Raw genomic sequence first — 117503 nt, 5'->3', positions numbered from 1 at the left:
AGCATGCAACTTACTTCCTCCATTTTATAAAAATTACAACACTTTTAGTTTTGCCACTATTCATACACTAACTTTGACCATATATTTTGTACTAATTTATTAAAATAAAATGTTATCAAGTAAAATGTCGTTAGATTGATTTCATTATATACTTTCATAATATTAAATTTTAAGATTTATAAAAAATATAATTAGAGATAATTGTGATCAAAGTTGTACCTTGGCAAAGGTGTTAGTTAAGGTGTTGTAATTTTTTTGAAACAGATGAAATATATTGTACTACTCCGTATAAGTTTAGATTCTTAGTTTTTACCACTAGACCAATGCCTCATTAGTATATCTTACTGCACGGTGTATGTACTAATGTACTATAGTCAAACTTTCTTGCGACGCAAGAATACGTATAAACACATACGTACACATATTGAAGACTAAATCAACAAAAAATCAAACATAACTTTCCCCTTGTGTAGGTCCAGGTCGTTATTACGGTCACGAAGTACTTTATTAGGCTGGCTTGGGCAAAAAGGAAAGAAAAAAACATGGCATATATTAGTGCACGATCATGAAAATCGAAGAGGGGAGATGACGAGGGCGATGACGTAATTCTACCCAAAATGTTAAAATAGTAATATTTGTTCTCCAAGAAATTATTCCCATAGGCAAAGGCCATGTCGTATAACTTTTTGGACAGAACAACATTACAAACAATATAATAAAATAAATAATGGCCACTTGTATAAAATTAAATTTGACATTGCACAAACATCAAAAGTGAACATAATACGAAGTATAGACTGTACTGTACATGGTCTCAAACGTGGTTATCAATGATGATATGAAACTTGATATTGCGCATCATTCATGGTTAATTATGGACTATATACACTTTTGTATTAGGCGGTCTTACAGGAAAGATCGTATTGTTGGCAACCAAGATGTCAACTAAGCGCTGATATCAGCTGAATTTTTTTAAATAAATAAATATAAATACGCATTTTTCATTATTTTTCATTTCATTTCATTTTCAATCCTAATTTCTGCTCTCTCCCTCTCTCTCCTCCCTTAACCTCTCCGCCCCTCCCTCTCCCCAAAATCTTCGCTGTTGTCGGTCATCCTCGCCGCTTCTCTCCTTAAATCTCCGCCGTCGTTCGTACGTCTTGTCGCAAGAAATGATCGAGGTTATCTTCGATCTCTCTCTCCATTCTTCTTCATCTACCTCCAGTTTTACTTGACGGTTTTAGGTTTTTTATTTTTCAGCTTTTTATGGTTCAATTGTGTTTTGATATCTTGAATCTTAATTTTTTCTTCAATCGAGGTTTTCCGGCGGTAATTTGAAGGAGATCGAGTATGACGGCGGCGCATGTAAGTGAAGGGCGAGCAGGTCGAAGGTGCGAGAAACGTGTGAGGAAGTCCTCGGCCTTGTCGCCGCCGCCGCTCTATTCGAGTAACAAATCGAAGGCGGTTATTCAGTCTATGTTGGAGGCCAGATCTATTTGTCGGATTATGTGTTGAAATGAGGTAATGAATCGGCGGTGGTCATACCTCGCCGGTCGATAAAAAATCTTTGAATTTTGTATTTCTCGTGTAATACCCCGAAATTTTAAATTCGATTTATTAAAATTAAAAATATTTATTAACTTAATTTCGTTTTAATTAAATTACGAATAATCGAATTTCGTTATTTTAATCGTTTTTACGATTTATTTTAAACGACGAATTTATAAACTGGAATTATTTATTTTTTTCGTTAACGCTAATTATTTATTTTTAAGGAATTATTTTAAGCAATTTCCGAAAATTAATTACAATTTCTGAATTTTTGCCAAATATTGTGAAATTAATAAAAAAATAAAAATAAAAAAGAAAATTCATTTTTTTGCTTGCTCTCCACGCTCAAACCAGGAAGTCAACTTCCTTCCTTCTTTCCCATAATTCAGTCCAAGTGCGGATACTTGGACCCCAAGCACAGTTCCTAGCTTGTTCATCACATTTCTCATGTACAAAATCAGAATTTTTGGATGGAATTTCAACAACAAACCAAAAACAATTTCAATCTCAATCTTAATCACAATCCTTGTTTTTCTGTGATTCAATCCAACCAACCACCAACAACAACCATCTCAACCACCGTGCACCACCATCCTCACCACCACTCCACCACCCCGCATCTCCCGACCACCCAGAACCACCGAACACCACCACCCCACCACAACTCCCTCCCCTGCTCTCTCCTCCTCTCGCGTCCCCTGCCTCCTTCTTTCTTTCTCCTCTTTCGCCCCCCGCCACCACCACAACCACCACACCACCAGCACCACTCTACTCCTCCGACCACCATCAACAACCACATCCACCAAACCACCGCCCAGAACCACCCCGTCGTCCCCACTCTCCCTCGCACCTTCCCCTCCCCTGTTTCCCCTGTTTCGCAAATCACCACCCCCCATCCCCTTAACTGCTCCGCAGCCGCTAAACCACCTCCACCATCGCCGTCGAAATCCCCGGCGAAGCCTAGCCCAGCCCAGCCTCCACACTCTCTTCTTCTCTTCCTCCCTTCTTGCTCCCCTGTTCGTGCCTCCATTCGAAAGAAAAAAAAGAAGGAAATCAGTTTCATTTGAAACCTGATTTAATCCTCCCTCAAACCTAAATTCAGATTGAGCCGTTTTATAATTTGGGCTTTTTGGGTGAGTTAAGCCTGGTTTATAATTTTCAGAATCTAATTTATCAATTCTTAGGATTTAATAATTTTTGTAAAATGTATAGTTACTAATAAAATTGTTTATTATTTTTCAGGTTTTATTATCGATTTTATGAGAATAGGATTCTAGTGTTATTTATCCAAAATGAAATTTAAACAATACTTTCATAAAAAATTGATTTAAAAACTTATATGTATTTTGATTAAAAATCCGAGTAACAATAATAATATTTCGTTAAATTTTGAAATTTATATTTTTATTAAAACTCGTTATTTATAAAATTCATTACTTATAAAATTTATGATTTTATAAAATATTGATTTTTAATTATATTATCGATTTAACTAAAATAAGTTACTAAATGGATTTATCAAGGACAAAATTTAAATAAGATTTTCGTGTAAATTAATTAAGGAAAATATATATATTTCGATTGAAATTTCAATTAATTATGTTCTTCACTAAAATTGGCGTTTAATTATATTTTCATTAAAACTATGAAATTATATATATATTTTTTTTAACATTATTGGTTAATTATAAAGTTTCGAAATTATTAAGTTAAATTATTTATCAATTGGGTACTAATTCAATGATTTAATATTTTTAATGAAATTGGACTCGGAGCTCAGGACGAACGAACCAACCAACAAAAATCCTTAGCAAAGTCGTGGAAGTGAGGTAACGGCTATTGCTAGTACCCGCAATCCCCTTATAAATATAATTTATGAAATTATGACGTAATGATTGAATTTATGAATTAAATGTTTTGATGTGTTTTATGGATTGTGGGATGAGATATGATTCGTTTGAATTGTTTATTATAATATGATTTGATTGAGTTTTCTCATAAAATTATGTTTATGCAATGCTTTGAAAGAAATGATATGTGTCCCAGGATCAAAATGATGTTTTATGAGCTAAATGAGTTATGTTATTTCGAATTGAAATACAAGCCAAGGCTTGGTAAAATTACATACAACATGATAAATGAAAGTGAAAGACCTGGTTTGTCTGGCGGTATATAAACTACCATCTTCCTATCTATCGGTCATGCATGTACCACGGACACCTGTCCACCCATGGATTACGAGCCCAGGCTCCCATGGTTTATGAGCCCAGTCTCAAGGCCCAGGCCCATGATACGATGATGATCCCAGGCTCAGGGCCCAGGCCCATGTTACGATGATGAGCCCAGGCTCAGGGCCCAGGCCCAGTGGAGAATTCCTTCACGGTTCATACTTGCCGACAACTAGCATGTTAAATTGCAAAGTTTATGAATGAATTGAATATGATGCTTTATTAAATGTTTTACTTATTCTATTCTCCCTGTGTTATTAAATAAAATGAATTGAAATGAATTTACGCTGCTAGAATAGTTCGTTACTGAGTCTTCGGCTCACCGTTTTGTTTTCCGTTTTAGGTACTGCGGGGGATGATGGACACGAGTAGTGGCGAGGAGTTTCACTTTAATATTATCCACCTAGTTTATGTTTACGGTTCTAATAGTTTAAAATTTTTAATTAAAGACTTTTAGTAAGTTACGTACTTTCATTTTGGTAATATAAAGGATTATTATATTTATTTTGGAGTATTTAAAGGCTTATGATTGATGGTTGCCTTGTAATTTCCGAAAAGGAAGTTACGGCAGGTAATGTCCCGACCAATTAGGTTAATTCCGCTGCTAATTATTCTTTAATTATTGAATTAGAGGTCGGGGCGTTACAGTTTGGTATCAAGAGCAAAGGTTCTGGACCATAAGTGCTAAACCTTACGGGTTTTCGCACGAATAGAATTCATTAGGCTTTAAGTAAAGAATTTTAAGGAATGAGTTAAAGAGAATGTTCTAAAATCCTGCTAAGTTAAAATGAATATTAGTGTGAGTGTAGGAACGGGATCAAAGGGTTTATTTTATATTATTATTTCGCTTCAATCTGATAAGATATGTTATGCAGAATGTCGACCATTGATGCTATCAACGATGTTACCAACGGAGCTCGCAACGAGCATCATGTTCACGATGATAACGACATTACTCACGAGGAGTATGTCCATGTTAATGGCCACGAGGAAAGGATGGAACGATTGGAAAATGTGAGTGCAATGTTGGCCGAATTAGTCCATGATTCTCGGAAAAAGAAAGATGTTAGTGGGAACGAGAGCGCAACGATGTTCAAGAACTTTTCGTCACTCAACCCACCATCCTGTGATGGGAAGCCCGATCCAGTTGAGTTCGAGGATTGGATAAGTCGCATTGATCAGTTGTTTGAAACCCTGCAATGCCCTGAGAAATGGAGAGTTGATTTCGCAGTGTTTTACTTGACGGGTCAAGCAGGATTATGGTGGAAAGTTAACAAGGAACGAAAGAATGGGCCTGGATTTGGTTGGAACGAATTACAGAAGTTAATGAGAGACAAGTTTTATCCACCATCCTTGAGGAAACAAAAAGAAGATGAATTTCTACACTTGCAACAAGGAACAATGAGCGTGTTGGAATACGCAAATAAGTTCATGGAGTTGTCAAGGTTTGCACCAGACCTGGTGTCGACAGAGCAGTCCAGGATGAACCGTTTCGAGCGAGGTCTGCACCTTAAGTACCAGGATAGGTTGTCCACTCATAGGTTTACTTCCACTACGACAAAATAGGTTTATAGCAACGGCAATAAACCGTTACCATAGACCAATTAACCGTTGTAATAGGCCTATAGCAACGGTTTAAAAACCGTTACCAATAGGGGCGTTGCTATAAGTATATGGCAACAGTTTTCCGGATTTAGGCAACAGTTATGATAAACCGTTGCCATAAATAACTATGGCAACGCTTTTTATAGGCAACACTTTTAACCTATGGCAACAGTTATTCAACAACTTAAGCCAACATTTACACATTTAAGGCAAAAGTTTTCGCCAACTTAAGGCAACACTTATTAGTTTGTTGTTGGTAGAAATATAAAACTATGACAACGCTTTCTTATACTTATGGTAACAACATCCAATTGTATTTTATAGCAACGCTTTCTATTGAGTGTATAGCAACGCTTTTGGTTTTGATAATGGTAACACTTACAAATGAATTTATTACAACGCTTTCATTTGAGTTTAAGGAAACGCTTTCAATTGGTCTAAAACTACGTTCTCAAATGGATTTAGTTATCCATATACATATAATAAATATGAGATGCGTATAATAAGATTTTCATAATAAATAAGTTCAAAAACTGTATACATTTCAAATAACTTAATTACATAAGCATAATATCTATTACAATTGTCAGAATAGTAAAAAAATATATATACATGTTACAAAACTACATCCATTAAAATAAATAAAAATCATGCAATCACGGTCCTATAACTCTATTTCTTAAAACCTATCTACTATTATGTGCCAAAAACCTTGTAAATCTTCACATATTTAAAGTAGCTTGTAATTCTTGCATACATACACCATCCTGCACAACAAACAAATCAAGTTTAACATTTTCATAAGAAATTTATTATCCAAATCTTAAGAAAAAAGAAGCTGAAAACGAATGACTAAAGCTAAACCTTAAGATTAATGGGTAAATGACAATTTTTTCCAATACCCAATTATTCATGTAAATTTATCAAGACTCCCATTGTAGATGCAAAAGGTCAGAAATAGTAACAGCTTCATAGCCTAGGAAACCTGATGACTCACTTGAGAAGAGAGTGTTCAAAAAGGATCAAATAATTAAGAATAAAGACTGTTATCTATGTGAAATATGGAGGTTCATGGAGCTATTATCGCCCTAGTTCAGCTAGCTGGATTATAAAGTACTTGTGCAAAGTAAAAACATGTATTCAAGTATTCAATACCTCGAAACGCAAAACTGTGATGCATGGCTAGGTATTCATTACCACAAAAGAAGTCTCCTACAGACTTAAATGGATCAAAAGAAGATTCGAGGGAAGTATTATTCAAAGGAAGGTTGCACTAGCTACAATAGCAGCTCTAGTCTACAAAATTTGGCAATGCAAAGTTATTGGTTGAGTAAAGTGAATATTGTAGAGAAAATAGTAAAGGATGTTTTAGTATACTATATGTGTAGTAGGTTGTAAAGCTAGTTTATATCCCACTATTAACTCAAACCTCTTTAATTCCAATCTCCATCATTAATAAACCTGGTTAACTATGTGATTTTTATTTACAGATATTCTGATAGGTTTCAAGCAGATCAGTAGAAGGATAACTCAAATGCAGAAGGAAACTAGAAGATGAACACATGCATGAATGCAATATGTATACGCTGTATTAATCAAGTAATTCATTTTCTACATATATTCTAATCATAAAAACTAAAACTAAACTAAGCCATGCAATATAGTCCCTAGATTTAAACAAAAGAAATTATAAACATACACAGAAATGCAGTCCCCCAAATTATGGCACAGAAGGATCCAATTACAGGAAAACTAGAAACAAAATAAGTAGCAGATCATAAGATATGCAATTTGCTTCATCAAAATAAGGATTCGTACATAAAGTAAAAAAAGGTCAACATAAAAACTATCATTGGAGCACTGTACAAGGCAACGAATCAAAGGGAAGGGGAGGCACTCTCCAGAAAATTGGGAAGGCAAAGGCTTGAGCATTGCCTAGAGAAGACAACAAAAGACTATTGTGTGGTCTAGTCACCAAATTTGATTATAGAAGCAAATGCCTCTTCCTAGCACGAGAAAAGTTTGGTGCTAGGACAATAACCTATTAGTTGAGTCCTTCCTCACTTACAACAACAACAACAAAGAAAAATCATCAAGTTTCGCACTTTCACTCCCTCTATAACTAAACCGTAAAATTATTAATTGTACTCATGGAAAAATCTCGAAAACGACTCAACAAATTTAAGAAACAACACTCTCAAAAAGCTATAGTGGCAGAACCTCAACAAAACATTTACGGTTCTCAACACACATACAATCCATGGATAAAGTATTATCAGAAACTTAACAACAAGCAGCAATGCAAACTGTCAGCAGATTATTAGACACAAACAGATGTAGTATAGGTCAGAACACAACAGTACATTAGAACTGACCGCACAAATAAGCAGACCTAAGCAGGCAGACCTGATGAATACTACAGAGCCGAAGAACTCAGAATAAACAACAAATCAGAAAGCAGCAGTTGACACCCAGAACATTTCAGGTTATAAGTAGGTAAAACATTACTTAAAAAAGCAACTCAAAATATAGAGCTAAGCACAAAAGTAGAACTAAGCAGATCAAGAACATCGAAAGGTTCAAAGGAATCTTTGGCAATCTTCAAAAACGAAAATAAAAAGGTTAAAATGCACTCCGTTATCCAAAAGTTACCAAATTAAATTATAAAATCAGCATATTAAAGAAGTAGAATAGGGAATCAATTTAACTAACCTACATCAACTTCAGCATAGATACGAAACTAATTATGAGCTATAAATAACAATATTTCAGTTACAACTAATTTAAGTTCAGTCAAATATTAATTTCATATTTCTATTTCTAACTACTATTTCAAAACAATACATTTCCAAACACATACCCCCCTTTAGTGATCAATTTTCCCCTTCCATTAAGAAGAAATCACAAATCAATGATTTGAAGTACCTTTGATTCCAAGAGAAATCTGAACAAAACCAACATAAGTCAAAGCGTGCTCGATCTGCACCAGCTTATCGGAAGGGCTATTTCATAACAACATTTCAAAATCAAAAAATCAATTTCAAAATAAAAAAGTACAAAAACCCTGTTCATAATCATTGTTGTTGAAGTAGAGAGTATGATCTAGAGCATACAAAAACAGGAACATACTCATAAAATAGAATAAGGAAATCGACACTCAGTTCCTTATTTTTTTGGTTTGACTTGGAAGTAATTAATTAGTATCCTTAATTATAAAATATGTTGATTACTATAAAAGAACTTATAATTTAGTGGTCAGATAGGCTTAACATGTCATTTGAGGATAGCCAAGTGAGATTTATCAACACAAATGTGAAGAATGTGAAGACGTTTGCTTGTGGCATTAATAATGAGGTTTGTGACCCTGAAAAAGGTAAACAATGAATTTGAAGCATAATGCATTAGCATTTAGTATGACATAATTTTAGATTACGAACTCGTAAGAAACAAACTTGCCTCGTTTGCAGGTCAAATGTTTTTTCTGCTGATTTTTTTTCTTTCTCCCCACTCAAGGGAATATTAGTTCACCTTCAACAATGTTTTGTTTGTGAGTAGCATAATCTAAGAAGTACCATGAAGTAGTGCATTGTCGCTTTCGCTGCTTAGTTCTTACCCACGTACACTAAAGTTTAGAAAAGGCTCCCTATGCTGGTCCCTAATTGTTTACCTCAAACAAGTTTCTATTTCAATTCGTTGTTCCTTCTCAGGACAAACTGGAATTAATTTTTATACTAAACTGAAAATAGTTCGGCAATAGTGGAACGAGTTTCTAAAGGATGATTTAGTAGGTGCATCGTGCACAAACACCAACAAAAACCACCTAGGCCAAGCAATAAACTGCAAACTTAAACAACAACAAAAACTACGGCTAGCCTACCACAGCAACCAATTACTACACAAAATTAATAGGAGCCATGATTTCAAGCGCCGACAACCATAATAGGAGCCATGGTTTTTGGACCCGGCAGCCGCAATGGGTTCAGTGATATCGTACAGAATTAAAATCATCCAATAACCTACCAATCGATCACAAAATGGATTGATATTGCGGAATCAACAAAGAAAATATGTAACAGATGCATACAGGCACGAATAAATTTCAAAAAAAAATTCTAATTAACATAACTCCCTAGGAAACCCTAATTTAGACATCAGAACCATACACAAAAAAATCAATTGTAAGCAGTTAATTAAACAGCGTAATTGTGAAATTTAAGACCAAAATCGAAAAGATTCACCAACGAACCTTGTTTTTTTCACCAATTCAGAACGCGATTCACCAGTTATCTCCAATTGGAAGACCAATTGCCAATTTAGAAAAGCCAATTCCAATTCGTCTTGCTTCAAGAAACGATATGAAGAGGATCGAGAAGAACGAAGAAGACATAGAAGAAGAACGAAGATGATGAAAACGTATAAGGGTTTTGGGATGAAACAGAATACCGAAGAGCTAGAAATGAGGGAAACCAAAAGAGTAGCTCTGTGAAAATTTTAAGTACTTGTTCCGTAGATATTACCTTTTTTTAAAAAAAAAAACTTATTTTAGATATTAAAAAAAAACCGTTGCAATATATCATCAAAATATTGAAAAATAAAACTGTTGCAATAAAATAATCATAATATACAATTGTTGCTATAGTTTTTCTATAGCAATGTTTTTCTAAAGTTAAAGTCTACTCAAATTAATAATTATTTAACTGTTGCAATAGCTATGATATAGCAACACTGGTAAAACTATTGCATAAAAGGGTGTTGCTATAACCCTTTTTTCTTGTAGTGATCATACCAGGATATGGTTGATATTGCAGCTAATGTAGAGAGAGTGGTACTGCTTCGAGAAGCGAAGAATGTTGGGTATAAAAGGAGGAATGAAAACCAGAGTCAAGGAGGAGCAAAGAAGCCTAACCAAGGCTATCAGGGAAACCAAAGGAGGAACGATGTTGGAAACAAAGGACAAGGTTATCGTGGAAATCAGAATAATAGGACACAAGAATGTGCCAAGTGTGGGAGAAGAGGCCACATCGAGAGTGAATGCCGTGTAGGATCGAACACTTGTTTTCGATGTGGGAGCCATGATCATTACATCAGAGATTGTCCGAAGCAGGTAACTCCAACCACGAGAGGACCAGTTGTAACTAACAACGATCGTGGTCGGAACAACAACAACACAGGAGGTTCAAACCGCAACCCACCCCGACCACCGCCAGCTGGAAGAGTTTTTGTGATGAGACAGGATGAGGCAGATGAGAATGATAATGTTATCACCGGTACCTTCTCTATCCATTCTTTAGCAACCCATGTTCTTTTTGATTCTGGAGCTTCACATTCCTTTATTTCTCCATTGTTTGCAAAATATTTAAATTTGAAACCATGTTGTGACTTTCATGCTATGAGTGTTTCCCTTCCTAGTGGAGAAATTGTGAAATGTAGAACCATGTATAAGGATTGCCCTATTGTAATAGAGAAAGTTGAGTTTCGAGCAGACTTAATAGCTTTTGACCTATCTGAATTTGATGTAATCTTGGGAATGAATTGGTTGACTAAGTATGAAGCTAACCTTAATTGTTCGGGGCAAAGTGTGACCCTTAAAACGCTAGATGGAGATAGAGTTTCATTCCATAAGTTAGTAAGAAAACCAACGATTCAAATTGTCCATGCTTTGAGAGCACGTAAAATGATTGAGAGTGGTTTATCTGGTTATCTGTGTAGTGTTATTGACTTAAATACCTCTGGACCTTCCATTACCGACATACCTGTTGTTTGTGAGTACCCCCATATTTTTCTAGAAGAAATACCTAGTATGCCCCCACCAAGAGAATTAGATTTCAGCATTGAATTAATTCCAGGATCCACCCCTATTTCTAAGGCACCATATAGAATGGCACCAGCTGAGTTACAAGAATTAAAGAAACAATTAGATGAGTTACTTGAAAAAGGATATATTCGACCTAGTGTTTCACCTTGGGGAGCCCCTGTCTTGTTTGTGAAGAAAAAGGACGGAACTATGAGGTTATGCATAGATTATCGAGAGTTAAACAAGATTACTATTAAGAATAAGTATCCCTTACCCCGTATTGATGATTTGTTTGACCAACTTCGAGGTGCAAAAGTGTTTTCTAAGATTTATTTGAGGTCAGGTTACCATCAACTTCGAATTAAACCTGAGGATATTCCAAAGACAACCTTTAGAACTAGATATGGTCACTATGAGTTTGTTGTGATGCCTTTTGGGTTAACCAATGCGCTAGCTGTATTTATGGATTTAATGAACCGCATTTTCAAACCATACTTTGATAAGTTTGTAGTTGTTTTCATTGATGATATTTTGGTATATTCTAAGAGTAATGAGGAACACGAGGAGCATCTGAGAAAAGTGTTAGATATGTTGATTGAAAACCAGTTATATGCTAAGTTGTCGAAATGTGAATTCTGGCTTAAGGAAATATCATTTTTAGGTCATATTATCTCTGAGAAAGGTGTATCTGTTGATCCTGAGAAAATAAAAGCAATTGTGGAATGGTCTAGACCAACTAATGTACCCGAAGTACGGAGTTTTATGGGTTTAGCTGGATACTATCGAAGATTCGTTCAAGATTTTTCTAAGGTTGCCTTACCCATAACCCGATTAGTTAGAAAGAATACCAAATTTGTGTGGAATGATGATTGTGAGTGTGCATTTCAAGAACTTAAGAAACGTCTCACCACTGCCCCTATTCTTACCCTTCCATCTGGAACTGACGGATTTGTAATCTATAGTGATGCTTCCAAGAATGGGTTAGGATGTGTCTTGATGCAAAACGGAAAAGTTATAGCTTATGCTTCACGCCAACTCAAAGTCCATGAACAAAATTACCCTACCCATGACCTCGAACTTGCAGCTGTTGTTTTCGCCCTTAAGATTTGGAGACATTATTTGTATGGAGCTTCGTGCCAAATGTTCACCGACCATAAGAGTCTTAAATACATTTTCACCCAAAAAGAGCTCAACATGAGGCAACGTAGGTGGTTAGAACTTCTTAAAGATTATGACCTTGATATTCAATACCATCCCGGAAAGGCTAACGCTGTTGCAGATGCATTAAGTCGAAAGTTTCACTTAAATTCTATCCTAACTTTTTCCCGAGTCAACCGAGATGATCTACAAAAGATGGAAATTGAGTTTATCAAAGGAGATGCTTGCTTGAATGTGTTGGTAATGAAGCCAACTTTGATTGATGAGATTAAGGAAGTGCAATGTAAGGACTCACAATTAGGAAGAATAAGGAGTGAAGTGGAAAACGGGAAGTCACCTGGTTTTATCATTCAAGAGGATGGCACGTTAAGGTTTCAGGGAAGATTATGTGTGCCTAATGATGAGAAGTTGAAAAAGAGAATTTTAGAAGAAGCTCATAGTTCACCATACTCGATTCACCTTGGAGGAAATAAGATGTATAAGGATTTAAGGCAAGTGTATTGGTGGAGCAACATGAAGCAAGAAGTGGCAGAGTATGTGGCTAAATATTTGACATGTCAGAGAATCAAGATCGAGCATCAAAGACCAGCAAGTTTGTTGCAACCTCTGGATGTGCCAGAATGGAAATGGGATTCAGTTTCAATGGATTTTATCATAGGTTTACCAAGATCAACCAAGGGAATGAATGCTATTTGGGTCATTGTGATCGATTAACAAAGTCAGCGCATTTCTTAGCAATGAAGAGCAATTCGAGTTTAGATCAACTTGCTGAACTATATGTGAACACTATTGTGCGATTGCATGGAGTGCCTAGTTCGATTGTTTCTGATCGTGATACGAGGTATCAATCAACCTATTGGAAAGAATTGCAGAAAGCTCTTGGGACGAAACTTAACTTTAGTACTGCATTTCATCCAACGACTGATGGACAAACAGAACGCACTAACCAAATTGTTGAGGATATGTTGAGAGCATGTGTTTTGGATTTTCAAGGAACGTGGGAAAAGTTTCTACCTATGGTTGAATTTTCGTACAACAACAGTTATCAGGCCACTATTGGTATGGCACCTTACGAAGCACTTTATGGAAGGAAATGTCGAACACCATTATGTTGGAGTGATATCGATGAAGCACGTGTTACGCCCACGAAAAGAATGTAAGCAGAAGATGAACCACTTATAGGACCAGAATTGATTCAAGAAACTACTGACAAGATTCGTTTAATCCAATCAAGAATGATGGCAGGGCAAAGTAGGCAAAAGAGTTATGCAAACCAACGAAGAAGACCACTAGAGTTTGAGGTTGGAGATCACGTGTTCTTGAAAATTTCGCCAACGAAAGGAATAATGAGATTTGGTCAAACGGGAAAGTTGAGCCCAAGATACATCGGTCCATATGAGATACTAGAAAGAGTAGGTGCAGTAGCATATCGACTAGCTTTACCAACCGACTTGGAAAAGGTGCATAATGTGTTCCACGTGTCGATGTTAAGAAAATATGTTCCTGATCCTAGCCATGTGATTACGCACGAACCCTTGTTATTGCGAAACGATTTGACTTACGAGGAGAAACCAATTGAAATTCTAGAACGAAGAGAGAAACGACTTAGAAGCAAAGTAATTCCAATGGTTAAAGTCTTGTGGGCTAACCACTTGACATCTGAAGCTACATGGGAAGTCGAAGCGCAAATGAGATCGAAATATCCCCAGTTATTCGTTTAGAAACGATAAGATGTATGAATTCTAATATGTTATTTGAATGACTGTGTTATAATATTATTATTCCTCCATATTTTTATAGCAAATAAAACGATTAAGTATGAATTGTATGATTTCTATGAATGGCTAGTTCGACTGAGCTCCAGTTTCGAGGACGAAACTTTTTCTAAGGGGGTAAGGATGTAATACCCCGAAATTTAAAATTCGATTTATTAAAATTAAAAATATTTATTAACTTAATTTCGTTTTAATTAAATTACGAATAATCGAATTTCGTTATTTTAATCGTTTTTACGATTTATTTTAAAAGACGAATTTATAAACTGGAATTATTTATTTTTTTCGTTAACGCTAATTATTTATTTTTAAGGAATTATTTTAAGCAATTTCCGAAAATTAATTACAATTTCTGAATTTTTGCCAAATATTGTGAAATTAATAAAAAAAAAAAATTTTAAAAAAAAAATTCATTTTTTTGCTTGCTCTCCACGCTCAAACCAGGAAGTCAACTTCCTTCCTTCTTTCCCATAATTCAGTCCAAGTGCGGATACTTGGACCCCAAGCACAATTCCTAGCTTGTTCATCACATTTCTCATGTACAAAATCAGGATTTTTGGATGGAATTTCAACAACAAACCAAAAACAATTTCAATCTCAATCTTAATCACAATCCTTGTTTTTCTGTGATTCAATCCAACCAACCACCAACAACAACCATCTCAACCACCGTGCACCACCATCCTCACCACCACTCCACCACCCCGCATCTCCCGACAACCCAGAACCACCGAACACCACCACCCCACCACAACTCCCTCCCCTGCTCTCTCCTCCTCTCGCGTCCCCTGCCTCCTTCTTTCTTTCTCCTCTTTCGCCCCCCGCCACCACCACAACCACCACACCACCAGCACCACTCTACTCCTCCGACCACCATCAACAACCACATCCACCAAACCACCGCCCAGAACCACCCCGTCGTCCCCCCCCTCTCCCTCGCACCTTCCCCTCCCCTGTTTCCCCTGTTTCGCAAATCACCACCCCCCATCCCCTTAACTGCTCCGCCGCCGCTAAACCTGAAGGAAATAATGCCCTTGGTCCAAGTATGCATTCTATGTTAAGTTTAATAAATGCGGTTCAGTATTAATTAACAAGTTAATAATTCAGTGAGATCAAGTGAGCTGAATGCCTAGCTAGAGGCCGCTTCAGTTCAAGTGGAATTAATGATATTAATCCACAACTTACTCTTGACTGAACCCGTAGGGTCACACAAATAGTACGTAAACGGATCAAGTATTTAATGGCATTAAATACTCCATCTATGGATATTCGGAATCGACGGATCTTGGTTTCAGTGGGAGCTGAGATCGTCAAGGCAAGAAATGAATACTCCGGAAACGATGATATTGCCGGAAACGGAAATATGGATCGTATCGGAAATATAAATATTATCCAAGTCGTAGATGTTGCCGGAAACGGAACATGGTACGTATCGGAAAATATTATCGGAAATGAATTCCGGAATCGGGAATTTAATCGGAAGCGTATCGTACGAATTAGCATCGGACGAGGCCCGCTAGACGAAGGCCCAACACGAAGCCAGGCCGTCGCCCAGCGAGCCAACGCGCACCATCGCACGCCAAGCCTCGACCAGGCCCAGCGCAAGGCCAGGCCCAGCCAAGGCCTTGGGCGCGCGCGCAAGAGCACAGCAATGGGCCGTGCGCTGTGCGCCTAGCGTGGGCCGCAAGGCTTGCGCGGGTGTACGGTGCTCGTGCAATGCTTGTGCGGGAGTCCTGAAGCAATCAGGATTCGAAGTGTGATTAAATCCTAAAACTATTAGATAATGATTATTTAATTAGAGTCCTAGTAGGGTTATAATTAAATAAATTAGTATCCTAATAGGATTCCAAAACCCTTTCCATAACTCTATAAATAGGTGCCTAGGGTCACATATTTTATAGATTATTCAAGTATTCAAAGTGAGTTTTTGAGAGAAAATTCAGACACATTTCTTGACCATAAGTGCCGAAAATCTTTAGTACCTTAAGGGCGATTCTAGTTGGTCAATCTTAAGGCGGATCCGGACGTGCTGTGGACTATCTACGGAGGGACGACACTTGGAGTCCTAAAGACTTGTTCTTGTTCGGTTCGGGCGCAGCTAGGGAAGGCACGCAACAAAGAGTATGCAATTAAAACTATGCTATATGATTATGTGTAAATAATATGTATTCCTGGCTAAATGGTTTTTCCGCATGATTTATGAATTGTCATATGTATCATAACCTAACAGTGGTATCACGAGCCTCTTATTATTTTCATAATCTAAATTGCATGAACATGGTTAAATATTACAAATTTGCAAGAATTAAAAGGGGTGATTAATTTTCGTAATTGTTAATTAATTGCAAATTGCGTTTATTTAATTATACGTACGCAGTTTTTCGGCAGTTTCTTCGTTACTCATCCAAATCGAGTGATTTTTGTGTCAATTCCGCATGTAAAAGGCATTCTAAAATTTTGACAAAAAATGTATTTTTCTGCCGAACCCAGAATTCTCAAATTCGAAGCCTAACTATGACTTTTCGAAGGTTTTAGTTTTTCGAATGCAAAATTCGTAAATTTAAGATGTTAAATTAAATATTTGCGATTCTTGTTGATAAATCTTGAATTTTTGATTGACCTACTGTATATGTTTAACAAGTTTGAATGCCTAGCCTTGTTAATTATGCAATCTAATTTGTAATTATGATTAATTTGTTGAAAATTAGAATAATTTAGAATTAATTTGATTTTCATAATTAATTATAATTTAATTAGAAACCTATGATTAAAAACCACCATAAAAATTGTAAATTTATGATAAATTTTAAATTTTTATGACCTAGGCTTGAATCCATGATAATCGGAAATCAATTGAATAATAAATTTTCGATTTTTCGCCCTAAAATTATGAAATTAATATTATTTATTAATTTGTCATTAATTTTAAATATAAATTTTAAATTTTATGCGATTCGTTCATATAACTTGCACGCACAAAGCAATGGACGCTTCGTGTTACCCTTAAGGGGTGTTGTATAGTGCGGGCATGCGACGACGAGCAAGGGAGCTCGTCGCCCGTGCGGTACGAATGCAATGAGCAAGGGCATGGTGCACGAGCACAAGGCAGCAGCCCTGCCTTGTGTCGTGGGCCACGAGCTGTGGATGAATGGGCATGGGCGAAGGCAAGGCATGGCAGTCGCGTGTGGGCAGCAAGCGAGCTGCGCCACAACGCGCACTGCCTCGCGCAAAGCGCGCGCAGCCTCGCGCGCTGCGCCCAACGTTGATCGCGCGCAATTGCTCGCGCACAGCGAGCAATGGCTCGCGTGCATCAAGCGTTGGAGCGCGCGCAGCAAGCGCTGGCGAGCTCGCACAGCGAGCGATGGCTCGCATGCATCGAGCGCTGGCGCGCGCGCAACGAGCACCACTTGTGCGATGGCTTGCGATGGGAAGATGCAGCAGCTATGCGACGAGCGCATGGGCTGCGCGCACATGGCCAGCGATGGCTGTGTGCGTGTGGCCCATGGGCGTGCGATGCGTAGGGTGTTTGCATTGCGATTAGATCGTTTTGAATGTTTAATTTGAAATTTCCAGTTCACGTAATTTTAATTAATTTTAAAATTAATAATTTAAATTATTTTCTTGGATTTTAATTTTGAATATTGTAATTATAATAAATTTTATTTATTCTAATTATTTTACTAAAATTAAAATCATGAATTAATTTAAAATTCGACTGAAATCAAATTAAAAATTTTGGATTCAATTATAAATTTATATGAGCTTTAAATTTTAATTAAATTTGTATGTTTCCGGTTAGACTAGAAATACATTTTTATGTTTAAAATTAGTAAAGCATATGAATTTATTGGTTTAAGTGGGAGCGCTTTTAGTCATAAACTCTTGATTAGGTCTACAAATCCTTAAGGTTAAAACAACTTGATTAGAATTAATAAGGACTGAATAATTGGTAGATTATTGGTGCCCTTGATTAATTGCTGCAAATGTTTACGTGATGCATAATGTGTTTTACTAACCAGCTATGTGGGCCATTCATGATAATGAATGGGTGAATGGTATATATTGTATATGTACTGTTTTGCAGGTTATGAAGTGACTAGTATGGCCCAAATAGGATAGAAAATATGGTCTGCGTGCCATTAATTTGAATGTAATTGGTCTAAAGTACCAAAGTCGTTTTTCAATTCAAATATGGTCTGCGTACCATCAAATAGTTGTAATTAGTTTTAATTATAGCTTATCCTATTTGAAGAAAATGGTGCCTCCCACGGAGATTTTCAAGACGGACTTTGAAGTCAAAGCTTCAAGATGAAGTCGGGCCATACTAGATCACATTTATCTTATGCATGCTTTAAGTTATTTATTGCTTTAAATATGTCTTAATTATGCATGAGATTGTGGCTTGATTATGTTGCATGATTAAGGATTTTAGTTCACTTAAAATCTAACCAACATAGTAAGAGCCTTAAGTTCCAAACTTAAAAATTGAGTTAAAAGGTGCCATGCCAAAATATACACTTGCTTGGATATCCTTTACATCAATCTAGTAATAGTTTTCGCTCAGCGAGGTGTTACTTATTGGTCCTAAAGGGGCAAGGTACACAAATAATTGTGAGTACATGTTAGTTTTGGTGAAACTCAACGATATAAGTAAGGAGTCCTTTTATGTCGTGGCAAAATCGATAGGTTTACCTAATAAGTTCTTAGACGTACCTATCAACCAAGAATAGTTTCTAGACTATTAGCAAAAGGCTTTTGCTTACCTAAGATGTTTTAGGATTAAGTCGACAAACTGTGCTTAGTTCTTCAATGATTTTAGGATCTTGGAATCATTTTATTCACACCTGCCGGAACAATAAATTCGAATAAAATGCTAATAACTTGTTGAAATTGCATGATTGCTTTGATTTTCAAGTTATTATTCATGATAAATGTTTAGACTTTGCATGCTTCAATGTATGTTTTAATTATTGTTTATAATTAAATATCTTGCACTGCAATAAATCCTTTTAGAAAGGTAACAGTAAATTTCCTCGATTGGTAGTGAATCCAAGAACGATTCACGGAAATGAGAGAAAGTGAGCAATTTAAAATGTACGTTTCTTATAGCGACTTTTATGGTTGTTTTCGAGTATCAAAATCGAATGGCAAACCGATTGGTGCTTGTGAATTCAAAATACAATGTAGTTTTGAGATCATAAAGCATTGAGCCTAAACACTCAGCTTTACCAATGGTTAACAACCTAAAATATTTTTTCCATTTAATTCTCGAATGAGTCTAGACCCTAGACATTCGAATAGATCGATGCTTAGAGAACTTTAGAAGCTTCTGGTAAGATCATCTAGTTGAAACAGAATATTCAACATAAATTAAATAGAAAGAACCTTGTTGGAGTGACATTGGACATGTCTAACAAAATATAAAAGTCAACACTAGAGAATTCAATTCTTAAGGCTATAAGAAAGGGTACAAGAAATAGGAAAACAAAGGAACAAATGAAAGGAATTACGATTCCGTTTCTACCTATAAGTTTATGTTTAAAGAGAAGTGACCTAGCAATCAAACTTCCTTGGTATCATATACCGCTTGAGGTTCTTACTTCGGTAATAACTCAAACAATGGAAGCTAGGATACACTAATGACCTACAAGTGGGAAATGAAGCATGGCAATGCTACATTAGTTGTAGGGTCATCTAGTTTGTTTTAAGTCCTTTCAAAGGCTGGAACTTAATGGCTATTTTGTTCCATAATCAGCATACCTAAATTTCTGCTTCAAACACAGAAAGACTCGCATTCAAGAAAAACAAAAACAAATGTTTGTTTGTTTATTTGAGTGAAATGGTCAATTACGGGTTGAGTCAATATGCTTGATTAAAACAAACAACTCTTTAACAAAAAAAAACTTTACTAGGTTCAAATCCATCTCTTGATTTGAGTTCCACTAACCTTTAGCATTGTTGCTTAGACCATATCAACAAGTTAACATTCAAAAGCTCTATTTTGATGGACTTTTGAAAGTTGATTGATTTCTAGATCAATTTAAGACAACTAGTCTTACTTGTTGAAAGTAACAAAAGATATGAACTATTGTTAGAACGCCTAGACAATAGAGTTCAAAGCAAAAGAAAGATTTTGTGACTTTATTATTTCACATGGATTTGAGTGAATATAGGTTTATTTACTCAAATGTGATATAAGTTGAATCTATTTGACTAGTTCAAAGATTCAGAAGTATAAAATCCACTTGGCAAGAAATCATAAAGATCTAGGTTAGATCATGTTGATGATTACTTGAGACCAAATATGATCATCAATGATTGTGTGTTGTAATTTCACAATCTAGGTCCATAAGATATGGCATATCTTAGTTGGAATAATCGAAGTCAATTAGTACTTGATTCGATCAATGATGGATCATAAAGACTTTTCCTATAATTTCTAAAACAAAATGCTCAACTACCACCAAACTAAACCAAATTCGTCAAAGCTATTGAAAAGTAATTTCAGGATATCTTTTCAATTATATATATCTAAAGAGTTGCTAAACTCAGTGGGAGCTTAGTGTTTGTTATTCAACAAACTAAGGCCCAAGTCTAGATATATGTTTCATTGTGATGAGACACAAGGGTATTGTTTCTACCACGAATTTTTGAGAACATAATGTTTGTTTGCTCGAAATAATGTCCTTTTGGAGATTCGTTTCCAAAATGACAAGTGGGAGAAAATAAACCTCGAAAGTCTTCGAGGCGAACAACAAACATAAACGGACATTCCGGAGGCTTTTCGAAGTGCTTCAGAAAAACCGAACTTATTCTTCAAGGACTTTAGAAGTGGCTTTAAAGAATAGACATCTCTTAGAAGACTTTACAAGTGCTTCAAAGAGAATAGAATATTCAAAGGACTCTCAAAGTGCCTGTTGATATTCTATTGTTTGATGTTCTATACCCAAGTAGGCATAGAGTTCAAGTCACTGGAACTATGAGATTCTTCTATTAGATAGTAAAGAAACATAGAGTTCTGGTCAATGAAACTATGAGATTCTTCTATTAGATAGTGAAGAAACCTACAACTTGCAGTCAAACTATTATCACGTAGATTAATGAGTTTGTGACTTGTAAGAAAGCTATGACGAAACCTATATTCCCTAAAATGGTTAGAGGCCATATATAGACTCAAATATTTTAAATGGTTAGAGGCCATAAAACATACTCAATGTTTTGATGACAGAATTGAAATTTTGTTGATTTGCAAGAATAGTTTCACACCTATTGGTTGCAAGTTTGTTTTAAGGATAAAAACCATCAAACATGGAATTGTGTTCACACACAAAGCTAGATTAGTTGCTAAAGGTTACAAGCAAATTCATGGCATGGATTGTGTTGAAACCTCATGCATAATCGTAATGCTCAAGTCTATAACTCAAGCAATGATTGCATATTGGTACATATGACAATTGGATGACAAAACGTATTCCTCAATCAAATGTTGGAAGAAAACTATGTACATGGCATGTCATAGGATTTGTGGATCCAAATAAATGCTTGAAAAGGAATGCTTTAAGCAAGCAATTGGGAATTGGAACTGTATTTTAAGTGAAGCTAATAAGCATTTTAGTTTCATAAAATATACATGATTCTTATAGATGTATAAGAAGTTTAGTGGGAGTACATAAAAACTTATTTGGTCCTATGTGTATCACACACATATCTCTCTATTGTGAAATAACATTCAAATGCTAATGACTTAGATTTGAAATTATTCATCAATGATGGACCATGGCGAAACTTAGTGCATACTGGGTATTAAGATCTGGTTACAAAGATCTTATAATATTGTTTTAGATTAAGTAATGGAATTTACTAAATCAAACACGAAAGACTCCATTGGAGATATTCGACCCATATGAATAAATCTAAGTAAAGGATGTTTGAACTATGTATAAGCATTTACTAAGTTAAACATCAAAGAGTCTAAATGAGATTCTTAAAACCTATATTATATGTCAAAGAATTTAGCTGGATTCAGTATCTGCTGAAATTGAATGAGCTAAAGTTACATGAATAGAATTCAATTGGGAATCATTCTGCAAAAGAATTTATCATGTATGATATAATATGAGGATCGCCAAAAACGTATCGTATGACTTTAGGCATGACGAACATATACCAATCTCTATTGATCTAAGTGAAGATCAACTAGATTGAGATCAAGAACACTTATGGTACTTGAAAAGGTACATAGGAATAGTTCTTGATTCAAGGAAATAAAGATATGCTAAATATTGATGCTACACGCATAAACACTGGCAAAGGATCAAGCAAGACCCTTTGGAGTTAACCATTGATAAGGACGAGCTATAGAGCATCGTGTTTTGAAATGGCAACATGGATTGGAGACCATGAGTTGTTGCGTGGGAAATTAAATATTAATTTCTATGTTCTAAGATACAACTGGAAAGTCTTCCACATATCTGTGAACTGCTTGGATAAGTAAATCCAAACAAAGCATCACTAGCAACCTAAACAGTTGAAGCAAAAGTACTTATTGCCTAAGAAGCAATAAAACAGGGTTGTTTGTTTATGTTAAAGAGTTCTTCACTAAACTTGGGTAGATCATATGTCTTCTGACTTGATGGTTCTTCATTGCAAGATGCGTAGAACTACTCTTGTAGCTAGAAGGAATAGATCACAAAATAAACACACTCAAAAGATCTTATCATCATATCTCGAAGAACATTCGATGAAAGGATATTAAGATTGGCAAAGCATGATAACTAAACCTATGCAACAAGTGAGAAACAACACTCACATTGTGGCACTGGAAATCAAGCATAGCTTTGAATTCCATGAAATGTTTTAAAGATGGGTTCGAGGCCCATGGTTGTAAAACATTGGGGTTGAACATTTATCATATATGAAATGAATTTTCATATTCCATTTAATCTTGGTTTAGTATTAAATGATGAGTCCCTTCAATTTGACAAAATATTCAAGATAGACTGTCAGGACCAGTCCTGTGACTAAGAAATGTCTATCAAGTGAACTTGAATGTCAAAGGTTGAAAATGGTCCCTGGTCGGAGTTTTCTATAAAATTGGACGCATAGAAAACGTTAGACGATTAGAATGCAAGATGACTAGTAGTTCTGTTTCTTGAACTATGTGGACATGGCAATGTCATAATCATTTGCATAGATACTTACTTTGGGAAGACTAGTATCGGACAAGACCTATGAAACTTTACTGTAAGAGATGAAAATCTGTCATAAGTAAATTTCATTAAAATTATTAGACACTAAATCCTCAATACCTGAGTGATTTGAGATTACTTGTTTGAGAACTGGTTGCTTTGACGTTGACCAACCGTCGCACCGTAAAAGGAGGCTATAAAGGCAACGCTCAGGTAATCACCTATCAAACGAAGTCTAATCTCAAGATCGCAAGATTGGGATTGTCCTCCCATAAATCGGGATGAGATGCTTAAAAGTTGTACAAGGCCACTCGGAGAGCTAGAAACTGTGAAATGCATGGCCGTGCTCGGATGAATCATAGGCTATGATTATCTGTTTATTTGATCAGTTGAACTCTGAAACCGAGAAACACCTCTGGACATAATAAGGATGACAACTCTTACCTTATGTTCAAGAGCAAGCATCGAGCGACAAAGAAATTAGGAAATGCACACTTGTCCCTAAGGACAAGTGGGAGACTGAAGGAAATAATGCCCTTGGTCCAAGTATGCATTCTATGTTAAGTCTAATAAATGCGGTTCAGTATTAATTAACAAGTTAATAATTCAGTGAGATCAAGTGAGCTGAATGCCTAGCTAGAGGCCGCTTCAGTTCAAGTGGAATTAATGATATTAATCCACAGCTTACTCTTGACTGAACCCGTAGGGTCACACAAATAGTACGTAAACGGATCAAGTATTTAATGGCATTAAATACTCCATCTATGGATATTCGGAATCGACGGATCTTGGTTTCAGTGGGAGCTGAGATCGTCACAGGCAAGAAATGAATACTCCGGAAACGATGATATTGCCGGAAACAGAAATATGGATCGTATCGGAAATATAAATATTATCCAAGTCGTAGATGTTGCCGGAAACGGAAACATGGTACGTATCGGAAAATATTATCGGAAATGAATTCCGGAATCGGGAATTTAATCGGAAGCGTATCGTACGAATTAGCATCGGACGAGGCCCGCTAGACGAAGGCCCAGCACGAAGCCAGGCCGTCGCCCAGCGAGCCAACGCGCACCATCGCACGCCAAGCCTCGACCAGGCCCAGCGCAAGGCCAGGCCCAGCCAAGGCCTTGGGCGCGCGCGCAAGAGCACAGCAATGGGCCGTGCGCTGTGCGCCTAGCGTGGGCCGCAAGGCTTGCGCGGGTGTACGGTGCTCGTGCAATGCTTGTGCGGGAGTCCTGAAGCAATCAGGATTCGAAGTGTGATTAAATCCTAAAACTATTAGATAATGATTATTTAATTAGAGTCCTAGTAGGGTTATAATTAAATAAATTAGTATCCTAATAGGATTCCAAAACCCTTTCCATAACTCTATAAATAGGTGCCTAGGGTCACATATTTTATAGATTATTCAAGTATTCAAAGTGAGTTTTTGTGAGAAAATTCAGACACATTTCTTGACCATAAGTGCCGAAAATCTTTAGTACCTTAAGGGCGATTCTAGTTGGTCAATCTTAAGGCGGATCCGGATGTGCTGTGGACTATCTACGGAGGGACGACACTTGGAGTCCTAAAGACTTGTTCTTGTTCGGTTCGGGCGCAGCTAGGGAAGGCACGCAACAAAGAGTATGCATCTAAAACTATGCTATATGATTATGTGTAAATAATATGTATTCCTGGCTAAATGGTTTTTCCGCATGATTTATGAATTGTCATATGTATCATAACCTAACAAAACCACCTCCACCATCGCCGTCGAAATCCCCGGCGAAGCCCAGCCCAGCCCAGCCTCCACACTCTCTTCTTCTCTTCCTCCCTTCTTGCTCCCCTGTTCGTGCCTCCATTCGAAAGAAAAAAAAAGAAGGAAATCAGTTTCATTTGAAACCTGATTTAATCCTCCCTCAAACCTAAATTCAGATTGGGCCATTTTATAATTTGGGCTTTTCGGGTGAGTTAAGCCTGGTTTATAATTTTCAGAATCTGATTTATCAATTCTTAGGATTTAATAATTTTTGTAAAATGTATAGTTACTAATAAAATTGTTTATTATTTTTCAGGTTTTATTATCGATTTTATGAGAATAGGATTCTAGTGTTATTTATCCAAAATGAAATTTAAACAATACTTTCATAAAAAAATTGATTTAAAAACTTATATGTATTTTGATTAAAAATCCGAGTAACAATAATAATATTTCGTTAAATTTCGAAATTTATATTTTTATTAAAACTCGTTATTTATAAAATTCATTACTTATAAAATTTATGATTTTATAAAATATTGATTTTTAATTATATTATCGATTTAACTAAAATAAGTTACTAAATGGATTTATCAAGGACAAAATTTAAATAAGATTTTCATGTAAATTAATTAAGTAAAATATATATATTTCGATTGAAATTTCAATTAATTATGTTCTTCACTAAAATTGGCGTTTAATTATATTTTCATTAAAACTATGAAATTATATATATATTTTTTAACATTATTGGTTAATTATAAAGTTTCGAAATTATTAAGTTAAATTATTTATCATTTGGGTACTAATTCAATTATTTAATATTTTTGTAAAGAAATTGGACTCGGAGCTCAGGACGAACGAACCAACGAAAGTCCTTAGCAAAGTCGTGGAAGTGAGGTAACGGCTATTGCTAGTACCCGCAATCCCCTTATAAATATGATTTATGAAATTATGACGTAATGATTGAATTTATGAATTAAATGTTTTGATGTGTTTTCTGGATTGTGGGATGAGATATGATTCGTTTGAATTGTTTATTATAATATGATTTGATTGAGTTTTCTCATAAAATTATGTTTATGCAATGCTTTGAAAGAAATGATATGTTTATTGATCCCAGGATCAAAATGATGTTTTATGAGCTAAATGAGTTATGTTATTTCGAATTGAAATACAAGCCAAGGCTTGGTAAAATTACATACAACATGATAAATGAAAGTGAAAGACCTGGTTTGTCTGGCGGTATATAAACTACCATCTTCCACCCATGGATTACGAGCCCAGGCTCCCATGGTTTATGAGCCCAGTCTCAAGGCCCAGGCCCATGATATGATGATGAGCCTAGGCTCAGGGCCCAGGCCCAGTGGAGAATTCCTTCACGGTTCGTACTTGCCGACAACTAGCATGTTAAATTGCAAAGTTTATGAATGAATTGAATATGATGCTTTATTAAATGTTTTACTTATTCTATTCTCCTTGTGTTATTAAATAAAATGAATTGAAATGAATTTACGCTGCTAGAATAGTTCGTTACTGAGTCTTCGGCTCACCGTTTTGTTTTCCGTTTTAGGTACTGCGGGGGATGATGGACACGAGTAGTGGCGAGGAGTTTCACTTTAATATTATCCACCTAGTTTATGTTTACGGTTCTAATAGTTTAAAAATTTTAATTAAAGACTTTTAGTAAGTTATGTACTTTCATTTTGGTAATATAAAGGATTATTATATTTATTTTGGAGTATTTAAAGGCTTATGATTGATGGTTGCCTTGTAATTTCCGAAAAGGATGTTACGACAGGTAATGTCCCGACCAATTAGGTTAATTCCGCTGCTAATTATTCTTTAATTATTGAATTAGAGGTCGGGGCGTTACATCTCGTGTTGTTCTCCTCTTTTAATTTAGGTGTTTTCGATTTTTGATTATCTGACAGGAGGAGGAGGCTTTGCCTCGTCACAACGGCCGCCGATGCATTATACATGGTGCTACTGGTGGTTACTCGAATAGAGCGAAGGGAAGATGCGAGGCGAACAAAGGAAGCTTCTTAGTCTCGCTAGGGTTTCGTAGCTGGAGGGAAGGGCTATTTGTTGTGGCCGTTGATGATGTCGCTGGTGTTTTAATTTCATTTTAGTTTTAGTTAAGAATTGTAATGTTTTAGGGGGTGTTTGGTTTGGCCTTTCAGAATGGATTGGAATGGGGTTAGAATCTATTCCTTCCCTATTATTGTTTGGTTGAGACACTTTGGTATGGAACCTCATACCAAAGGGGTTTTAACTCTATCTCAACCCCGTGGAATCCTATACCCACCTTACCCCCTAGGATTCATAATCCATTCCACCAAGATACAAACCCTAATCATAAAAAAACATATAACCACCATCACCGGTCTGACCTTTCTCCTTCTCCGGCGACGTGAGGGACGACAATTATTTTAGAACGACGAAATGTATTCTCTTTCATTTGTTGGCTATATGGATTTGGGTTGCTGTAATTGAATTGTTATCGGTGGAGTAAACTGAGATTGAATCTCGCTGGTATTTCCCATTTTCTTAGGCTTGAATTTCATCTGCGATCTGATATCCAATTTTGCCTTTTCTTTTTTGCGATCTGACATCCATGAAGTTCCAAAGCAAGATTTTGTTAATTTTGATTTATAAACGGTAGTCTGACAATCCAACTTTTTTTGCTTTTCTATTTTTTTTTTCTTTTTAAATTTTGAGATTTTTAATTTTAATTATGGATTTTTAACCTATACACTTATATAGATTTTATTAATTTTGATGTATACTGTAAAAATTAGCAATTTGTTATGCTTGGATAGTTGGATGGTTAGTATTCCACTCCAAAAGTAAACCAAACATCATAAATTGGATATAGAATTCATTCCAAGAGTAAACCAAACAACTTCAAACTGGTATTGGAATTTGAACCCATACCCCCATGGTATGAGATTCCATACCATTCCATTCCAACTTAATGAACCAAACGACCCCTTAGTTATGAATAATTTGGATTTAGTTAAAAAATAAAATGTTTTACTTATACGTAGTATTGGTTTGCATTTAAGTAATTTTTAGTTTAGTTATATTTTTCTTATATTTAGTTAAGAATAATTATGTTTTAGTTTTAGTTATAATTGTGAAATAATGGCCTTCTTAGTGGAGTTGTTGGCCTGATTTTCTAGGTTTTAGTTATGAATTTTTAAGTTTTAGTTATGATTTTCTTGGTTTTAGTTAAGGTTTTTTGAGTTTTAGTTACGTATTTTTTTGTTTCAATTCAGGGCTTTAGTTACGATTTTCCGAGTTTTAGTTATGATTTCACGAGTTTAAGTTACGATTTTCTTGGTTTTAGTTAAGATTTTTTGAGTTTTAGTTATGTATTTTTGAGTTTCAGATAACGAATTTTAGAGTTTTAGTTAAGATACAAAATTGGAAATTATTTTTTTTCGGGAAAATAAAAAATTTAAGCCTGAAATTCAATTAGTTAAGCTTGAAATCCAATTAGTTAAGCATTGAAAATAATTAGTTAAGCATTGAAAATAATTAGTTAAGCAATTGAATCAATTAGTTAGAAATGAAACTAATAAGTTAAGCTTCAAAACCAATTAGTTAAGCAATGCAATAAATTAGTTAAGTAATGTAACATATTAGTTAAACCATGCAATCAATTAGTGAAGTACTAAAACCAATTAGTGAATCACTGGAAGCAATTAGTTATGCACTGCATTTAATTAAGTTAACCACGAAACTAATTAGTTAAGTTTGAGATTCAATTAGTTAAGCAACAAAATCAATTAGTTAAGCAATGAACCAATTAGTTAAGCAATGAAATCAATTAGTTAAGCAATGAAATCAATTAGTTAAGCAATGAAATCAATTAGTTAAGCATTGCAACTAATTAGTTAAAATTTTATGAGCTAATTAAAATTTTATGAGTTTTAGTTAATAATAAGTTTGTTTAAAATTAATAACTATTCGACTCATAAGTTTAACTATTTGTTTTTATACCTTAACTATTTTGTTATTCAATTAGTTATGATTTTATTACTTTTAATTATGTTTTACACTAGTTTAGTTAGTACCCAAAAAAATTGAAAATTTTAATTTTGAAAAAAAATTCGAAAAATAAATAAATTAAGCCTGATATCCAATTAGTTAAGCCTGAAATCCAATTAGTTAAGCTTAAAGTCCAATTAGTTAAGCCTGAAAAAAAAATCAAAAAAAAATTTGAAAAAAAAATTACATGCTGACGTCAGTATGACGTCAGCACATGCGCCAACATGGCTCCCAGCAAGACTGCCAACAAGGCGGTCTTTCCTGTGAGGCGGTCTTTCCTGTGAGGCGGTCTCACACAAAAGTTTCTCTATGGACTAAAGGCCATGGCGTATAACTTGTAGAAGAAGAACAACAAACAAGTACATACAAAAGCCCTGACAAGCCTTATTCAAGTTCAAATCAAACTAGTTCGTGAACCAAATTAAATAAGTTCGTGAGCCATGTCAAATTTAGAGTGCAGATCGAATCAAATGAGCAAATATCTATTATATAAGGGAAGAATTGAGGGTAATTTCGTAATCACACTTTTGGTGTCCCCTATGGAAAAGACAATAATACCCTCAATTAATTCACAATTTAATTAATTAATGCCCCTACTAATTACAAAGTTTAAATTACTACTCCATTAATTATAAAAGGCAATATAAAAGGCAAAAGGGAGTGTTTAAGACTTTAAGTTGATAATCAATCTCTGTTAAATTATATTAAAAAAAAATGGTGGGAATATTAGTTAATTACGGAATTATTATCGTTTCGTTTTTTAAGTTTTCAATTTATGCATCATTTGCGTTAGTTTTCAAACTATGTTCATGCATAATTGTCTCTGTAAATTTGGTGGATCTCAATCTATCGTTTCAGTTTTTAAGTTTTCAACTTACGCCTTTTGTTGCTATAGATCTTTTATAACATTTCCTTAACTATTCTATTAGTTATTTTTTTACGAAGTCTTGAAATAGGTATTAAGAAATTGGTTAAAATGTTTTCAAAAGAAAAAAAAGAGGTAATCATTTTACGATAATAAGTATTAATTTCTCAATATCGGCCTACATGCATTCTAAAAATTCACGCACGCATCGCGTGCATAAAAGACTAGTATAAGAGAATGTAACCCAAATTGATATTTTGATATTTACCCATATCCAAGATAAAACACTAGTCTAAAATAAAATTCAATCCAAATCCAAACACTAATCAAATATTAGAGCGCCACGTAGGAATTAAATCTAATGGTTTCGGCCAATGAAAAATAAGATTTTGAAATTATTTTTGAATTTAAAAAGTCGAATTCCATCCAAAATCAAACACTTTAATAATTCAAAAATAAATCTAAAAATGAAATTCAATCCAAAATCAAACGCTAATCTAATCTAATATATAAGATATATCAGTTGGTATATTTAGAAGTTTTATTTCAGCTAAACAATTTAATAAAATTTGTGCATCACATGGGCTAAAATCTAGTGAAGTTAATATAACTAACCCATAAACCCTTAATTAATCACTAAATTAACCTATTAAATGACATTATTAGTATGAGTGGATTTTGATAAAGTTCATACGATTAAGTTAATTTCCTTTAAAATCAGGTGAATCAAACAGAACCTAAATCGGGAAAATGCTATGTAGTTACAAATTCATTAGTGTCAGGTTTTCATAGTTGCTACTCCGTAATAACGTTCTCAAGATTAATTATACAAGCTGCCTGCATGACTTTTCTATGGATTGGAGCGTAAAAGCATTGGTTAATTGCATGGGAAATGGTATGTCCACATAAAGTACTTGGGGACAACTGGAACATTACTTGTATGCCTAGCTAGTTGGAATCAAGCTACTATTTGTAAATTGCATTGGAATGTTATGCTAAAAAGGGATAGAATCATAGAATATGGATAAGCGGGACAACTAATTGTCTGTTGGTTTAGTGGTGATTAGGGCTAAATTGATAGGGAGGAACTGTGTTCGATCACCCGTAACAATAATTGGGAGGGGACTGAAACTTATCCACCCACAGCTCGCCCTGAATCCGGATTAGTCCTAAGGGTGAATTGGGTGCTAACACCAAAAAAAAAAAAACTATGTAAAGAACAACACATCATGCAGATGCAAATTGGGCTTAAAATCAGGTTTCATGGATGGCTGAGGTTATGCATATATTCGTAGTTTGGCTCCGTTCTATTGGACTTATTTTGACTGAACTTATACTATATGAACTTATCTGAACTTATTTTATTTGAAAAAAACTCATTTTGTCCGAAATAAAATTATTTGTGTGTGCAAATGTCTAAAAAAAACTTATTTTTCCGAACTTTATTATCTGAACTTATTTTGTCTGAAATAAGTCGAACAGAACAAAGCCTTACCTCAGGGGTTAGTCATGGTGAATCAGGATCACATTTCTATAAGAAAAATGCATAACATTATTAGAGGGGTAAGTGTAATGGTTCATGAGAGAAAATAACTATACGGAGTAATGATCATGTTCCTTTTAAATGTGTTCGTACAGGCTAGTTTGCAATTCAATATAGAGTTGCAAGCAGCAAGCTACTTGTGATAGATTGAATTAGTTTAACATTACTCATGATCATGTATTTCTCCCTGCAAGGTGGATAATGAAAGAATGTGTCACCTTTTTTTGATTGTCAATACTCATTAGAGATTTAAGAGAATGTTATGAAATGACTTGACTACAACATAATTGATGAGTGTTGGCAACATGTATTGCATAGGGCCATTACTCGGGTCAACAAAAAATTATGTGTTGCACCACATTTACCAAATGACAATCTTTGTTACAATTTATCATATATAGAGAGAAAGGAATGCCTATATCAGTATATGGAGAGAAAGGAATTCGAGGAGGTTTCAAAACCGTGAAGTTGGTGCATTTTTGCCTCCTTAGGCAAATTAAAATACTTCCTCCGTTTCGAAAATATCGCACCATAGTTACCTTTTACTCCCCTAACTATTACTTTGATTCTTAATATCTCAAATTGTGTGCAACTAAAAATTACAAAAAAATTATAATATTTAGAAAATATATATCGATACGAATCTAACATGACCCCACATAACTAAAATTTCCTTGCGCACGAATCACAAAAATGGTCAAAGTCGTAGTGTGAATAGTGTAAAAAAAACAAATGGTGTGCTATTTTCGGAACGGATGAAGTATTTCGTACGTAATTTCGTTAGATTTACGTTTTGTGAGTCCAAAATTCCATGCAATGTGACTTGCAATAGTTTGGGGTTGTTTGAGTTAGGAGTCTTCCTTGAAGGGTTGTTTTCTCAAACTTTTGTTCTCCATTTTGTATGCATAGGGTGCAACTCAAGTTATTTGGTTAATAAATAATATATTTACCGCGGGGTAAAACGAAGAGAGATACAAAATAAATTTAAAATGACATCATTTCATTTTGCATTTCCAAATTCTCAACAATGGGCTTATTTTATGTTTTACATTTCTAAATTCTCAACAATGGGCTTATTTTATGAAATGCTTGGATTTGGGCCAAATGCAAATCCAAGCTTTTGGATTAGCCAATTCATCCAAGATTTCCCAATCATGCGATTAAGAAACTTATTTTCCATAAATTTGGATTTCATGTAAACTTAAAACTTTATACACTTCTCCTTTCTAACTTGATTGTCACATTTTGACTTTATCACTACTCATATACTCTACTTTGATCGACTATTCTGATTTGTGCAAAGTTAAGATATAATCATGTGTGACTTTGTTAGATTTTTGTCTTGGAAAATATTTTCAATTTATAAACTTTTATAATTTTCTATTTTACAAAAATCAAATCATGGTGACAGTCAAAGTGTCATATCCAGGATTGTTACATAGGGTATGCAAAACTACAGGGCTGCAAACGAGAAATAATAAATTATATTATAACAATTAACAAATGATGAAAAATGAAAAAGAAAAAGAAATAAGAATTACGGGGATTAGAATCGAAACCATGAACATCTAGTCTAGCAAATGCCTAAGTGATTTTATTGATATCAAGGGGTATGCCTAAGTGATTTTATTGATATCAAGGGGTATGCAAGTGAATATCCATAGTTTGCACTAGATTTGCCCCTTATTAATTTCCGAATTGTGCATTGACAACGTCAGTAAAGAAACATAACAAGCTAATCACAAAGGAAGTATAAACGAAAAATTCCCAGTTTATCTCATTGATATAAAGTGGTATTTTCGTAATAAAATTTCAAAATATACAGTAGAAATCAAAATTATGGAGAGAATTATCCAAACATATTGTTCGACTGCATATATTTTTCTCAAAATAAAATTCATTTGCAAAATATAGGCTCACAGTGGAATATGATCATATTTGTTAGATATACAGTTACAATTTTGGATAGTTTATACGGAGTAGTTTTATACACTATTGAGATTTTGCGAGTTAAATAAATAATAAGGTTGGACTAAAATAATTTATTTACTTAATTTCAGTAGATAACACTCATACTGGCAGGAGTGCAGGACTACTTCATTTTGTTGAACAGAAAAGAGAGAACTTCAATAACTCTCTCCCCCAACAAAACCCTTGAACAAACCAGGGGGAGAGTATAATCCAAACACCAATGGAAGAAAAACGCCAAGAACCCGGATCTCCGTCACCGGCGGCGACAATTTCCGGCGGATCCTCTATAAATCCCAGCGATTCTCCGGCTACGGAGCCACCAGCTCCGCGACGCCGAAATCAAAAGCGTAAATCCACAAACACTACCTCATCATCGGCGCCTCCGAAACGCCACGCTCGTGAGAAAGCGAACGCCGCCGCAGCTGCCGCTTCCGGTGGATTTTTCTCTCTCCTCCCTCCGATCCACAACGGCCCGTTAACTAGAGCTCGTCAGTTGTCCGACAACAATGCGGCTATCTTTTCTGCGCAAAACGCTATAAAGAATGAGACTTCTATGGCTGCGGTGAATGATTCGGCGGCCTCTGAGGGAGGAGAAGAGGCGAAATTGGCGAAAGAGGAGTGTGAGAAGCTTCAGGCTGTAATTGATGCTGAGTTTGATGAGATTCGAAATCGTGATTCGGGTGTTCATGTTGTTCCTGTTGCTGCTGGTTAGTCGAATTTCATTTCTGTTTACTATAATTTTGATAGTTCTTGTGTTATTCTTCAGAATTTAGGGTTTTGGAGTAAGAATGATGTGAAACGTAGTGAAATTGAACGAGAAATGTGAATTTTTGGGATTGTTGCTGCTGATTAGTGGAGTAGCTTTACATATTTTCACTCTTATTTTGTTACCTTTATTTCTTTATTTGTGTTCTGCTAAATTTAGGATTTCTGGATGAATAGAACAGTGTGAATTCAGAAATGTCGCCAAATTATGAGAATGTGAAAGTTCATTGGTAACAAATGTTGTGAAATGTGGCAGAATTGAACCAGAAATGTGAATTTAGAGGTTACGTTTGTGTTAGTGATGGAGATTCTGGTATTCATGTTGTTCTTGTCATTGCTGGTTGGTTGCTTTATGAATTTTTACTTAAAAGTATTTCTACTTTCTAGTCATCTGTGCTGTTCAGCTTAGATTATTTGAAATTTTGGATTGGTAATTCTGTGTAAAGTTGCTGAACTGAACGAGCAATGTGAAATTTAGGGATTATGTTTGTGATAGTGGGCCTTTGGCCCTTGTAAGTATGCTTTCTGTGCCGATGTGGATCCTTTAGCTGGTTGAATTATGAGTTCTAAGGGCGCAATCTCGTCTCTTTGGTTGCCTTCTAGGCTGCTACAAAATTTTAAGTTATTTTGAATTGGTCAAATAGAGTAGCTAGAACGTTATTAGTAGGGCGCATGAGACTGCAGAGATCATGTATTTAATTTGAATGTCATACCATTTGAAGATGTGAAGAATGCCCTTAATTTCGAGAGGATTTGGCAATCACTGAAAGGCTTTCTGCATCACTGCCTTCTCTCTCTCTTACTTCCCAATGCATATCAACTATGAACAAATTCTAATGTGGGTCGGGACATCGAACTCATATAAGTTATAATCAAGCTGATTGCTGATTTGCAGTTGATAAAGTCTTTGGGTGGCTTTCCTATACTTGTTGCATTAGGATTTTTTTTTTATGATTTTATCTATTTAGCATTCTGCTAATGAACAAAAAGGTACTATCCTGGTAATAGACTTATTCTTGGATATCTACAAGTAGTTCTTTTTATAGGCATATTTGCAAGTTTTAAATTGCTACTGCATGCAACTTTTGATGACAGGAACTCTGGCAGGGAATTTGAGACGTGGGAGAAGCATCTTTGTATCTTGGTTGAAATTGTTTGTTCCTAATTTACTCTGGTTTTTGTCGTTATTTTTTCACATGATTGCACTAGCAAATGTTGGAATAAAATAGAAAGTGCTCCAAATGTATATATTAGGAATTCCATTTATTGATACAATAATTGTTTGTTCCTTTCAAGGTTGGTTTTCCTGGGAAAATATTCATTCAATTGAGAAACAAACACTGTGTTCCTTCTTCAATGGGAAGGTGGAAAATCGGACTCCAGATGTCTACAAGGAGATACGGACTTGGATCATGAAGAGGTTTCATGCCAATCCAACCACAAACATTGAATTGAAAGATCTGACGGAGCTGTCTATTGGGGATTTAGATGCAAGGCAAGAAATTATGGAGTTTCTAGATCATTGGGGTTTGATTAACTATCATCCTTTTCCTCAGAATGAGCCTAATATTGATGCCGATCCAAATACAGATGCTGACAAGGCAGAGCAAACAGATTCGTTAATTGAAAAGTTGTATCAATTTGAAAGTAAGCAATCCTCTGCACAATTAGTTCCAAGAGCCAATGTGTCAGCAGCGGCTGTGCCTTCGGGCCTATTTCCCGAGTCGATTACAGAAGAGTTGGTAAAACAAGAGGGACCTGCAGTTGAGTATCATTGCAACTCTTGTTCTGCTGATTGTTCTCGCAAGCGATACCATTGCCAGAAGCAGGTGGAGTTTCTCTGATTTGGCTGTTATTTCTAAGATCTTTGTTTGATTTTTATTTTTATTTTTACTAAATAGACTCTTAATTGATTTGAGAATCTGAATCCTTTGTGGTTGAGTTAGACTTTGTAGTGTTTCTACAATTGATATGCATGTTTGGACTTCTTTTTCCTTCATCAAGAACTATAGATACCCAAATGGATTTCATTGTCGGGGAGGCCTAGATAGATGGGTGTTTTCTCGTTTTCTGGAGTTTGGACTAGTAGAGAGGCTGCTTTTTTGCATGTGTCTTTTTGCTGTATAAATATGCTTGTATTATATTGCGTTTTGTTGGTCATTTATGATCAATATGCGAATGAATTTTTAGTAGAATGCTGTCATTACGAACAATTTATTCGATTCTTGGTAGAGAATTGGTGCTACAAAATTCTATGTTTGTTTTTTTTGTCCACATTCGTGCTTAAAGTTCGGCATTCTGGTGGACAATTACTTAATGATGATCTGTAATTTCCATTACTAGCTACCTGTAAATTCCTAGTTGGGAAAAGTATATTCCCGAGAGAATGAGAGATTACTGTACATCTTATCTCATGAAGAATTCATTCAACACTTTTTAGTTAGGAGTATCCCAGACACTGAAAGGGAATATGTTATTATGTTTCTGCATTTATTAAAACTGAGTGTAAGTGAGTAATTGACCCCCCCTCCCCGTAGAGATTTGAATGCCTTCCAAGAGTAACCTAAAAGAAAATCTATAAAAAAAATTCAATTACTCCCTAATCAGCCTAGCAATCTGCACCGCACTCTCATTGCTTGCATATCACGTTCAATAACACCGCTGCTCCCACCTGCCCAAAACCCTTTGAGCAGTGCCACCCCCACCTACTCTGCTATACCCACCACTACCCCGGTTTGGCCTTCTCTAGCACCACTGCACCGTGTATCACCACCAACGCCACTACTACTAGCAATTCTTAACCCTTTGAGCAGTGCCACAACCGTCTTCACTGTTAGACCACCGCTTTCTTATGCCCAACGGTAACCCAGTTTAGCCATTCTTTTGCTGGTTGTTGCCAGTGGTAGTTCGAAGCCCATCCCATAATTTAACAAAATTCGTACTGTTCAATTAGGAAGAGAGAGAAAAGGAAGGAAGGAGGGTGATCAAAGACTTTGAGTGACCACCAATAGTGTATGTGGCGGGCCATAGTGGTTGTGGCTGTTGTGGAAAACGGTTAATGGTTTTGAGAGGGAAAAGAAAAATAGATTTTGGAGACATTCATGATGGGGGTAAACTGCACGGTTTAGAGTTTTGGTTTCTTTCCTGTCCTGTGTCTTTTGGTATTCCATTCTCTTACCCGTATTTGAATGAAATGTCCCGACGGTCCTTTGCCTTGAGTCTCTTTGAATTGAAGTATACTCAAGGTGTCAGGGTGCATCTTCCATTTCAGTAATTCCTCGAGAAACCTTTGGCCTGGTGCTCACATCTTGACTGTCTGTATGCTTTCTTGAGATTGCATATTCTCTCAAACAAAGGTCTAGTTTTTTGTAGTTTTCAAGGCCAACTTTTGTATCTTTTGATTGTTATTACTTGCAATTATATGTCAATATTAAATATTACTTCGTATAAAACAATATTTGAAGTATACACAGTGAAAAAAACCTAACAAGAGTTTTCTTTTTAAATTATAAAATAATGGAATATTCTATTAAGAAGTGGTGCTCAAAGTTGACCTTGACTGCAGAATTTCAATCATTAGTTTATTTGGTATGGAGCTTGGATAGTGTAATTTTAAATGTTATTCTGCTCTAAAGTTAGTAGCATCTAGAGTCTGTGGGATACTTTTTTCCTTTTTAGAGTTTCCTTTTTCTTGGGGTTGGGGATTTGGACCTGACTTATGCATTGGTCCCTGTTCTTGTGCTATGTGTAAGGCATTTATGTATATTCTTCAAGGATTTATTCAGTGGGTGATTCAATAATTCCTAGTCGAAGAATGTGATGTGGATTCTCGAACTGATTTACATTCTTGAAGGGATGGCTAGCGGTTCCTTTTTCTTGAAAGGGGTGGATGAGTGGTGGTGGTGGTGGTGGTCATTCAGGCCATAGGGTCACAAATTGGAAATGTCCTGGAAATACAAGTACTTGTTTTTTATTGTCTTGTGGTTTCGTTTTTTTTCCTGAGTGTAATCAAGTGCCTTTTTTCTCTTATTATTCTGGATGCAAAATGGTTGACAATGTTTTTGCCCGCAGGCAGATTTTGATTTGTGTAGTGAGTGCTATAACAATGGGAAATTTGGCTCTGGCATGTGCCCCTCTGACTTTATCCTCATGGAGCCTGCCGAGGCTTCTGGCGGAACTGGTGGGAAGTGGACTGATCAGGAGACTCTTCTCCTGTTAGAAGCATTGGAACTTTTTAAGGAGAACTGGAATGAAATAGCTGAGCATGTTGCCACGAAAACTAAAGCTCAGTGCATATTGCATTTCCTTCAAATGCCTATTGAGGACACTTTTCTTGATGATGATGATAAAAAAGATGGTGCTCTGGAGAACGGAGAACCAAACTCAACCAGTAATGAACAACCTGTCCCCAAAGGTGACTCAGAACCCTTAGAAGGTGACAATGGTAAAGATAATGTTGGAGCAACAGAGACTGGAAGTGGTAAAGATCATTCTGAACCATCAGCAAGCAAAACTAGTAAAGACAATGAAGAGCCATCAGAGACTAAAACTGATAATGATGCTGCTCAACTTGTGTCTGCTCAAACAGAAACTTCAAATTCAGAGGATGATCTCAATGGAAAGGTGGTCCAGGGTAGAGGTGATGACATAATAATCAAGGCATTAAAGGAGGCATTTCATGTAGCTGGTTGCCCACTTACTCCAGAAGACGAACTTTCTTTTGCTGAAGCGGGGAATTCGGTGATGGCATTGGTAAGATGGTTAATGTGTGTCAATTAATAGATTTCTTCAGAAAGTTTATTTGAAGCGAGTAGATCAGCAGAGTGAAACAGCCTTTGGATTTTACTTGTGATCCCTGGGTTTTGACATTCAAACATAACATAACTCTGTATGGGTGGCCTTTGGAGACCGTGAGTTGCTTTCTGCATTAACTGGACCAAGGATGGATGATTAGAATATGTGTCAAATAATAGGGGCATAAGAACTAGGATTATTTTTAATGTTTGTTTTGACAACATATTTTGAGAAATTAGCTCCTGCCCACAAGAGTCCCTGGTCTTCATTTTTTCTTGTTATTAACTCTTGCTTGCCTTGATATATCTATTTCTCAGGCTGCATTCCTAACTCAATTAGTGGAACCTGGTCTTGCTACTGCATCTTCCTGTATCTCACTAAAGACTATCTCCCAAAGTTCTCCAGGGTCGCAACTAGCTGCAAGGCACTGCTTTATTCTGGAGGATCCACCAGATGTTGATAAAGAACACACTGTTTCTAAAAGGTATATTGTGTTTGTGTGTTACTTGAATCTAAAAACACTATTCTGTTATTGTGTTTTCATTTGTCAGTTGGACATTATCTCTTTTGCAGAATGGCTACTGAAAACATTGATCCGAATACTTCAGAGATAGCTAAAGAAGAGTCAAAAAATGACAAAGAGATCATCCAAATTGAGGAGAAGTCCACCCCATTATTAGATGAACATGAAAAGAAGGAATCTAACGCAAGTGATGATCCACGGTTGCCTCCTGGAGAGAAAGATACATGTGCAGACAATTCCCAAATAATGGAGAAGCCTGATGAAGATATGCCCCAAGTCACTGAAAAGCCTGATGAAGATATGCCCCAAGTCGCTGAGAAGCCTGATGAAGATATGCCCCAAGTCGTTGAAAAACCTGACGAAAAGTCTCAACTAGTAGACAAGTCCGGTGAAAAGTCCCAACCTGTGGATAAGCCTGATGAAAAGTCCAAACTTGTGGAAAATCCTGATAAAAAGTCCCAACTTGTGGAAAAGCTTGTTGAGAAGTCCCAACTCATGGAAAAGCTTGTTGAGAAGTCCCAACTCATGGAAAAGCCTGATGAAGATCTGTCCCAAGTCACGGAAAAACCTGATGCAGCGAAGCCCCGTGTCACTGAAAAACCTGATGAAGAGAAGCCCCAAGTCACGGAAAAAACTGATGCAGAGAAGCCCCAAGTCACGGAAAAAACTGATGAAGAGAAGCCCCAAGTCACAGAAAAACCTGATGACGAGAAGCCTCAAGTCACAGAAAAACCTACTGAAGAGAAGTCCCAAGCCCCTGAGAACCCTGACGAAGAGAAGGTGATGGTAGAAGAAAAGCACGATGAAGTAACTAATGTTGAGCAAGCTGGAATGAAGTCTGTGAACAAACCACAGAATTGCAGCCTGCAGAATGAGCAATCTATCACTGCTCCAAAGGACCAAGTTACTTCTATGTCTGAAGTTATGCCTCCTCCTGTATCAGAAAATGATTCAGAGATCTTTAAGACTACAGAAGAAAATGTTCAATGTACGGATGTCCCTAAGGATTCAGATATTGAGCTCAGTTCTGTTGTTTCTGACAAGGTAGAGCAACAAGAGATAGCAGGGGCAGTTCCGATGGTTCGAGTTGCGTCAGAGGCAGGTATGCTTGCTTGGTTTCTCAGTTTCTCTTATCGATTCTTGCATATAACTCGGTATTCTAGCATTTGAGGAGGGTCACAAAAATGGCATCATTCTCTCGATGATCCATGAGAATGTGGTGAAACTTTGTTGACCATTGTTTGGTAAATGGAGTACTAGCACGGAAAGCTTAATTTCCTTGTTATTGTACTTATTCATCTGTCGTCCTCTTTGGTGTTAGTATTGGTTGCCTGACCTATGTAATTACAACAAGCTGTGTACTTCTCTGTAGGAGAAGATAAAACGGTAATTGATAAAATCACGGACCCCAAATCTACGAAAACAGCACGGACGAAGGATGAAGATAATGTAGCGAAGCTGAAGCGTGCTGCTCTGGCTACACTCTCTGCTGCTGCTGCGAAGGCTAAACTTCTTGCCGACCAGGAAGAAGAAGAAATCAAGCAGCTAGCCACTATTCTGATTGAAAAGCAGGTACGACCCCCCCAAACCCTCCCCCCCGCCCTGTCCCGCCCCGCCCCCACCCCGCCCCGTAAAAAAAAAAGAACGAGAGAAAATGGGTTATTGGGCTATCCTATAACACAAAGGTTGATCATTAGTGATTCCCTGTGGTTGCAGCTTCGGAAGTTGGAGATCAAGTTGAGTTATTTCACTGAAATGGATAACGCAATCATGAGGGTTAGGGAACAGTTGGAACGATCAAGACAGAAACTTTTTAATGAACGAGCTCAAATAATTGCTAGCCGACTTGGAATACCATCTTCATCATCTAGGATGTTGCCGTCATCATACCCAATGAACCGGATGCCTCCAGGCCTTTTAAATTCAATGTTGAGGCCGCCGATGAGCTTGGGTGCTCAAAGGCCTCCTCCCATGTCGAGGCCCGTTGTGATGTCGGCGCCTTTAGCTACAAACATGTCTGCCGCCCCACCCGAGGTGGTAGGAGCAAATTCAACACAGCCTTCTTCTGCCATGGAAAAACCTTCTGCAGTTGGGACAAACTGACTGAATCATCATGATTTTTCCAGGACTTGATGTGAGTGAAGTGAATTCATCTTCATCCATGTGATGAACAGTGTCAAGTAGCTTAGTTCATCCTAACAGTCTAGAGTTGTTTAGATTTGTATAATATTATTAAGCACATATTTTTCTGTCTCCATGGGTCACCCTCCTAATCATTGTTGTAGCAGTAGTAGTAGTTGATGGAGTGGAGGATTCTTTCTGAAGCTTAAGAATAGCCCCCCTAGGCCCTAGGTGTGGAGATGACACGGGATAACATCAAGATGTCCAAGAATTTTCTTTTCTGATTATTATAATGTTAAAACCAATTTTTTGTAAGGCACTATACATTGGTAAGATAGCTTTCATTAATGAGAAGTTCATCTCTAAACATCGGTTCAATTTCACCGCCAGTTGGCATTGCTATAAAGTACTTTTTTTTTTACGCATAGCACACCCGGTTCACTGGAGCTTAGCTCCGACTACATCCGGATCCGACCCGTGTCGCACACCTTGCTTATGGTGGGTGAGTCTCCCAACAAGAGTTTCTGCATACGGCGAGCCTCGAACCCGAGACTTCCCTTAAGCGGCATCAAGCTGCTTGCCACTTGAGCCAACTATATGTTGGTGCTATAAAGTACTTGTATAAAACTAATGCTCCCCGACTTCCCGTTTGTCTGTGCCTTTGAGTCACTTTCTTTGCCTTTCTATGTCGGCTTTAACTCTCGTTTATTAGACGGCGGAGAGACCCATCTCAGAGATGTTTCCATCTCAGAGATGTGTTTCCAAACACATTTTTGAGGGCTAAGCGGTAATTTTACTATTATTTTGAAAACTTTTGGATACCATATTTGAAAAAAGAGTATTATTTTTGAACTTCTCAGTACTATTTTTGAATTTCTGAGTCCATATTTGAATTTATTTTGGTCTGATATGTTTTTGTCAAAACATATCTGAGATTGGAATATAGTTTCTCCTCTCATTTATGCAATACCTTAGTAACCTATTAACCGACAAGCTACTTTTTATGCATTCTTGTATACCATCTAAAGTGAATGTTTCAGTGACATACATTGTACGAGAGTCAGCAAGCAATATCTTGGCCTAACGAAAATGATTGCACATTCCAACCAAAAGGTTCACTTTAAGGGGGTTCCTCTTACCATTTCCCACTCTCAAAGTGTCTAACCTGCTAATCCGGGCCGGGTTGACCTGTATAGGGTTCCGTTACGGTAGGACATATCATCTTACCTTCTAGACAAAAAAAGATTGTACGAGAGCCGTTTTTTTTTATCAGAGTATATGATATCTATCTATACTATTATTAAATCTCTAAGATAAAACATGTTACGTCGCCATGTGTCACCTTCTCTTAATATCTCTAAGATAAAATGTTTTTCTTAGGGTTCGAACATAGGATCATCAAGAAGTATTGTAGAAAGGTTACCATCTTAGTTAACTATTAGTTATGCCTTTTAACTCTACTTAAATATATTTAAGTTGGATAGAATTAGTGTGTATCAGTGTATTTATACTATTCTTTCACACGTGTTATGTTATTTGCTAATTTTCACAACATAGTCATTGCAAGAAAATGTACTTTTCTTACCGTATTTAAAATGGTTTCAAATAATTACTACATCTTTAATTTGTAAAAACACACTACAAAATTTTGGCGACGGGCCCACCCGAGCCATATAGAACATCCGCCACTGACTACGTACGGAGTACAACACACCACATCCAAATACAATAAATGATTTCCTAATAGTTATTAAAAGAAAAGTGAAGCTTGCACACCAACACGTGTAAATAGTGCGTAGAAAAATATTTCATACAGTATTCAATGTTGTAATCCGGGGCATCGTCCGGAGCAAACACTAGTTTCTCCCCATATGCCCGTTACAATTCTCTTTTGCGACGATATTGTACTAGAGCATAAAAAATGTTTCTTCGTTCAAACCATCACAGACATACAAGTTCCCTTTTTATAATTTATTTGTGACATCAAAAGGATAGAGTAGAGAAAATGCGGGGATAGAAAATTTGTCACATTAAAATTTGAACAACTTTGTATGTGTACAAATAAATTATTGATAATTTGATTTTTTTTGGATTAAATTTTGGCCTATTTTGATTATGTAACTTTTGTGTAAGATCGCCTTATCGGAAAGACCACTTTGATTAGTTAACTAATTAGTTCTATTGCTTAACTAATTTGTTTCATTGCTTAACTAACTAGTTAGTTGTAGTACTTAACTAATTAGTTTCATTGCTTAACTAATTGATTTCAGTATTTAACTAATTAGTTCCAGTGATTAATTTACACGACACCAATGTGGTCTTTTGTGTAAGACCGCCTTACATAAAAGTTTGTTATTTTAATTTATCATTTCAATTTTATTTATTTTGGAGAATCTCAAGGTACGAGTGATGAATAGTGTAGCTCATGAGTTGATTAAGTTAGGGCAGTGACAGAGTGACCATATGGGGTGATAACCCTTTTAATGTTGAATTAATGGCCGGATAATTCTTATTTTGGTCAGAATGTTGCAACAAGGTAGCATTTTTAAAATAAGTTTTTTAATTCCAAGGTACTTCGAAGTATTTGGCAAAACTGAAAACATAAGGTATTAGTTTACAAGGTGAGGTAAAAAGAAAGTAATTTTTTGTCGATTTTACTTAAAAGTAATTGTATTTGGATGACTTGCGTAAGTTATGTACTTATGTTTGTCCAATGTCTACTGTAGAGATCTTTTGTTCTTGACCCCACAACACATTTCAAGTTTCAACCATATCATCGTTCAGTCATCCAAATTCTTCTCTCCAGTCTTCACGATTCCTACCTCCCCGGAAAATTTTCCAGAATTTAGCCCTCCGGAATTCTGCTGCAATAGAGAATTTCTAGGGCAGTTTGATGGCCTCAAACGCTGATGATTTGGACCAGCTCTTAGACAGTCAGTGAACTCGGGTTCTCTCTCTTTAAATCTTATTCAATTGAACCCAATTTCCATTTAACTGAATTCAATCTGATTTTTTTCAGGTGCTTTGGATGATTTTCAGACCCTGAATGTCAGTTCATCTCAAAGGTATTTCCCCTAATTTTACCCTTTTCAATTTTACATAAATCAATCGCAATTTTTGGTGTTTTGAGTTGAATTTTGGGGTGGGTTTTCGACAGAAACGAAGAGAAAAAGGAAAAAGAAGAGAAACCATGTTTACCCGCAAATGTTCAAGGGTTAGGGTTAGGGTTGCCTGATTTGAAGTCCAAAAAAAAGGGTAAACAAAAGGTTCCTAATCCTACAGATTCGCATGTCTCTGAGACTCTAGATAAGCTCAGGCAGCAAACAAGGGAGGCAGTTAAGAATATGGAGTCGATTTCCGGGGCTCCGAAAGCAGGGGAGGATTTGGGTAAGGACGCAATGATGGAGGATTGGGTTAAACAGTTTGAGGAGCTTGCTGGTTCTCAGGTATTTTTCTTAAGTTTCTTTTCTTTCTTGTGGGATTTTGCTTGAACAAAGAAATTATGAGGTTTTTATTTTTGTTTGTGTTTATATTGAATTGGGTGTTTCTGCCTTTTGTTTTGGGGTGTTTGGTATGTGGGATTGAAGGGTGTGTAATTATCATAATGTTGTTGCAGTGAATGGCAATGATTTTTGTTGCTGGTTAGTGCTTGATATAAATTTTGGATGCTCAAAACCGACATAGCTGATTTTTCGCTGTTCATATGGTAGATTGTAGCTTGGAGCAAATATTTGCAGATTATCTTGCCTAATTTATCTTAGTTAGGGTGAAGATAATGGGAGCTTAGGTGTGCCCAAGGATTTGAGAGGGATTACATTAAGCCACTCATTGTTTTCTGAGGAAAAGATATGGTATTATGAAATATGATTTCTTAAGACATATATGTGGCTCAAGAGGAAGGAGAAGAAAATTAAGAAAAGTTTTAAAATGTGTGTTTTATGCTTGCATTGTGTAGGGAGATCTTGAGTAATGTAGGGAAACTCCGAATACAGGCCTAGATCGTTTGTACCGACAGACTTTTTGGCACACCCGAAATTTGAGATCCCCATTTCCGATCGGGAATGAGAGTACCTGACCTCTTGCCTATTCAGCAGTATTTTATATACCGCCGCACTCTTTATAGTCGTGACTGTTGTCTAGGATTACTCACTTGAGCTGCTTAGTGTTATGTGTAGGGCGATCTTGAGTAATGTCACGATTACTCACTTGAGCTGCTTAGTGTTATGTGTAGGGAGATCTTGAGTAATATCAAGATTACTCACTTGAGCTGCTTGGTGTTATGTGTAGGGAGATCTTGAGTAATATCAAGATTACTCACTTGAGCTTCTTAGGGTTACTACTTATTGAGTTGGTAATACATAGACCCTAGTTATAATTCTAGCTAATGGAAATGGCTGATGATGTTTCCTTACTGGAGTATATTTCAATCAGAAGGCTAGTGGAGTTTGCAAGTGCTTTATCATGGGAGTTGTATTTCCATGATGCAAGTATGCAACCTTCACGTAGTGTCGGTAGAGGCCCTTTTTTTCTTAGAACTGGAAGCTACCATGAGGTGAAATAGGTTGGTTTCTTGTTTGCAGCTTTGCTTCTAGCTTCTAGAGTTCGAACTTAGCCAGCCTTGCTTGTCGACTTCTATTTACATAGCCAAAAAACTATAGCCTTTCTTTGATTCTAGTATTCTATATTTACATTGCCCACTTAGATTGCCCAAAAAACTATAGCCTTTCTTTGATTCTAGTATTCTATATTTACATTGCCCACTTAGATTGCCCAAAAAACTATAGCCAGCTTGTTACGTTGGATGTATATTGAGGAACCTTTCTGATTATTTACTGAGCTCTGAATATTACTCCCTTCGTGACACAAAAAGCTTCTTATTTCTCTTGGACACAAAGTTTTAAAAGAGTGGAGCTTTGTTGCTTTAAGGGAAGAGAGAGAAAGAAGTTAAAAAGGGAAGGAAAAGAAAGTATTGTTACTCGGACTAAGGGGGAAATGAAAAATTAATTTGTGGGACAAACATTTAGGGATAAGTGGAAGTTTTTTGTTGGACGTAGATAGTATCAGTTTATTTTACCATGCAAATAAATTGCTAGCAAATGTCTATGGAGTATTTCCCACAAGATTACTTATGCTGGTGGTGGATTTGAGAAGCACCTATCTGGAATTGCCGCATTGAGTTAAGAATTGTCCCTCAGTATACGTCACGTGAGCTATAATCTAGTGCCATTTCCATTGCTTCATTGTTTGAGCATGGGCAATGAGCCTCTAAGTTTCAGTTTAGTTAAAGACTTCAAGTATTATATGCCCTTGACTTAGTGCATTAGAAAAACACCTCGTTACTCCTCACAGGGTTACACTAGATTGCTTTTGCTTTTTTCATTGACCCTTCCTGGACTCAATGTTCGCATGGGAAGGCGAGAGAATTACATCCTTAGAAAGGCTTAAGACAGTGAGAATCACCTTTCTCAATTGTGGACAGCTTATGAATCATGTTGATGTTATTGAAAGTGGATTTCAAACTTCTGCGTGGGAACAGCCAAATGGGAAGTCACTAATATCCCAACTTCCTTCTTCCCATCAGAAAAGTAGAGGTTAAAGAATAGAGACCCTCATAACTGTGAACCATAGGATATTTTTCAATTGTGAGTCTGTGGCTGTGGGTTCATGCTATGGAGGTGACCATGACATGTTGCTTATGATTCACTCTTGTTAGACAGGTTTGAGGTCTATATGCACTCCAAATTTTGATATGATTTCTTTTATGGGTGATTTTCTTGTTATCATGTTGACTTTTCTTATTCTCGATTAATGGTATTAGTAACAACCTAGAGTAAATTAGCAGAATATTGACTTTGGCTGCTTCCATCTATGTTCTTTTCTCTATTCTTTCTACATCAGTGTAATATGAATTTATGATACCCTTCTCATATTATATTTGCTTATAGTTTCCCTTCCGTTACAGCTTAAAAAGAAATCTGTAGTATAGCTTTCTCCACATACCTGTTACGAAAAGGAATGGTTAATTAGACATTTAGAATATGTTGTCGTATCCTGCGTAGTCCCATAGTCCCATGATAGCCCCATGATTGTTCCATGCATTTGCTTTTGAAAAGTGCTTTTTATCAAAATGATAATATCTTTTGACTATCATTTTATGTACTCCTTTTTGTGATAATTTGCTTTCCAGGATATGGAGTCCATTGTAGAGACAATGATGCAACAGCTCTTGTCCAAGGATATCCTCTACGAGCCCATGAAAGAAATTGGAGAAAGATATCCAAAATGGTTGGAGGAGCATAAATCTAGTTTGAGTGATGAAGATTATACACGTTACTCTCACCAGTACGAGCTTATACAAGAGCTGAATGGAGTTTATGATAGGGACCCTGGTAACTTCTCCAAAATTGTAGAGCTCATGCAGAAAATGCAAGAATGTGGCCACCCACCAAATGATATTGTGCATGAGATTGCTCCCGACTTTGATTTAGCAACCCTCGGCCAAATGTAAGTGCACTTTATTGCCTCTTTTGTTCCCTGTTTTATGAGTGTTTTAGTGTAGCTGGCTGTTGAACTAGACTTCAATTACTTTACTTGCTAAACAAATGCAAAATTGATGGAGTTTATAGAAGCCTTTTCCTTTGGTGACATACTTGGATTGGGGGTAATATTAGGCGGTAATAGGAGGCAAAAATAAAGAAAACGAAGAAGGTGGTAGATGGGGTGAAGCAAGGGAGAGATGGGTGAACTATCGCCCGCAAAATGAGTGGTAATCCCTCCGTTGCTCTCTTCTCCTTGCACAATAACTACCTCAACCCATATTCCACCATCTCCATTCTCTTTATTTCGGCTCCTAAAACACTCCTCAAACCATACCCCATTCGACAATGCCCTTAACATTACTCTGTTGTCATACATAATACTTGGTTTCATTCAGTTGCTTCCTTTCAATTTTTTGCTAGAAGGTCGTGCCTTTGGATTGAAAGTTAGCATTAGAAGTAGACCTATTATTTGGCAAAAAAATGTTGTAATCTCATTCAACACAAGTTCAAGGTGTAGTATAGACGTATAGTCATTACATTTATATGATAAGCATGTTGTAGCCTTGTAGGGGTTATGCTAGTATGTGTTAGATAATGCCTTGAATCGGTCAAGCCCCTTACTGCATCGCCCCAGCACGGGAATCTCCCTTACTTTACGGTATCTGTTTTGGGCCGATTTTCTGGGCTTTTCCGCATCTGTCTAGAGAGTACTATATAAACTCTTTAGGTCATAACCTAGTCGTATTCTGTAATTTGTACTCCTCAAGATCAATAAAACTTTCCTCCCCTCTGCCTGTGGACGTAGCTAACACATTGTTAGTGAACCACGTTAAATCTCTCGTTCCTTTATTTACGTTATTTAATCTTTCTTTGCATCCGTTATAACAGTATGAATTCCAGAACCCCAATATTCCCATTTTGGGTTATGAGATTGGCCTATCATAGAATGAGATAGAATGAAAATGTCAGAAAGTATACATAAGTATGATTTTGACTAAATAAGACTGACTGTTTCTGCATGTGTGCAGATCACCGGAAATGCTAGAGGCTCAACAAAATTGCAGTATAATGTGAATGTGAGATCGACACATAACAGCTTTTTGCTTTGCGTTTTAGTTACTTTCTTCCAAATGTTTGTTGGCAATGGTATGCCTTAAACTTTGATCTGTAACTAAATTTTCTATTATTTGGCAGAAAATCTCATATCCTAATATTTGAGTAATTAGGAGTACCAAGTTTCTTGTTCGACCATTTTTGGATCTTTTCCATACATCAGTAAATTACATGGTGACCATCTGATAGGGAGTAAACTTCATGCACAGACTCCGACACGGCATGCCGCCACTGCAGGCTGCTGCTGCTATATCTTGTAGGTGCAATCCTAGTGTCTGCCATTGACATTTTATGGAGGTTCATCAAAGGCGTCCGATTCTTGATGTAGTTGACCCTTTTTTTTTATATTATTAAAATCTTATTTTAGTTGTGTAGTATATTTTAAAGGGTGGACTTTTAGGATTTTATCTCAGTATTATAGACGGGTTATCTACTTATCTTCCCTCAATTGATGCAAGGGGCAGAAGGCATTTGGTCATTGCACATCTCTTACTCCCAATAAAGCTTTTTTTGTGTTGTCCTTTCACTAAATAAGAGGGTATTTTAGGGAGGAAATTTTGTTTCAAATCTAATTTTATGGATTGAGGATTTCTTGTTTGCAAAATTTCAAGAGATTTTGGGGAAAAGACTTCAAGTCAAGACTTCAATTAGCCAAAATTTGATTTGTCGGCCAAAAATAGTAGCACACGCAGGTTGATAACTTGATATTTACAAGATAGCAAATGAGTTGAGGTTTTATTGCATTTAAGATGGAAACTAGCTCAAATCAAGCTTAACAATTATCGAATGAATCTTTGTCATAATTTATGATGTTACTAATAGTTCAATTCTAAAAAGATTGACCTTTTTTGAAATTTAAACAAGTTTATGTGTTCAAGTAAATTATCTAAGTCTAGATGTAGCTTATTGGTATTCGAGTAAAATTGTGTCATATAACGGAGTAATCAATTATAAGAGATTAAGATAATATGACCATCTCGAATCAAGAGATATTTCATCCATATTGATGTGTTAGCAGTGAAAGGGCAATAAATGAATAGATTTTAGTGATTACAAGACTAAGCATCAATGCGCAGAAAATACTCTTTTCTCCAACCACAAGTCGATGTTATTCCTGAAACCAATGAATTATTTAATATTTGATTAAGCTATTTAGGAATTGTTTGATCAATTGGCGATAGAGATCCAGCATGAGTCATGCATAATCAAATGTCAGACCTAAAACAAGCCAAGAAAAGAACTTGGATCGATGTTTCATAAAGAATCATTCATATTCTAACCTATATATTTTTTTCATGATGATATACACCATAATATTTTGAATTAATTGTCGACTATGAATTGACTTGTCGTCCTCGTAACGTCCATGCACCACCCCTGAGTCCTCGACCCACCGCCGTGCAGCCGTGCGCCCATACCTCTCTTGGCATGGCCCAGGCTGCGGAAATTTTATTACCGCCCTATAATTACCTTCTTTCTTTCCTGGAAGTAACCGCCCTAGAATTACTTTGAGTCGCCCTAAGTTTCCAAAAATACCCTCGGGTCCTCCACTCAACAAGACAATTCTCTCTCCTACAGCTTCATTTCCCACCTCTGCAAGCCGCATCCCCCATTACCGGAAATGCTCACCCCGCACATTTTCTCTCTCCACCATGGTTGTTTCTCCAATTCAATAGCACCAAATTGAATCATACTATCCTTCCCCCGATTTCACGCCACCACCTCAGACACCGTAACACTGCCACCGCTCTACCTGGCTGCCGATCATCGGAGCAACCCGCTGCTAACCAAATCGACGCCGGAATTAGGTACATCCTTTTTCGTACTCCGTAAATCGTATCCCGACAACGCCGACACCGTCGTTTCCGGTGACGGAATTTGATTTTTTGTTGAAAGGTCAATTTCGGAAACATTTAGCGGTTCACCTTTTGGAATTTGGACAAAAAAATCAACTCACTTTAGCAAAAGAAAAAAGAACCTTCTTCTCTGAATAGCAGTAATAGGACCCTATCTCTCTCTCTCCTCATTTCACGCGGTCTTCGACCTTTCTTAGGTACTTTTTTTCGCTTTTTTGGGGCTGTGGTTGTAAATATATAGTTTTCCTTTGAATTTAGTTTTGTTCGAAATCAGCTGTTCGTCATCTGCAAATCTATGTATGTATTCTTCAACTTTGATTGTTTTGTGTCTTTCTCTAATCAGCGTCAATTTTTTTGTTTGAAGAATTTTTTTGTTTGAAGAATTTTTTTGTTGCTTGGGATTGACGAAATTGAAAATTTACACGACCTTAGCTGCCCTAATTTTCTGTTTTTGGATATAATTAGCTATTAATTGAAGTTTTGACTTGTAATTTGTTGGCGTTAAGCTTAATTCATTTTCGCTATAACCTAAAAAACTGAATTTCTCCAATAGAAGATATGAATTCTGTGTTAATAATACTTGCTTAATACGAAATATGTAGTTGAATTTCATGTATTTTATTAGTTGTATCTAATACATAGCTTCCTTGTTATTGGTAGTGTTTTGTGTTGGATTTTGGAAATGTTAATTAATTTGTTTTAAATTCTCGCATTGTGTAACAGTAGTTCTTTAATTGGATGTTAGGATTGAAGCTTGATAAGCTGGTGAGTTTGTGATCAAAAGTTATGACTTGGTTTAGAGCTGGATCTAATGTGGCCAAGCTTGCTGTTAGGAGGACTGTATCTCAGGGGCGTTCTTATGTGACTAGAACGCGAGTAATTGATTCACAGAGCCGTTTTGTTAATTCGCAGAGTCGTTTTTTCCATAGCACAGTTTTGAAACCGAAAGCAGCTCCTGTTCCACGACCTGTACCCCTTTCGCGGCTTACTGATAGTTTTCTTGATGGGACCAGTAGTGTTTACCTTGAGGAGCTACAAAGAGCTTGGGAAGCTGACCCTGATAGTGTTGATGAATCATGGGACAATTTCTTCAGGAACTTTGTTGGCCAAGCGGCTACTTCACCAGGGATCTCAGGACAGACTATTCAAGAGAGTATGCGTTTGCTACTGCTTGTGAGGGCGTATCAAGTTAATGGTCACTTTAAGGCCAAGTTGGATCCATTGAGTCTGGAGCAAAGGCCGGTTCCTGGTGATTTGGACCTGGATAATTATGGGTTCACCGAAGCTGACTTAGATCGTGAATTCTTCCTCGGAGTATGGAGGATGGCTGGGTTTTTGTCAGAGAATCGTCCTATTCAGACCCTTAGAAATATCCTTAACCGTCTTGAGCAGGCATATTGTGGTAGCATTGGTTTTGAATATATGCATATAGCTGACCGTGAGAAGTGTAACTGGCTGAGAGATAGAATTGAGACCCCGACTCCAATGGAATATAACAAGGAACGGAGACACGTGATGTTGGACAGGCTTATATGGAGTACTCAGTTTGAGAGTTTCTTAGCAACTAAGTGGACTACAGCTAAAAGGTTTGGTCTTGAAGGTTGTGAAACTCTCATTCCTGGTATGAAGGAGATGTTTGATAGATCAGCAGATCTTGGGGTTGAGAATATTGTCATTGGAATGTCTCACAGGGGTAGGTTAAATGTGCTTGGTAATGTTGTGAGAAAACCACTTCGACAGATATTTAGTGAGTTTAGTGGCGGCATCAAACCTATAGATGAGGTTGGACTTTACACAGGAACTGGAGATGTCAAGTACCATCTAGGAACTTCTTATGATAGGCCTACTAGGGGTGGTAAGCGGATCCATCTCTCGTTGGTTGCGAATCCAAGTCACTTAGAAGCTGTGGATCCAGTTGTGGTTGGGAAAACAAGAGCCAAACAATATCACTCTAATGATGTCGACAGGACAAAAAATATGGCTATTTTAATCCATGGTGATGGTAGTTTTGCTGGACAAGGTGTGGTGTATGAGACACTCCATCTTAGTGCTCTTCCAAATTACACTACTGGCGGTACTATCCACATTGTGGTGAACAATCAAGTTGCCTTTACAACTGATCCAACTGCAGGAAGATCTTCACAGTACTGCACTGATGTTGCAAAAGCTCTGGATGCTCCCATTTTTCATGTAAATGGGGATGATTTGGAGGCGGTGGTCCATGTTTGTGAGCTTGCAGCGGAGTGGCGTCAAACCTTCCATTCAGATGTTGTGGTAGACATTGTTTGCTACCGTAGATTTGGTCATAATGAGATTGATGAGCCGTCTTTCACCCAACCAAAGATGTACAAGGTAAGTTAGTTAAAATTTTCTCCCCGTAGGGTTGCATTTATGTTTCTTGGTTGGGGATCATTTTGCTTGCTGAAGATCTCTTAACTTGTCAGCCTCTTGATTTTTAGTGTATATTGACTGATGTACTTGAAGCAGATATAAACAGGCTTAATTAACATCCATGGGATAGGATAAGTGGAAGGAGGGGAGAAAATACTGTTTTCTCACCTGTTGTTTGTATTTTAACAGATAATCAGAAATCACCCTTCTTCTCTTGATATCTACAAGAAGAAAGTTCTTGAATCTAGCGAAATGTCAAAGGAAGAAGTTGATCAGATCCAAAAGAAGGTTATGACAATCCTCAACGAGGAGTTTGATGCCAGCAAGGAATATGTGCCGCAAAGGAGGGACTGGCTTTCTGCCTATTGGCTGGGTTTCAAGTCTCCTGAGCAGCTTTCTAGAATCCGTAACACTGGGTAATTTTCTTTCGTGAACCTTTTTAACAATATTGGCATCCTATTTGTGAATTTTTGGTTTGAATCATCGGCGTATGCCATGGATCTTATTCAGGGTTAAACCAGAGATCTTGAAGAATGTTGGCAAGGCAATCACCACCCTTCCTGAAACTTTCAAGCCACACAAAGCTGTGAAAAGGATTTATGAGCAACGTGCTCAGATGATTGAATCAGGGGAGGGTATCGATTGGGCGGTTGGTGAAGCACTTGCCTTTGCGACTTTGCTAGTTGAAGGCAATCATGTCCGGTTGAGCGGTCAGGATGTTGAGAGGGGTACATTCAGCCACAGGCATTCTGTACTCCATGATCAGGAATCTGGAGAAAAATACTGCCCCTTGGGCCACGTCATGATAAACCAAAATGACGAGATGTTTACTGTTAGTAACAGGTGAGCTCTTTATAAGACTTGTTTTCCGTTTTCGTTATCAGTGACTCGCTTGTTATTGAACTGTGGTGATACCCCAATACTTAATGCTAATATTTTTCTAGCGTGTTCACCTCTGTTGGCAAAATTTCGATAAGAATGGTGAGTTCTTGTTCTAATCCTTCATTTTGTGTTCTTGCAGTTCTCTTTCAGAGTTTGGTGTGCTTGGATTTGAAATGGGTTATTCCATGGAAAACCCAAATTCTTTGGTCATCTGGGAAGCTCAGTTTGGCGACTTTTCTAATGGAGCACAAGTAATTTTTGATCAGTTCTTGAGCAGTGGGGAATCCAAGTGGTTACGTCAAACTGGTCTTGTTGTGCTACTTCCTCATGGATATGATGGTCAGGGACCTGAACATTCGAGTGCACGTTTGGAACGTTTCCTACAGGTATCTTTCTATACTGGAAGGCTTCATTGAGGTTTCTTTTATTTGAATGAGATGTATATGGACCTGATGAGCTTACACATCTTACATACATAAATTTGATGCATTTTTAATGCACGGGACGGCAAAAAGTTTTCTTATTTGTTCAAAAAGAATTTTTTTTGGGAATTAGGGTTGTTATCTTAAGGCGGCTTATATTTAGGGTTGTTATCCAAGTTTGTGACAAATCATAGGTTGAAATTTCGGATGTGGTGTGTGAGAGTAGTAATCAGAGGACATATTTTTTGATTTTTTTTTAAGATTTAAGAGATTATAATCTGATTGTAAGTACAAATGTTTAGGTCGACTTGTTTGCTCTTTGCTGGTTTTTGTTTTTATATTTATTTCAAGCCCATTTGTTTGCATATCTCCAAGATCTGCTTTCCCTCCATTAATTTGAGGTTCAAAATAAAGATTTGTCCAGTTTGAAAGTATTGGGTATAGGTTTGATACCCATGCTGTCCGACAGTACTTACTTAGATACTTGAGATTCTAGGTAACCTAAGTGGTTAATCATGGAGATGTAGAAATGTTTTAAAAAATCTTTGGGAATGACGGCCCGTTTGATAGCCGGTAATAAACAGCGGGAATGGGAATAAATCCTAGTGTTATTTGGCAAGAAATTAACATCATGAAGCCCATGGTAATGAAATTTTGTCTCAAGCTTGGTGTTTTTCTTCATAGATTTGCATTCCCATCTAATACCACTCCCCAAATGGTAATGGATGGTAATGAAAATTTATAAAGAAAAAGGATAATTTTGAGTGAATTAGCATTACCATGGGAATGGATGTTGATTTTCCGTACTAATTTACATACAAATTCATTCCCATTGACACCATTTATGGTCGGATACCAAACGGGCCGTGAGGGTATCCATCTTTGGGAATGAGGGACTGATAGGTGTGGAGTAAAATTTTGTGTAGATAAGTTTTCTAGTTGACTGGAGCACTGGTGGATAGAGAGTGAAAATACAGGCTTTGCTTGAAGTTGAAATCCTTGCTCCTCTTTCCTTCCCTCCTTACCCCTCGTCATGAAGAAGTGTGAACATTGCAGATTTACAAGGGGAGACGCATGTTAAATGCTGTGCAGTTCACTTCTATACCCAATCTCCCATAACCCCTCTTTTGTTTATTGTGTTTATTCACGTGGTTCAGTTGTGCCTGAGTTAAGCCTAATACTATTTTTGGATAGCCAGTGTGGAAGGAAGGGAGGGAAGAAATGGGCTTTTACTTTCTTTCCAAATCTTCACAACATGAAATATTTATTTTATTGAAAGGAAAGTGGATCCCTCCAATTCCCTTCCCTATCCGAATCATATCCAAACAGGGGAGAATAAATCCCTCACTTCCTCTCCTCTTCTTCCCCTTCCCCTTATTGTAAGTGGCTTAAAGTATTTATGGAGTAGTAGTGGACTTATGGGTTATCCAACTGAACGTAACCTAAGTTGCTCGTGTTGATTTATTAAGAAATTTTCAAATGTCTTTATGTGAATCAAGCTTCTTAATTAAATTGAAATTGTTCTCTGTTGCATGTAATGGCACTTGATAGCCTTGAAAGATTATAGTCTGTGATTTGAATTTCTGGTAACTAGTCAGATTTACTCAACTAAGTCTGCTTTGATTTTTTTTTTGATTTTTTTTACAGATGAGTGATGACAACCCCTACGCCATACCTGAGATGGAACCCACACTACGTAAGCAAATCCAAGAATGCAACTGGCAGGTTGTCAATGTAACAACGCCTGCTAATTATTTCCACGTTTTGCGTCGACAGGTGAGTGCAAGTAGCAGCCTTTTTTGTTTGAAACATTGTCAGATCTTTTACATGTACTCACACTTTGTCTGTCTTGATACATTAGATTCACAGGGAATTCCGTAAGCCTCTGATCGTCATGGCACCCAAGAACTTGCTTCGACACAAAGAATGCAAATCAAACCTTTCTGAATTCGACGATGTTAAGGGCCATGCTGGTTTCGATAAACAAGGAACAAGATTCAAGCGTCTCATAAAGGATCAGAATATGCACTCAGATCGCGAGGAGGGCATTAGGCGTTTGGTTTTGTGCTCTGGAAAAGTAAGTGTTACCGTTTGGTTTACTTTATAGCATCGTTTATTTTATCTGCGTCATTAGTGCACTCTTTTACCAAGCACGTATGTCGAGCAACAAAATATACAGCAGCGGAATTTGTTCAAAATATAAGATTTAGAAGCTCCCATCATTTACATGTTATACGTTAATATTTGGCCAAATTTAGAAAATGTTCTGTTGACTTTTGTTACTATGGCATGTGTTCTGTAGTTCGGTTGTGTATGCTTCTTTGGCAAAGTGGTGTTTCTCACTCTGAAAATGTGTAGGTTTACTACGAGCTGGATGAACAGAGGAAAAAGGAAAATGGCAGTGATGTTGCCATCTGTAGAGTAGAGCAGCTTTGCCCTTTCCCATATGACCTTATCCAACGAGAGTTGAAGCGATATCCAAGTAAGTTTTTTAAGTGGTTTTTGTTTAAAATCCATTTTATCGTGTTCGGAGGTTTCTTCATGGAATTCAGAAACATCCATGCTCTCATCAAAGTTTTCATCAAAACTTGTCTGTAAATCTATAATAACCGATCGAATGTTTGACCTTTTATGCCATGGATCTATCTAGTGGGTAGTGCTAGTTGTGTCCCTTCTAATTCATACTGCATTATCTTGATTACCTTATTTTTGCTGTACTGGAAATTTGACATACGATATTTGCTACATCTACAGATGCCGAGGTTGTTTGGTGTCAGGAAGAGCCGATGAACATGGGTGCTTACAGTTACATTGCTCCCCGTTTGTCTACTGCTATGAAATCTGTCAACAGAGGAAATGCTGATGACATTAAATATGTTGGTCGTCCTCCATCCGCTGCAACTGCAACTGGTTTCATATCAGTCCATGGCAAAGAACAAACAGGGCTTGTACAGAAGGCATTGCAGCCAGAGCCAATACAATTCCCGTGAGTGCGTTGCCTGTTTTTTTTAATAAACTGGACCAATTTTGAGTTAAAAGAGAGTACATTGTACGGGGTATAAGAGTTTGGAAGAGTCCAAACGATTTTCTGCAATAAATATTTTTTTCCTTTTTGCTACGATACTGTAATACTGACCGAGAAAATTCTCTTGTCAAATAAGTTATGGTTTGTTACTCGAACTTGTATATGAGTTAGATTTTATTTCGAATAAATCGTTCTTCTTTCCTTTCCTTTCCTTTTTTAAGTTGGGAGGGCCAGTATTAGATGTCCAAAACTGCTGGAGACAGGATCCCAAACCAAATAATTTTATTTCTATGTTAACATATTTGCACATTTGTAGCCAAGATTGATGTATCATGTATTACTGCTGGTTTTGATTTCGACTTTGACAGGTTATAGACAGTGGAATATCACCACTACGTAAAGATGACCTGTTTTGAACTTTTCGGCCAGGTTCACATTGCATCGTACCGGGCTGGGTCGAAAAGTTCAAAACAGGAGCCCACAAGCTTTCGGGCCAGGCCAACCCGTTGTGCCTAAGGCTAATTTACTAAACTTAGCGCTTTGTCGTTCCGTGCCTTGTCGTGCTTTTCCAAAAAATTAAGGCCTATGACTTCGTGCTTGTCCCTAGCCGTGCTTTTTTCGTGCTCGGACCGGGCTTTTTCGTGTCGGGTTAGGCTTTGGCCCGGCCATCTTTACCACTACGTACTGTCGGTTAAATATTGTACGGTAGATTACTAGTTACGGAGTATGTTTGATTACTTCGATAAAAGTCAAAGTGATGCAAGGAAATACACCTCTAAAGAAAATAATACAGAATTTGCTGTTCACATTTAGTGGCACTGGCAGGTTGTTCTCAAGCTGTTTGTAACAAATAAACAATAACATTCCGTATTTAAGGTAAGGGGGATACAGACATACAGGTCTAAGTCGTCTAACAAATACGGAGTAAACAATTTTAATATCCAGCAAATAAACAAGGAAAAATTGATATTGACAGTTCCAACTATGGCCGTTTAACTTTTAAAGGTCCCAACTTTTGATTATTCTAGAGTGGTCTCAACTTTAAGGTGTGTTTTCCAAGAATGGTCCTTTGGTTTATTAAACTATTAATTAAGTTGATTTAAGCATATCATACTGTTCCATTTACTTCATTTAATTAAAAAATATGATTATTGCACGAGAGATATGAGTGTTAATTAAGTTATTTAGCACTTAATTTTAACTAAGGGACCATTTTTGGAAAACACTCTCTATAGTTGGGACCACCCTGACATAATCAAAAGTTGGGACCTTTTAAAGTAAATCGGCCATAGTTGGGACCGATAATATCAATTTTTCCAATAAACAATTGTAATATACAGAACTGTTTCATTCAGTATGAACTAAGAAAATCCAAGCGAACCCATAAGCACTACATTTGAATCCAAAAAATCTTATTCAACAGCTTCTAAATAAAAATAATGAAATCAGGGTAGGGGGGATACAGACATACAGGTCTTTAACACTCGCATCCAGTTGACCTTTGCTGGTTGCCATTGCCAACATCGATCGTATCCGGCAAATATCTTCCAGAAGCAATTGGCAGCACAAACAGAACAATAAATGAAAAGTGTCAGCATAAAAAAAAAAAAAAAAAGTAAACAATAACATTAGGGTAAAATGATAGACATGCTGAACATCATACAATCAACTAAGCACGCCATATAGAATAATAATCTAATCCGTACTAGCTCGATAGGCACGGTAGCCAATGCATATTCCAAACGGCAACTTTTGTGTTAGACCGTCTTACCGAAAAGACCGTTTTAATTGCTTAACTAATTAGTTTCATTGCTTAACTAATTGGTTCCAGGGCTTAACTAATATGATCAAATGCGGTCTTTTGTAGTTTTGTGTAAGACTACTTTACATAAAAGTTTGTATATTGCAAAACATTGCATACAAATGATGACATAACCTCATATATGCAGCAAACTGAGAAACCAAATGGTTATTATTGTGTGCGACATGTGTGAGTATGAAAATGAATATCCCGGACCCAGTTATGGCCGACCTATAGAACAGCCAATATGTACTGTGTAAGTTGTTTATTTCTTGCATTTATTCTGACAAGAGGATCTAAGTTCTCTAATTACCACTTCAGACTACACAAACAAAAACAGAATGTATGAAGCTCAAAATTGTTCAAGACATAACCAAATTCAACCCAATTTTATCTACTAGTCATGCCAATTTCATGCCATAAAAATGCAGATTACTTACATCTCTTCTTCTTCACCACTCTTCAAAGCATTTTTTGCTATGCACTGGAAAGCTTCTTCAACATTTAAGCCCTCCTTTGCTGAGGTCTCGAAGTAAGGAATATTCCCCTTTGATGCACACCAGGCTCGAGCCTTTTTCTCAGGAACCTGAAATCATTCAATTGATAGTTGTTATTCGCTAAACACAGATAGAAAATAAGCACTGTATGTTAGATGATTGATCACGTCATATACCAATGACTAAAAACTGATAGATCTGAACTTACCACTCTACTGTTTCCACCATCAACATCAATTTTGTTTCCGATGACAACAAAGGGGAAGTTGTCTGGATCAGAAGGACTAGCCTGAAACATATAGCAGAAGAAATATAAACTTTGGAACAGTATCTTCCAAGTGTACATGACTAACAGACAGATGACCACTGTACAAGTATGTTCTTTGACTTCTTTCTATCACAAGCAAAACAAATCGGAAAAACAAGTTAATAAAGCAGCTGTAAGAGAGGACACATTCTTTTCCTACATCTTTATATCACGCGTACAAATAACACATAAATGACAAGATCGACACTCGAAGGCTTGAGGAGCCAGAAGGTTTTAAGACTAAGACCTTGTTTCACCGAGTACCTTAATCTTGACTAACAGGCCAATGTCTCATTTAATTGCAACTTGCAAGTGGATTTAATAGTTGAACTTAAATGAGAGAGCCTACTAAATTTAGACGACCATCAACAATTCATCGTGCATTATATTTCGTGTATAAATGTTCTGCATAACCCTGACCCCACCAAAAAAAAAAAAAAAACAGCAGCAGTTTGCTCAAAGAAGCTTCAAAGTGATACATCATAGACAAGTGAACAAGATTCCACAGAGGTAAGCCGCACAAGTGAATCTAAATTGCATCAATGAATAAGAGAATTATTGTTTAGGGAGCAGGGGAGGGCGAGGGGGGCACACCTGTATGAGAAACTCTTCTCTCCAGTTATTTAAATTGTCGAATGACTTCATAGAGTTGACGTCGTATACAAGAACGCAACAATCTGCACCTCGATAGAAAGCAACGCCTAGGCTCTGGAATCTTTCCTGTCCAGCTGTATCCCATATCTGGAAAACAAGAGAGAATGAGAGATCCGCCAAGGTCTTAGTAAACAGAGATACACTCCTCAAGCACAGATTGAAATCAAAATGAGGATACAAACTGTTGAAGACATAAACAAAGATAAATTAGAGGTCACTGATATTGCATCCTCTGATTAAAATCATGCAACAATTGAAATCAAATTTCCCTTAAAAGTAACTATTTGCATGATACTGTGATAATAATCTAGGCACAAGACAAGCAAAAGAAAATGCCTTCATCTGCCCGGGCTTGACTGCTGAAGGGCGATACTGCATTCATCTTGACATTACATTTTCCAGCAACCACATCCACATCGAGAGTTCTTATTATTATCCAAGGAAAAACACTATTGTACCTACAATGTGAAGAATTTAAATAGTCTACCCACATTCTTTGGATGCCGGTTGACTCGGTTCATTTTAACTTAAAACCCCACTTTGCAAGTCAAACCACTCTCTATTATTACCTGTTAATACAAAGGATTATACCTGGCAGCATTTTAGTTCATTTCTACTCACTTTACATGTAACATTACTCTCTATTTCCTCTTAGTACAATTAAATGATTAATTAAATGATTAAATATGTTTAGGCGTTAGGTTCAATTGAAATTAACTTACCTGAACTTATTAATTTTTGCTGAAAAACCTTATTTGTGAGTGTAAATGGTCTGAAAAAACTTATTTTTGCTGAATTGAACTTATCCGAACTTATTTTTGTTGAAATAAGTCAAAACAAGTTACAATAAGTTGAAACAAATAGACCCTTAATCTCTAAATAAGAAGCCAAATTACACCTTATTCTGAGAACATTTCATAGAGACATAGACACTAAAACCTCTGGTAATAAGGTGAATTTTTTTTGCTTATATGACAATGCTTTTTCCTTTTTTCCCCGTAGGTAGAAGGAATACCCAAAACAACTTTTTTGTTTGTCAAAGAATACTCAAAGTTAGTTGGCTCTATTTACAAAAGGTGAAGCTGAGGAAAATATAAAGAAAAACAGGTAAAAGAAAGCATAAAATCACAGCCTAGTCTTCTAAATCATTGATTTGTTTCAACACTTCAATCTAGGCCACTTTCCTCTCACCACTTCCACTCTGAGGGAAATCAATCGCTACAGATCTCAATAATAACCCATTCCTCGGTCATGGAAATCAAAGCCACAGCACTAGAGCAACCATATATTTTACTCTGTCTTGTAAGTTCTCATACTTGGGAAATGAAAATAAATTAAGGGGACTTCATTTATTGTAATATATTCCACCTGTGCATTAATTTGACCACTAGATTTAGTTTTTGAGAATATCTAAAACAGAAAAATTGACGACTAATATGGAACAGCAGGTATACAATTCAAATATTCATCATTTAAAGATGGCAAAGTAATTTATTTTCCGGCATAAGAATGGATAAAGAAACTTGAAATCCCCAAAGCCCCAACAATTGGATACGCTGAACTATAGAAACCGCATACAGAAGAGGCAGACATTCAGTTACTCTTTTAAATGACATTTCTGATACGTAAAGTTCTCTGTACAGAACAATTTACAAGATCACATAACACATAGAAGAAAAAGAGTAATATGAATCCAGAAAGAAAAAATCACTAGAACAATACAAGACGTAGTTCTATTGTAACCATCATAAAAAGTAAGCAAGATGGCAAACTACATCCAATCAATTGAAGCAAAATTTGGAGTACAGACCTGTAAAGTGAAAAGCCGGTCATCAAACTGAACTTCCTTAGTCAAAAAATCAGCACCAATTGTGGCCTTGTATTGATTGCTGAACTTCTTATTCACATATCTAATCACGTAAGTTAAAGGCAAACAACTCTAGCAGACATAATGTAACTAGCATAAATGCGTAAGTAAATATAAAACCTTCCTTTTCATTGCATAGCAGAAAACATTATTTCTTTATTCTATGAGCAGGTCACTTTACAAGGATACTGGTTCATCAAAGACGTCTTCCCCACTCTGCAAATATATAGCAACAAAATGAGAATCCGCATGTAGGGGACAAATTAAGAGGCGGAAATAGGAGATTCTTGATAGAAATGATCTAATCTACTCATACCAACATAATTCAATTTCTTTTTCCAGAAACACGTAGAGCCAATTATGCAGTGCATCAAATAAACTTCGTAAATACTCTCATAATCTTTGATGATTTATTCAAGGAAAATGATTTTGCCACCGAGATCAACAATAATTCTCCTAACTTAAAAAAATCATAAAAACGGTTCAACAGAAAAACCTCACAAAATTGCTGTATAGTAACTAAATCAATTTGCCGCAATTTTCGTCTAAATTAAATGTAATTTCAACTCCGCTGAAGTGTTAATTGGTCAATCCTACTGTTAAATGTTGTTTAAGCTGCAATTTCAACATCTATCACACACAGATTGACATGCTAAAGCTAAAATAATCTGGTGCACATCAAAAGAGCAAAACTCAGCTACTTAACTATCAAAATTCAGTGAGAACACACCAAAATTGCAAATAATTCAAGACAATTACATACAAAAAAAACAATAATTGAAGATCAAATCAAAGTCAATGCTAAAGAAATAACTGCAAGAACTCCCCTCTCTTTAACAAAAAAAATCATCAAATATGTTCAGCACATGCACTTAACTAAATTGCTGTTTTGCAGCTAAATTCGATCAATTCGCCTTCTTTTTGAGTTAATTAATCGTGATTCCAACTTCTCTGAGTAGTAATCCTACTGTCAAATGTTGTTTCAGGCGCAATTTTCCAGCACTTATCTAAACAATTATGCTACAGCTGAAATAATCTGGTGCATGATACAACTACATCAAAAAACCTAAATTACTACTCCGTAATCTACTACCAAAATTCAGCAACAAAACATTGAAGTTGCAAATAATTAGCAACAAATACACATAAAATCAAAGGAAAACAACAATTGAAGATCAAATCAAAGTCAAAGCTACAGAAAGAACAGCAGCAACAAATTAAATTGAGTAACAACACAAAATTAAAGAACTCAAAATTACAGAGATTGCGAGTAAAACGATAGATGATGAAGAACAAGTACAAACCCGCTGTCTCCGAGAATTATGACCTTCAGGAGTGTTCTCCTTCGCGACGGCATCTTGAAGTTTCTGAAAATCGGCGATCTAGAGGAGAGAGAAAGAGAGAAGAAGCGAGAACAGCGATGAAGAGAGAGAGAAGGAGGTGGGTAATCAATGAGTTGTAAAGAGTAGGACCTTCCTGAAAGAAGAAAGGTTGTAGTGAATCAGCGATTGTGATACTCATCGTTTATAAAGTGTTTTCTCGACTTTCTGATGCAATCATGTTCCGTGGTTTACTAGGACTGTGACTGTTTTAGGTACGGAGTAACATATTTCGTTTTGCAGCTTTTGCTAATGTACTTTTTAACATCCATGTAAACCTGTGGGAAAAAATAGGCAAATTTCGCAACTACGACTCAATAAAGTTCTCTATTTGTCGATTATAATCTCAAATTTCTAATTTCGTCATTTACAACCTTAAAAGTTAAAGTTACATATCGATTTTAAATTACAACCCGATGTCATTTTCCATCAAAAATCGTTGGAAAATGATGTCATAATGTTATTAAAAAAAAATTACATAATCTTAAAAAAAAAAATTAACTTTCGATTTTTTATAATTCTTATTTTTCGATTTATTTTGTTTTAATTCTTATTTTTCTATTTAATATTTTTTATAGAAATTATATACTCCGTATATATTTTTTTAAATACCATTATGACAACATCTTTCGGTGATTTTTGCCGGAAAATGACTTTGGGTTGTAATTTAAAATGGATGTATAAGTTTAAGGTTGTAATTGAGAAACTTAGAAGTTTGATGTTGTAATTGGCAAATATGGAACTTTATTAGGTTGTATTTGCCAAATTTTCCGAAAAAGTGAGGAAAAATCGATGGAAATAAATTAATATTTACCCAGTTTATTAATAAGTTAAATTTTTTATTTTATCTGATTAAATCAACTTCTTATATTTTTTTGGTGTTACCAAATGGTTCACCCTTAGTGTTAATCTGGTTTACGGGGGAGTTTTGGGTGGATAGGTTACAGTCATCTCCCAATTGTTGTTGCGGAGGATTGAACACGCGGTTCTCCCTAACAAGTTCAACCACTGAACCAACAGGCAATTGGTAATCAACTTCTTATACTTGATATATAAAAATAAGGAGTAGATGGGTATAAAAGGTTGACTTAATCAGATATGATTAAAAGGTGACTTATTAATACTAAACGAGATAAAGATTGACTCAATCCTTTCAATTTTTTCAAAAAATAATTGTATTTTTCTCTATTATATTGAATGGGCATTGGCATGATATGCATGAACTATTACATGAATTTATTATAATTTGTTGTTTGTATTCCTAAATCACGAACATAATTTTCATAATTTATACTAATATCATATTGAACTAACATTGACATAATAAGCATAATTACCTTTTTTTTAAGGAGGGTGGATAAATTAGCTATGAAGTAACAAAAAGACCTATTAAAAAGGTTATATATATTCTTTAAATACATGTCCTAAATTGATATTAATAAGAATCTCTGTCAAAAATTACACGTCAAGTAGTTTTATTATTATTAGTATTTGATTATGATAAAAGGTTTTATTTTTAGTTTCCGCATAAATGTATACGAAGTATATCATTTTCCTTAAAAAATACTGGTGTAAGCACTTTATATTTCTTTTACAGAAAGCAGATTTTTAAATTGGGAATCAAAATGTAACAAAAAAATATTCTACAATGATTTAAAAAAATACAGCCCAATATATCGCGATTATGCGCGTAATCAATCCTATTAAATAGCAACACCATCATCAATAAATAATACCTCAAATGTAACTAGCAAAAATAGAGAAAGGAAGCCAACCAATGGGTTCCTATAATGTAGGAGGTGGATGGATGGAGTAAGAAACAACGTTGCCCATTTTCTTGTTAGATCTTCTATTACCATCACCTTTCTTTGTACTACCTCTTCTTTTGAGAATCAAATGCCCTTCTCCACATAGGTAACATTCTTCTTCTACCTTATGCTCTAATTCCTTCAATTTTCTTCCCATTTCAATTTATTAAACTAAAATTTAACAATTTTTTCATTTATTATTAACATTTTCAACTTATTGTAAAAGTTTTTGTTTTTATTTTTATTTTTATTTTTTTACAAAACTTTGTTGTGTGGATATAGGGGTCACCGTTTGGAGGAGAGGCAACGTTGGAGAGCCATAATTGAATCTCACTCATTAATTAAGAAGATATAGTAAAAAAGATGGGTTCATCTGATGAGAAAGATAGTGATTCTCCATCTGAATCTCCCCCAAGTTCAAACTCACCATCATCGGACAACAACGGTAACAACAATTCATCCCCTCCTCCGCCGTCGGATTCATCATCTAACAACAACAATAACAACAATTCACCCCCTTCTCCTCCTCCTCCTTCGGATTCTTCGTCGTCATCTGACAATAATAACAACAATTCACCCCCTCCACCGCCGTCGTCAGATTCATCATCTGATAAATCATCATCACCACCACCACCACCTCAATCATCAAGCAACAACAATGGCGATAACAGTAACGGCAACAATGATAAAAATGGTGACAACAACAATAATAATAATAATAACAACAATAACAATAACAATAACAACAATAACAACTCGCCACCACCTCCTTCGTCATCGAAAAACAAGTCCCCAAATTCTCCACCATCACCACCTCCACCACCACCGCCGCCGCCACCTCCAGGTTCATCGAAAGGGTCGCGATCTTCATCATCCTCACATACTCCTCCATCACTAAGTGATGATGGTTCTTCGTCTTCACCATCTCCGACATCTTCTAATAATAATGTTCCTCTTATAGTTGGACTTGTGGTTGGCATTGGGGTGCTATTGTTACTATTGATAATCATAATGGTGGTTTGCACTAGGAAAAGAAAAAACAAGCGTTATGACACCATGCAATATTATGGAGGCCCTACTAAACAAGGTATACATTTTTAATATTGATCATATGTTGTCCTCATTATATCGTTATATGTGTAACACCAAACTTAAACATTCCATGTCAAACCATTGTCCTAATGAGTACTATTATTTTTACTTTTTTTCCTTTAAAAAAAGAATAGTAGCTACAATGGAGTAATCTTCGCAAACATATAGGAGAATAATAATCATTTTAAGTCTTTGTGTACATATCTTAAATGGGTCAAACAGTTTTTCATGTTTTAAACGATGGAGTACATCATAATGAAAATCAGGAAAAACAAAATTAAATCAGAGTCAGCCAGGCTAGTTTTGATTGTCATCACGGATTAAAAAAAATACAAAAATAAATATGACTACTTTCTCGGTTCTGTTTTAGTTGCAACCTTTACTATTCACCTCGATTTTTTTTTTAATACAAGTATAACTAATAATTTACATTGATGCCCCCATTTTTAGATATAATCATGGGAAAAATATGGGTGATGGTACTTTGGTAAAATCAAGTGGGTAAAGTTGTTAAAAATAAAAAGGCAGCAACTAAGAAGAAATGACAAAAAATATAGAAACATTACAACTAAAAGAGAAGGGAGGAAATATAAAATGTGTATTTTTTTTTTGGCCTAATACTACACTATACTAATCTTCATGTATTAGGCCAACAACAACAATACAACGGCCAAGAACAATACAGCAGCCAACATCCCCCATGGCACCAAAGCCCTGGTCAGCACTCAGAAATGAACTACACCGGCCCAACGGGTATGTCCTCGGCCCAATGGGCCCCATCACCAATGCCACCCCCGCCTATGATGAGCACCGATGTAAGTAGCGCAAACTACTCATCAGGCCCGACGGGTCCTGCCTTACCACCACCTCACCCATCGGTGGCCCTTGGGTTTAGTAAGAGCACCTTCACGTACGATGAGCTCGCGGCCGCAACGAATGGTTTCTCTAAAGAAAGATTGTTGGGTCAAGGAGGGTTTGGTTATGTCCACAAAGGGGTGCTACCTAATGGCAAGGACATAGCCGTGAAAAGCCTTAAGTCGGGAAGTGGTCAAGGAGAAAGAGAGTTTCAAGCTGAAGTTGAGATTATTAGTAGGGTGCACCATCGACATCTTGTGTCCCTTGTAGGTTATTGTATTGCTGGAGGTCAAAGGATGCTTGTTTATGAGTTTGTTCCTAACAACACCCTTGAGTTTCATCTTCATGGTACGCTATTTTTTCCTACATTCCTCCCTATGTATTACTCGCTCCGTCCCATATTTATAGTCCTATTTGAACAAAAACACGGGTTTTAAGAAAAAAATGGAATATAGTACATGGAAAAGTAAAATAAAGTACAAAGAATGATTGAGTTGCATGAAAAAAGGAAATAAAGTACATGGAAAAGAGAATATACTTTTCAATGCATTTTTAGCTAATATAGTACATGAGAAAAGTGGGGACTTTAATAGTCAAAATTAGAAACTGGACTATAACTTTGGGACGTCCAATTTAGAAAGCAGGACTATAATTTTGGGACGGAGGGAGTATGTCATATTTCCAAATATTTCATCCAAAAAAGTATGTTACGTAGGGATTAAATCTGACAGAAACCTAAACTTATCTTAACTAAACTTATTGAAGTTGATTAAACCTGATTGACTTGATAAGACCTAATAAAACCCAATAAAGACTTATTGTACTTGATCAGATCCGATTGCAAGAGAGTAAATTTGAAATAGTAAACTTATAGAACCTGGTTGGAACTTATTGATCTGATAGGACATGACCCGACACTTACATATTTTTTTAAAATTGCGTTTTTTAAGGTGAAAGGAACGCACTCTTAAACCTCTTACGAAGAATTTTAAGAAATAACATGATCAAGCTGAAGAATACTATTACAAACTACTTTTGTCGAAGAGGGTCTATGTTTAATTTATTTGTTCCTATATGTGTTTTCTACAGGGAAAGGTCGACCAGTGATGGATTTCAATACGAGAATGAAAATTGCACTTGGATCCGCTAAGGGACTTGCTTACCTTCATGAAGATTGTATGTACCATCACTCACATGTTGCTTACTTTTATGTTTTAGTTTTAGGGTGATGAAAAAGGTCGCAAGTTGCGACAACATTTAGTTGTCGCAATCTTATGTGTCGGAATTCAATTGGTACACATATATAGGCGCCACGTAGGCTATGCATCATCAGATTATTTTTACTATCAATACGATATTTTTACTATGAAAATATGTAAATAAGGTATTCGAGATAAAGAAGGAAACAAATTATAATATTAAGATTTTCTCCTTGTTCTTGAAACATGTATAATAGGTTATATAAGTTAAATATTTTAGTTTCCAATTTAAATCATGACACATAAGCATACCATGTCATCATTGTGACATGTCTTAAAGGTTACATGTTGCGACCTTTATCATTTTCGTTAGTTTTATACTTTATGTTCACAAGTAGTTAACGTTATAAGTGTACATGTAGGTCATCCTAGGATTATACACAGGGACATTAAAACAGCAAACATCTTGATTGACAATAGCTTTGAGGCCAAGGTTTGCACATTCGTTTTCAAGCACATTAATTAATTACATTGCTTTCTAATTGTAACTCGAGCTTGTAACTAATTGAGGGAACTACCATTTTCATCAATTAAGGTGGCTGATTTTGGCTTAGCTAAGCTTTCGTCCGACACGTTCACTCATGTATCGACACGTGTCATGGGAACATTTGGGTAAGAATCCTCACATCAAACATCAACATTTAGTTTAAAGCCTCAAGGCCATCAACTCAAAAAATTGATAATGTTTACGGAGTACCAACTTTGACGAAACTTGATTTGATTTAATAAATTGCACGTCTAACATTCTATTCGGGGAAAAAACGAAATTTAATAATGTGAATTGTTGGGTTTATTTTTCAAAATATCTTTAAACTCAGGTACTTGGCACCAGAATATGCATCAAGTGGAAAATTGAGTGAGAAATCTGACGTGTTCTCATTTGGTGTCATGCTATTGGAACTAGTCACGGGCCGTCGCCCTATCGACCCATCATCCGAAGAAGAGGATAGCTTGGTAGATTGGGTTAGTTACTTTTCCCCTCTGTTTCATAGTGTTCTTCACTTTTCTAGTGTGCGTGGTCTCCACTCTCAGCTTCTCAAGTGCACTATTTTGATCATAAGTAGTTTTAGTTTCGCATTAGAAAATTTTCATTCGCAAGGAATCCAATGAGATCCCACGAGTTAATATCTTTTTTTTTATTATTAATACTATTAATTACGGTCAAAGTTTTTAAACTCTGACCATATGAATAGTAAACATGAGTAAGATTATAGAACAGATGAAGTATATATGTAGAACATAACATAACAAGTATAATGGCATGAAGAACGCATATGGAAATTCAAATTTTTTAATTTTTGATTCTAATGTGTAACACATAAATATATAGGCAAGACCACATATTGCACGGGCAATGGATGAAGGAAATTTCAGTGGATTTGTGGATCCACGTTTAGAGGGCGAATTTGATTCGGAAGAGATGATGCGTTTGATTGCGTGTGCTGGTGCATCCATCAGACATTCTGCTAAAAGGAGGGCTAAAATGAGTCAGGTGAACACTATTAACGCATAACTTTGACCATTGATAACTAATACACTATGTAAATAACTATGGTAAATATTTTTAATCCAAGTTGTTGTAAATATGGTTAAATACGTGATAATAACTGAAAGGAAGAAAAAGAAGAAGCATGAGTAGGTGGCTGCTAGGTGGAAGAAACCCAGGCTCTGATACCATGAAATAATGTTTTACCGTGCCTTTTCCATTCCTTCCTTTCAGTTATTATTACGTATTTAACCATATTTACAACAACTTTGACTAAAAATATTTACCATATTTATTTCCATAGTCTATTAATAACTTTACTATACATAATTAAGTCGACTAATAATAAGATATGAAAATTGTACATGGATAACGTACAGATTGTGAGAGCATTAGAGGGTGACGTATCATTGGATGCCTTGAACGAAGGACCAAAGACTAGAAATGGTGGCGGACTAGTTAGCTCAAGTGGTGGTAGCTCGGACTACGACACCGTTTCATACAACAATGACATGAAGAAGTTTAGAAGAACAGCACTTAACAGCACAGATTATCCAAGTAGTGAGTATGGTGCAACTAACGAGTATGGACATACCTCTAGTTCAAGTGCAGAGATGTCAGGACCGAAAAGGACTAGCCCATTGCCTAGCCATTTTGTCTAAAAGAGACGATACATACACATATACATATCGTGCTAATTGATGACCCTCCGTCAGTGTTAATTACACTGTAATTAACCTAGTTTGAAACAATTGCGTGATTTAGGTGTCTACAAATTTTTATTTTGGTCTTTATTTTCTCAATCACGTTTGTTATTAATTCATCGACAAAGAGATTTATTATTAGTTTGAAGTTTTGTGTTGCGCATTATGTAAACATGCAAGCGATGGTTACAACTGGTGAATGAAACACAGAATGTGGATTTTTTTTTCAAGGATGTGTTTGTGAAATAACGTGTATTCTATCATAGGTAAGCATATATATATTTCACTTTCCCCCCTCCCCCAAATATATATATGGGTGTAACTTATTTATTTATTGGTTCATTGGACTAAATTATTTTTCTTTTTCCGGTTGTTATAGGTAAATCTTTATGTTTGTAGCTAGTTGAAGTATCAAATATTGAATACTTGCATTTATCATTGTATATGGATGTAAGAATAGACAAGTTACTCATATTCATGAGATAATAGTTTACCAGCAATTTTCGATGTACGGTTGTACTTAGTGCAAGCAAGAGGATATGGTCAACAAAAAATAGATTTGTTTGTACCAACCAGTTGTACAGTAAGGTTCCTTAGTTTACCAAATACGTAGTAGGTCACAAAATGTTCATCCCTTAGCTTCAAAGAAATTGATATAGAAACGGTGGTTAATAAACAAAGGTGATGTTTAGTTGCATTTGGGAAGTTATATTTCCCTTGTATTTGCAATTCTCATGTGTTAACTTCCTAGGAATTGAATGTTCTTGTTTGGTTGAAAATAGGAAGTTAAAATACCTATTGGAAGTTCTACTTAACTAGGAGGAACTAGGTAAGCAACTTTCCCCATTTTGAGGGAAGTAGAACTGAGACTTCCTATGTTCTTGTCAACCAAACAACTATTTTGCTCTTCACTTTCTAGGAAATGAGACTTCCCATGTACGTAGTATTAGAATGTCAACCAAACTAGCCCAAACTCAATCAAGAGAAACGATGTCATATCCTTTCATCGCCTGTGATTTTAATAAGTTCTTAAAATATACAAGCAATATGTGAAAGGCATGATGGATAAGAAAGATACTCCTTATAGAGAAACTAATGAAATATGAAAACTATTGATTCCCTCGAAAAGTCTAAGTCCCTCGTTAAAGATCTTTATCTTTCTTAGGTTTAGGGTTATTCAATAAAAAAATTTAAGCATTTAGTTTATTTCTAAGTGGACCTTAAAAATTAAAAGTTTAATTCAGATACAATAAAAACAATAGAAAAATATGAACACTTCATAATTTACGCCACAATAAATATTTTTAAATCATTATTATTGCCAAGAAGAATTTATTAGAGGTTATACAACTCAGCTTTAAAAAAAACATGTGAAATTTAGGAGGGAAAAAAACTTTGCTTTAGTATAATATATATAGATGTTAATTGAAATTCTTAAACTACGAGATTACCCAAAACATATAGAAATACTCCATACTTGTTAAGAAACAAAATGCACTACGTGATGATTAACTCCTTGTTTCTTGTCGATCCAAAGTTTGAATCTTTGACATATTAGTAAAAATTGCATTCAACTTGGCAAACTGATGAGCCTTTTGCACACTCAAACAGTTCCATCTTATAGTTCTGAATGTGCATTTCATCTGATAGTGTAGTTGTAGCAAACGATTTTCCCACTACAACAACATTGATAATTAGCCACTTCAAAGTAGGACTACTTAGAAAGTACTTCACTAGATTCAATGTAGCTTTCTCGACAACAACAGGCAAAGATACCTTCTTTATCTTTATCTCTACACTCCTTAAATGGGTTAGTATACACGTAATTGTAGAATCCGGAGGAAACTCCAACAAAGTCATCTTCGCCTCAGCGAACCAGCTATAAAAGTTCAAGGTAAGAACCTCTAAAACAGGACATAGTTTGAGTAAGACTACCAACTTCTTGAAGTCGTCTTCAGAACCACTCAGAGTGCACATAAGACGAGTCAATTTAACAAACTTAGTCATATGAAAACCCAAATCAGGACTACCAAGAATAAGGGACCTGACATTAGAAATCGCATCAAACAAATTATAGTTTTTCTGGAGCACTATTTCATTTTCACCACTCTTGCCTCTTATATCCACTTCTTGTAACATATCAGGGTTGCTTGTGAAGTGAATCTTTGAGAGATAAATAGAATTAACTTCTAAGTTGTAACACCCCGACTTTCAAACACCATTAATTAGGTTAATTATCTTTAATTAGCAGCGAAAACCCTAATTTAGTCGGAGCGTCACATGCCGTACCTCCCTCGCGGGAAATACAAGGCGACATAACCTTTTTACATTTACTGACTACTGATGAGTAACAGTAATTATTCTTCACTTCGATTAATTCTTTAATATTTACATCGAAATCTAAATGAAATTTAATAAATATTCCTAACATTAATTAAATATAAATATTAAAATCCAACTCAATAATTGAATTTTGACTTAGAGTTTAGTTAATACATCCATTATTACTAGTGAGACATAGTTAACTTTACTAAACATCGATCGTGAATTTGATGGTTGCATCCTCACTCTAAGACATCCCCTGATCTTCTTCGTACCTAAAACAAAAGCAACATCGTGAGCCGAGGCCCAGTAACATACTACCCTAACAGCGTAAACTCATTTCAATTCATTTTATTTACTTTGCAATCAGGGAGAATAGAACATAGTAAAACACTTTCATAAATGCAATAAAACATCATTTGAAACTTTGATAGTTCCCATTATCTTTCATAAAACCTTCATTTTACTTGGTAACTGACAAGTTAGCCTTGCGGGACGTCTCCCACCTTGCGATAGTCCTCAAGGAACACTCTCCCTTGTTGGACATACGCCCGTACCTAATTAGTTTCTTTTTTTTAGCTTGCGGTAACCCTCAAGGAGCACTCTCCCTTGTTGGGTGTCCCGCGGTACGGTGGTACGTGCACGACCTAGAAATAGTAACCCCACTAACTGCCAGAACCGGTTACACTTTTATTTATCATGTTTCGTATCTTATTCGTAACTCATAAACATCAGTCTTATAAAATCATTCATAAACATATTTGAATATCATCATGCATAAAGCAAACTTTATAAATACATTTCATATCCCACAATCCAATAAAAACATATCATTATAAACACATTTCATAATCTCATAAAACACATTTCATAAAGGGATTGTGGGTGTTAGCAATAGATGTTACCTCAATTGTAGTTTATACTTCCTGTTCGATTGATCGTTCGTCCTGAGCTCCAAGTCCGATTTCTTTCAGAATATTAAATTATTCAATTAGTTATTTAAAGCGATAAATAATCTAAAATCGATATTTGATAAATAATAAAATTTATAAATAATAAATTTATAAATAACGAATTTTAATAAAAAATATAATTTCATAAATTGATTTTCAGGAATATATTACTTGAATTTCATAAATTAACGAAAACATTATTTAAATCAAATTTCTGTCAAAATACATATATATATATATATATATATATATATATATATATATATATATATATAAAATCACAATTAAAAATCTATTTTTATTTTAAGTAACCAAATTATAAAACATTAGGATTAGAAAATGGACCAAAATAGCCAAAACTTACATTGGAAAATTGGGCTAAGGGAATTGGGCTTGGATTGGGATATAAATAAAAACAAAGTTCCTAAATGGAACTTGTTTTCTGGAAGGAAAACACGGACAAGGAAGCACGAGGAACAGGGGAGAGGCAGGGCACGAAGGAGGAGCAGGGAAAGAAGAAGGGAGGCAGGGTGGCTGGCTGGGCGGCGCAGCAGGGACGCGCCGGAGAGGCGGTGGTGGTGGTGTGGTTCGCGTCGGCGAAACAGCACGGAAGGGGGAAGGGTGGTCGCGCATGGCAGGGGAGTGACGCGAGGGAGGGGTGGTTTTCCGGTTGGTTTTGGGCGGCGAATCGTCGGGGATTGGGGCGAAGATTGGGTGATGATGGTGGTTGGTTTTGTGGTGGCGGAATCAGCAAGGGAAAGGGAGGTGGAGCGTCGCGGAAGCACGGCAGTGCTGGTGGCTGGGCTTGAAGGCAGGGGAGGTCGCGTGAGGGGGAAAAGAAAGGCGAGGGGTGTGGGGGCGGTTGTCGGCTGAAGGTGAATGGTTGTGGTGATGCTGCACAATGGTGATGATGGTGGCAGAAATATGGGGGTGTTTGCGGTGGCCACGAGAGGTGGCGTTGGTGGTTGATGGTGGTGGGAGATGGTTCGAATCAAAGAAACAGAGGCAAATGAAATGAAATTAAATTTTGATTTTGTTTTTTTTTGGTTGGAATTTAGTTGAAATTGTGTCTGATTTGTAGAGTCAAGTAGAATGAATGAGATGGAAAATTTGCTTGGGCCTCAAGGTTGAATGTAGACTGAATTGAGGGAAAGAGATGAAGGAAAGAATTGCTTCCTTCTTCCTGGTGCACGTGAAGAGCAAAGAAAGAGAACAAGATAAAATTTTGGTTCTTTTAAGGCATTTTGTTTTCTTTTGTTTGTCATTTCACTTTAGTTAGACCAAAAATTCAGAAAATTGACTTCCATTTTTAGGAAATTCATTTGAATAGAAATGTTTAATTAAAATTAAGTTTTTGAAATAATTCTTTATAAAATATCGTTTAACGAGAAATAAATTTAGTTTTCGAATAAAATAAGAACGTTTCGAAATTATCAGAAATCCGAAATTATGAAATAATTAAGATTTAAAAAGTAACTTGAGCTCGTAAATCTGAAATTAAATTATAAAATCTAAAAAATATATATATATAAATCGCGTAACAATATTAAAATTTTAAGCAGAATTAAACTTTGTTAATTAAAATTAAAGTTCGAAATTAGGATTTAAAACGATTTTAGCTAAATAAAAATAATTTAGCATAATTAATCAAGTTTTAAAAATTCGGGGTATTACATTCTTACCCCCTTAGAAAAAAGTTTCGTCCTCGAAACTTGAAAATTTAGACGCATAAAATGATTGTTGAAAATCGAAAACATTCGAGTGAAAGTATGATGTTTTATTTTAAAACCAAGATCTCACAATTTCATTTTAATTCCGACGACATCTAGCCTTCATTCCGCCATCTTCTTTTATGACTCCGCTTCAACTCGAGACCTAGAATCGATGAGTAAAGAATACGAAATGGGCAAAATTATATATTGATCCTTAATCTTCATTAAGGTCAATTACATTTCGCCATCGTCTTTCATATCTCCACTTTACTTCATAAAATAGGATCGAGGAGCAAGGAACATAAAAGGGGCAAACTTGTTAGCTTAGATTAAGCTCCCATTTTACTTTGTGAGATCCCGTTTGAAAATATTTTCCACCATAATAGTAATTTTTAATACAAAATTATAATTCTGAATATATATATATAATGAAAATAAATCAATTATAACAGTCAAATAATTTGTAAAAAAAAAATCATTTATTATAATAATCTCGTACTCTGAGCTCAGGAGAATTTCCATCGAGGACGGCTTCCATGTATAACGATTAGTTATTACCAATACAATCATGTCAGCATAATCCATAGAACATATCATAAACACATAATTCTTTAATTGAAAATTTCATACATAAGCATAACATTCATATAACTAATGATGGTAATACATCTTAGTTAGATACTCGATTAGCGCATATTACTTTCAAAATTTCCATCATTTATTCTAAAATATTCTAGATGTTCGATCACATGATTTCAAAAGGTCATTACGCTTCATTCTTCATTCCACACTAGCGAAGTCGTCATTGTCATTTGCATCATCGTCTTTTTCTTGCATTAAAAACACTCTTCCATTCGAAGTTGGTCCACGTGGGGGATTACGGTTGAAATTTGTAGTGCCACCATTTCCTTTGTTCACATCGTTTCTCCTATCACCTTGCTCTTGATGTATTTGCAGACAATCTCTGATTTGGTGATCTTTGCTACCACATTTGAAACAATCTCGCGTACCAATTCGACATTCTTTCTCAGTATGGTTCCATCTTCCACACTTGGCGCATCCACGATTCTTGTTGAAGTTTTGGTTTCCGTTATTCCCTCCTTGATAGCTGACATTGACATTCTGTTTCTTATTTTTCGGTTGATTTTCTTCAAAGCTCCCTTTTCGTTTTCCATATGTTTCTTCTCGAAGCTTGATAATTCTTTCGACGTTAATTTCTCGATCATACAACTCTTGGAATGTGGAAATTCTAGAACTCGAGAGACGATCACGGATCTCAATGTTTAATCCTCCTTCAAATCGATTCATCCTTTGCCTATCAGTAGTCACCAGGTCAGGGGCAAATCGAGCAAGCTCATTGAATTTTACTGCATATTCCAGAACATTCTTCTTTCCTTGACTCAATTTGATAAATTCCGATTCCATTTGCAGTTGCAGAGAATAGGGATAAAATTGTTCCCGCATAGCTTCCGTCAGTTTTTCCCAACCGAAACCAGGCTCATTTTGGATTCCTTTAACACTTTTCCACCACAGGTTGGCTTGTCCTTTCAAGTAAAAGACGGCGTAGTTGACCTTCCATTTCTCGGGGCATTGAGTTGCATCAAATAACTTCTCCATATCGCTAATCCATTCCTCAAATTCAGTAGGGTCTGGCTTGCCATCATAAGTAGGGGGTTTATGAGAAGCGAACTTCTTGAACATGTTGGAGCATTCTTCTTGCTCTGACCTTGGCTTCTGACGATTTCCTTGCAGAAGTTCCGACATTATCAACCTCATTAAGTCCATTCGATTATCACTCGTTTCTCCAGGGGTGTCACCGAAAATGGGATCCTTGCGCAATTCTTCAATTCTTTCTTGCATTCCTTCCAGCGTTAATGCAGATTTGTGATTACCATTGCCATCGCTAACATCGTTATCGTTTCTAGTGCCGTCAATAGGAATATTTTCGCTTGAAATCATCGCCGATCTGATCGCAAGGATACAATGCTTCAGATAATCTTTTCTTCTTGAAATTAGACTAAGAAATTCTGCAAATCATAATAAAGAAAACATTCCCGTTGCGTTCCCCGTTCCTATCACTCACACTCATTTCATTTTAACTTAGCATGATTTTAACATTTTAACTTAGCCTGATTTTAACATATTCTTTTTTCTTATTCCTTAAATTCCTGCTTAAAACCTAATAAATTTTATTTCGTGCAAAACCCGTAAAGTTTAGCACTTATGGTCGCAGAACCTTGGCTCTGAATACCAAACTGTAACACCCCGACTTCCAAACACCATTAATTAGGTTAATTATCTTTAATTAGCAGCGGAAACCCTAATTTAGTCGGAGCGTCACATGCCGTACCTCCCTCGCGGGAAATACAAGGCGACATAACCTTTTTACATTTACAGACTACTGATGAGTAACAGTAATTATTCTTCACTTCGATTAATTCTTTAATATTTACATCAAAATCTAAATGAAATTTAATAAATATTCCTAACATTGATTAAATATAAATATTAAAATCCGACTCAATAATTGAATTTTGACTTAGAGTTTAGTTAATACATCCATTATTACTAGTGAGACATAGTTAACTTTACTAAACATCGATCGTGAATTTGATGGTTGCATCCTCACTCTAAGGCATCCCCTGATCTTCTTCGTACCTAAAACAAAAGCAACATCGTGAGCCGAGGCCCAGTAACATACTACCCTAACAGCGTAAACTCATTTCAATTCATTTTATTTACTTTGCAATCAGGGAGAATAGAACATAGTAAAACACTTTCATAAATGCAATAAAACATCATTTGAAACTTTGATAGTTCCCATTATCTTTCATAAAACCTTCATTTTACTTGGTAACTGACAAGTTAGTCTTGCGGGACGTCTCCTACCTTGCGATAGTCCTCAAGGAGCACTCTCCCTTGTTGGACATACGCCCGTACCTAATTAGTTTCTTTTTTTTAGCTTGCGGTAACCCTCAAGGAGCACTCTCCCTTGTTGGGTGTCCCGCGGTACGGCGGTACGTGCACGACCTAGAAATAGTAACCCCACTAACTGCCAGAACCGGTTACACTTTTATTTATCATGTTTCGTATCTTATTCGTAACTCATAAACATCAGTCTTATAAAATCATTCATAAACATATTTGAATATCATCATGCATAAAGCAAACTTTATAAATACATTTCATATCCCACAATCCAATAAAAACATATCATTATAAACACATTTCATAATCTCATAAAACACATTTCATAAAGGGATTGTGGGTGTTAGAAATAGATGTTACCTCAATTGTAGTTTATACTTCCTTTTCGATTGATCGTTCGTCCTGAGCTCCAAGTCCGATTTCTTTCAGAATATTAAATTATTCAATTAGTTATTTAAAGCGATAAATAATCTAAAATCGATATTTGATAAATAATAAAATTTATAAATAATAAATTTATAAATAACGAATTTTAATAAAAAATATAATTTCATAAATTTATTTTCAGGAATATATTACTTGAATTTCATAAATTAACGAAAACATTATTTAAATCAAATTATATATGTATATATATATATATATGTATATATGTATTCTGACAGAAATTTGATTTAAATAATGTTTTCGTTAATTTATGAAATTTGATTTATATATATATATATATATATATATATATATATATATATATATATATATATATATATATATATATATATATATATTAAATCACAATTAAAAATCTATTTTTATTTTAAGTAACCAATTTATAAAACATTAGGATCAGAAAATGGACCAAAATAGCCAAAACTTACATTGGAAAATTGGGCTAAGGGAATTGGGCTTGGATTGGGATATAAATAAAAACAAAGTTCCTAATTGGAACTTGTTTTCTGGAAGGAAAACACGGACAAGGAAGCACGAGGAACAGGGGAGAGGCAGGGCACGAAGGAGGAGCGGGGAAAGAAGAAGGGAGGCAGGGTGGCTGGCTGGGCGGCGCAGCAGGGACGCGTCGGAGAGGCGGTGGTGGTGGTGTGGTTCACGGCGGCGAAACAGCAAGGAAGGGGGAAGGGTGGTCGCGCACGGCAGGGGAGTGACGCGAGGGAGGGGTGGTTTTCCGGTTGGTTTTGGGCGGCGAATCGTCGGGGATTGGGGCGAAGATTGGGTGATGATGGTGGTTGGTTTTGTGGTGGCGGAATCAGCAAGGGAAAGGGAGGTGGAGCGTCGCGGAAGCACGGCAGTGCTGGTGGCTGGGCTTGAAGGCAGGGGAGGTCGCGTGAGGGGGAAAAGAAAGGCGAGGGGTGTGGGGGTGGTTGTCGGCTGAAGGTGAATGGTTGTGGTGATGCTGCACGGTGGTGATGATGGTGGCAGAAATATGGGGGTGTTTGCGGTGGCCACGAGAGGTGGCGTTGGTGGTTGATGGTGGTGGGAGATGGTTCGAATCAAATTAACAGAGGCAAATGAAATTGAATTTTGATTTTGTTTTTTTTTTGGTTGGAATTTAGTTGAAATTGTGTCTGATTTGTAGAGTCAAGTAGAGTGAATGAGAAGGAAAATTTGCTTGGGGCTCAAGGTTGAATGTAGACTGAATTGAGGGAAAGAGATGAAGGAAAGAATTGCTTCCTTCTTCCTGGTGCACGTGAAGAGCAAAGAAAGAGAACAAGATAAAATTTTGGTTCTTTTAAGGCATTTTGTTTTCTTTTGTTTGTCATTTCACTTTAGTTAGACCAAAAATTCAGAAAATTGACTTCCATTTTTAGGAAATTCATTTGAATAGAAATGTTTAATTAAAATTAAGTTTTTGAAATAATTCTTTATAAAATATCGTTTAACGAGAAATAAATTTAGTTTTCGAATAAAATAAGAACGTTTCGAAATTATCAGAAATCTGAAATTATGAAATAATTAAGATTTAAAAAGTAACTTGAGCTCGTAAATCTGAAATTAAATTATAAAATCTAAAAAAATAATATATAAATCGCGTAACAATATTAAAATTTTAAGCGGAATTAAACTTTGTTAATTAAAATTAAAGTTCGAAATTAGGATTTAAAACGATTTTAGCTAAATAAAAATAATTTAGCATAATTAATCAAGTTTTAAAAATTCGGGGTATTACACTTAACTCCAACTTAAGGGTATTAACCTTAACTACGGTGTTCATAACCGATGTCAACCATACAGACAATCTTTTCAAATTTCGACCTGATATCCATAAAACTCTGGAAGGTGATTCCTCATCATACCAATAATTAAGCCTAATAGACAACTCTTCAAGAGTCGGACAAGACTCGATAAGGGTTTTCAACCAGCAGTATTTAAATGTAGGTCCAAAATGTAACTTCAACTTCTTCAAATTAGGAAGATTAACTATACAATCATCCTTGTAAAGAAAGCTCCAATCACATGATAGTAGTTCAAGTACTACTACTGAAGGTATTTGGAAAATATAAGTTAAGGGTACTGACCAATCCCCTATATATTGTTTCTCATATGTTATTTTGATTTCCCTGATGTTCCATGGAGCTAGAGAAAATCTACAAAACCATGAATCTAAACTCGCCCACCAAGCATTGTGAAAACAAGGACGAACAATATTGAGCTTATGAATAAGCCATTGATTAGGGAGTTTTGGAAGGATTTTTTCCTCTAAGGTGGTAACAAGATGTTTGTGCGCACGAGAATGATCATCCACAACAATGTTGAGAGAGGTGATTTGAGTCCATAGATGTTGCCATCGCCGCGCCAGAATGTTGGTGGCGAAGGCAGAATTGAGGGGTAAAAGAGAAAGTATTTCAATCAGGATGGGGTCAGGAAGAGAGCTTATCCTGTCAAATTCCCCACTATTTTTGTTCTTCTTCGTCCACCTCTTTAAGGTGTTACCTTCAGTAGTACTCATTGCTCATACAGTTTTGACACAATTTGCTCAAGCAAAAGAAACCCTACCAAACCAAAAGTCTTAATTGAGCAGAAAGATAAGATAATTTTAAAAAGCTATAAAACCAAATCAAAATCAATTTTTTTGGGGAGGATTCACTTGCAATCTATCATTCTATTATATTATTGTATACAAACGACAATTGATTAACCAAATTAAATCATAATTTAACACGACAATTGTTTTTATAAAAGACAAACTGAGTATGAGAGATTCTACAAAGTTAATTGACATCTGACAGGGAAACGAATGGGAAAGACGGAGGTTGAATTACCTAGCGCCGTTGGCGGTGCAGGGACGGTGGAGCGTACCCCTCGTTAAAGAATACAGCCGGCTTGTGGTGGTCCGTTTGCATACGTGAGCTTCTTTGTTGGAGGTCGGACTCTTGGATTTCTAAGCGGTGTGGAGGACTGGAGGCACACAAATTCTAAGCATGGGGGTGGTTTGTGTTTTAATCCTCCATCTTTCTATTTAAAATTTAAACTAGTTAGGATGCGTTCTGTTCACCTTAAAAAATTAAGTTTCAGTTCCAATAAGTTTCAATAAGTTCAGATAAGATTCAATAATGATAATAATAATAATAATAATAATAATAATAATAATAATAACAATAATAATAATAATAATAATAATAATAATAAATAATAAAAATAATAAAAATAAAAATAATAAAAATAAAAATAATAAAAATAATAATAATAATAATAATAATAATAATAATAATAATAATAATAATAATAATAATAATGATATTACTATTATGATTATAAATAACCCGACATGATATTAACCTGAACCGATAAGAACCCAAATTCGGCGAAAATTGACCCATTACATTCAAACCCGATTTACCCGATCTGACATGAAGATGACCAATATGATTCTCAAATCCGTTTAAACTCAACTCCTTTTCAACTCGTTCCCGTTTAAACCCGTACCCGTTAATACCCGAAACCGTTTCAACTCGTTCCCGTTTAATCCAGGATCTGTTAAAACCCGAACCCGTTTCAACCCATACCCGTTAAATCCTAAACCCGTTAAAATCCGAACCCGTTTCAACCCGTACCCATTAAAACCCGAACACGTTAAAACCCGAACCCATTTCAACCCGTACCCGTAAAAATATGAAAACGTTATTTATTATTATTTATTATTATTATATATATATATATATATATATTATTAATTATTAATTATTAATTATTTTTCTTATTTTTTATTATTTTTATTATTTTCATTATTTTTATTATTATTATTTTATTTTATTATTATTATTATTTTTTTTTATTATTTTTTTTATTATTATTATTATTTTAATTTATTAATTTTATTATTATTATTATTATTATTATTATTATTATTATTATTATTATTATTATTATTATTACTACTACTACTATTAAAAGTTTCAATAAGTTCAGATAAGTTCAGATCAGATAAGTTCAGATAAATTCAGATAAGTTCAGGCCAAATAAGTTGAACATAACGCACCCTTAGTGTTCCGGGCGCGATGCCCCGAGTGTTACATACACTAGTAGAAAAATTGTCATGTGCTTCCCTTCAAGTGCGGCTCATTTAATAAAAAGGCAGCACTTGAGAGCACAAAATAAATAAATTAAAACTACATTTTCACAAGTGCTGGTCATTTCAGAAAATAAGCAGCACTTGAGTCAAGTGCGGGCTCATTTATAAACAAGCAGCACAAACATTTTTCCCAAAACATGGAGCAACACAAGGTTCCCAAAAAAAAGAAGGTGTCTCAATTTTTTTCATTTTCCCGCTCTTCATCTTCTTCCCTCACATTCTATCTCTGTCGTTCCGCGAAACGAAGAAACTCACTGCACACTCGCTCACCCATCTCTTTTGTGCCTCTCTCCTCTTCCTTGTCGCCGCTGCGCTCTGCTCTTCCTCCTTCCCCCACCGCCATCGCGCTCTGCTCTCCCCTTATCTCTTCTAGGTTTGTAACTTAAAACCTAACTTTTATTGATCATTAGTTTCAAGTTTAGATCTTAGGTTTTCTAAATTAATTTCTTACTTTGGTTTAGATCTTAGGTTTTATATGTTCTTAATTGAGGTGGGGTTTGCAGACCTTACATATAGTTGCAGAACTATGCAAAGTTGATGATGGGAGATGATAAATAGCCGGCGAAGGTGATGGGAATAGCAGTAGAGAAAAAGATCAGGAGCTTCTCATACCATCGTTGACTGTTCCGACATCCATGACGATTCTTCTAAAGCTATCCCTTTCGTTTATTCTTCCCACCTTTATGGGTGAGAGGTTATTCTCTTTCTCTCATTTTTGTTCGATCTATTTGGGAATTTCTTTAATTTTACTGGATTTATTTTTATTTGTCATTTGCCTTTGGAAAATTTTATGTATTTGGATTTTCATTTTATTTTAAACTTGCTATTTATTGTTCTTTGATTTATGCTGTGAGTTTACTAATTTGGGGATTATGTGATAAAATCATAGTGTGATATATGAAAGGTTCTATATTGGAGGATAAATTTTGATCTAATTCCTTTTCCTTTATTTATTGATTGATGTACTATATATTTTTGTTGTTGGTATAGTTGACTTAAAAGATGAGGTTGGTCATTAATCCACAGCCATGACAGGGGTTTTTGCTTATAATTGGTTGTCTTAGCTAGTTTTCATCAAAGGCTTAAATTGGTTAGGATACCGTTTGAGTGAGATAAAAAGACAGTAGTCAATTCTGCTTGGAAGATATTATTTTTCAAGTCATACGACCAGGTCTATCTTAGGCCAGTTAGACATCAGTTTGCATCAAATCTGGTAGGTTGCAGTTCAAGTGTGAATTGTCACTACGTCTTGCCAGTGTCAATACTCAATAGCTTATTGGTTCCACCTGCAATCAAGTCTATTCCCTTTCTACATACATTAATATATATGTTTTATTCTGTTGAAGTTTTCTGCGTACTATCTTTTTGTGAAATTCTAATTTACTTCTTATAGGGATCTTAATACAAGTGAGAACTGATATTTACTAGCTGAATTTTCTCTTATGTTTTCTAGTTGAATTTGCAGTTCATGTCAGTTAGATTGCTGAGTTTGGAGTTTCTTTTAGAAGCCTCTTTTTACCGTTTGAGCAGTATTTGAGTACATATAACAAATAGTTATTTATTGAAATGAATTTTTCTTTACAATTTGATTTTTTTCTTACTATCCATGTGATTCTAACTTTTTGGTGGTTACAACTGATTTTTTGGATAAAGGTAGTGCATGTTAAGATAATCAAGCTAGCTCTACGACTTGCGTACATCAATCTCAATGGCTTTAGCCTACTATCTCAGGTACACATTCTGATTTTCTGTTAGTCTTGCTATTTAGTTTTGATGATTCAATGACTCATTCCTTGATGTGTTGTATGAGGTCTATGTAAGCCTGGTAACATCTGTAGCTTTCATTGTTGCAAGAGCTTTGCTTTTACAGAGGAAATCCATGCTTTGCACAGGCTATCAATGTCGTGTTCGGGTTGCTTTATTCTGGCAATCTGCCTTGTTCCTGGGTCAAGGTTCAATGTGGTTTATCACTACCAGCCCTGAACACGAGTACAGTTCTGAACTCTGTCTATATATACTATACGATGCAATTAATTAGCTTACTGTCATGGAAAATTATGAAATTATATGTGTTTGCTAAATGCAATTGTACATTAAAGGGTTGAACATACAAGTAAAAGAGTTCAACTTGTTGAGTCTTAGGTTCATTAGTTGAAAGTTAGGAACGAAAAAAGACATTTTAGACAAAATATGACCTATAATAATGAAACGAGGCTTAAATGTGCATAACTTGACCAAAGTAGGTGAGAATGAGTCTCTGAAATATTAAAATAAGTTTAATAAACATGTAAAGAGTTGAAAATATTTATTTAGGTCCAGTAGTTGGAAGTTGAGGCCGAAATAAGCCACTTTAGTCAAAATGTGACCTATAATGATCAAACGAGCCTTAAATGTGCATAACTTGACCAAAGTAGGCGAGAATGAGTCTTTGAAACATAAAACTAAGTAAATTAAACATGTAAATGACACAAAATACTTATTTAGGTTTATTAGTTGAAAATTAGGAGCGAAATAAGTCATTTTTAGTCAAAATGTGACCTAAAATGAACAAACTAGCCTTAAATGTTCATAACTTGAACAAAGTAGGTGAAAATGAGTCTTAGAAACATTAAAATAAGTATGATAAACAAGTTACGAGTTTAAAATACTCATTAGGTTCATTAGTTGAAAGTTGAGACCGGAATAAACTATTTAAGTTAAAATGTGACCTATAATGAACAAACGAGCCTTAAATGTGCATAACTTGAACAAAGTAGGTGGGAATGAGTCTTTTAAACATAAAACTAAATATGTTAAAATATAAAGGGTTTAAAATAATTAGTTAAGTTCATTAGTTGAAAGTTAGGAGTGAAATAAGCCATTTTTATTGTTATACAATTCATTATTAATGTTCATTATTAATTGGGAGCAAAGTTTTACTTTATTATACGATACAATATTTATAATACAACTAAAGTATATATTTCTTTTTTGATGGTCGATTTTCTTAAGGTATTCAACAATCCGAGGAGCAACCCTTCACTACGGAGGAGATAAATGAAGTTCGAGACAATTTGGCAAACTTCATTACTAGAGATTGTCTTTGATATTTTCTTGTAGTGAATCATAGATTGTGAATATGCTAGTTTTCCATATGATTGTAGTGTAATCGATTATTGTATTTACAATTATATACTATGTAATTTAATTATCTATATAATTGGATACTTGTTTTATGTGATTTATGGAGGTTAACTAGTGGGCGTGGTCTAATTGTATAATATATGTAGCAGGGATATCAGTTATATAACAAAATTCTAGATCAAGTGCGACTCATTTATATATCAAGTGCGGCTCTTTTTTATGCTTGTGCTGCCCATTTTTATGTCAAGTGCGGGCTAATTTCCAAAATTGGCAGCACAAAATTTGTCAAGTGCGGGCTCATTTTCAAAGTTGGCAGCACAAACTTTGTCAAGTGCGGGCTCATATTGCAAAATTGGCAGCACCAAATTTGTCAAGTGCGGGCTCATTTTGTAAATTGGCAGCACTTGAAGTATCAAGTGCTGCCAATATTTTGGCAGCACTTGAGAAACATCAAGTGCGGGCATGCCATGTGCTGCACATGTAAAAGCCCGCACTTAACCCCTTAAAATGAGCCCGCACTTGAGCTTTTTTCCTCTAGTGATATAGTTTATTTTATTTAATTATAAACTTCTTTATGTATGCAATTTGAAGATAATATGAATTTCATTATATATACTACAGTTTCAAAATAAAGTTGGTTTACCAACCACCAGTGAGCTAAATTTTTGAGAAATTTTATTTATTTGTGTAATTTTTTTTTTTTTTTGGTACTACTTTACTTATAACTTAAAAGAAATTTTGGTAAGTTACAATTGTATACTGAGTTACAAAGTTGAAATACATTTTATAACTTAAAAGAAATTTTGTTAAGTTACAATTGTATACTGAGTTACAAAGTCTAAATACATTTTAGAGGGATAAAAAAAACCACATCTGATTAGCTAAAATACAACGTAACATTTTTTTTTTTCCTATTCTCTTCTCTGTTAATTTCATGATTTCGTGTTTGTTCTAAATAAATTTCTAGAAAAGATATATGATTTGATTAGAAAAGATAAAAACTACTAAACCACATTTACTTCCTTCAGAATCAAACCCAACAGAGGAAATGGGGTTCAAAAGACCAACCTTACTAATTACATTATCTACTAACATTTTAGTTTCGTATAAAAACAAAAGGGTTGGTAACTTGGTCTTGCATAGCCACACTAAGTATGGTAATTTAGGGGTGTGTGGATCATTGAAGCCCCTACAATTCCACTTAATCTCTGCAATGAAATTAGAATTTACATTGGGAGAAAATTTGAAATTTTCTTACAATGTTGTCGCTGGCTAGGAGAGGAAAAGGCAGTCCACATACAAGCAACTGCCGAGCCTGAACAGTGGAAACAAACACTTAGGATGCAATGTAATACTTATAGCTCCAGAAAATCTAGGGGCCGAAATGTTAGGTTATGAATAATACAATAATATAATTCATGCGGAAAAACCATAAAGTCAGAATCCAAATTAATTGCCACATAGTCAATTAGCAAAATTTGGGTTACATATAATGTGATGCGTGCCTTCCCTAGCTGCTCCCGAACCGAACAAGAATTTAGAGTCCCAAACGTTGCCCCTCCGTAGAAAGTCCACAGCACTTTCGGATCCGCCTTAGGTTTAACCAACTAGGATTTTACTCAAGGTTTTATGTATTCGGGTTAGGCTATATTATGTTCTCCCTTGAACACAATGTAAGTAAAAAAATATGATTTCCAATGTATAAAATTATGAGGGTCTAGCCTCATATTTATAGGGTAGGAAATAAGGAATTTGAGTCTTACTAGGAAAACAATTACCAACCCTACTAGGATTGAAATTTTTATCCAATTAGAATTGTAACATTAATTAAACTCTTAATTAAACCAATTCTAGTAGGACTAGGAATACTTAATCCCAAAGTTACTTAGCAACTAAGTAATCGGACTTTTCTTGGAGCCCAAGACGAACAACCAACGCAGCCACAATGGGCCACGCTGGTGCGCGTGCTTGCCTAGGCCCAACCGCAGCCGCAGCTGGCCAGAGGCCAAGCGCGCTGCAACCTTGCCTTTGCGGGCTGCTACGCTGCTGCTGCCTTGCTTGGCGGGCTGCTACGCTGCTGCTGCCTTGCTTGGTGCTTACGGCCCACTGCGCTTCCAGGCCCATCGGCTGGGCGCTGGCCCTGGGCTTCGTGCTCAGTAATATGCACTCGGCCTTTGCTTGTCGAGCGATGGGTCGGCTCGCTTGCCGGCTTGTCAAACCATAGGCATAGAATCCAGATCTAAGAATGTAAACATATAGATAACTTAAAAAAAACATGCTAGTCAATAAATAACTGACGTACCGGAATGGAATATTAAACGATCTTTGTAAGACTTCCAATAATACCGTAGAGGAGTCCAAAGCAATCGATTGCCCTCAATTGTTTTTGCTATAGAATCCTCTAAGGTATTATTGGAATACCTTACTATGGGCGACGATGGAGCAGCTTCAAGATCGGGGAAAAAAGATAAAAAATTGTTACAGTGGGAGATCGGGAAAGCCAGAAATGGAAAGGGGTAGAAGAAGGTAAAGGAAAGAACAGTAGAAGTAGTAGATAATGGGAAGGAAATCACTAAAAGGGAAGATTTGGAAAAGGCAAAGAAAAAGAGCACGCCATGGAAGAGGAGGGAAGAGACCAAGCAATTAGCCAGGTCTGAAGGGAAACGAAGAAGGAAGCCAGGGAAAAGGAAAACGCAACCCATTTGCAGGAGGGGAAAACAGTAATGACACTGTCTGTAAGGTACATGACAAAAAAAATTGGGCATGAAATTGGGGGCTGAATGGTAATTACACTATTACATGAATAGTAAATGGAACTTGTCTCTTTTATAAGTGTTAAGATTTACTTTTCTTTAGATTTTCACAGTTTTACTTCTCCTTACACTTCTGTGTTGAATTGATTCTCAAATACAGTGTTAGTTTCAGGTAGTTTTGGTGGTATATTTTTTTATATAATAAACTAATAACTTTATGTATATCTCGTCATCGTTTGTGATGCATTTGGCCTGTCTCATCATTTTCCTTAATTCCTTACATGGAAAAGGTTAGTAAATTATGTTAACATCATTTCTCAAATACGTACTTCGTACTCAATGCGCACCCTATGAACATGGAGAAGAATTTTAATGCAAGGGTACATAAGTGGAACTGAATGTTCTTTTACTTGTTATTTTTCAGATTTGAATCTGAACTATATGTTTGTTCAAAATCGGGTACAGGTGTTACTTAAGAGCACACTTTATATGTATTTTTCTTCCATTCGTGTGTGAGAACAAGATCAATTTCTCAGCTACTTCTTTTATTACATCATGCTAAACACATGTATGGCATGTGATAAGAAGAGATAACAATGAAATGACAAGTGGATAGACCGGTTTCGATTTTTAAATACTAGGTATAGATTATGGTTGGAGATTTGAAGGTATCGAGGTAAGGAATTATACTCCTAGGTGATAAATTTCTATGCAATTATAAATTCTATATTTTTGTTAAACCATTATCTTCTTGAGTCGCTTCTTGTGATATTGTAATTTATATCTTCTATTTTTATAACCGATTACAGTTCTATCCTTTGTTGAATTAATTGTATTATTTTTAGATTAAATTAGATCTAGTTCAAATATTTTTATTTATTTTAATATTACGACCATTTAATTTATTTTTATCTAATGTATAAACTTCAATTACAATTAATTATGTGAATGCAAGTAAATAATTGGCTATGGTTGGTTGGACTTTCGTGGCAATAAGTGTGGCAATTTGGTGCTTTGGTAGTACAATACTCATTTCTACTATTAACTTTTTTTTTACATAAATTTTAATTCATTGTAGCTAATATACATTTGATCCGATTTGTTAGTTTTTCTTATGTGGAACTTAATGTTTTTTAATTCTATAATAATTTCTATATCTTTATCCTAATGGCTAGTTATTACTACTTGCTTATGTCTTTGATCCGATTTGTTTGTTTTGCTTATGTGGAACTTGATTTTTGTTTTTAATTCTAAAATAAATTGTAGTACTACGTACTATGTAACTTTTATCCTATTCTCTAGGTAGTACTAATTTAATTGCTTATGTCTTTGATAATGATACACTAGTATAGTACCCGTGCGATGCACGATTTATAATCTAAATATAAATTGTCATGAAATCTGGTAGACAATTATGATCAATACAGAGTTTATAGATATTTTTTAAATAAAAAATAATTAATAATGGATAAATTTGTTATTGATCATTCGGTGTCTTGCTTATTAAAATAATTAAAACAAATAAAGGTACATAGATAAAATTATTTTCATTCTCATTAACCACTTGTGTCAAGCATAAAGTTATCTCACCCGCTTTTCAATTCGTTATTAATACTCACTTAATACTCTCACAATCACTCGTCAGCCTGGTTACCTGATCACTTAACATCTATCTAGACCAGGTACTTTATTGAGCTAGAGATGACTTTGAGGCGGGGCAAGACCTGGACACCAGCACCCACCTACAATTCTCATCTTCATCTCATCAATCCACGATAAAAAAGATACCCACCCCTCCCAACCCCCGTCTCGAGAGGTACAAATAAAATCCATTACCTCTTCATCACCCCCATTCCCGTGTATCCACACCAACCCCTAGACTCGAATTTTTTTTTTTTTTTTGGTCAGAGAGTTTTGAATTTTAAAACTCTACTATACAGCCTCTGAAAATCCGTCCGTCTGATTAGAGCTAGTGAGTAAATAAACAAAACATTATAATATGTAAGTTAGATGGAAGATTAGCGGCTCAAACGGGTACAATCTGAAATCCATCATCGTCCCTTCACCCACGACAAATACATTTTTTGACCCCATTACCCAATAAACTTTCGTCCATCGCCGCCCACTTGGGGCGGAAGCACAAGGAGATCTCCCAAAAAACTCTCCCCACTAACAATCTGACATCCCTATATTCGATAAACAATCCAATTTTCCTTTCAAATAAATTTTAAATATATTGACATAAGTTTATTACGAAGTTTCAAAATAGATTTTATTAGTTATAATATTGAAAAAAAATATATTTAAAAGTGACACACATAATTAGGATTGGGTGAGTATTCTTAAATTCGATCAATTCATACTCGCCCCATCACCAAGGTGGTTACTTATTATCCGTATACCCATCCACTAAATATCTTTTCTTGTTAGTCAACATTAGTCAATCATCTATGTTTAACTTTGTCGTCAGACCAATCTAAAATCCAAATTCGCCCCATCATCAAGTGTGATTCACCATTTACATATATAAATTTAATTTTGCACGAAATTTAGTGATATTGCAATCATTTACATTAATACATAAAAAGTATTTTGTTATTGCAAACATATTAATAATAAGGAAGATTAATCATCTAAATCTTACGACTTTGGACATAGTTGATTACGAATTTACGATATATTAGTCAAAACTTTAATCAACATGCACTTAAGACTTCAATAATATAAGCGAATAAATTATTATCCGTGTTCCGAATAAAAATATTATGATAATGAGACCTATAAAATATTTGAGGCAACCTTGTTAATTAATACGTACATTAAATTAATAGTTAACTTTTATTATGCATATCCGTATTCATTATATGACACAAATTATTAAAATATTAATAGTATTATAATAATATAATTGATAGTCAAATTTAAATTATTATAAGATTTTCTATATTAAAGAAACGCTCGAACATATCCGTACTAAGTATATGACACAATTTCTAAACAAAACTTGATAGAGTACGTTTACAATTAGTCATTATTTATGTTATAAGAGATGCAAATCATAGAGTAACATTTGACATCTCTACGTCGGTTTGTCTCTCTTTTAGTATAGTACGGAGTATATAGATTTAAATTAAGAAATTTATGGACATGAGTAAATAGGTAATTCGTTTAATCAATTATTACCATAAGTTAATAGAAGATTTTAGGTAAAACATATACAAATTATATTAAATGTTTTATATGATAGTCGTCATTCACCAATATTATAAAAGAGGCAAATCATAGCGGCATTTGTTAGCTCCGCATCAAATTACCATACATATGTTTGTTAAAAATTGACTAAAATATAAGTCATTTGTCAACCTAAAATATTTGGCGGAGCTTTTTTAAGTAGAGAGGATTACGTGTTAGTCGCGCATCATTTTTCTTGTTTACAACTTCTTCCATTTTTTTTGGATAAACAACTTTATTTTCACGGTTGTTAAAAATAAATTCAACTATTAATATCTTAAATTATCATTTAGTAAAACTTATTAAAAAAAATAGTAGTATTATGTAATTATTTAGAAAAATCCAACAAAATTCTACGAAGTACGTGAGTATGTTCATCATAAAATATTAATAATCACAAAAAACAGAAAAAATAGAGGTATGTGTGAATATAAGTATATAACAGCCAATGTAAAAATCAAATAGTTGCATCTGAAAAATTTAGGAGTTACGTAGTAAAATAGTAGATAGATTAGATTATACAAATAATTTTGCTCATGTTTAAAGAAGTTACATATTTGTTTTTAAGTAGTACAATATTACTATCAATAGTGGTGATAATTATCGAATTTAGTTGCTAAATATACTACGTACAAAATAGTACAATCAATGACGGCTATAATTATCGCATTTAGTTGTTAAAATGTTATAGAGTACTATTGTAAATTTTTTTAATACATTCTTCTTCATACTTGATTGATTTTCTAATTTATTTGTATTCAAATTATGTAAGTACGAAATACAAATAAATAGACTACTTTTAATTTTTTATAAAAGTCATACTACGTACTCCATACAATGGATTAAATTTTTACAAAAATATAATCTTATATTGGTTATATTTGTTACCAAATATAAAAAAAATAATCTTATTATTCTTATATTGGTTATATTTGTTACCAAATATAAAAATATTTATAGTTTTAAAAAATATTCTCTATATATAGATTGAAATCTTTTTTATTTTAAGGAAAAGAGAATCAAATATTTTTTCGAGTTAAAAGTTAACAAAAATAATTATAACATAAGTATTTTTTTGTTTTTTTTTTCTTAATATTTATAAGAGAGGCCAATCAATGAGTGACATTTGTCATCACCGCATTGATTTCCTATCTTTTAGTATATTATATATATATATACACATGTTTCACATTACTTTTCAGATTATCACTTTCCAAGTTGACAAAAAGCAGATTAATTGACGAAGTAAGAACTCAGTGGATACGCATGTTGTTCAACAACTGTATATTAGCGAGCTAGGTTATGTACGTTGAAGGAAACAACTAAATTAATTAATGTATTTTGCCTAGTTTAATGTTTCTGGTCTTATTTTAGAACATAACTATGTAATCGTTTTTATTAGAGTGACAATTGCAAAATTCTTTTCATCAAGGCTTAGAAATTAATATTCAACTATTTATTCTACTCTTCAATATATGGTGTTATTTTGAAATGTGCAGTTATTTTGTGGTGTAAAATGTAACAGATTGCAAACACCGATATAATTAAAAAAATATCAATTTAATAACGCTTCATATACATTTGCTATTATAAAATAATTTAAAAATTGGCAGCAAAATTTTTAATAGCACAACTTTAATAGAGCTTATATTATGCTATGAAAGAAGATTTTGAATTATCATAATAGTACATTTAATAGCGTTTTTTAAAAGCGCTATTAAAAGTACCTTTTACTTTTAATAGCGGAGCCATCAATAGATCGAGCTTCAAGAAGCGCTGTAAAAAGCATAAATAAGCGCTATTAAAAGCATTTTCTGGCGTAGTGTTTGCATATCAATAATTGTATTTAATTTACCAAACACTTTTACACAAGCAGCTACTCAAACCAGCCAATACAAAAAGCTAGGGGTGTCAAATTGGATCAACGGATCGGGTTTGGGTCGGACGAATCGGATTCGGCTTGAAACGGACCGGATTGGAACGGAGTAATTTGGCTAACGGGTCAGATCGGATCGGATTGAAAATTTAAAGGATCGAATCGGGTTGGATTTTTTATGAACAGGTTCATATCGGATCGGATTGTAAACAGGTCGGATTGTAACGAGTTGGGTCGGATCGGATCGGATTGGAACATGACGGATTGTTAACGGGTTTAGCCGGACTATAACGGATTCAGATTCATATCGGATTGGATTAATCGGGTAACGGACTAACACGGGTCGGATTGAAACGAATTTAACCTAGCCGGGTAGGGTCCATTTGGTTCCAAATTATATAATTATAATAATATCGATGACTTAAGTAGGAGACGAAAATTATAACTAATTTTTAAAAGTAATAAGAATTTAAGATTAGTAATATAAGTTATTGAGTATATAGTATAAAACTTAGTTTAATACTACATCCGTTCCTGAAAGTTCTTTACGCCTTAAATCTACATCAATTACAAGTTTCATTTGAGCAAATCGAGTATATAAAGGGAGAATGAAGTACAAGTACATCGTATAACTAATAGTCATACGCTTAATTGGTAGTGCAACATAATTAATGTTCTCTTATGGGTTGTGAACGGTTTGGGTTAAACGGGTTCGGATCGAAATTGGTTCGGATTAAACGGGTGATGGGTTGAAACGCTTAAGATTAAACGGGTCATGGGTTGAAATGATTCGAATTAAATGGATTTTCCTCGGGTTGGAACGTATTCGGGTTCAAACAGATCGGATCATAAACGGGTTTCGGATCGCTTCGGTTCGGATTAAACGGATTCAGATTGTCACGGATCGGCCTGTTATCGGATTTGGATCTTAATCGGATCAATATTAACGGGTTGGGTTGGATTCGGGTTGAATATAATCAGACCGGATCGGATTTCGGATCTTAGCTCGCGGATTCTAAACTGTCGGACAAACTCATCGGATTCATTGGGTCGAATTGAGAATTGACACCCCTACAAACAGCTAACAAAGGGAAATGATGTAGACATAATTCAATATCAGATTTTAAGATTTTTAGGTACCACCCCTCAAAACTTCACTAATTAAGGTAATTGAAATCCACGACTTAACTCGATTCCTTTTAGCAAGCCTCAATTTGATATGATCTATGGTCTAATTCTTTTAACTTTATTTTTTGACAAGGAAAGAAAAACGAAATAAACCCCTTTAAAAGAGGTAATCTAAAGCATTGATAATTAATTAGGTAATTATTTTTAAGTTTTAAGAGCTAGTGAATCCCACAACATGATCATTGTTGCTTGTGTCCTTGAACATTTTCTTCATTGTTGCTTATGTCCTTGAACACTTTCTTCATGGCCCGAGTAATGTAATGTGTATACGCATGCCTTTCAAATTTCAACCTATCAATATTGGAGAATCACAAATTCACATGTAAAGATTAGACTTCCCTTCTAAGGTACGACGTGCATCCTTTTCGTCTTTTAATTTATTAGACTAGTTTTGAATCCCGTGCGATGCACGGGTTTTATTTTATCTTTTATTATTAATTATTTTATACTTATGTTATTAGGTGGCTTTTCAGGTAATGCACATGTCCCGTTTTATATTTTTGTATATACATGAGTTTTATTTTATTTTTTTATGTTTTTCCCGGTAAGTGAAATAAACTTATTACGGAGTATGAACATGTTTAACGCAAATAGAACTCCATTATATACTTAATAATAATTATCATAATTCAAATTTATGATATGAATTGATCCAAATATCTAAGGTTTAATATAAATAAAAACTCCTTTTACATACTTGATAATTATCTAAAGATATAATTAATCATATATTATGTGTATGTTATCGAGGTTTTAAAATAATGTATAGTTTAAGTACAACTTTGTTTACTTAATTACTAATAAAATGGTTGGATAAGTTAAGTTGACCATAATTTTTTAATTCTAAAAAATTGTTATTTAGTTTAAGTAGGACTCTATTTATTTAATCACTAATGTAATATTTTAGAATACAGTTTTAGTATTTGGTTATTAAGTTTAAGTAGGACTTACCAGTTTTGAAACCTATTATGCGTATATTATGTTAGTTTAAGTAGGACTTATCAATTGTTATACGTTTAAGTAGGATAAATTAATATTATGTTATATGTAAGCTATCCAAGTGGAGCTTATAATACTAATATTCAAACTCGAGCCAAGCTGCAACTTTTTTCGAACTTAATTTTTTATGTTCAATTTTTCCGAAGACTTGATTGATTTTGAATTCGTAAACTACCACCTTTACCCTGTAATAATACTCGTAATTAAGTTTCTATTATTTATTTAGATATTTTCATTAAGTTGGATGCTTTTATAGGTAAAACGATTTAAAATCACGTGCTGATACAATTGATATTCGGTTATCTAATAAGAAAATACAAATTGAGACGAATATAACAAGATTATACAATCAAAGTAGAATATATAAATAGTGAAAAATATTCAAACGTTGCGAGTATTAAAAAAACGGAGGAGATATTATATATATTATATGAATTTAGTGACAAGTGAAAAGAAAACAAAGCCTTAACATAAAGGAGTAATAACCATCCACCGGCGGTACACCACCACCACCAAATCCTCCTTTTTGTAACCCAATTACTTCACCCAATTACTTCACCCAAAATAAAACCAATTGCTCATATGCGTATATATATAAAAGGTAGAAGAAAAGTAGGATAATTTTTTGTAGAGTTTATCTTTATCATATTATCTACCAATTTAATCATGATAAGACTCTAATATTATTTTATTTATTTTTTTAATAAACCTAAAATATTAGTTAATAATATGCGATGACGTGGAAATCCTACGTGGCGCTCCAAAATCTCTTCAAAAAACTCCCCTTTGTATATATATATTAGATTAGATTTTAGCCCGTGCGATACACGGATTCTATTAAATTGTTATGTTTAAATAAAACTCATATATATATATACCAATTTATATATTATATTAGATTAGTTTTTTTATTTTTCATTGAATTTCATTTCAGATTTATTTTTTAATTATGAGTTACAATTAATTATTTATCTATGTGGCACTCGACTTTTTTAATTCAAAATTAATTTTTTAATTCTTATTTTTCATTGGCGGAAACCATTATATTTCTTACGTGGCGTTCTAATATTGGATTAATGTTTGATTTTAAATTGAATTTTATTTATTTTATTTTAGATTAGTGTTTGATTTTAGATGAATTATATTTTAGATTTATTTTTTATTTTTTAGAGTGTTTGATTTTAGATGGAGTTGTATAAATCAACAATTAATTAATTAAAATATGTACGTGTCACCTAATTATCTACATGACAATCGATTATTTTAATTCAAAAATAAATTAGAAATCTTATTTTTCATTGGCCGAAACCATTAGTAATCCTAGGTGGCGCTCTAATATTTCAGCAAATATGCCTCCTTTATATATATGTATATTAGTTTTGTTTATGTGGAACTTGAATTTTTTATTCTAAAATAAATTATATACTTCGTATATATGTTTTATCTTATTGACTAGATATTACTACTCTGCTTATGTCGTTGATCTGATTCGTTAACTTTGCTTATGTGGTACTTGAATTTTATTTTCAAAAGAAATTGTATATCCTTTTTCCTATTGGTTAGATATTACTACTTGCTTATGTGACGCTCTAATATCTTAGAAAATATTAATTACTTCATATAATACTAGTATTGAAGCCCGTGCGATGCACGGGTTCGTAATAAAAAGTACAAAATTGTCTTATTATATTCTGGCTAAGTTTGATACATTTATTTATTTGAGCTATATTTTTTCTGAAAACTATTATGTTGACGGTTAGATATGGGTATAAAGTCATACATTTATAATCGGAAAAAAAATATAGGTTTAATACAAATAGAATTCTATTATACACTTAATAATAATTATCATAACTATTACAAATTTCTTTCGTGGTTGCACCCAAAAAGAACTTTTTAACTAAAATTCTATCATGACACCCTTTTGGGGTTTTATGTAAATAAAATTCTATTACAAATTTCTTTCGTGGTTGCACCCAAAAAGATTATTTATCTAAAATTCTATCATGACACCCTGTCAAGACTGAAATATTATTGAGTGAAAACCTGGATCGTATTGCTTATGATAAGAGATATATATATATATAGTACAACTGATTCCAATACTTCTAGTTGACTTAGGTACGTAATATCATAATCTAATGCTACTGCTAATGTATGGAAATCTAAAACCAACTTAAACGTACTCTAGGACTAATATATTGGTATTAGAATTGTAATCCAAAAGTAACGTACACTCATAAGAATATGCATACGTGTGTAATTGTATAGAATGAAGAATTGAATATATGTTGTTCCATCTATTTTTCTTTTTTGACTATTCTATCCACTCCCTATGGTATTTTGCATTTGAAAAAACTCACTATTTGTAATTCTATCTTATTTGTTAAAAGCGGATAATTGTATCTTTTTCTCTTATTATCTTTTACTTAGTACTTATATATCTTTTTTATTCTTGTACAGACCTGAAAACTCATAATTTACATCATACTCTTAAAGGGTACACTCATGATAATTTACCCACGTTACAAACATAAAGAGAGGGATCAATAGTCATAATTAGGAAAGATAATCTATACTTTAACTAATTCTATTCAAAACATAAAGTAAAAAAACCCAAAATCAACGATTTTAATTTACATCACTTTACCCTTTTTCTAAACAAATCCACACACAATATTTTTCAGTATCAATACCAAAAAAACTATGCAATGGTGAATTTTAATACGTGAAATGCATAACAAAAACAAGCAGATTGGAAACAGAATAACTACGGGTAAAAAGGAGTAACTTGTTTATAAAAGAGGAGTATAGTTTTATAAATTTACCCAACCATGATCACAAAACTTGAGAATTTTTTTGGAAATTATTATGTTGATAGTTAGATACGGATTGAACATACAAAGTCATATATTTATAACCGGGAAAAAAATATAGTTTAATGCAAATAGAATTCTAATGTAAATAAAATGATAAAATGATAAAATTATAGTTTATCTATCCGTAGTATATGATACCAATGCAAGTACAATTGTAATGTATATATAATTCTAATGTATTCTCCTACGATTAGTTTTGGAGATACCCATAAAAGGAAGTCTTATCTTCTTTGGGTTTATATTAGTTTCAATCTACGAATTGTTGGGTTTATATTAGTTTCAATCTACGAATTGCTTGATGTTTTTATCTAATTAAGACTCTTAATCTACGAATTGCTTGATGTTTTTATCATATTAAGACTTTTAGATTATTTATTTAATTAATTAAACAATCTAATTATACTATATTTAATTAATTAACAATATAATGACGTGGAAATCCTACGTGGCGCTCCGAAAACTCTTGAAAAAACTCCCCTTTATATATATATATATATTACTCCCTCCATTCCTTTTTGTTGTTCCTCTAAAGAATGTTGGGTGGTTTTTAAGAAAATTGGAATCTTGGGTTGTATTGGGATATGAGTAATGATTGGGTGTAAGAATAATGATTGGGTGTAAGAGATTATTTAAAATAAAGTGGAGAGAGAAAAAATATTTTAAAAAATAAGATAAATGGGAGATATGTTATTATTAATAACAAAAAATATCAGATTAACCAGAAAATTAACAAAAATTCAAACCAGAAAAATCAAAAAAAAAATCAACAAAAAAAAAATCAAGAAAAAATCCAGAAAATTAACCAAAAAAAACCCAGAAAATCGACAAACCAAAAAATCAACCAAAAACCCCAAAAAATCGTCAAACCCAGAAAATCGACATACCCAGAAAATTCAAACCAAAAAATCGACCAAAAAATTCAGAAAAAATCAACCAAAAAATCGACCAAGATCAAGGCAAAAATTTGACCAAATCAACCCAAAAATTCGACAAGAAATTCGACCAAAATCAACCCAAAAATTCACCAAAAATCAACCCAGAAAATCGACAAAAATCATCCCAAAAATTCGACCAAAATCAACCCAAAAAATCAACAAAATTCAACCCAAAATTCCACCAAAATCAAATTCAAAAATTCAAAAAAAATCAACCAAAAATCCCGACCAAAAACAACCCAAAAATTAAACAAAAACTAACCCAAAAAATCGTCAAAAATCAATCCAAAAAATTCGAAATGAGAACACAAAAATAAATTCATACCAACATGATCTCAATATCACGATTTTGAAGATTTAGAGGTCAAATTCGACCATGAAAACTCTAGATCTAGAGTTTTCATGGTCGATTTTCACCATCTAAAGCCATAATATGTATTCTACAGGTTTTTTCGGAGGGTGTTAGTGGTGGCGGAGGTGTGGTGGCGGTGGCGGCGGCGACGATCTAGAATTTCACCTACATATCTTAATTAAGAACAGAGAGATTTCGGAGGAGAGAGAAAAAACGTGAGGGGAAGATGGAAAATGAAGAACATTTTAGTGTTCTTGACAGAAAAGTGAGAGGAGGGACGAGGAGAGAGAGAGAGAAAAGTGAAGGAGGTGATATATTGATATGTTCTTGACAGATAAGTGAGAGGATGAAGGAGGAGAGAAAGAGAGTGAGAGGAGCAACGAGGAGAGAGAGAAAAGTGAAGGAGGTCCGAGAAAAGAAGAGAGAGATGAAGATAGGGACGGTTGGGAGGGTGGGTGAATTGGGAAGAGGGAATGAATAAAATAAGGAAAGTAGTGAAATTTAGGTTGGAAAAAAGGTAGAATCTTAGGGTTTTTTGGTAAATAATGGGGAATCTTAGGGTAATTTGGTAAAAAAAACTATGGCTAAAAATAGTAAAGATTCAGTATGGGTACAACAAAAAGAAATGCCAAAAAAGGAAATGAGAACAACAAAAAGGAATGGAGGGAGTAGATGTTAGACTAGATTATAATTTTAGTTTTTGAATGACATATAAAAATATTATGAAGATTTAAATTTAATAAATTAATTACGGAGTATATGTATTTATCTTGTCTTAAATTATTTCTTAGCACATCAAACTTATTTTTTATCTTTTTTTTTTATAGTAAATTTAACTTTAAAAAAATGATAAAGGAGCATATTGATTGATTTTTTTGTTGAATAAGAGAGAAAGAGATCCTCGTCCCCCATCCTTCTGTTATAAGCTTCTCCCTTACAAACTTCACTTGCTCTTCGACCGATAGAGTGAAAGAGAGACGACGACGATCTTCGCAATTCAATCCAAACATTGCAGATCCACCAACAATGGCGCAACCTCTGATTAAGAAAGACGACGATCGCGATGACGAATGTAAACATTTTCTTCCTAATTTACTCCAATTTCTGTTCTTTATTTTGCGACAATTAATTAAATCTTGTGATTTTTTTCTTCTTCTTCTTTTTCGTGATCTATTCGAGTAAATTTAAGCGACATTAGTTGTTCCGATCAATTTCTTGAAATGTCGGATCTGATGAATTAGGGCTGAAATGGTTACCAAACGTGCAATGTGATGTACTTGAATTGAAATTTGTTTGATCACAAGAGTTAGATTAGATCTAGTGAATTTTATGTGTAATTCAATTGGATTGTTGTGTAATTGGATCTGGAAAATGTGTTTGCAGCTGAGTATTCTCCATTTCTGGGAATCGAGAAGGGAGCTGTGCTTCAGGAAGCTAGGGTTTTCAACGATCCTCAGCTTGATCCTAGAAGATGTTCTCAGGTTTTTGACATTTTTTGACTCCGATTTTCGCTTCAATCTCATAAATTACTACTCGTATTTCGCATTTGTTAATTTATCTACTACAATTACGTGCTTAGGTTATTACAAAACTTCTTTACTTGCTAAACCAAGGAGAGTCATTTACAAAGGTTAGTCCTTCAATTCAGTATTCGTCAATGTACAAAAATTTGTATTAGTAAATCGTTATTGTTACATATGCCGCAAACATCTTAGTTGCAGCTTCATGTTTAATCATTTATTAGAATTATTTCAATGGGATCTGCTGTAGGTTGAAGCAACAGAAGTGTTCTTTTCTGTTACCAAATTGTTCCAATCGAAAGATAACGGGTTAAGAAGAATGGTCTATTTGATGATAAAGGAACTCTCGCCTTCTGCTGATGAGGTTAGGTGTTGCAATTGTTATTGTGCCAATATTAGTTTCGTGCTGTGGTAGAATGTTCTAATATGATCTGTGATGCTGACATATGTTTGCCTTTATTTTGAAGGTTATTATTGTTACAAGTTCCTTAATGAAGGACATGAACAGCAAAACTGATATGTACCGGGCAAATGCCATTCGTGTGCTTTGCCGAATCACTGATGGAACACTCCTCACTCAGATTGAACGGTATTTGAAACAAGCTATTGTTGATAAGAACCCTGTTGTTGCCAGTGCTGCACTAGTCAGTGGTATTCACTTGCTCCAGGTTTGTAAATACACCTTCATCAGCTGTTTTAGCGTCCAGATTTTGTTGTCTCTTATCTTTTTTGATCGTTTACTAGACCAACCCTGAGATAGTGAAACGGTGGAGTAACGAGGTGCAAGAGGCTGTTCAGTCACGTGCTGCTCTGGTGCAATTTCACGCTCTAGCTCTGCTTCACCAGGTATGTCTCTGTTAATTTCTCTCCATGTTTGTTATGGTTTCCTATGTGCTTGAGAATCAATGTGAGATGTGTTGCTGCATGTGGTATTACGTTCACATCCCCTGGAGAATACTATTTATGATCAGACGAGTTTGTGTAGTCACCTAAGATGTGCAGGAAGAACATATCTTGTTAAAGTGGCTGAAGCTCATCCTTTGTTGGTCTCAGCAATCTACCACCTGGGTTGTTAAAATTGCAATTTTTGTGACATCCTGCTATTCTATTTTGCTGTCCGTTCAAGAACCAATCAGATCTTGTATCGTGTGCAGGGATCACTAGTTTGACAACGCCATGTACCTTAAAATATGTACTAGTATATCATCTACAACATTTCATCATTTACTAGATGAGAAAAAGAAATGATCTCGTAGCACAACCAGTAAAATATAATTTTTAGCTTTTGCAGAGAACATGAATGTCATAAATTTGTATGAATGAGGCCATTTACAAACAAGACAAGTACAAGAGTAGAGAAATGAAGATAGGGGAGGTTTTTTTACAGAGGGAAAGATACGAGAGGGTTGTACAAGAATAGTGTATGCATGGTGTTATTAAGATAATTCGGTGTTGTAATATTGTAATTTTGAGATGAATTTATCAAATCATTTTACACCTATGCTTAAACAAAATTAGAAAAGAAAAAAAATGGAATTTTGAAGTGGGTGAGCTATATTAAATGAACAAAGAAATATGTTTGATCACGTACAATTTGCTTCAAGTTGTAACTAAGAGGGAAGGCTGAAGCTGTATCATGTTCTGATATTGTGTTTGTCTCAAGAACTATGCATTTGCGGGGATACGTTAAATTGTCGCGTCTCAAGTTGATCTGGCGCTGCCTAAAGATGCATAGTGTAGCAAAGAAGGGAATTGTTGATCCATTTAAATCTAGATATGATACTTACGAAATAACTTGACATTTTGTTGTGTAGTTATTGTATTCTCTTATATTTTGGCAAATAAAATATACACCTTTCACAATTATTGTTTTCTCCTCTTTGTGGTGCATAATGCATTGTGGGACAAGAGCGTAATCTATCCCCAGATATGTTATCCAAAGTTCAAAAAGTTACAAGCTGACCCAATTTCTTCTTCTACCCTTTTTTGGGTTTTTGCCTGTTCATAAAAATGTGTGTTGATAGAGTTGATGGAAGTCGTCAGTTATCTTTCTGTTAACTGTGGACAGCCAAACCGAATGAACCAATTCTACTTAATGCAATTGGGCATTGTTAATCGTCACTCAATTTCTCCTGATCGATGAATTTTCGCAATGACACGTATGCCAAATGTGTAATCAGTCATTTCCTTCACAAAAAAAGTGTAATCAATCATCATATCATTAGTGCTTATTGCAAATGCTTAAATATTTTTCCTGTGTTGTTTATACTTAAAAGGGGAGCTGTCTAAGAATTCTTTTTGGAATTTGCAGATCAGGCAAAATGACCGTTTGGCTGTGAGCAAACTTGTTTCAAACTTGACTAGAGGAACAGTGCGCTCTCCATTGGCACAGTGTCTCTTAATTCGATTTATTAGTCAGGTGCGTGGCTTATGCTAGACCTCTTCCCTTTGGTTTGGTCTACATGTCTGTTTCATTTTGGATGGCTATTCACAAAACTTTTTATGCTGCAGGTTATCCAAGAGTCTGGAGCTACTCAAACAGGTGATCGACCATTTTATGACTATCTTGAAGCTTGCCTTCGTCACAAGGCAGAAATGGTTATTTTTGAAGCTGCAAGAGCAATAACCGAGCTAAGTGGTGTTACAAGCCGGGAGTTGACTCCAGCAATCACTGTCCTTCAGCTGTTTCTCAGCTCTTCAAAGCCCGTCCTTCGTTTTGCAGCTGTTCGTACTTTGAACAAGGTAAGCTTTTTCCTGTAATTGCTCCTGTTCTTTCTGCAGTCACACTGTCTTCCACTATTGCCCAAGTAATTAAACGTAAGGTTTCGTATGTGCTATAGCAGACTTTCTCGCTGTCTGCATTAAGATTAGTGTTTCAGATTATTACATTGACTTAAATAACTTTCCTATTCCCTTTTTTTCTCAATTTGACAAACTTTGTTATTTAGGAAAATTGCAACTTGCAATGCTCATTTCATTAAATAAAAAATCCCAGTCTTAACTCATGAATTGAAACCGGTATCAGCAGATCTGTAGTTCACTAGCATTTATTTTTTCTTTCTTTTTTCTTTTTTTTTTTTTTCTTTTCCTTTTTGGTTTTCTGTAATTCATCTCTGGCCAGAATTTTGAAACTAAACAGACATAGTAGGTACTTATTATTGATCATGGTTGAATAGGCTGTGATGGACTATCTTTTTGGTTCCTCTCTTGGTTCTATAATTTAAACTCACATTTATTTGATATCTTTGTTGTTCTGTAGGTTGCTATGATGCATCCCATGGCAGTGACGAACTGCAACATTGATATGGAAAGCCTTATCTCTGATCAGAATAGAAGCATTGCCACTCTTGCCATTACAACTCTTCTAAAGACTGGTAATGAATCGAGTGTAGACCGCCTCATGAAACAAATTACAAACTTCATGTCAGACATTGCCGATGAGTTCAAGATTGTTGTTGTTGAAGCCATAAGATCTCTTTGTCTGAAGTTCCCTCTGAAATTTAGATCTCTGTATGTGTACTAGTTTTGTTTACTTTTAAGCAGTTGCTACATGTCTTCCTTTCTTTAGATTATATCTGGAAGTTTTATTTTAGGATAATTGATGACTGATCTTTTCCAAATGACACTGTTTCAGGATGAATTTCTTGAGCAATATTCTCCGAGAAGAAGGTGGTTTTGATTATAAGAAGGCAATTGTTGACTCTATTGTCATTCTTATTAGAGATATCCCAGATGCAAAAGAAAGTGGGCTTCTGCACCTTTGTGAATTCATTGAGGACTGTGAATTTACATATCTTTCCACTCAGGTACAGTCCACATCTTTCTACATTGTGATTTAGTAATCTTTTTCATAGTTTATTTGTGAATCAGTTAGTCATTAGCTCTAATCTTACTGTTTGCTACTGATATTAATGTTTTTGATTTATCCAGATTCTGCATTTCTTGGGTGTTGAGGGGCCAAAGACATCAGATCCCAGCAAATATATACGGTACATCTACAACAGGGTAATTCTTGAGAACGCCACTGTTAGAGCCAGTGCTGTGAGCACTTTGGCGAAATTCGGTGCCATGGTTGATTCACTGAAGGTATTATACTCGGTTTTATTGTTTTCAATATGTACTAATTTGATGGCCACTGATGATGGTGGGCTCTTTCTTGTGCAGCCCCGCATCTTCATTCTGTTGAGACGCTGCCTATTTGACAGTGATGATGAGGTGAATCTCATTCCTTGTGCTAGAATATTGCCTATCATACATGGACATTTGTCTTTCTAACAAATAAACATAGTATTGTGGAAACCCATTGGACCCACTGTACCATTATCTTTGTCCAGAATTGGTCATGGAAAATAGGATTTCTAAGGGTAACTCTTATTTTTTAGGGCATGTCATATATGTCACTCTTTTTGCTTTCTCTTGATAGTAAATTTTGATGCCTTTCTGGGCCGTCTCTTCAACTTATGATGTACTCTCTACGCAAAAAAAAAGCCTTTTCAGGTTTGCGCACAGGTCTTTAGACAATCATGATGACGGAACAATAACACATTAACCTTGAGGGTTAACAACCTTACAACCTTCACGATAAAAAGTTGCATTTGTTTACTTTTTCACAAGGGTTGGTGATCCTGTCAGTTGAACATTTTTTAATCACCCAAATTTCCCTCACTGGTACCCACTATTGAATTAATTTTGTTTGGTAAGAAAAGTATTAACCACACTAGTAAAATCCCTGTAAGGGCCAGATCAGAAAGTTGATTGTATTTTAATATTGAGTTCCTGAATTGACTGTTATTTTTCGGACAATCATTAATTAGTAAGTAATTTTGGATGGAGGGAGTGTAGCAAACTAACCATGGGTAGCCTGAGATCAATTATCCCTACAAACCTACAAAGTACTAGCAATCAAGAAGTGGACATTGGTTCTGACCTTTCATAATTCCTTTTTGATGTATGTTCCTTAGACAGAGACATTGACAGTTATTGGAGCTCAGTGCACCTTCGAGCGGTCCTACTCTTGCTCTTCATTATGCGCCATGCATTGTACACCATTCTTTCATGCTTGCTCCAAGAAAGATGATAAAGTTGACTGTCTTTAGGATAATTTGCATATCCAATATTTTAGACTAGTATATAGACAGAGATTTCCTTTATGAATTTGTTGGGTAATGCTGGGCTTTATCTTTCTTTAAGATAGCCATGACCTTCTTATGAGTGTTAACTGACTCTCTGGTGTTGTTGGCAGGTTCGTGATAGGGCAACACTCTATCTAAATACTCTGGGAGGTGATGGCGCAGTTGTTGAAACTGATGAAGACTCGAAGGAATTTCTCTTCGGATCTCTGGATGTCCCCCTATCCAATCTGGAGACTAGTCTGAAGAACTATGTAAGCATATTTCTAGGGTCACCCTAAGATTTCAATGAAAATTTGAAATAATTTATTCATTAATTTGTTTCACATGCAGGAGCCCTCTGAAGAACCATTCGACATTAACTCTGTTCCCAAGGAGGTCAAGTCTCAGCCGCTTGCTGAGAAGAAAGCAACAAACAAGAAGCACCCTGGGTTGGATACTCCTCTTGCTGCCCCTTCAACTGGCGTGGATGCTTATGAGAAATTACTTTCCTCTATTTCAGAATTCTCGTCCTTTGGCAAGCTCTTTAAGGTTTGTTGATTTAACCTTTTGTTTTTACGGGGAGGGGTAGGGGAGGGTTGATATTGGGTGGCTATTAAGTTCGATTCTGCTTGTAAAGTATGTTGACTAATATGCTCTTTACTTTCCAGTCTTCAGCGCCTTTTGAGCTTACTGAACCAGAGACAGAATACGCAGTTAATGTTGTCAAGCATGTATATGATGGACACATTGTGTTCCAGTACAACTGCACCAACACTATCCCCGAGCAACTACTAGAAGATGTAAGTCCTTTTAAGTATCAGAAAATGGTATATCTATACTCTTCAATCTCATCTATTGACCTTTTGGGGTATTGCCTGTGTGCTGCTAGGTTACCGTTATGGTAGATGCTTCTGAAGCAGAGGAATTTTCTGAAATAGCATCCAAGCCTCTCAGGTCTCTTCCATATGACACTCCTGGACAGACATTTGTGGCGTTTCAGAAGCCTGAAGGAGTGCCTGCTGTGGGCAAATTTTCAAATAACTTGAGATTCATCGTTAAGGAGGTATACTTTATTGAAAATGTTATGAATTGATTTCTATATCTAGTATTTTTCTGTTTATTTTTGGTGACATATGGTTTGGAATACTTTGTATTGAATTTCTACTGTTCACTCCTCACCTGTTGGAGTTCTCCTCTGCAGTTTGGGTGGTAATATAGGGACGAGAAAACTGTTATGTGATGTTTCTGTGAAATCTTGTGATGATAACATATTTTTTCTTTGTACAGGGCTTATAAAAAGTGTAGCTTTTTTCTCTGCATAAATGTTGCTTTCTTTGCATAGTATAAAAATGTAGCTTTTTTCTCTGCATAAATGTAAGTATGGCTGAAATCAAACAGGAATTTTCTGCAGATTTAAATTTCAGCTTTTGGTCTGACATCTATGTTTTATACGAAGTATATGTCAGCTTCATCCGTTTTGTCTATCTTAAGTACGTGTTGGAAACTCAACAATCCAACAAAGATATGGATTCCTTACTTGACACTTTGAATTTTATTCCAAAACCTCTATAAATCTATAATCATAATCCATATATTTATAGTAAATATTAGAAAGGGAGTGCCGGAGTGTAGATAATTTTAAGCAAAACCAACCCTTAGAAGGTTGGTTTTAGAAGTCCATCTTCTCTGAAATATTTTGTAATGTGAAAAGACATGCAAAAGTAGAGTTGGCTTTCTCTCGCAAAAAATAAAAAAGCTGTCTCAAGGTTGGGTAATACAGTTATATTTATTGGTATGCTTGGGAAACAATTGGAAAAGTAGGTTAGGTTGAATAATACAGTTATATTTGTTGGTGCAGGTTGATCCATCTACTGGTGAGGTTGTAGAAGAAGATGGTATGGAAGAAGACTACCAGCTTGAAGACGTGGATGTTGTGGCAGCAGATTACATGTTGAGAGTTGGTGTTTCTAATTTCAGAAATGCTTGGGAAAGCATCGGCGCCGACTTTGAGAAAGTGGACGAATATGGCCTGGGCCCAAGGGAGAGCCTGACAGAAGCAGTAAATGCTGTTATCAGCCTTCTTGGCATGCAACCTTGTGAGGTAAGCGAAGAGGAATAATTGACTTGAATGTTTCTAATAAACTAGCCAGATATCTGTTAATCTTTTGGTAAAAGAAATCTGGGAGTGGCATTCACTTTTCCTTATTTTAGGATCCATTTTCCTTTTAATATTTGGAAGGTGAATGCAAGCTCAATCCTATCCGTCCCTCACCTCTCTTCCTCTTTCCTCTCTCTCCCCTACCCTCTCCTCTCCTCCCCTCCCCTCCCCTCCCCTCGATATTACTAAGGGTGCATTCTATTCACCTGATTTTCACTTATTTTTTTTGAACTTATTTTATCAAAACTTATTTTAGTTATAAATTGTACTTGGTCAACCCTTATTTTTCTTGAACTTATCTGAACTTATTTTTTATTTTTCCTGAAATAAGTGGAAATAAGGTGAACAGAACAGAGCCAAACGCTCTTAACATCTACCAGAGCATGAGAAAACTTTTTGCTATTGTGGCATTACAGATATTAGCTTGTTTCAACCAGCTTCTGTTTTCTTTCCTTGTGAAGCAGTCATAGATTAGTAGCTTGGCTGATAAAATTTTATCAGCCTCTTTAAGCTAGAGAAGGAAAACTCGTGCTTCCTGTCTCTGGTTAATCGTTTAGGTTATTTTCCCCCAACTACATGTCGCTATTATTATTTTCATTGGCAGAAGGCAAAATAAGAATATGCTGATAACTCTTTCCCTTAATTTATGATATGATATGATTTTCAGGGTACTGAAGTGGTTCCAAACAATTCAAGGTCGCACACATGCCTGCTTTCTGGTGTATTTATTGGCGGTTTGAAGGTTCTTGTTCGGTTGCAATTTGGTCTTGATTCAAGCAGAGAAGTGGCGATGAAGCTCGCTGTTAGATCAGAAGATGAAGCTGTCAGTGACACAATCCACGAAATCGTTGCAAGCGGTTAAACCAGTAAATGTTGATTTTTTTTAGGTGAATGTCATATCATAGTGTGTGGGGGCGGGAACGTGATATGCTAGTTGTAGAGATGAGGATTTTCCCCATACAAAGCAAGGTTTGCCCGATTAAATTCATTACAGTTTCCTTTTCAGTTCTGCAAATTCTGTCTATGACATAATTGCTATATAGTAGTCAAGGCTGGTTCATGTCGGTAATGGGGCTTCACTGGCAGTTACAAAATGTACCCTTTGCCCTCAAACAAAATTCTCAAGTTCTTTTTCTTTTTCTTTTCTAATATTGTGTATGAATTTATCCATTTTTTTCCTCAGTATCATGAGATATATGTTGTGTATTCAGTAAAAATGCTGTACAATAAGATGTTATTGCTACTCTCTTTTTTGAAACAGTTGAGGACTTTTATATTACTGGTACTTTAATAGGCACACTGCAGTATCGTTTTTCTCTATATCCCAAGTAGTTTAGTACTTTAGAGGCAAATCCAGACTACTACTCTTTCTGTCTCTTTTTGTTCTTTACGTTTGGCCTCTTGCACGTTTATTAATGACTAATTAATGTGTATTGTGATTCTTATATGTTTATTTTAAAACATGGAAAATTACGTTTATTTATAATGTTCACTTTTAACAAAATTATGATATTGAGAATATGAGAAAAATTTAGGCAAATTTGCCAAAAAGGACCTTTTATAACACAAATTTTGCGAGAAAGGACCTTATATAATTTTTTTTGTGAAAACACACCTTAAAGTAATTTTTTTTGCGAGAAAGGACCTAAGGAAATTTTCCGGCATTGACTGAGCTTTTCCGGCCATTGGCTTGCACGTGAGCAGCACGCGTGGCTTACGTTGGCTAAAGACATTGATTTTCCCAAGTCTTGAATTTTCAAACTTGATTTTATTTCGACTTTTTTTTCAACTTTAGGTTTTAAATCTTAGAATTTTGGAGCAAAATTGGGTGTAATTAGCAAAATAAAGCCACACGTGCTTCTCACGTGCAAGTCAATGGCCGGAAAAGCTCAGTCAATGCCGAAAATTTACTTTTGGTTGTCTTTCGCAAAAAAAAAAGTACATTAAGGTGTGATTTCACCAAAAAAAAATTATATAAGGTCCTTTCTCGCAAAAAAATTTACATTAAGGTGTGATTTCACAAAAAAAATTATATAAGGTCCTTTCTCACAAAATTTGGATTATAAAAGGTCATTTTTAACAAATTTGCCAAAAATTTAATGTTCTAATAGAAAGATGTGAGAAATTAAATAACCCAATGAATTTAATTGGTTAAAATAATCATTGGACACCAATTTTAAAAGAATATTAAAACATTTATGTGATAATATAAAAAGAAATGTAAAGAACATTTTGAGACACCCATATCTCCACCAGGACATACTCAAACGCATTCAGGCATACGAACTCAAGAATGATCCCAACTTATGCGACTTAGTGTACTGGAAAGGCTCTAGTAAAGGGAAGTTCACTATTAAATCGGCTCTAAGCTTGATGAGACACGAAACTGATGTGCTAGATGGAGAGTGTTGGGATGCTATCTGGCACGCACCTGTGCAACAAAGGGTTCGTGCATTCTTGTGGATAGCCTGTCACGATAGATTAATGGGCGATCTCAGACCACTCCCATCAATGGAAAAAAAAAAACTCCTCACCACTATCTCTCTACCACTTTCTTACTCCTCCACATCACTTTCCTCACATACAAATTTTGTTACAACAAACTCATCCCACCAATGAGCAAAATAAAAAACTCCTCACCACTTTTACTTTTACTATTCACTAAACTCCACCACACTTTCTATTTCCCACATACTCCATCCTTTTTGTATTTATTCAATTATATTAATAACTTAAATGAATTTTAACAATTAGTTAAGATAAATTATTTAATTTACGTTAATCATTTTATTTACGTTATTTTTATATCTATTTTTAATACTATAAATTTTATTGAAAATATTTCATAAATTTAAATAAAATAAAGGGACATAATTGAATAAATACATAATAGATGGACTAAACACACTATGTCATAAACTAAAACATCATAAAGCCAAAATATGATTAAAAAAAATTACGATAAATCAAACGCAACCACTAAAATAACAACTCTTCTTCGAGGCATGAGTTTAATGATTATTGCCTCCATACTTTTGCCAGTTATGCTCAATTAAATCCTCTTTCAAAGAGTGATGAATTTGACTGCTACGCAAAGCTGTTATTCTCCCCAATAATGCGTTAATGGAGTAGGGTTGTCCAGTCTGGAACTCAAAGGGTTCACCATTATTCACTGTTGCGGTTAAGCTCGAAAGATCTTCTTCATAGTACCTTCGTAACACATCAGCTCGGACATACATATCTCGTTCATCCTCAACTATCATGTTGTGTAAGATGATACAAGCCTTCATTATATCGCCTAATATATCTTCATCGTAAGCTAGAGATGGTTGTCGTACAATGGCGAATCTTGCTTGCAAAACTCCGAATGCACGTTCAACATCCTTACAAACATGCGCTTGTCTGTTAGCAAACAACCTTTCCGTTTCAAGTTGGGGACGAGAAAATCCTTGAATGAACGTAGCCCAATTTGGATAAATACCATCTGTGAGGTAGTACCCCATGTTGTATTCATGTCCATTCACCTGAAAAGTGATAGGAGGTGCCTTACCTGTCAAAACATCATCAAAAACAGGAGAACGGTGCAGAACATTAAGGTCATTAGATGAACCAGGAATACCAAAAAATGAATGCCAAATCCATAGATCTTGATCTGCAACAGCTTCAAGAATTAGGGACGTTTTCCCGCTGCGTCCTTGGTATTGACCTCTCCATGCGGTAGGACAGTTCTTCCATTCCCAGTGCATACAATCAATACTACCGATCATGCCTGGAAATCCGCGCATTTCATTTTGATAAAGGATTCTCCTTAAGTCTTCATCTGTAGGACTTCTTAGGTAATCCTCTTCAAAATGCTTGATTACCCCTTGAGTGAAATGTAATAATGATTTTTTTGAAGTTGTTTCACCCATTCGCAGATATTCATCAATTGCATCCGGAGCCAAACCATATGCTAACATTCTGATAGCTGCAGTGCATTTTTGCAATCCTGACCAACTTCGAGACTGAGATGCAACCTTAATTGGTTGATTTAGGTTGACGGGCAATGGATGTGTCATGATCGGTTCCTGTGTCTCCATAACACGTTCCTCTATAGCTTCACGGTCAACAATAGTGTTAGCATAAAAAGATTGTTGAAAATTTTGAGAGGAAGAATTACCCTGCGAATAAGAATCATAGTCGGGATGCTGATTGTTGTCAGAGTTAAGATCAAAATCATCAAAATTGTTTTCTAAATTTTGAGAATAGTAATTAGGGTCCATTTTATTTTTAAAAAATACGCAAGCACACTAATAAGTAACAATAATAATTTTAACAGTAAATACACCTAGTAACAATAATAATAATAATAATAATAATAATAATAATAATAATAATAATAATAATAAAAATAAAAATAATAATAATAATAATGACAATAATAATAATAATAATGATAATAATAACAACAACAACAATAATAATAATAATAATAATAATAATAATAAAATGCTCTCAACAGGGGCGATTAGGGTTCGTATTATGGGCGATTAGGGGCTCCACGTCAATATTCCGGCGACATACAAGGCTATTCCGACGACGATTCTTTAGGTGAAGGTTAGACGGCGGTTTCAGGGTGCTTTAGGTGCGGTTTCGGGTGGTTTCTCAGGCGGTTACGGGTGCAGTTTTGGTGCAGTTTCGGGTGGTTTCTCAGGCGGTTACGGGTGCGTTTTCCGATCAGGCGCTATTCGTGGTAAATTCTGGTGCAGTTGGGTTTTTCAGTTTGAATTAATACGGTGCTGTTGTTCGTTCGGTTGCGGTGATTTTTTTGATTCGATCGTTCTGTTTGTGGTGTTGTTCAGTTTCGACGGGAGTTTCGGTGGTTGTTGTGTTGGTGTGTGGGCGGTTGATGCGTTGGTGTGTGGGTGTTTCGGTGGTTGTCTTGCGGTTACAGTTGCTGTGTTGGTGCAGGGTGGTTGCTGAGTTTTGGACGGTTGCAGTTTTGGGTGGTGTCACATTTTGTTCGTTTGATTTGTGCTTTGCTGTTTCGACGGGTGTTCGCTGTTTGTTGTGGGCGTTTGTGGAGCAGCAAACCACGACCTCTTTGGGAGTTGCTCCATAATCTCACGGCTTGTCATTTGCTAAATTGTCTTGTTGCTGTGACTTGTTGTTAGCTTGTCTCGGCAGTTGTTGTTCGGTTTTCCGGCGAGTGATCGTTGAGGTTGGTAGTGGGTACGTTGGTGTTACTTTTTGGTTGAAGTGCTTTGATATGGCGGCTTCCGTGGAGAAGTTTCATTGCCCTTTTGTGGGTCTTAGCGGGTGCCAGGATGGAGGTGGGCGTGGTATGGTAAGGAGTTCTCTGATCACTCACTTACGGGATCGTCATTGTTGCTCTGGTGTGCGGGATGTCACCCGTCATTCCCTTACTACCAATTTGCAGGTTTTTTCTACGGCTGAGGTGACCTTTCGTCGTATGGGAATTTGGCTGTGTGGAGATTGTTTCAAGACACATACTCATCGTACTAGGTGTCGACATGGCAGTGGGTCTAGTACTGTTTTTGTGGACCCACCTAATTCTGGGGATGGTATTATTCGTTTTATTCTCTACGGTATTCAAAAGCCTCAAGCTCCTACTGCCGAGCTGTCTTCTTCTGATGCGCCTCGAGAACATCATTTTTCTTTTGATGTTGCTCTTCTAGACACTTTATTGTCTAAGCGGTTGCGTACTGTGAAATCCATCCCTCCCAAATGTCGTTTGGGTTTTTCGCGAGTTCTAAAAGGGGCGCTTGATAAGGTGATTTGCAGACCAGATGACATCGCTTGTTGGGTTCAGTTGCTCGTGTTGCCTCTTTGTGTGCTCTCGACTTTTTCTCCGCGAAGTAATCGTGAGTGTTCCTCTGGTGTTAGGCGGCGACGACAGGAAGAGAGTATCACCTCTGCTATTCGTTCTTGGGGTGAGCCTGGTGGTTTTGAGCAACTTGTCATCGACACATTGGCTAGCGTATCACCATTGGATGTTGACGAAGACCAGGATTTGGCGGAGCGTAATATTAAGCAATGCAAGAGAAAGATTTCTGACGGTCACTACACTACTGCTGTTAGAGTTCTTTCGTCCTCAGGTCTTGCCCCTTACAGTGATGCTACTCTGGCAGATTTGCAAGCAAAGCACCCTTCCTTTCCAGTACCTACCTTACCGGATATCCCTGTTGATCATCACCTTACTGCTACCTCCGCTGTTGTGTTGGAGCAGATTAGGGGCTTTCCGCGGGGTACTTCGTGCGGTAGAGATGGCTTGGGTGCTCAACACCTTTTGGATTGCTTGGGTGGTGCTGCTGTAGCTGTCTCTGATGAGTTGGTGGATGCTATTACTCAGGTAGTTAATCTTTTTCTTGCTGGAAAGTGTCCTGGTGAGCTTGGAGGATATATTGCTAGTGCTCCTCTTACGCCACTTGTTAAGCCTGGTGGTGGTATTCGGCCTATTGCTGTGGGCACTATTTGGAGGCGCCTTGTTTCTAAGGTCGGGGCTGCTTTGATTGGTCCGCGTTTAGGAAACTACTTCGGAGGGCTTCAGTTTGGAATTGGGATTCCAGCAGGTGGTGAGGCTATTCTCCATGCTGTCAATCGTTTGGTTGAGGCTCGTGGGGCTGATGTTGGCCTCTCTATGTTATTGGTGGATTTTCGGAATGCGTTCAATTTAGTTGATCGATCGGCTTTGTTGCGTGAGGTTCGGCTACATTGTCCTGCTCTTTCGCGTTGGGTTGAATTCTGCTACTCTTCTCCAGCGCGGCTGTATTAAAGGGAGCATACCTTGTGGTCTTGTCAAGGTGTGCAGCAAGGGGATCCTCTCGGCCCTTTGCTTTTCTCTCTGGTTCTACATCCACTGGTGTGTCGAATCAGAGACTATTTCGATCTATCTTTTCAGGCTTGGTACACTACTAGAAAAAGGACATTTAACAACGAACAATTGCGTCGTTAAAAGCCTCAATTTTCGTCGTTAAAACTTGTAACGACGGTTATGATGTTCGTTGTAACAGATTCCGTCGTTATTGGCTTTAACGACGATGTTCGTCGTTAATAATTAATGTTTATTAACGACAAATTATAATTTCGTCGTTAAGCATTAACGACGGATGATCGGTTCGTCGTTAACAATTAACGACGGATTACCGTTTCGCCGTTAACAATTAACGACGAAATCACAATTTGTCGTTAATTATTAACGACGAAATCACAATTCGTCGTTAATTATTAACGACGAAGTTATAATTTCATCGTTAAAAGTTAACA

The 117503-nt window shown here is 35.4% G+C and overlaps 10 protein-coding genes across 16 annotated transcripts; 6 read left to right on the top strand and 4 right to left on the bottom strand.

Moving 5' to 3' along the window:
* Positions 1 to 2064: 2064 nt before the first annotated feature.
* LOC130472127 (glycine-rich cell wall structural protein 1-like) lies at positions 2065 to 2581 on the bottom strand. The gene is made up of 2 exons (XM_056842574.1): positions 2402 to 2581; positions 2065 to 2319 (listed from the first exon to the last, which is right to left on the bottom strand). The coding sequence occupies exons 1-2, from the start codon at positions 2579 to 2581 to the stop codon at positions 2065 to 2067; spliced, it is 435 nt and encodes a 144-aa protein (XP_056698552.1).
* A 7595-nt stretch (positions 2582 to 10176) lies between these two features.
* On the top strand, positions 10177 to 27172 carry LOC130472126 (uncharacterized). The gene is made up of 2 exons (XM_056842573.1): positions 10177 to 10488; positions 26975 to 27172. Exons 1-2 carry the CDS (start codon positions 10177 to 10179, stop codon positions 27170 to 27172), a joined length of 510 nt encoding a protein of 169 aa, XP_056698551.1.
* A 6414-nt stretch (positions 27173 to 33586) lies between these two features.
* Positions 33587 to 42061, top strand: LOC110805520 (SWI/SNF complex subunit SWI3D). Of its 2 annotated transcripts, none has more exons than XM_022011140.2 (7): positions 33587 to 34182; positions 35537 to 36069; positions 38312 to 38992; positions 39352 to 39518; positions 39608 to 40659; positions 40930 to 41129; positions 41274 to 42061. In XM_022011140.2, exons 1-7 carry the CDS (start codon positions 33696 to 33698, stop codon positions 41658 to 41660), a joined length of 3507 nt encoding a protein of 1168 aa, XP_021866832.1. In that variant the 5' UTR covers positions 33587 to 33695; the 3' UTR covers positions 41661 to 42061. The 2 variants fall into 2 exon arrangements, with proteins under 2 accessions (XP_021866832.1, XP_056698097.1); XM_056842119.1 differs by lacking the exon at positions 33587 to 34182 and adding an exon at positions 35336 to 35393.
* Positions 42062 to 44422: 2361 nt separating this feature from the next.
* Positions 44423 to 49468, top strand: LOC110805515 (peroxisome biogenesis protein 19-1). The gene is made up of 5 exons (XM_022011133.2): positions 44423 to 44611; positions 44698 to 44743; positions 44836 to 45124; positions 47866 to 48182; positions 49246 to 49468. Exons 1-5 carry the CDS (start codon positions 44572 to 44574, stop codon positions 49289 to 49291), a joined length of 738 nt encoding a protein of 245 aa, XP_021866825.1. The 5' UTR covers positions 44423 to 44571; the 3' UTR covers positions 49292 to 49468.
* Positions 49469 to 50855: 1387 nt separating this feature from the next.
* Positions 50856 to 58112, top strand: LOC110805510 (uncharacterized). Of its 4 annotated transcripts, none has more exons than XM_022011125.2 (9): positions 50856 to 51138; positions 51932 to 53538; positions 53767 to 53993; positions 54088 to 54420; positions 54599 to 54845; positions 56529 to 56657; positions 56743 to 56958; positions 57240 to 57363; positions 57636 to 58112. In XM_022011125.2, the coding sequence occupies exons 2-9, from the start codon at positions 51973 to 51975 to the stop codon at positions 57869 to 57871; spliced, it is 3078 nt and encodes a 1025-aa protein (XP_021866817.1). In that variant the 5' UTR covers positions 50856 to 51138; positions 51932 to 51972; the 3' UTR covers positions 57872 to 58112. The 4 variants fall into 4 exon arrangements, with proteins under 4 accessions (XP_021866817.1, XP_021866821.1, XP_021866819.1 ...); XM_022011129.2 differs by having other exon boundaries at positions 50867 to 51138; positions 51910 to 53538; XM_022011127.2 differs by having other exon boundaries at positions 50867 to 51383.
* Positions 58113 to 59241: 1129 nt separating this feature from the next.
* Positions 59242 to 64538, bottom strand: LOC110805514 (ras-related protein Rab7). The gene is made up of 7 exons (XM_022011132.2): positions 64337 to 64538; positions 63222 to 63248; positions 62976 to 63075; positions 61106 to 61252; positions 60413 to 60493; positions 60148 to 60293; positions 59242 to 59450 (listed from the first exon to the last, which is right to left on the bottom strand). Exons 1-7 carry the CDS (start codon positions 64387 to 64389, stop codon positions 59384 to 59386), a joined length of 621 nt encoding a protein of 206 aa, XP_021866824.1. The 5' UTR covers positions 64390 to 64538; the 3' UTR covers positions 59242 to 59383.
* Positions 64539 to 66167: 1629 nt separating this feature from the next.
* On the top strand, positions 66168 to 71845 carry LOC110805501 (putative proline-rich receptor-like protein kinase PERK6). Of its 2 annotated transcripts, XM_056842109.1 has the most exons (9): positions 66168 to 66325; positions 66502 to 67306; positions 67960 to 68514; positions 69256 to 69342; positions 69788 to 69858; positions 69961 to 70037; positions 70244 to 70388; positions 70756 to 70917; positions 71292 to 71845. In XM_056842109.1, exons 2-9 carry the CDS (start codon positions 66583 to 66585, stop codon positions 71571 to 71573), a joined length of 2103 nt encoding a protein of 700 aa, XP_056698087.1. In that variant the 5' UTR covers positions 66168 to 66325; positions 66502 to 66582; the 3' UTR covers positions 71574 to 71845. The 2 variants fall into 2 exon arrangements, with proteins under 2 accessions (XP_056698087.1, XP_056698088.1); XM_056842110.1 differs by lacking the exon at positions 66168 to 66325 and having other exon boundaries at positions 66370 to 67306.
* A 9246-nt stretch (positions 71846 to 81091) lies between these two features.
* LOC130472125 (FBD-associated F-box protein At4g10400-like) lies at positions 81092 to 82489 on the bottom strand. Its single transcript, XM_056842572.1, has 2 exons — positions 81737 to 82489; positions 81092 to 81220 (listed from the first exon to the last, which is right to left on the bottom strand). Exons 1-2 carry the CDS (start codon positions 82487 to 82489, stop codon positions 81092 to 81094), a joined length of 882 nt encoding a protein of 293 aa, XP_056698550.1.
* A 19756-nt stretch (positions 82490 to 102245) lies between these two features.
* Positions 102246 to 111534, top strand: LOC110805519 (coatomer subunit gamma). 2 transcript variants are annotated; one of them, XM_022011138.2, is made up of 18 exons: positions 102246 to 102520; positions 102832 to 102929; positions 103028 to 103078; positions 103219 to 103332; positions 103436 to 103636; positions 103713 to 103814; positions 105280 to 105387; positions 105480 to 105710; positions 106228 to 106478; positions 106603 to 106774; positions 106899 to 107054; positions 107133 to 107183; positions 108211 to 108351; positions 108431 to 108628; positions 108748 to 108879; positions 108969 to 109142; positions 109938 to 110180; positions 110905 to 111534. In XM_022011138.2, the coding sequence occupies exons 1-18, from the start codon at positions 102475 to 102477 to the stop codon at positions 111097 to 111099; spliced, it is 2664 nt and encodes an 887-aa protein (XP_021866830.1). In that variant the 5' UTR covers positions 102246 to 102474; the 3' UTR covers positions 111100 to 111534. The 2 variants fall into 2 exon arrangements, with proteins under 2 accessions (XP_021866830.1, XP_021866831.2); XM_022011139.2 differs by lacking the exons at positions 102246 to 102520; positions 102832 to 102929; positions 103028 to 103078; ... (1 more) ...; positions 103436 to 103636; positions 103713 to 103814 and adding an exon at positions 104978 to 105170.
* A 1714-nt stretch (positions 111535 to 113248) lies between these two features.
* Positions 113249 to 114499, bottom strand: LOC110805518 (uncharacterized). Its single transcript, XM_022011137.2, has one exon. It carries the CDS (start codon positions 114497 to 114499, stop codon positions 113249 to 113251), a length of 1251 nt encoding a protein of 416 aa, XP_021866829.2.
* Positions 114500 to 117503: the final 3004 nt, after the last annotated feature.

The sequence above is a fragment of the Spinacia oleracea genome, chromosome 4 (genome assembly GCF_020520425.1).
Source record: "Spinacia oleracea cultivar Varoflay chromosome 4, BTI_SOV_V1, whole genome shotgun sequence".
Classification (NCBI taxonomy): Eukaryota; Viridiplantae; Streptophyta; class Magnoliopsida; order Caryophyllales; family Amaranthaceae; genus Spinacia; species Spinacia oleracea.
Note: the sequence above shows the minus strand (reverse complement) of the source record. Positions and strands in the feature narration are given on the sequence as shown.

Coding starts and splice junctions, on each gene's coding strand:
- LOC130472127 (XM_056842574.1), bottom strand. CDS start 2,581: ATGGAGGCACGAACAGGGGAGCAAGAAGGGAGGAAGAGAAGAAGAGAG. Junction 2,320..2,401: donor GGGAAACAGGGGAGGGGAAG/GTGCGAGGGAGA, acceptor TCGGAGGAGTAG/AGTGGTGCTGGTGGTGTGGT.
- LOC130472126 (XM_056842573.1), top strand. CDS start 10,177: ATGGTTGATATTGCAGCTAATGTAGAGAGAGTGGTACTGCTTCGAGAA. Junction 10,489..26,974: donor TCAGAGATTGTCCGAAGCAG/GTAACTCCAACC, acceptor ATTATCTGACAG/GAGGAGGAGGCTTTGCCTCG.
- LOC110805520 (XM_022011140.2), top strand. CDS start 33,696: ATGGAAGAAAAACGCCAAGAACCCGGATCTCCGTCACCGGCGGCGACA. Junction 34,183..35,536: donor TGTTGTTCCTGTTGCTGCTG/GTTAGTCGAATT, acceptor GTTCCTTTCAAG/GTTGGTTTTCCTGGGAAAAT. Junction 36,070..38,311: donor GATACCATTGCCAGAAGCAG/GTGGAGTTTCTC, acceptor TTTTGCCCGCAG/GCAGATTTTGATTTGTGTAG.
- LOC110805515 (XM_022011133.2), top strand. CDS start 44,572: ATGGCCTCAAACGCTGATGATTTGGACCAGCTCTTAGACA. Junction 44,612..44,697: donor TTTGGACCAGCTCTTAGACA/GTCAGTGAACTC, acceptor GATTTTTTTCAG/GTGCTTTGGATGATTTTCAG. Junction 48,183..49,245: donor TTAGCAACCCTCGGCCAAAT/GTAAGTGCACTT, acceptor GCATGTGTGCAG/ATCACCGGAAATGCTAGAGG.
- LOC110805510 (XM_022011125.2), top strand. CDS start 51,973: ATGACTTGGTTTAGAGCTGGATCTAATGTGGCCAAGCTTGCTGTTAGG. Junction 56,658..56,742: donor TCCACGTTTTGCGTCGACAG/GTGAGTGCAAGT, acceptor TTGATACATTAG/ATTCACAGGGAATTCCGTAA. Junction 56,959..57,239: donor TGGTTTTGTGCTCTGGAAAA/GTAAGTGTTACC, acceptor GAAAATGTGTAG/GTTTACTACGAGCTGGATGA.
- LOC110805514 (XM_022011132.2), bottom strand. CDS start 64,389: ATGCCGTCGCGAAGGAGAACACTCCTGAAGGTCATAATTCTCGGAGAC. Junction 60,494..61,105: donor GAGAAGAGTTTCTCATACAG/GTGTGCCCCCCT, acceptor TATATGTTTCAG/GCTAGTCCTTCTGATCCAGA. Junction 60,294..60,412: donor ATGGTGGAAACAGTAGAGTG/GTAAGTTCAGAT, acceptor GAATGATTTCAG/GTTCCTGAGAAAAAGGCTCG.
- LOC110805501 (XM_056842109.1), top strand. CDS start 66,583: ATGGGTTCATCTGATGAGAAAGATAGTGATTCTCCATCTGAATCTCCC. Junction 69,343..69,787: donor TGCTTACCTTCATGAAGATT/GTATGTACCATC, acceptor GTGTACATGTAG/GTCATCCTAGGATTATACAC. Junction 69,859..69,960: donor ACAATAGCTTTGAGGCCAAG/GTTTGCACATTC, acceptor TCATCAATTAAG/GTGGCTGATTTTGGCTTAGC.
- LOC130472125 (XM_056842572.1), bottom strand. CDS start 82,489: ATGAGTACTACTGAAGGTAACACCTTAAAGAGGTGGACGAAGAAGAAC. Junction 81,221..81,736: donor TTATGAACACCGTAGTTAAG/GTTAATACCCTT, acceptor CACGTGCACCAG/GAAGAAGGAAGCAATTCTTT.
- LOC110805519 (XM_022011138.2), top strand. CDS start 102,475: ATGGCGCAACCTCTGATTAAGAAAGACGACGATCGCGATGACGAAT. Junction 107,055..107,132: donor CCATGGTTGATTCACTGAAG/GTATTATACTCG, acceptor TTTCTTGTGCAG/CCCCGCATCTTCATTCTGTT. Junction 108,352..108,430: donor AGACTAGTCTGAAGAACTAT/GTAAGCATATTT, acceptor TTTCACATGCAG/GAGCCCTCTGAAGAACCATT.
- LOC110805518 (XM_022011137.2), bottom strand. CDS start 114,499: ATGGACCCTAATTACTATTCTCAAAATTTAGAAAACAATTTTGATGAT.